Here is a 136,180-nt window from a genome sequence, read left to right as displayed (position 1 = left end):
AACTGCGTTTCACAGGCCTTTGGAAGAGATGTTCCCGGTAGGCTGTAAGAGCACTGTGCAGAGCGAGTTGTTTCTTAGCTTCCCAAAGAGCTGGAAGCAAGATGCTGTGGGGCCCAACTCGCCCTTTGGAAAGAAGCCTGCACGTTGTGCCTTTCAGCTCTAGGGCAAAGTAGCACACCCAGAGCAGAAGTCCTACTTCAGCCAGATCAGGCCTGCAAAGAAACTGCGTTTCACAGGCCTTTGGAAGAGCTGTTCCCGCTAGGCTGTAAGAGCACTGTGCAGAGCGAGTTGTTTCTTAGCTTCCCAAAGAGCTGGAAGCAAGATGCTGTGGGGCCCAACTCGCCCTTTGGAAAGAAGCCTGCACGTTGTGCCTTTCAGCTCTAGGGCAAAGTAGCACACCCAGAGCAGAAGTCCTACTTCAGCCAGATCAGGCCTGCAAAGAAACTGCGTTTCACAGGCCTTTGGAAGAGATGTTCCTGGTAGGCTGTAAGAGCACTGTGCAGAGCGGGTTGTTTCTTAGCTTCCCAAAGAGCTGGAAGCAAGATGCTGTGGGGCCCTACTCGCCCCTTGGGAAGAAGCCTGCACGTTGTGCCTTTCAGCTCTAGGGCAATGTAGCACACCCAGAGCAGAAGTCCTACTTCAGCCAGATCAGGCCTGCAAAGAAACTGCGTTTCACAGGCCTTTGGAAGAGATGTTCCCGGTAGGCTGTAATAGCACTGTGCAGAGCGAGTTGTTTCTTAGCTTCCAAAAGAGCTGGAAGCAAGATGCTGTGGGGCCCAACTCACCCCTTGGAAAGAAGCCTGCACGTTGTGCCTTTCAGCTCTAGGGCAATGTAGCACACCCAGAGCAGAAGTCCTACTTCAGCCAGATCAGGCCTGCAAAGAAACTGCGTTTCACAGGTCTTTGGAATAGATGTTCCCACTAGGCTGTAAGAGCACTGTGCAGAGCGAGTTGTTACTTAGCTTCCCAAAGAGCTGGAAGCAAGATGCTGTGGGGACCAACTCGCCCTTTGGAAAGAAGCCCGCACGTTGTGCCTTTCAGCTCTAGGGCAAAGTAGCACACCCAGAGCAGAAGTCCTACTTCAGCCAGATCAGGCCTGCAAAGAAACTGCGTTTCACAGGCGTTTGGAAGAGTTGTTCCCGGTAGGCTGTAAGAGCACTGTGCAGAGCGAGTTGTTTCTTAGCTTCCCAAAGAGCTGGAAGCAAGATGCTGTGGGGCCCAACTCGCCCTTTGGAAAGAAGCCTGCACGTTGTGCCTTTCAGCTCTAGGGCAAAGTAGCACACCCAGAGCAGAAGTCCTACTTCAGCCAGATCAGGCCTGCAAAGAAACTGCGTTTCACAGGCCTTTGGAAGAGATGTTCCCGGTAGGCTGTAAGAGCACTGTGCAGAGCGAGTTGTTTCTTAGCTTCCCAAAGAGCTGGAAGCAAGATGCTGTGGGGCCCAACTCGCCCTTTGGAAGGAAGCCTGCACGTTGTGCCTTTCAGCTCTAGGGCAATGGAGCACACCCAGAGCAGAAGTCCTACTTCAGCCAGATGAGTCCTGCAAAGAAACTGCGTTTCACAGGCCTTTGGAAGAGATGTTCCCACTAGGCTGTAAGAGCACTGTGCAGAGCGAGTTGTTTCTTAGCTTCCCAAAGACCTGGAAGCAAGTTGCTGTGGGGCCCAACTCGCCCTTTGGAAAGAAGCCTGCACGTTGTGCCTTTCAGCTCTAGGGCAAAGTAGCACACCCAGAGCAGAAGTCCTACTTTAGCCAGATCAGGACTGCAAAGAAACTGCGTTTCACAGGCCTTTGGAAGAGATGTTCCCGGTAGGCTGTAAGAGCACTGTGCAGAGCGAGTTGTTTCTTATGTTCCCAAAGAGCTGGAAGCAAGATGCTGTGGGGCACAACTCGCCCTCTGGAAAGAAGCCTGCACGTTGTGCCTTTCAGCTCTAGGGCAAAGTAGCACACCCAGAGCAGAAGTCCTACTTCAGCCAGATCAGGCCTGCAAAGAAACTGTGTTTCACAAACCTTTGGAAGAGATGTTCCCCGTAGGCTGTAAGAGCACTGTGCAGAGCGAGTTGTTTATTAGCTTCCCAAAGAGCTGGAAGCAAGATGCTGTGGGGCCCAACTCGCCCTCTGGAAAGAAGCCTGCACGTTGTGCCTTTCAGCTCTAGGGCAAAGTAGCACACCCAGAGCAAAAGTCCTACTTCAGCCAGACCAGCCCTTCAAAGACACTGTATTTCACAGACCTTTGGAAGAGATGTTCCCGGTAGGCTGTAAGAGCACTGTGCAGAGCGAGTTGTTTCTTAGGTTCCCAAAGAGCTGGAAGCAAGATGCTGTGGGGCCCAACTCGCCCTTTGGAAAGAAGCCTGCACGTTGTGCCTTTCAGCTCTAGGGCAAAGTAGCACACCCAGAGCAGAAGTCCTACTTCAGCCAGATCAGGCCTGCAAAGAAACTGCGTTTCACAGGCCTTTGGAAGAGATGTTCCCGGTAGGCTGTAAGAGCACTGTGAAGAGCGAGTTGTTTCTTAGCTTCCCAAAGAGCTGGAAGCAAGATGCTGTGGGGCCCTACTCGCCCCTTGGAAAGAAGCCTGCACGTTCTGCCTTTCAGCTCTAGGGCAATGTTGCACACCCAGAGCAGAAGTCCTACTTCAGCCAGATCAGGCCTGCAAAGAAACTGCGTTCCACAGGCCTTTGGAAGAGATGTTCCCGATAGGCTTTAAGAGCACTGTGCAGAGCGAGTTGTTTCTTAGCTTCCAAAAGAGCTGGAAGCAAGATGCTGTGGGGCCCAACTCACCCCTTGGAAAGAAGCCTGCACGTTGTGCCTTTCAGCTCTAGGGCAATGTAGCACACCCAGAGCAGAAGTCCTACTTCAGCCAGATCAGGCCGGCAAAGAAACTGCGTTTCACAGGTCTTTGAAATAGATGTTCCCACTAGGCTGTAAGAGCACTGTGCAGAGCGAGTTGTTACTTAGCTTCCCAAAGAGCTGGAAGCAAGATGCTGTGGGGCCCAACTCGCCCTTTGGAAAGAAGCCCGCACGTTGTGCCTTTCAGCTCTAGGGCAAAGTAGCACACCCAGAGCAGAAGTCCTACTTCAGCCAGATCAGGCCTGCAAAGAAACTGCGTTTCACAGGCCTTTGAAGGAGATGTTCCCGGTAGGCTGTGAGAGCACTGTGCAGAGCGAGTTGTTTCATAGCTTCCCAAAGAGCTGGAAGCAAGATGCTTTGGGGCCCAACTCGCCCTCTGGAAAGAAGCCTGCACCTTGTGCCTTTCAGCTCTAGGGCAAAGTAGCACACCCAGAGCAGAAGTCGTACTTCAGCCAGATCAGGCCTGCAAAGAAACTGCGTTTCACAGGCCTTTGGAAGAGATGTTCCCGGTAGGCTGTAAGAGCACTGTGCAGAGCGAGTTGTTTCTTAGCTTCCCAAAGAGCTGGAAGCAAGATGCTGTGGGGCCCAACTCGCCCTTTGGAAAGAAGCCTGCACGTTGTGCCTTTCAGCTCTAGGGCAAAGTAGCACACCCAGAGCAGAAGTCCTACTTCAGCCAGATCAGGCCTGCAAAGAAACTGCGTTTCACAGGCCTTTGGAAGAGATGTTCCTGGTAGGCTGTAAGAGCACTGTGCAGAGCGGGTTGTTTCTTAGCTTCCCAAAGAGCTGGAAGCAAGATGCTGTGGGGCCCTACTCGCCCCTTGGGAAGAAGCCTGCACGTTGTGCCTTTCAGCTCTAGGGCAATGTAGCACACCCAGAGCAGAAGTCCTACTTCAGCCAGATCAGGCCTGCAAAGAAACTGCGTTTCACAGGCCTTTGGAAGAGATGTTCCCGGTAGGCTGTAATAGCACTGTGCAGAGCGAGTTGTTTCTTAGCTTCCAAAAGAGCTGGAAGCAAGATGCTGTGGGGCCCAACTCACCCCTTGGAAAGAAGCCTGCACGTTGTGCCTTTCAGCTCTAGGGCAATGTAGCACACCCAGAGCAGAAGTCCTACTTCAGCCAGATGAGTCCTGCAAAGAAACTGCGTTTCACAGGCCTTTGGAAGAGATGTTCCCACTAGGCTGTAAGAGCACTGTGCAGAGCGAGTTGTTTCTTAGCTTCCCAAAGACCTGGAAGCAAGTTGCTGTGGGGCCCAACTCGCCCTTTGGAAAGAAGCCTGCACGTTGTGCCTTTCAGCTCTAGGGCAAAGTAGCACACCCAGAGCAGAAGTCCTACTTTAGCCAGATCAGGACTGCAAAGAAACTGCGTTTCACAGGCCTTTGGAAGAGATGTTCCCGGTAGGCTGTAAGAGCACTGTGCAGAGCGAGTTGTTTCTTATGTTCCCAAAGAGCTGGAAGCAAGATGCTGTGGGGCACAACTCGCCCTCTGGAAAGAAGCCTGCACGTTGTGCCTTTCAGCTCTAGGGCAAAGTAGCACACCCAGAGCAGAAGTCCTACTTCAGCCAGATCAGGCCTGCAAAGAAACTGTGTTTCACAAACCTTTGGAAGAGATGTTCCCCGTAGGCTGTAAGAGCACTGTGCAGAGCGAGTTGTTTATTAGCTTCCCAAAGAGCTGGAAGCAAGATGCTGTGGGGCCCAACTCGCCCTCTGGAAAGAAGCCTGCACGTTGTGCCTTTCAGCTCTAGGGCAAAGTAGCACACCCAGAGCAAAAGTCCTACTTCAGCCAGACCAGCCCTTCAAAGACACTGTATTTCACAGACCTTTGGAAGAGATGTTCCCGGTAGGCTGTAAGAGCACTGTGCAGAGCGAGTTGTTTCTTAGGTTCCCAAAGAGCTGGAAGCAAGATGCTGTGGGGCCCAACTCGCCCTTTGGAAAGAAGCCTGCACGTTGTGCCTTTCAGCTCTAGGGCAAAGTAGCACACCCAGAGCAGAAGTCCTACTTCAGCCAGATCAGGCCTGCAAAGAAACTGCGTTTCACAGGCCTTTGGAAGAGATGTTCCCGGTAGGCTGTAAGAGCACTGTGCAGAGCGAGTTGTTTCTTAGCTTCCCAAAGAGCTGGAAGCAAGATGCTGTGGGGCCCAACTCGCCCTTTGGAAAGAAGCCTGCACGTTGTGCCTTTCAGCTCTAGGGCAAAGTAGCACACCCAGAGCAGAAGTCCTACTTCAGCCAGATCAGGCCTGCAAAGAAACTGCGTTTCACAGGCCTTTGGAAGAGCTGTTCCCGCTAGGCTGTAAGAGCACTGTGCAGAGCGAGTTGTTTCTTAGCTTCCCAAAGAGCTGGAAGCAAGATGCTGTGGGGCCCAACTCGCCCTTTGGAAAGAAGCCTGCACGTTGTGCCTTTCAGCTCTAGGGCAAAGTAGCACACCCAGAGCAGAAGTCCTACTTCAGCCAGATCAGGCCTGCAAAGAAACTGCGTTTCACAGGCCTTTGGAAGAGATGTTCCTGGTAGGCTGTAAGAGCACTGTGCAGAGCGGGTTGTTTCTTAGCTTCCCAAAGAGCTGGAAGCAAGATGCTGTGGGGCCCTACTCGCCCCTTGGGAAGAAGCCTGCACGTTGTGCCTTTCAGCTCTAGGGCAATGTAGCACACCCAGAGCAGAAGTCCTACTTCAGCCAGATCAGGCCTGCAAAGAAACTGCGTTTCACAGGCCTTTGGAAGAGATGTTCCCGGTAGGCTGTAATAGCACTGTGCAGAGCGAGTTGTTTCTTAGCTTCCAAAAGAGCTGGAAGCAAGATGCTGTGGGGCCCAACTCACCCCTTGGAAAGAAGCCTGCACGTTGTGCCTTTCAGCTCTAGGGCAATGTAGCACACCCAGAGCAGAAGTCCTACTTCAGCCAGATCAGGCCTGCAAAGAAACTGCGTTTCACAGGTCTTTGGAATAGATGTTCCCACTAGGCTGTAAGAGCACTGTGCAGAGCGAGTTGTTACTTAGCTTCCCAAAGAGCTGGAAGCAAGATGCTGTGGGGACCAACTCGCCCTTTGGAAAGAAGCCCGCACGTTGTGCCTTTCAGCTCTAGGGCAAAGTAGCACACCCAGAGCAGAAGTCCTACTTCAGCCAGATCAGGCCTGCAAAGAAACTGCGTTTCACAGGCGTTTGGAAGAGTTGTTCCCGGTAGGCTGTAAGAGCACTGTGCAGAGCGAGTTGTTTCTTAGCTTCCCAAAGAGCTGGAAGCAAGATGCTGTGGGGCCCAACTCGCCCTTTGGAAAGAAGCCTGCACGTTGTGCCTTTCAGCTCTAGGGCAAAGTAGCACACCCAGAGCAGAAGTCCTACTTCAGCCAGATCAGGCCTGCAAAGAAACTGCGTTTCACAGGCCTTTGGAAGAGATGTTCCCGGTAGGCTGTAAGAGCACTGTGCAGAGCGAGTTGTTTCTTAGCTTCCCAAAGAGCTGGAAGCAAGATGCTGTGGGGCCCAACTCGCCCTTTGGAAGGAAGCCTGCACGTTGTGCCTTTCAGCTCTAGGGCAATGGAGCACACCCAGAGCAGAAGTCCTACTTCAGCCAGATGAGTCCTGCAAAGAAACTGCGTTTCACAGGCCTTTGGAAGAGATGTTCCCACTAGGCTGTAAGAGCACTGTGCAGAGCGAGTTGTTTCTTAGCTTCCCAAAGACCTGGAAGCAAGTTGCTGTGGGGCCCAACTCGCCCTTTGGAAAGAAGCCTGCACGTTGTGCCTTTCAGCTCTAGGGCAAAGTAGCACACCCAGAGCAGAAGTCCTACTTTAGCCAGATCAGGACTGCAAAGAAACTGCGTTTCACAGGCCTTTGGAAGAGATGTTCCCGGTAGGCTGTAAGAGCACTGTGCAGAGCGAGTTGTTTCTTATGTTCCCAAAGAGCTGGAAGCAAGATGCTGTGGGGCACAACTCGCCCTCTGGAAAGAAGCCTGCACGTTGTGCCTTTCAGCTCTAGGGCAAAGTAGCACACCCAGAGCAGAAGTCCTACTTCAGCCAGATCAGGCCTGCAAAGAAACTGTGTTTCACAAACCTTTGGAAGAGATGTTCCCCGTAGGCTGTAAGAGCACTGTGCAGAGCGAGTTGTTTATTAGCTTCCCAAAGAGCTGGAAGCAAGATGCTGTGGGGCCCAACTCGCCCTCTGGAAAGAAGCCTGCACGTTGTGCCTTTCAGCTCTAGGGCAAAGTAGCACACCCAGAGCAAAAGTCCTACTTCAGCCAGACCAGCCCTTCAAAGACACTGTATTTCACAGACCTTTGGAAGAGATGTTCCCGGTAGGCTGTAAGAGCACTGTGCAGAGCGAGTTGTTTCTTAGGTTCCCAAAGAGCTGGAAGCAAGATGCTGTGGGGCCCAACTCGCCCTTTGGAAAGAAGCCTGCACGTTGTGCCTTTCAGCTCTAGGGCAAAGTAGCACACCCAGAGCAGAAGTCCTACTTCAGCCAGATCAGGCCTGCAAAGAAACTGCGTTTCACAGGCCTTTGGAAGAGATGTTCCCGGTAGGCTGTAAGAGCACTGTGAAGAGCGAGTTGTTTCTTAGCTTCCCAAAGAGCTGGAAGCAAGATGCTGTGGGGCCCTACTCGCCCCTTGGAAAGAAGCCTGCACGTTCTGCCTTTCAGCTCTAGGGCAATGTTGCACACCCAGAGCAGAAGTCCTACTTCAGCCAGATCAGGCCTGCAAAGAAACTGCGTTCCACAGGCCTTTGGAAGAGATGTTCCCGATAGGCTTTAAGAGCACTGTGCAGAGCGAGTTGTTTCTTAGCTTCCAAAAGAGCTGGAAGCAAGATGCTGTGGGGCCCAACTCACCCCTTGGAAAGAAGCCTGCACGTTGTGCCTTTCAGCTCTAGGGCAATGTAGCACACCCAGAGCAGAAGTCCTACTTCAGCCAGATCAGGCCGGCAAAGAAACTGCGTTTCACAGGTCTTTGAAATAGATGTTCCCACTAGGCTGTAAGAGCACTGTGCAGAGCGAGTTGTTACTTAGCTTCCCAAAGAGCTGGAAGCAAGATGCTGTGGGGCCCAACTCGCCCTTTGGAAAGAAGCCCGCACGTTGTGCCTTTCAGCTCTAGGGCAAAGTAGCACACCCAGAGCAGAAGTCCTACTTCAGCCAGATCAGGCCTGCAAAGAAACTGCGTTTCACAGGCCTTTGAAGGAGATGTTCCCGGTAGGCTGTGAGAGCACTGTGCAGAGCGAGTTGTTTCATAGCTTCCCAAAGAGCTGGAAGCAAGATGCTTTGGGGCCCAACTCGCCCTCTGGAAAGAAGCCTGCACCTTGTGCCTTTCAGCTCTAGGGCAAAGTAGCACACCCAGAGCAGAAGTCGTACTTCAGCCAGATCAGGCCTGCAAAGAAACTGCGTTTCACAGGCCTTTGGAAGAGATGTTCCCGGTAGGCTGTAAGAGCACTGTGCAGAGCGAGTTGTTTCTTAGCTTCCCAAAGAGCTGGAAGCAAGATGCTGTGGGGCCCAACTCGCCCTTTGGAAAGAAGCCTGCACGTTGTGCCTTTCAGCTCTAGGGCAAAGTAGCACACCCAGAGCAGAAGTCCTACTTCAGCCAGATCAGGCCTGCAAAGAAACTGCGTTTCACAGGCCTTTGGAAGAGATGTTCCTGGTAGGCTGTAAGAGCACTGTGCAGAGCGGGTTGTTTCTTAGCTTCCCAAAGAGCTGGAAGCAAGATGCTGTGGGGCCCTACTCGCCCCTTGGGAAGAAGCCTGCACGTTGTGCCTTTCAGCTCTAGGGCAATGTAGCACACCCAGAGCAGAAGTCCTACTTCAGCCAGATCAGGCCTGCAAAGAAACTGCGTTTCACAGGCCTTTGGAAGAGATGTTCCCGGTAGGCTGTAATAGCACTGTGCAGAGCGAGTTGTTTCTTAGCTTCCAAAAGAGCTGGAAGCAAGATGCTGTGGGGCCCAACTCACCCCTTGGAAAGAAGCCTGCACGTTGTGCCTTTCAGCTCTAGGGCAATGTAGCACACCCAGAGCAGAAGTCCTACTTCAGCCAGATGAGTCCTGCAAAGAAACTGCGTTTCACAGGCCTTTGGAAGAGATGTTCCCACTAGGCTGTAAGAGCACTGTGCAGAGCGAGTTGTTTCTTAGCTTCCCAAAGACCTGGAAGCAAGTTGCTGTGGGGCCCAACTCGCCCTTTGGAAAGAAGCCTGCACGTTGTGCCTTTCAGCTCTAGGGCAAAGTAGCACACCCAGAGCAGAAGTCCTACTTTAGCCAGATCAGGACTGCAAAGAAACTGCGTTTCACAGGCCTTTGGAAGAGATGTTCCCGGTAGGCTGTAAGAGCACTGTGCAGAGCGAGTTGTTTCTTATGTTCCCAAAGAGCTGGAAGCAAGATGCTGTGGGGCACAACTCGCCCTCTGGAAAGAAGCCTGCACGTTGTGCCTTTCAGCTCTAGGGCAAAGTAGCACACCCAGAGCAGAAGTCCTACTTCAGCCAGATCAGGCCTGCAAAGAAACTGTGTTTCACAAACCTTTGGAAGAGATGTTCCCCGTAGGCTGTAAGAGCACTGTGCAGAGCGAGTTGTTTATTAGCTTCCCAAAGAGCTGGAAGCAAGATGCTGTGGGGCCCAACTCGCCCTCTGGAAAGAAGCCTGCACGTTGTGCCTTTCAGCTCTAGGGCAAAGTAGCACACCCAGAGCAAAAGTCCTACTTCAGCCAGACCAGCCCTTCAAAGACACTGTATTTCACAGACCTTTGGAAGAGATGTTCCCGGTAGGCTGTAAGAGCACTGTGCAGAGCGAGTTGTTTCTTAGGTTCCCAAAGAGCTGGAAGCAAGATGCTGTGGGGCCCAACTCGCCCTTTGGAAAGAAGCCTGCACGTTGTGCCTTTCAGCTCTAGGGCAAAGTAGCACACCCAGAGCAGAAGTCCTACTTCAGCCAGATCAGGCCTGCAAAGAAACTGCGTTTCACAGGCCTTTGGAAGAGATGTTCCCGGTAGGCTGTAAGAGCACTGTGAAGAGCGAGTTGTTTCTTAGCTTCCCAAAGAGCTGGAAGCAAGATGCTGTGGGGCCCTACTCGCCCCTTGGAAAGAAGCCTGCACGTTCTGCCTTTCAGCTCTAGGGCAATGTTGCACACCCAGAGCAGAAGTCCTACTTCAGCCAGATCAGGCCTGCAAAGAAACTGCGTTTCACAGGCCTTTGGAAGAGATGTTCCCGGTAGGCTTTAAGAGCACTGTGCAGAGCGAGATGTTTCTTAGCTTCCAAAAGAGCTGGAAGCAAGATGCTGTGGGGCCCAACTCACCCCTTGGAAAGAAGCCTGCACGTTGTGCCTTTCAGCTCTAGGGCAATGGAGCACACCCAGAGCAGAAGTCCTACTTCAGCCAGATCAGGCCGGCAAAGAAACTGCGTTTCACAGGTCTTTGAAATAGATGTTCCCACTAGGCTGTAAGAGCACTGTGCAGAGCGAGTTGTTACTTAGCTTCCCAAAGAGCTGGAAGCAAGATGCTGTGGGGCCCAACTCGCCCTTTGGAAAGAAGCCCGCACGTTGTGCCTTTCAGCTCTAGGGCAAAGTAGCACACCCAGAGCAGAAGTCCTACTTCAGCCAGATCAGGCCTGCAAAGAAACTGCGTTTCACAGGCCTTTGAAGGAGATGTTCCCGGTAGGCTGTGAGAGCACTGTGCAGAGCGAGTTGTTTCATAGCTTCCCAAAGAGCTGGAAGCAAGATGCTTTGGGGCCCAACTCGCCCTCTGGAAAGAAGCCTGCACCTTGTGCCTTTCAGCTCTAGGGCAAAGTAGCACACCCAGAGCAGAAGTCGTACTTCAGCCAGATCAGGCCTGCAAAGAAACTGCGTTTCACAGGCCTTTGGAAGAGATGTTCCCGGTAGGCTGTAAGAGCACTGTGCAGAGCGAGTTGTTTCTTAGCTTCCCAAAGAGCTGGAAGCAAGATGCTGTGGGGCCCAACTCGCCCTTTGGAAAGAAGCCTGCACGTTGTGCCTTTCAGCTCTAGGGCAAAGTAGCACACCCAGAGCAGAAGTCCTACTTCAGCCAGATCAGGCCTGCAAAGAAACTGCGTTTCACAGGCTTTTGGAAGAGATGTTCCCGGTAGGCTGTAAGAGCACTGTGCAGAGCGAGTTGTTTCTTAGCTTCCCAAAGAGCTGGAAGCAAGATGCTGTGGGGCCCAACTCGCCCTTTGGAAAGAAGCCTGCACGTTGTGCCTTTCAGCTCTAGGGCAAAGTAGCACACCCAGAGCAGAAGTCCTACTTCAGCCAGATCAGGCCTGCAAAGAATCTGCGTTTCACAGGCCTTTGGAAGAGATGTTCCCGGTAGGCTATAAGAGCACTGTGCAGAGCGAGTTGTTTCTTAGCTTCCCAAAGAGCTGGAAGCAAGATGCTGTGGGGCCCAACTCGCCCTTTGGAAAGAAGCCTGCACGTTGTGCCTTTCAGCTCTAGGGCAATGGAGCACACCCAGAGCGGAAGTCCTACTTCAGCCAGATAAGGCCTGCAAAGAAACTGCGTTTCACAGGCCTTTGGAAGAGATGTTCCCGGTAGGCTGTAAGAGCACTGTGCAGAGCGAGTTGTTTCTTAGCTTCCCAAAGAGCTGGAAGCAAGATGCTGTGGGGCCCAACTCGCCCTTTTCAAAGAAGCCTGCACGTTGTGCCTTTCAGCTCTAGGGCAAAGTAGCACACCCAGAGCAGAAGTCCTACTTCAGCCAGATCAGGCCTGCAAAGAAACTGCGTTTCACAGGCCTTTGGAAGAGATGTACCCACTAGGCTGTAAGAGCACTGTGCAGAGCGAGTTGTTTCTTAGCTTCCCAAAGAGCTGGAAGCAAGATGCTGTGGGGCAGAACTCACCCTTTGGAAGGAAGCCTGCACGTTGTGCCTTTCAGCTCTAGGGCAAAGTAGCACACCCAGAGCAGAAGTCCTACTTCAGCCAGATCAGGCCTGCAAAGAAACTGCGTTTCACAGGCCTTTGGAAGAGATGTTCCCACTAGGCTGTAAGAGCACTGTGCAGAGCGAGTTGTTTCTTAGCTTCCCAAAGACCTGGAAGCAAGTTGCTGTGGGGCCCAACTCGCCCTTTGGAAAGAAGCCTGCACGTTGTGCCTTTCAGCTCTAGGGCAAAGTAGCACACCCAGAGCAGAAGTCCTACTTTAGCCAGATCAGGACTGCAAAGAAACTGCGTTTCACAGGCCTTTGGAAGAGATGTTCCCGGTAGGCTGTAAGAGCACTGTGCAGAGCGAGTTGTTTCTTATGTTCCCAAAGAGCTGGAAGCAAGATGCTGTGGGGCACAACTCGCCCTCTGGAAAGAAGCCTGCACGTTGTGCCTTTCAGCTCTAGGGCAAAGTAGCACACCCAGAGCAGAAGTCCTACTTCAGCCAGATCAGGCCTGCAAAGAAACTGTGTTTCACAAACCTTTGGAAGAGATGTTCCCCGTAGGCTGTAAGAGCACTGTGCAGAGCGAGTTGTTTATTAGCTTCCCAAAGAGCTGGAAGCAAGATGCTGTGGGGCCCAACTCGCCCTCTGGAAAGAAGCCTGCACGTTGTGCCTTTCAGCTCTAGGGCAAAGTAGCACACCCAGAGCAAAAGTCCTACTTCAGCCAGACCAGCCCTTCAAAGACACTGTATTTCACAGACCTTTGGAAGAGATGTTCCCGGTAGGCTGTAAGAGCACTGTGCAGAGCGAGTTGTTTCTTAGGTTCCCAAAGAGCTGGAAGCAAGATGCTGTGGGGCCCAACTCGCCCTTTGGAAAGAAGCCTGCACGTTGTGCCTTTCAGCTCTAGGGCAAAGTAGCACACCCAGAGCAGAAGTCCTACTTCAGCCAGATCAGGCCTGCAAAGAAACTGCGTTTCACAGGCCTTTGGAAGAGATGTTCCCGGTAGGCTGTAAGAGCACTGTGAAGAGCGAGTTGTTTCTTAGCTTCCCAAAGAGCTGGAAGCAAGATGCTGTGGGGCCCTACTCGCCCCTTGGAAAGAAGCCTGCACGTTCTGCCTTTCAGCTCTAGGGCAATGTTGCACACCCAGAGAAGAAGTCCTACTTCAGCCAGATCAGGCCTGCAAAGAAACTGCGTTTCACAGGCCTTTGGAAGAGATGTTCCCGGTAGGCTTTAAGAGCACTGTGCAGAGCGAGTTGTTTCTTAGCTTCCAAAAGAGCTGGAAGCAAGATGCTGTGGGGCCCAACTCACCCCTTGGAAAGAAGCCTGCACGTTGTGCCTTTCAGCTCTAGGGCAATGTAGCACACCCAGAGCAGAAGTCCTACTTCAGCCAGATCAGGCCGGCAAAGAAACTGCGTTTCACAGGTCTTTGAAATAGATGTTCCCACTAGGCTGTAAGAGCACTGTGCAGAGCGAGTTGTTACTTAGCTTCCCAAAGAGCTGGAAGCAAGATGCTGTGGGGCCCAACTCGCCCTTTGGAAAGAAGCCCGCACGTTGTGCCTTTCAGCTCTAGGGCAAAGTAGCACACCCAGAGCAGAAGTCCTACTTCAGCCAGATCAGGCCTGCAAAGAAACTGCGTTTCACAGGCCTTTGAAGGAGATGTTCCCGGTAGGCTGTGAGAGCACTGTGCAGAGCGAGTTGTTTCATAGCTTCCCAAAGAGCTGGAAGCAAGATGCTTTGGGGCCCAACTCGCCCTCTGGAAAGAAGCCTGCACCTTGTGCCTTTCAGCTCTAGGGCAAAGTAGCACACCCAGAGCAGAAGTCGTACTTCAGCCAGATCAGGCCTGCAAAGAAACTGCGTTTCACAGGCCTTTGGAAGAGATGTTCCCGGTAGGCTGTAAGAGCACTGTGCAGAGCGAGTTGTTTCTTAGCTTCCCAAAGAGCTGGAAGCAAGATGCTGTGGGGCCCAACTCGCCCTTTGGAAAGAAGCCTGCACGTTGTGCCTTTCAGCTCTAGGGCAAAGTAGCACACCCAGAGCAGAAGTCCTACTTCAGCCAGATCAGGCCTGCAAAGAAACTGCATTTCACAGGCCTTTGGAAGAGATGTTCCTGGTAGGCTGTAAGAGCACTGTGCAGAGCGGGTTGTTTCTTAGCTTCCCAAAGAGCTGGAAGCAAGATGCTGTGGGGCCCTACTCGCCCCTTGGGAAGAAGCCTGCACGTTGTGCCTTTCAGCTCTAGGGCAATGTAGCACACCCAGAGCAGAAGTCCTACTTCAGCCAGATCAGGCCTGCAAAGAAACTGCGTTTCACAGGCCTTTGGAAGAGATGTTCCCGGTAGGCTGTAATAGCACTGTGCAGAGCGAGTTGTTTCTTAGCTTCCAAAAGAGCTGGAAGCAAGATGCTGTGGGGCCCAACTCACCCCTTGGAAAGAAGCCTGCACGTTGTGCCTTTCAGCTCTAGGGCAATGGAGCACACCCAGAGCAGAAGTCCTACTTCAGCCAGATGAGTCCTGCAAAGAAACTGCGTTTCACAGGCCTTTGGAAGAGATGTTCCCACTAGGCTGTAAGAGCACTGTGCAGAGCGAGTTGTTTCTTAGCTTCCCAAAGACCTGGAAGCAAGTTGCTGTGGGGCCCAACTCGCCCTTTGGAAAGAAGCCTGCACGTTGTGCCTTTCAGCTCTAGGGCAAAGTAGCACACCCAGAGCAGAAGTCCTACTTTAGCCAGATCAGGACTGCAAAGAAACTGCGTTTCACAGGCCTTTGGAAGAGATGTTCCCGGTAGGCTGTAAGAGCACTGGGCAGAGCGAGTTGTTTCTTATGTTCCCAAAGAGCTGGAAGCAAGATGCTGTGGGGCACAACTCGCCCTCTGGAAAGAAGCCTGCACGTTGTGCCTTTCAGCTCTAGGGCAAAGTAGCACACCCAGAGCAGAAGTCCTACTTCAGCCAGATCAGGCCTGCAAAGAAACTGTGTTTCACAAACCTTTGGAAGAGATGTTCCCCGTAGGCTGTAAGAGCACTGTGCAGAGCGAGTTGTTTATTAGCTTCCCAAAGAGCTGGAAGCAAGATGCTGTGGGGCCCAACTCGCCCTCTGGAAAGAAGCCTGCACGTTGTGCCTTTCAGCTCTAGGGCAAAGTAGCACACCCAGAGCAAAAGTCCTACTTCAGCCAGACCAGCCCTTCAAAGACCCTGTATTTCACAGACCTTTGGAAGAGATGTTCCCGGTAGGCTGTAAGAGCACTGTGCAGAGCGAGTTGTTTCTTAGGTTCCCAAAGAGCTGGAAGCAAGATGCTGTGGGGCCCAACTCGCCCTTTGGAAAGAAGCCTGCACGTTGTGCCTTTCATCTCTAGGGCAAAGTAGCACACCCAGAGCAGAAGTCCTACTTCAGCCAGATCAGGCCTGCAAAGAAACTGCGTTTCACAGGCCTTTGGAAGAGATGTTCCCGGTAGGCTGTAAGAGCACTGTGAAGAGCGAGTTGTTTCTTAGCTTCCCAAAGAGCTGGAAGCAAGATGCTGTGGGGCCCTACTCGCCCCTTGGAAAGAAGCCTGCACGTTCTGCCTTTCAGCTCTAGGGCAATGTTGCACACCCAGAGCAGAAGTCCTACTTCAGCCAGATCAGGCCTGCAAAGAAACTGCGTTTCACAGGCCTTTGGAAGAGATGTTCCCGGTAGGCTTTAAGAGCACTGTGCAGAGCGAGTTGTTTCTTAGCTTCCAAAAGAGCTGGAAGCAAGATGCTGTGGGGCCCAACTCACCCCTTGGAAAGAAGCCTGCACGTTGTGCCTTTCAGCTCTAGGGCAATGTAGCACACCCAGAGCAGAAGTCCTACTTCAGCCAGATCAGGCCGGCAAAGAAACTGCGTTTCACAGGTCTTTGAAATAGATGTTCCCACTAGGCTGTAAGAGCACTGTGCAGAGCGAGTTGTTACTTAGCTTCCCAAAGAGCTGGAAGCAAGATGCTGTGGGGCCCAACTCGCCCTTTGGAAAGAAGCCCGCACGTTGTGCCTTTCAGCTCTAGGGCAAAGTAGCACACCCAGAGCAGAAGTCCTACTTCAGCCAGATCAGGCCTGCAAAGAAACTGCGTTTCACAGGCCTTTGAAGGAGATGTTCCCGGTAGGCTGTGAGAGCACTGTGCAGAGCGAGTTGTTTCATAGCTTCCCAAAGAGCTGGAAGCAAGATGCTTTGGGGCCCAACTCGCCCTCTGGAAAGAAGCCTGCACCTTGTGCCTTTCAGCTCTAGGGCAAAGTAGCACACCCAGAGCAGAAGTCGTACTTCAGCCAGATCAGGCCTGCAAAGAAACTGCGTTTCACAGGCCTTTGGAAGAGATGTTCCCGGTAGGCTGTAAGAGCACTGTGCAGAGCGAGTTGTTTCTTAGCTTCCCAAAGAGCTGGAAGCAAGATGCTGTGGGGCCCAACTCGCCCTTTGGAAAGAAGCCTGCACGTTGTGCCTTTCAGCTCTAGGGCAAAGTAGCACACCCAGAGCAGAAGTCCTACTTCAGCCAGATCAGGCCTGCAAAGAAACTGCGTTTCACAGGCCTTTGGAAGAGATGTTCCCGGTAGGCTGTAAGAGCACTGTGCAGAGCGAGTTGTTTCTTAGCTTCCCAAAGAGCTGGAAGCAAGATGCTGTGGGGCCCAACTCGCCCTTTGGAAAGAAGCCTGCACGTTGTGCCTTTCAGCTCTAGGGCAAAGTAGCACACCCAGAGCAGAAGTCCTACTTCAGCCAGATCAGGCCTGCAAAGAATCTGCGTTTCACAGGCCTTTGGAAGAGATGTTCCCGGTAGGCTATAAGAGCACTGTGCAGAGCGAGTTGTTTCTTAGCTTCCCAAAGAGCTGGAAGCAAGATGCTGTGGGGCCCAACTCGCCCTTTGGAAAGAAGCCTGCACGTTGTGCCTTTCAGCTCTAGGGCAATGGAGCACACCCAGAGCGGAAGTCCTACTTCAGCCAGATAAGGCCTGCAAAGAAACTGCGTTTCACAGGCCTTTGGAAGAGATGTTCCCGGTAGGCTGTAAGAGCACTGTGCAGAGCGAGTTGTTTCTTAGCTTCCCAAAGAGCTGGAAGCAAGATGCTGTGGGGCCCAACTCGCCCTTTGGAAAGAAGCCTGCACGTTGTGCCTTTCAGCTCTAGGGCAAAGTAGCACACCCAGAGCAGAAGTCCTACTTCAGCCAGATCAGGCCTGCAAAGAAACTGCGTTTCACAGGCCTTTGGAAGAGATGTACCCACTAGGCTGTAAGAGCACTGTGCAGAGCGAGTTGTTTCTTAGCTTCCCAAAGAGCTGGAAGCAAGATGCTGTGGGGCAGAACTCACCCTTTGGAAGGAAGCCTGCACGTTGTGCCTTTCAGCTCTAGGGCAAAGTAGCACACCCAGAGCAGAAGTCCTACTTCAGCCAGATCAGGCCTGCAAAGAAACTGCGTTTCACAGGCCTTTGGAAGAGCTGTTCCCAGTAGGCTGTAAGAGCACTGTGCAGAGCGAGTTGTTTCTTAGCTTCCCAAAGAGCTGGAAGCAAGATGCTGTGGGGCCCAACTCGCCCTTTGGAAAGAAGCCTGCACGTTGTGCCTTTCAGCTCTAGGGTAAAGTAGCACACCCAGAGCAGAAGTCCTACTTCAGCCAGATCAGGCCTGCAAAGAAACTGCGTTTCACAGGCCTTTGGAAAGGATGTTCCCGGTAGGCTGTAAGAGCACTGTGCAGACCAAGTTGTTTCTTAGGTTCCCAAAGAGCTGGAAGCAAGATGCTGTGGGGCCCAACTCGCCCCTTGGAAAGAAGCCTGCACGTTGCGCCTTTCAGCTCTAGGGCAAAGTAGCACACCCAGAGCAGAAGTCCTACTTCAGCCAGACCAGCCCTTCAAAGACACTGAGTTTCACAGGCCTTTGGAAGAGATGTTCCCGGTAGGCTGTAAGAGCACTGTGCAGAGCGAGTTGTTTCTTAGCTTCCCAAAGTGCTGGAAGCAAGATGCTGTGGGGCCCAACTCGCCCTTTGGAAAGAAGCCTGCACGTTGTGCCTTTCAGCTCTAGGGCAATGGAGCACACCCAGAGCAGAAGTCCTACTTCAGCCAGATAAGGCCTGCAAAGAAACTGCGTTTCACAGGCCTTTGGAAGAGATGTTCCCGGTAGGCTGTAAGAGCACTGTGCAGAGCGAGTTGTTTCTTAGCTTCCCAAAGAGCTGGAAGCAAGATGCTGTGGGGCCCAACTCGCCCTTTGGAAAGAAGCCTGCACGTTGTGCCTTTCAGCTCTATGGCAAAGTAGCACACCCAGAGCAGAAGTCCTACTTCAGCCAGATCAGGCCTGCAAAGAAACTGCGTTTCACAGGCCTTTGGAAGAGATGTTCCCGGTAGGCTGTGAGAGCACTGTGCAGAGCGAGTTGTTTCTTAGCTTCCCAAAGAGCTGGAAGCAAGATGCTTTGGGGCACAACTCGCCCTCTGGAAAGAAGCCTGCACCTTGTGCCTTTCAGCTCTAGGGCAAAGTAGCACACCCAGAACAGAAGTCCTACTTCAGCCAGATCAGGCCTGCAAAGAAACTGCGTTTCACAGGCCTTTGGAAGAGATGTTCCCGGTAGGCTGTAAGAGCACTGTGCAGAGCGAGTTGTTTCTTAGCTTCCCAAAGAGCTGGAAGCAAGATGCTGTGGGGCCCAACTCGCCCTTTGGAAAGAAGCCTGCACGTTGTGCCTTTCAGCTCTAGGGCAAAGTAGCACACCCAGAGCAGAAGTCCTACTTCAGCCAGATCAGGCCTGCAAAGAAACTGCGTTTCACAGGCCTTTGGAAGAGATGTTCCCGGTAGGCTGTAAGAGCACTGTGCAGAGCGAGTTGTTTCTTAGCTTCCCAAAGAGCTGGAAGCAAGATGCTGTGGGGCCCAACTCGCCCTTTGGAAAGAAGCCTGCACGTTGTGCCTTTCAGCTCTAGGGCAAAGTAGCACACCCAGAGCAGAAGTCCTACTTCAGCCAGATCAGGCCTGCAAAGAAACTGCGTTTCACAGTCCTTTGGAAGAGATGTTCCCGGTAGGCTGTAAGAGCACTGTGCAGAGCGAGTTGTTTCTCAGCTTCCCAAAGAGCTGGAAGCAAGATGCTGTGGGGCCCAACTCGCCCCTTGGAAGGAAGCCTGCACGTTGTGCCTTTCAGCTCTAGGGCAAAGTAGCACACCCAGAGCAGAAGTCCTACTTCAGCCAGATCAGGCCTGCAAAGAATCTGCGTTTCACAGGCCTTTGGAAGAGATGTTCCCGGTAGGCTATAAGAGCACTGTGCAGAGCGAGTTGTTCCTTAGCTTCCCAAAGAGCTGGAAGCAAGATGCTGTGGGGCCCAACTCGCCCTTTGGAAAGAAGCCTGCACGTTGTGCCTTTCAGCTCTAGGGCAATGGAGCACACCCAGAGCAGAAGTCCTACTTCAGCCAGATCAGGCCTGCAAAGAAACTGCGTTTCACAGGCCTTTGGAAGAGATGTTCCCGGTAGGCTGTAAGAGCACTGTGCAGAGCGAGTTGTTTCTTAGCTTCCCAAAGAGCTGGAAGCAAGATGCTGTGGGGCCCAACTCGCCCCTTGGAAAGAAGCCTGCACGTTGCTCCTTTCAGCTCTAGGGCAAAGTAGCACACCCAGAGCAGAAGTCCTACTTCAGCCAGACCAGCCCTTCAAAGACACTGAGTTTCACAGGCCTTTGGAAGAGATGTTCCCGGTAGGCTGTAAGAGCACTGTGCAGAGCGAGTTGTTTCTTAGCTTCCCAAAGTGCTGGAAGCAAGATGCTGTGGGGCCCAACTCGCCCTTTGGAAAGAAGCCTGCACGTTGTGCCTTTCAGCTCTAGGGCAATGGAGCACACCCAGAGCAGAAGTCCTACTTCAGCCAGATCAGGCCTGCAAAGAAACTGCGTTTCACAGGCCTTTGGAAGAGATGTTCCCAGTAGGCTGTAAGAGCACTGTGCAGAGCGAGTTGTTTCTTAGCTTCCCAAAGAGCTGGAAGCAAGATGCTGTGGGGCCCAACTCGCCCTTTGGAAAGAAGCCTGCACCTTGTGCCTTTCAGCTCTAGCGCAATGGAGCACACCCAGAGCAGAAGTCCTACTTCAGCCAGATCAGGCCTGCAAAGAAACTGCGTTTCACAGGCCTTTGGAAGAGATGTTCCCGGTAGGCTGTAAGAGCACTGTGCAGAGCGAGTTGTTTCTTAGCTTCCCAAAGAGCTGGAAGCAAGATGCTGTGGGGCCCAACTCGCCCTTTGGAAAGAAGCCTGCACGTTGTGCCTTTCAGCTCTAGGGCAAAGTAGCACACCCAGAGCAGAAGTCCTACTTCAGCCAGATCAGGCCTGCAAAGAAACTGCGTTTCACAGTCCTTTGGAAGAGATGTTCCCGGTAGGCTGTAAGAGCACTGTGCAGAGCGAGTTGTTTCTCAGCTTCCCAAAGAGCTGGAAGCAAGATGCTGTGGGGCCCAACTCGCCCTTTGGAAAGAAGCCTGCACGTTGTGCCTTTCAGCTCTAGGGCAAAGTAGCACACCCAGAGCAGAAGTCCTACTTCAGCCAGATCAGGCCTGCAAAGAAACTGCGTTTCACAGGCCTTTGGAAGAGATGTTCCCGGTAGGCTGTAAGAGCACTGTGCAGAGCGAGTTGTTTCTCAGCTTCGCAAAGAGCTGGAAGCAAGATGCTGTGGGGCCCAACTAGCCCCTTGGAAAGAAGCCTGCACGTTGTGCCTTTCAGCTCTTGGGCAAAGTAGCACACCCAGAGCAGAAGTCCTACTTCAGCCAGATCAGGCCTGCAAAGAAACTTTGTTTCACAGGCCTTTGGAAGAGAGGTTCCCGGTAGGCTGTAAGAGCACTGTGCAGAGCGAGTTGTTTATTAGCTTCCCAAAGAGCTGGAAGCAAGATGCTGTGGGGCCCAACTCGCCCTCTGGAAAGAAGCCTGCACGTTGTGCCTTTCAGCTCTAGGGCAAAGTAGCACACCCAGAGCAGAAGTCCTACTTCAGCCAGATCAGGCCTGCAAAGAAAGTGCGTTTCACAGGCCTTTGGAAGAGATGTTCCCACTAGGCTGTAAGAGCACTGTGCAGAGCGAGTTGTTTCTTAGCTTCCCAAAGAGCTGGAAGCAAGATGCTGTTGGGCCCAACTCGCCCTTTGGAAAGAAGCCTGCACGTTATGCCTTTCAGCTCTAGGGCAAAGTAGCACACCCAGAGCAGAAGTCCTACTTCAGCCAGATCAGGCCTGCAAAGAAACTGCGTTTCACAGGCCTTTGGAAGAGATGTTCCCCATAGGCTGTAAGAGCACTGTGCAGAGCGAGTTGTTTCTCAGCTTCGCAAAGAGCTGGAAGCAAGATGCTGTCGGGCCCAACTCGCCCCTTGGAAAGAAGCCTGCACGTTGTGCCTTTCAGCTCTAGGGCAATGGAGCACACCCAGAGCAGAAGTCCTACTTCAGCCAGATCAGGCCTGCAAAGAAACTGCGTTTCACAGGCCTTTGGAAGAGATGTTCCCGGTAGGCTGTAAGAGCACTGTGCAGAGCGAGTTGTTTCTGAGCTTCCCAAAGAGCTGGAAGCAAGATTCTGTGGGGCCCAACTCGCCCTTTGGAAAGAAGCCTGCACGTTGTGCCTTTCAGCTCTAGGGCAAAGTAGCACACCCAGAGCAGAAGTCCTACTTCAGCCAGATCAGGCCTGCAAAGAAACTGCGTTTCACAGGCCTTTGGAAGAGATGTTCCCGGTAGGCTGTAAGAGCACTGTGCAGAGCGAGTTGTTTCTTAGCTTCCCAAAGAGCTGGAAGCAAGATGCTGTGGGGCCCAACTCGCCCTTTGGAAAGAAGCCTGCACGTTGTGCCTTTCAGCTCTAGGGCAAAGTAGCACACCCAGAGCAGAAGTCCTACTTCAGCCAGATCAGGCCTGCAAAGAAACTGCGTTTCACAGGCCTTTGCAAGAGCTGTTCCCGGTAAGCTGTAAGAGCACTGTGCAGAGCGAGTTGTTTCTTAGCTTCCCAAAGAGCTGGAAGCAAGATGCTGTGGGGCCCAAATCGCCCTTTGGAAAGAAGCCTGCACGTTGTGCCTTTCAGCTCTAGGGCAAAGTAGCACACCCAGAGCAGAAGTCCTACTTCAGCCAGATCAGGCCTGCAAAGAAACTGCGTTTCACAGGCCTTTGGAAGAGATGTTCCCGGTAGGCTGTAAGAGCACTGTGCAGAGCGAGTTGTTTCTTAGCTTCCCAAAGAGCTGGAAGCAAGATGCTGTGGGGCCCAACTCGCCCTTTGGAAAGAAGCCTGCACGTTGTGCCTTTCAGCTCTAGGGCAAAGTAGCACACCCAGAGCAGAAGTCCTACTTCAGCCAGATCAGGCCTGCAAAGAAACTGCGTTTCACAGGCCTTTGGAAGAGCTGTTCCCGGTAGGCTGTAAGAGCACTGTGCAGAGCGAGTTGTTTCTTAGCTTCCCAAAGAGCTGGAAGCAAGATGCTGTGGGGCCCAACTCGCCCTTTGGAAACAAGCCTGCACGTTGTGCCTTTCAGCTCTAGGGCTAAGTAGCACACCCAGAGCAGAAGTCCTACTTCAGCCAGATCAGGCCTGCAAAGAAACTGCGTTTCACAGGCCTTTGGAAGAGATGTTCCCGGTAGGCTGTAAGAGCACAGTGCGGAGCGAGTTGTTTCTTAGCTTCCCAAAGAGCTGGAAGCAAGATGCTGTGGGGCCCAACTCGCCCTTTGGAAAGAAGCCTGCACGTTGTGCCTTTCAGCTCTAGGGCAAAGTAGCACACCCAGAGCAGAAGTCCTACTTCAGCCAGATCAGGCCTGCAAAGAAACTGCGTTTCACAGGCCTTTGGAAGAGATGTTCCCGGTAGGCTGTAAGAGCACTGTGCAGAGCGAGTTGTTTCTTAGGTTCCCAAAGAGCTGGAAGCAAGATGCTGTGGGGCCCAACTCGCCCTTTGGAAAGAAGCCTGCACGTTGTGCCTTTCAGCTCTAGGGCAAAGTAGCACACCCAGAGCAGAAGTCCTACTTCAGCCAGATCAGGCCTGCAAAGAAACTGCGTTTCACAGGCCTTTGGAAGAGATGTTCCCGGTAGGCTGTAAGAGCACTGTGCAGAGCGAGTTGTTTCTTAGCTTCCCAAAGAGCTGGAAGCAAGATTCTGTGGGGCCCAACTCGCCCTTTGGAAAGAAGCCTGCACGTTGTGCCTTTCAGCTCTAGGGCAAAGTAGCACACCCAGAGCAGAAGTTCTACTTCAGCCAGATCAGGCCTGCAAAGAAACTGCGTTTCACAGGCCTTTGGAAGAGATGTTCCCGGTAGGCTGTAAGAGCACTGTGCAGAGCGAGTTGTTTCTTAGCTTCCCAAAGAGCTGGAAGCAAGATGCTGTGGGGCCCAACTCGCCCTTTGGAAAGAAGCCTGCACGTTGTGCCTTTCAGCTCTAGGGCAAAGTAGCACACCCAGAGCAGAAGTCCTACTTCAGCCAGATCAGGCCTGCAAAGAAACTGCGTTTCACAGGCCTTTGGAAGAGCTGTTCCCGGTAGGCTGTAAGAGCACTGTGCAGAGCGAGTTGTTTCTTAGCTTCCCAAAGAGCTGGAAGCAAGATGCTGTGGGGCCCAACTCGCCCTTTGGAAAGAAGCCTGCACGTTGTGCCTTTCAGCTCTAGGGCAAAGTAGCACACCCAGAGCAGAAGTCCTACTTCAGCCAGATCAGGCCTGCAAAGAAACTGCGTTTCACAGGCCTTTGGAAGAGATGTTCCCGGTAGGCTGTAAGAGCACTGTGCAGAGCGAGTTGTTTCTTAGCTTCCCAAAGAGCTGGAAGCAAGATGCTGTGGGGCCCAACTCGCCCTTTGGAAAGAAGCCTGCACGTTGTGCCTTTCAGCTCTAGGGCAAAGTAGCACACCCAGAGCAGAAGTCCTACTTCAGCCAGATCAGGCCTGCAAAGAAACTGCGTTTCACAGGCCTTTGGAAGAGATGTTCCCGGTAGGCTGTAAGAGCACTGTGCAGAGCGAGTTGTTTCTTAGCTTCCCAAAGAGCTGGAAGCAAGATGCTGTGGGGCCCAACTCGCCCTTTGGAAAGAAGCCTGCACGTTGTGCCTTTCAGCTCTAGGGCAAAGTAGCACACCCAGAGCAGAAGTCCTACTTCAGCCAGATCAGGCCTGCAAAGAAACTGCGTTTCACAGGCCTTTGGAAGAGATGTTCCTGGTAGGCTGTAAGAGCACTGTGCATTGCGGGTTGTTTCTTAGCTTCCCAAAGAGCTGGAAGCAAGATGCTGTGGGGCCCTACTCGCCCCTTGGAAAGAAGCCTGCACGTTGTGCCTTTCAGCTCTAGGGCAATGTAGCACACCCAGAGCAGAAGTCCTACTTCAGCCAGATCAGGCCTGCAAAGAAACTGCGTTTCACAGGCCTTTGGAAGAGATGTTCCCGGTAGGCTGTAATAGCACTGTGCAGAGCGAGTTGTTTCTTAGCTTCCAAAAGAGCTGGAAGCAAGATGCTGTGGGGCCCAACTCACCCCTTGGAAAGAAGCCTGCACGTTGTGCCTTTCAGCTCTAGGGCAATGTAGCACACCCAGAGCAGAAGTCCTACTTCAGCCAGATCAGGCCTGCAAAGAAACTGCGTTTCACAGGTCTTTGGAATAGATGTTCCCACTAGGCTGTAAGAGCACTGTGCAGAGCGAGTTGTTACTTAGCTTCCCAAAGAGCTGGAAGCAAGATGCTTTGGGGACCAACTCGCCCTTTGGAAAGAAGCCCGCACGTTGTGCCTTTCAGCTCTAGGGCAAAGTAGCACACCCAGAGCAGAAGTCCTACTTCAGCCAGATCAGGCCTGCAAAGAAACTGCGTTTCACAGGCGTTTGGAAGAGTTGTTCCCGGTAGGCTGTAAGAGCACTGTGCAGAGCGAGTTGTTTCTTAGCTTCCCAAAGAGCTGGAAGCAAGATGCTGTGGGGCCCAACTCGCCCTTTGGAAAGAAGCCTGCACGTTGTGCCTTTCAGCTCTAGGGCAAAGTAGCACACCCAGAGCAGAAGTCCTACTTCAGCCAGATCAGGCCTGCAAAGAAACTGCGTTTCACAGGCCTTTGGAAGAGATGTTCCCGGTAGGCTGTAAGAGCACTGTGCAGAGCGAGTTGTTTCTTAGCTTCCCAAAGAGCTGGAAGCAAGATGCTGTGGGGCCCAACTCGCCCTTTGGAAGGAAGCCTGCACGTTGTGCCTTTCAGCTCTAGGGCAATGGAGCACACCCAGAGCAGAAGTCCTACTTCAGCCAGATGAGTCCTGCAAAGAAACTGCGTTTCACAGGCCTTTGGAAGAGATGTTCCCGGTAGGCTATAAGAGAACTGTGCAGAGCGAGTTGTTTCTTAGCTTCCCAAAGAGCTGGAAGCAAGATGCTGTGGGGCCCAACTCGCCCTTTGGAAAGAAGCCTGCACGTTGTGCCTTTCAGCTCTAGGGCAAAGTAGCACACCCAGAGCAGAAGTCCTACTTCAGCCAGATCAGGCCTGCAAAGAAACTGCGTTTCACAGGCCTTTGGAAGAGATGTTCCCACTAGGCTGTAAGAGCACTGTGCAGAGCGAGTTGTTTCTTAGCTTCCCAAAGACCTGGAAGCAAGTTGCTGTGGGGCCCAACTCGCCCTTTGGAAAGAAGCCTGCACGTTGTGCCTTTCAGCTCTAGGGCAAAGTAGCACACCCAGAGCAGAAGTCCTACTTTAGCGAGATCAGGCCTGCAAAGAAACTGCGTTTCACAGGCCTTGGGAAGAGATGTTCCCGGTAGGCTGTAAGAGCACTGTGAAGAGCGAGTTGTTTCTTAGCTTCCCAAAGAGCTGGAAGCAAGATGCTGTGGGGCCCAACTCGCCCTTTGGAAAGAAGCCTGCACGTTGTGCCTTTCAGCTCTAGGGCAAAGTAGCACACCCAGAGCAGAAGTCCTACTTCAGCCAGATCAGGCCTGCAAAGAAACTGCGTTTCACAGGCCTTTGGAAGAGATGTTCCCGGTAGGCTGTAAGAGCACTGTGCAGAGCGAGTTGTTTCTTAGCTTCCCAAAGAGCTGGAAGCAAGATGCTGTGGGGCCCAACTCGCCCTTTGGAAAGAAGCCTGCACGTTGTGCCTTTCAGCTCTAGGGCAAAGTAGCACACCCAGAGCAGAAGTCCTACTTCAGCCAGATCAGGCCTGCAAAGAAACTGCGTTTCACAGGCCTTTGGAAGAGATGTTCCCGGTAGGCTGTAAGAGCACTGTGCAGAGCGAGTTGTTTCTTAGCTTCCCAAAGAGCTGGAAGCAAGATGCTGTGGGGCCCAACTCGCCCTTTGGAAAGAAGCCTGCACGTTGTGCCTTTCAGCTCTAGGGCAAAGTAGCACACCCAGAGCAGAAGTCCTACTTCAGCCAGATCAGGCCTGCAAAGAAACTGCGTTTCACAGGCCTTTGGAAGAGATGTTCCTGGTAGGCTGTAAGAGCACTGTGCAGAGCGGGTTGTTTCTTAGCTTCCCAAAGAGCTGGAAGCAAGATGCTGTGGGGCCCTACTCGCCCCTTGGAAAGAAGCCTGCACGTTGTGCCTTTCAGCTCTAGGGCAATGTAGCACACCCAGAGCAGAAGTCCTACTTCAGCCAGATCAGGCCTGCAAAGAAACTGCGTTTCACAGGCCTTTGGAAGAGATGTTCCCGGTAGGCTGTAATAGCACTGTGCAGAGCGAGTTGTTTCTTAGCTTCCAAAAGAGCTGGAAGCAAGATGCTGTGGGGCCCAACTCACCCCTTGGAAAGAAGCCTGCACGTTGTGCCTTTCAGCTCTATGGCAATGTAGCACACCCAGAGCAGAAGTCCTACTTCAGCCAGATCAGGCCTGCAAAGAAACTGCGTTTCACAGGTCTTTGGAATAGATGTTCCCACTAGGCTGTAAGAGCACTGTGCAGAGCGAGTTGTTACTTAGCTTCCCAAAGAGCTGGAAGCAAGATGCTTTGGGGACCAACTCGCCCTTTGGAAAGAAGCCCGCACGTTGTGCCTTTCAGCTCTAGGGCAAAGTAGCACACCCAGAGCAGAAGTCCTACTTCAGCCAGATCAGGCCTGCAAAGAAACTGCGTTTCACAGGCGTTTGGAAGAGTTGTTCCCGGTAGGCTGTAAGAGCACTGTGCAGAGCGAGTTGTTTCTTAGCTTCCCAAAGAGCTGGAAGCAAGATGCTGTGGGGCCCAACTCGCCCTTTGGAAAGAAGCCTGCACGTTGTGCCTTTCAGCTCTAGGGCAAAGTAGCACACCCAGAGCAGAAGTCCTACTTCAGCCAGATCAGGCCTGCAAAGAAACTGCGTTTCACAGGCCTTTGGAAGAGATGTTCCCGGTAGGCTGTAAGAGCACTGTGCAGAGCGAGTTGTTTCTTAGCTTCCCAAAGAGCTGGAAGCAAGATGCTTTGGGGCCCAACTCGCCCTTTGGAAGGAAGCCTGCACATTGTGCCTTTCAGCTCTAGGGCAATGGAGCACACCCAGAGCAGAAGTCCTACTTCAGCCAGATGAGTCCTGCAAAGAAACTGCGTTTCACAGGCCTTTGGAAGAGATGTTCCCGGTAGGCTATAAGAGCACTGTGCAGAGCGAGTTGTTTCTTAGCTTCCCAAAGAGCTGGAAGCAAGATGCTGTGGGGCCCAACTCGCCCTTTGGAAAGAAGCCTGCACGTTGTGCCTTTCAGCTCTAGGGCAAAGTAGCACACCCAGAGCAGAAGTCCTACTTCAGCCAGATCAGGCCTGCAAAGAAACTGCGTTTCACAGGCCTTTGGAAGAGATGTTCCCACTAGGCTGTAAGAGCACTGTGCAGAGCGAGTTGTTTCTTAGCTTCCCAAAGACCTGGAAGCAAGTTGCTGTGGGGCCCAACTCGCCCTTTGGAAAGAAGCCTGCACGTTGTGCCTTTCAGCTCTAGGGCAAAGTAGCACACCCAGAGCAGAAGTCCTACTTTAGCGAGATCAGGCCTGCAAAGAAACTGCGTTTCACAGGCCTTGGGAAGAGATGTTCCCGGTAGGCTGTAAGAGCACTGTGAAGAGCGAGTTGTTTCTTAGCTTCCCAAAGAGCTGGAAGCAAGATGCTGTGGGGCCCAACTCGCCCTTTGGAAAGAAGCCTGCACGTTGTGCCTTTCAGCTCTAGGGCAAAGTAGCACACCCAGAGCAGAAGTCCTACTTCAGCCAGATCAGGCCTGCAAAGAAACTGCGTTTCACAGGCCTTTGGACAAGATGTTCCCCGTAGGCTGTAAGAGCACTGTGCAGAGCGGGTTGTTTCTTAGCTTCCCAAAGAGCTGGAAACAAGATGCTGTGGGGCCCAACTCGCCCTTTGGAAAGAAGCGTGCACTTTGTGCCTTTCAGCTCTAGGGTAAAGTAGCACACCCAGAGCAGAAGTCCTACTTCAGCCAGATCAGGCCTGCAAAGAATCTGCGTTTCACAGGCCTTTGGAAGAGATGTTCCCGGTAGGCTATAAGAGCACTGTGCAGAGCGAGTTGTTTCTTAGCTTCCCAAAGAGCTGGAAGCAAGATGCTGTGGGGCCCAACTCGCCCCTTGGAAAGAAGCCTGCACGTTGTGCCTTTCAGCTCTAGGGCAAAGTAGCACACCCAGAGCAGAAGTCCTACTTCAGCCAGATCAGGCCTGCAAAGACACTGTGTTTCACAGGCCTTTGGAAGAGATGTTCCCGGTAGGCTGTAAGAGCACTGTGCAGAGCGAGTTGTTTCTTAGCTTCCTAAAGGGGTGGAAGCCAGATGCTGTGGGGCCCAACTCGCCCTTTGGAAAGAAGCCTGCACGTTGTGCCTTTCAGCTCTAGGGCAAAGTAGCACTCCCAGAGCAGAAGTCCTACTTCAGCCAGATCAGGCCTGCAAAGAAACTGCGTTTCACAGGCCTTTGGAAGAGATGTTCCCGGTAGGCTGTAAGAGCACTGTGCAGAGCGAGTTGTTTCTTAGCTTCCCAAAGAGCTGGAAGCAAGATGCTGTGGGGCCCAACTCGCCCTTTGGAAGGAAGCCTGCACGTTGTGCCTTTCAGCTCTAGGGCAAAGTAGCACACCCAGAGCAGAAGTCCTACTTCAGCCAGATCAGGCCTGCAAAGAAACTGCGTTTCACAGGCCTTTGGAAGAGATGTTCCCGGTAGGCTGTAAGAGCACTGTGCAGAGCGAGTTGTTTCTTAGCTTCCCAAAGAGCTGGAAGCAAGATGCTGTGGGGCCCAACTCGCCCTTTGGAAAGAAGCCTGCACGTTGTGCCTTTCAGCTCTAGGGCAAAGTAGCACACCCAGAGCAGAAGTCCTACTTCAGCCAGATCAGGCCTGCAAAGAAACTGCGTTTCACAGGCCTTTGGAAGAGCTGTTCCCGCTAGGCTGTAAGAGCACTGTGCAGAGCGAGTTGTTTCTTAGCTTCCCAAAGAGCTGGAAGCAAGATGCTGTGGGGCCCAACTCGCCCTTTGGAAAGAAGCCTGCACGTTGTGCCTTTCAGCTCTAGGGCAAAGTAGCACACCCAGAGCAGAAGTCCTACTTCAGCCAGATCAGGCCTGCAAAGAAACTGCGTTTCACAGGCCTTTGGAAGAGATGTTCCTGGTAGGCTGTAAGAGCACTGTGCAAAGCGAGTTGTTTCTTAGCTTCCCAAAGAGCTGGAAGCAAGATGCTGTGGGGCCCAACTCGCCCTTTGGAAAGAAGCCTGCACGTTGTGCCTTTCAGCTCTAGGGCAAAGTAGTACACCCAGAGCAGAAGTCCTACTCCAGCCAGATCACGCCTGCAAAGAAACTGCGTTTCACAGGCCTTTGGAAGAGATGTTCCCGGTAGGCTGTAAGAGCACTGTGCAGAGCGAGTTGTTTCTTAGCTTCCCAAAGAGCTGGAAGCAAGATGCTGTGGGGCCCAACTCGCCCTTTGGAAAGAAGCCTGCACGTTGTGCCTTTCAGCTCTAGGGCAAAGTAGCACACCCAGAGCAGAAGTCCTACTTCAGCCAGACCAGGCCTGCAAAGAAACTGCGTTTCACAGGCCTTTGGAAGAGATGTTCCCGGTAGGCTCTAAGAGCACTGTGCAGAGCGAGTTGTTTCTTAGCTTCCCAAAGCGCTGGAAGCAAGATGCTGTGGGGCCCAACTCGCCCTCTGGAAAGAAGCCTGCACCTTGTGCCTTTCAGCTCTAGGGCAAAGTAGCACACCCAGAGCAGAAGTCCTACTTCAGCCAGATCAGGCCTGCAAAGAAACTGCGTTTCACAGGCCTTTGGAAGAGATGTTCCCTGTAGGCTGTAAGAGCACTGTGCAGAGCGAGTTGTTTCTTAGCTTCCCAAAGAGCTGGAAGCAAGATGCTGTGGGGCCCAACTCGCCCTTTGGAAAGAAGCCTGCACGTTGTGCCTTTCAGCTCTAGGGCAAAGTAGCACACCCAGAGCAGAAGTCCTACTTCAGCCAGATCAGGCCTGCAAAGAAACTGCGTTTCACAGGCCTTTGGAAGAGCTGTTCCCGGTAGGCTGTAAGAGCACTGTGCAGAGCGAGTTGTTTCTTAGCTTCCCAAAGAGCTGGAAGCAAGATGCTGTGGGGCCCAACTCGCCCTTTGGAAAGAAGCCTGCACGTTGTGCCTTTCAGCTCTAGGGCAAAGTAGCACACCCAGAGCAGAAGTCCTACTTCAGCCAGATCAGGCCTGCAAAGAAACTGCGTTTCACAGGCCTTTGGAAGAGCTGTTCCCGGTAGGCTGTAAGAGCACTGTGCAGAGCGAGTTGTTTCTTAGCTTCCCAAAGAGCTGGAAGCAAGATGCTGTGGGGCCCAACTCGCCCTTTGGATAGAAGCCTGCACGTTGTGCCTTTCAGCTCTAGGGCAAAGTAGCACACCCAGAGCAGAAGTCCTACTTCAGCCAGATCAGGCCTGCAAAGAAACTGCGTTTCACAGGCCTTTGGAAGAGATGTTCCTGGTAGGCTGTAAGAGCACTGTGCAGAGCGGGTTGTTTCTTAGCTTCCCAAAGAGCTGGAAGCAAGATGCTGTGGGGCCCTACTCTCCACTTGGAAAGAAGCCTGCACGTTGTGCCTTTCAGCTCTAGGGCAATGTAGCACACCCAGAGCAGAAGTCCTACTTCAGCCAGATCAGGCCTGCAAAGAAACTGCGTTTCACAGGCCTTTGGAAGAGATGTTCCCGGTAGGCTGTAATAGCACTGTGCAGAGCGAGTTGTTTCTTAGCTTCCAAAAGAGCTGGAAGCAAGATGCTGTGGGGCCCAACTCACCCCTTGGAAAGAAGCCTGCACGTTGTGCCTTTCAGCTCTAGGGCAATGTAGCACACCCAGAGCAGAAGTCCTACTTCAGCCAGATCAGGCCTGCAAAGAAACTGCGTTTCACAGGTCTTTGGAATAGATGTTCCCACTAGGCTGTAAGAGCACTGTGCAGAGCGAGTTGTTACTTAGCTTCCCAAAGAGCTGGAAGCAAGATGCTGTGGGGACCAACTCGCCCTTTGGAATGAAGCCCGCACGTTGTGCCTTTCAGCTCTAGGGCAAAGTAGCACACCCAGAGCAGAAGTCCTACTTCAGCCAGATCAGGCCTGCAAAGAAACTGCGTTTCACAGGCGTTTGGAAGTGTTGTTCCATGTAGGCTGTAAGAGCACTGTGCAGAGCGAGTTGTTTCTTAGCTTCCCAAAGAGCTGGAAGCAAGATGCTGTGGGGCCCAACTCGCCCTTTGGAAAGAAGCCTGCACGTTGTGCCTTTCAGCTCTAGGGCAAAGTAGCACACCCAGAGCAGAAGTCCTACTTCAGCCAGATCAGGCCTGCAAAGAAACTGCGTTTCACAGGCCTTTGGAAGAGATGTTCCCGGTAGGCTGTAAGAGCACTGTGCAGAGCGAGTTGTTTCTTAGCTTCCCAAAGAGCTGGAAGCAAGATGCTGTGGGGCCCAACTCGCCCTTTGGAAGGAAGCCTGCACGTTGTGCCTTTCAGCTCTAGGGCAATGGAGCACACCCAGAGCAGAAGTCCTACTTCAGCCAGATGAGTCCTGCAAAGAAACTGCGTTTCACAGGCCTTTGGAAGAGATGTTCCCGGTAGGCTATAAGAGAACTGTGCAGAGCGAGTTGTTTCTTAGCTTCCCAAAGAGCTGGAAGCAAGATGCTGTGGGGCCCAACTCGCCCTTTGGAAAGAAGCCTGCACGTTGTGCCTTTCAGCTCTAGGGCAAAGTAGCACACCCAGAGCAGAAGTCCTACTTCAGCCAGATCAGGCCTGCAAAGAAACTGCGTTTCACAGGCCTTTGGAAGAGATGTTCCCGGTAGGCTGTAAGAGCACTGTGCAGAGCGAGTTGTTTCTTAGCTTCCCAAAGCGCTGGAAGCAAGATGCTGTGGGGCCCAACTCGCCCTTTGGAAAGAAGCCTGCACGTTGTGCCTTTCAGCTCTAGGGCAAAGTAGCACACCCAGAGCAGAAGTCCTACTTCAGCCAGATCAGGCCTGCAAAGAAACTGCGTTTCACAGGCCTTTGGAAGAGATGTTCCCGGTAGGCTGTAAGAGCACTGTGCAGAGCGAGTTGTTTCTTAGCTTCCCAAAGACCTGGAAGCAAGATGCTGTGGGGCCCAACTCGCCCTTTGGAAAGAAGCCTGCACGTTGTGCCTTTCAGCTCTAGGGCAAAGTAGCACACCCAGAGCAGAAGTCCTACTTCAGCCAGATCAGGCCTGCAAAGAAACTGCGTTTCACAGGCCTTTGGAAGAGCTGTTCCCGCTAGGCTGTAAGAGCACTGTGCAGAGCGAGTTGTTTCTTAGCTTCCCAAAGAGCTGGAAGCAAGATGCTGTGGGGCCCAACTCGCCCTTTGGAAAGAAGCCTGCACGTTGTGCCTTTCAGCTCTAGGGCAAAGTAGCACACCCAGAGCAGAAGTCCTACTTCAGCCAGATCAGGCCTGCAAAGAAACTGCGTTTCACAGGCCTTTGGAAGAGATGTTCCTGGTAGGCTGTAAGAGCACTGTGCAAAGCGAGTTGTTTCTTAGCTTCCCAAAGAGCTGGAAGCAAGATGCTGTGGGGCCCAACTCGCCCTTTGGAAAGAAGCCTGCACGTTGTGCCTTACAGCTCTAGGGCAAAGTAGTACACCCAGAGCAGAAGTCCTACTCCAGCCAGATCACGCCTGCAAAGAAACTGCGTTTCACAGGCCTTTGGAAGAGATGTTCCCGGTAGGCTGTAAGAGCACTGTGCAGAGCGAGTTGTTTCTTAGCTTCCCAAAGAGCTGGAAGCAAGATGCTGTGGGGCCCAACTCGCCCTTTGGAAAGAAGCCTGCACGTTGTGCCTTTCAGCTCTAGGGCAAAGTAGCACACCCAGAGCAGAAGTCCTACTTCAGCCAGACCAGGCCTGCAGAGAAACTGCGTTTCACAGGCCTTTGGAAGAGATGTTCCCGGTAGGCTCTAAGAGCACTGTGCAGAGCGAGTTGTTTCTTAGCTTCCCAAAGCGCTGGAAGCAAGATGCTGTGGGGCCCAACTCGCCCTCTGGAAAGAAGCCTGCACCTTGTGCCTTTCAGCTCTAGGGCAAAGTAGCACACCCAGAGCAGAAGTCCTACTTCAGCCAGATCAGGCCTGCAAAGAAACTGCGTTTCACAGGCCTTTGGAAGAGATGTTCCCTGTAGGCTGTAAGAGCACTGTGCAGAGCGAGTTGTTTCTTAGCTTCCCAAAGAGCTGGAAGCAAGATGCTGTGGGGCCCAACTCGCCCTTTGGAAAGAAGCCTGCACGTTGTGCCTTTCAGCTCTAGGGCAAAGTAGCACACCCAGAGCAGAAGTCCTACTTCAGCCAGATCAGGCCTGCAAAGAAACTGCGTTTCACAGGCCTTTGGAAGAGCTGTTCCCGGTAGGCTGTAAGAGCACTGTGCAGAGCGAGTTGTTTCTTAGCTTCCCAAAGAGCTGGAAGCAAGATGCTGTGGGGCCCAACTCGCCCTTTGGAAAGAAGCCTGCACGTTGTGCCTTTCAGCTCTAGGGCAAAGTAGCACACCCAGAGCAGAAGTCCTACTTCAGCCAGATCAGGCCTGCAAAGAAACTGCGTTTAACAGGCCTTTGGAAGAGCTGTTCCCGGTAGGCTGTAAGAGCACTGTGCAGAGCGAGTTGTTTCTTAGCTTCCCAAAGAGCTGGAAGCAAGATGCTGTGGGGCCCAACTCGCCCTTTGGAAAGAAGCCTGCACGTTGTGCCTTTCAGCTCTAGGGCAAAGTAGCACACCCAGAGCAGAAGTCCTACTTCAGCCAGATCAGGCCTGCAAAGAAACTGCGTTTCACAGGCCTTTGGAAGAGATGTTCCTGGTAGGCTGTAAGAGCACTGTGCAGAGCGGGTTGTTTCTTAGCTTCCCAAAGAGCTGGAAGCAAGATGCTGTGGGGCCCTACTCGCCCCTTGGAAAGAAGCCTGCACGTTGTGCCTTTCAGCTCTAGGGCAATGTAGCACACCCAGAGCAGAAGTCCTACTTCAGCCAGATCAGGCCTGCAAAGAAACTGCGTTTCACAGGCCTTTGGAAGAGATGTTCCCGGTAGGCTGTAATAGCACTGTGCAGAGCGAGTTGTTTCTTAGCTTCCAAAAGAGCTGGAAGCAAGATGCTGTGGGGCCCAACTCACCCCTTGGAAAGAAGCCTGCACGTTGTGCCTTTCAGCTCTAGGGCAATGTAGCACACCCAGAGCAGAAGTCCTACTTCAGCCAGATCAGGCCTGCAAAGAAACTGCGTTTCACAGGTCTTTGGAATAGATGTTCCCACTAGGCTGTAAGAGCACTGTGCAGAGCGAGTTGTTACTTAGCTTCCCAAAGAGCTGGAAGCAAGATGCTGTGGGGACCAACTCGCCCTTTGGAATGAAGCCCGCACGTTGTGCCTTTCAGCTCTAGGGCAAAGTAGCACACCCAGAGCAGAAGTCCTACTTCAGCCAGATCAGGCCTGCAAAGAAACTGCGTTTCACAGGCGTTTGGAAGTGTTGTTCCATGTAGGCTGTAAGAGCACTGTGCAGAGCGAGTTGTTTCTTAGCTTCCCAAAGAGCTGGAAGCAAGATGCTGTGGGGCCCAACTCGCCCTTTGGAAAGAAGCCTGCACGTTGTGCCTTTCAGCTCTAGGGCAAAGTAGCACACCCAGAGCAGAAGTCCTACTTCAGCCAGATCAGGCCTGCAAAGAAACTGCGTTTCACAGGCGTTTGGAAGAGATGTTCCCGGTAGGCTGTAAGAGCACTGTGCAGAGCGAGTTGTTTCTTAGCTTCCCAAAGAGCTGGAAGCAAGATGCTGTGGGGCCCAACTCGCCCTTTGGAAGGAAGCCTGCACGTTGTGCCTTTCAGCTCTAGGGCAATGGAGCACACCCAGAGCAGAAGTCCTACTTCAGCCAGATGAGTCCTGCAAAGAAACTGCGTTTCACAGGCCTTTGGAAGAGATGTTCCCGGTAGGCTATAAGAGAACTGTGCAGAGAGAGTTGTTTCTTAGCTTCCCAAAGAGCTGGAAGCAAGATGCTGTGGGGCCCAACTCGCCCTTTGGAAAGAAGCCTGACGTTGTGCCTTTCAGCTCTAGGGCAAAGTAGCACACCCAGAGCAGAAGTCCTACTTCAGCCAGATCAGGCCTGCAAAGAAACTGCGTTTCACAGGCCTTTGGAAGAGATGTTCCCACTAGGCTGTAAGAGCACTGTGCAGAGCGAGTTGTTTCTTAGCTTCCTAAAGGGGTGGAAGCCAGATGCTGTGGGGCCCAACTCGCCCTTTGGAAAGAAGCCTGCACGTTGTGCCTTTCAGCTCTAGGGCAATGGAGCACACCCAGAGCAGAAGTCCTACTTCAGCCAGATCAGGCCTGCAAAGAAACTGCGTTTCACAGGCCTTTGGAAGAGATGTTCCCGGTAGGCTGTAAGAGCACTGTGCAGAGCGAGTTGTTTCTTAGCTTCCCAAAGAGCTGGAAGCAAGATGCTGTGGGGCCCAACTCGCCCTTTGGAAAGAAGCCTGCACGTTGTGCCTTTCAGCTCTAGGGCAAAGTAGCACACCCAGAGCAGAAGTCCTACTTCAGCCAGATCAGGCCTGCAAAGAAACTGCGTTTCACAGGCCTTTGGAAGAGATGTTCCCGGTAGGCTGTAAGAGCACTGTGCAGAGCGAGTTGTTTCTTAGCTTCCCAAAGCGCTGGAAGCAAGATGCTGTGGGGCCCAACTCGCCCTTTGGAAAGAAGCCTGCACGTTGTGCCTTTCAGCTCTAGGGCAAAGTAGCACACCCAGAGCAGAAGTCCTACTTCAGCCAGATCAGGCCTGCAAAGAAACTGCGTTTCACAGGCCTTTGGAAGAGCTGTTCCCGCTAGGCTGTAAGAGCACTGTGCAGAGCGAGTTGTTTCTTAGCTTCCCAAAGAGCTGGAAGCAAGATGCTGTGGGGCCCAACTCGCCCTTTGGAAAGAAGCCTGCACGTTGTGCCTTTCAGCTCTAGGGCAAAGTAGCACACCCAGAGCAGAAGTCCTACTTCAGCCAGATCAGGCCTGCAAAGAAACTGCGTTTCACAGGCCTTTGGAAGAGATGTTCCTGGTAGGCTGTAAGAGCACTGTGCAGAGCGAGTTGTTTCTTAGCTTCCCAAAGAGCTGAAGGAAGATGCTGTGGGGCCCAACTCGCCCTTTGGAAAGAAGCCTGCACGTTGTGCCTTTCAGCTCTAGGGCAAAGTAGTACACCCAGAGCAGAAGTCCTACTCCAGCCAGATCACGCCTGCAAAGAAACTGCGTTTCACAGGCCTTTGGAAGAGATGTTCCCGGTAGGCTGTAAGAGCACTGTGCAGAGCGAGTTGTTTCTTAGCTTCCTAAAGGGGTGGAAGCCAGATGCTGTGGGGCCCAACTCGCCCTTTGGAAAGAAGCCTGCACGTTGTGCCTTTCAGCTCTAGGGCAATGGAGCACACCCAGAGCAGAAGTCCTACTTCAGCCAGATCAGGCCTGCAAAGAAACTGCGTTTCACAGGCCTTTGGAAGAGATGTTCCCGGTAGGCTGTAAGAGCACTGTGCAGAGCGAGTTGTTTCTTAGCTTCCCAAAGAGCTGGAAGCAAGATGCTGTGGGGCCCAACTCGCCCTTTGGAAGGAAGCCTGCACGTTGTGCCTTTCAGCTCTAGGGCAAAGTAGCACACCCAGAGCAGAAGTCCTACTTCAGCCAGATCAGGCCTGCAAAGAAACTGCGTTTCACAGGCCTTTGGAAGAGATGTTCCCGGTAGGCTGTAAGAGCACTGTGCAGAGCGAGTTGTTTCTTAGCTTCCCAAAGAGCTGGAAGCAAGATGCTGTGGGGCCCAACTCGCCCTTTGGAAAGAAGCCTGCACGTTGTGCCTTTCAGCTCTAGGGCAAAGTAGCACACCCAGAGCAGAAGTCCTACTTCAGCCAGATGAGGCCTGCAAAGAAACTGCGTTTCACAGGCCTTTGGAAGAGCTGTTCCCGCTAGGCTGTAAGAGCACTGTGCAGAGCGAGTTGTTTCTTAGCTTCCCAAAGAGCTGGAAGCAAGATGCTGTGGGGCCCAACTCGCCCTTTGGAAAGAAGCCTGCACGTTGTGCCTTTCAGCTCTAGGGCAAAGTAGCACACCCAGAGCAGAAGTCCTACTTCAGCCAGATCAGGCCTGCAAAGAAACTGCGTTTCACAGGCCTTTGGAAGAGATGTTCCTGGTAGGCTGTAAGAGCACTGTGCAAAGCGAGTTGTTTCTTAGCTTCCCAAAGAGCTGGAAGCAAGATGCTGTGGGGCCCAACTCGCCCTTTGGAAAGAAGCCTGCACGTTGTGCCTTTCAGCTCTAGGGCAAAGTAGTACACCCAGAGCAGAAGTCCTACTCCAGCCAGATCACGCCTGCAAAGAAACTGCGTTTCACAGGCCTTTGGAAGAGATGTTCCCGGTAGGCTGTAAGAGCACTGTGCAGAGCGAGTTGTTTCTTAGCTTCCCAAAGAGCTGGAAGCAAGATGCTGTGGGGCCCAACTCGCCCTTTGGAAAGAAGCCTGCACGTTGTGCCTTTCAGCTCTAGGGCAAAGTAGCACACCCAGAGCAGAAGTCCTACTTCAGCCAGACCAGGCCTGCAAAGAAACTGCGTTTCACAGGCCTTTGGAAGAGATGTTCCCGGTAGGCTCTAAGAGCACTGTGCAGAGCGAGTTGTTTCTTAGCTTCCCAAAGCGCTGGAAGCAAGATGCTGTGGGGCCCAACTCGCCCTCTGGAAAGAAGCCTGCACCTTGTGCCTTTCAGCTCTAGGGCAAAGTAGCACACCCAGAGCAGAAGTCCTACTTCAGCCAGATCAGGCCTGCAAAGAAACTGCGTTTCACAGGCCTTTGGAAGAGATGTTCCCGGTAGGCTGTAAGAGCACTGTGCAGAGCGAGTTGTTTCTTAGCTTCCCAAAGAGCTGGAAGCAAGATGCTGTGGGGCCCAACTCGCCCTTTGGAAAGAAGCCTGCACGTTGTGCCTTTCAGCTCTAGGGCAAAGTAGCACACCCAGAGCAGAAGTCCTACTTCAGCCAGATCAGGCCTGCAAAGAAACTGCGTTTCACAGGCCTTTGGAAGAGCTGTTCCCGGTAGGCTGTAAGAGCACTGTGCAGAGCGAGTTGTTTCTTAGCTTCCCAAAGAGCTGGAAGCAAGATGCTGTGGGGCCCAACTCGCCCTTTGGAAAGAAGCCTGCACGTTGTGCCTTTCAGCTCTAGGGCAAAGTAGCACACCCAGAGCAGAAGTCCTACTTCAGCCAGATCAGGCCTGCAAAGAAACTGCGTTTCACAGGCCTTTGGAAGAGCTGTTCCCGGTAGGCTGTAAGAGCACTGTGCAGAGCGAGTTGTTTCTTAGCTTCCCAAAGAGCTGGAAGCAAGATGCTGTGGGGCCCAACTCGCCCTTTGGAAAGAAGCCTGCACGTTGTGCCTTTCAGCTCTAGGGCAAAGTAGCACACCCAGAGCAGAAGTCCTACTTCAGCCAGATCAGGCCTGCAAAGAAACTGCGTTTCACAGGCCTTTGGAAGAGATGTTCCTGGTAGGCTGTAAGAGCACTGTGCAGATCGGGTTGTTTCTTAGCTTCCCAAAGAGCTGGAAGCAAGATGCTGTGGGGCCCTACTCGCCCCTTGGAAAGAAGCCTGCACGTTGTGCCTTTCAGCTCTAGGGCAATGTAGCACACCCAGAGCAGAAGTCCTACTTCAGCCAGATCAGGCCTGCAAAGAAACTGCGTTTCACAGGCCTTTGGAAGAGATGTTCCCGGTAGGCTGTAATAGCACTGTGCAGAGCGAGTTGTTTCTTAGCTTCCAAAAGAGCTGGAAGCAAGATGCTGTGGGGCCCAACTCACCCCTTGGAAAGAAGCCTGCACGTTGTGCCTTTCAGCTCTAGGGCAATGTAGCACACCCAGAGCAGAAGTCCTACTTCAGCCAGATCAGGCCTGCAAAGAAACTGCGTTTCACAGGTCTTTGGAATAGATGTTCCCACTAGGCTGTAAGAGCACTGTGCAGAGCGAGTTGTTACTTAGCTTCCCAAAGAGCTGGAAGCAAGATGCTGTGGGGACCAACTCGCCCTTTGGAATGAAGCCCGCACGTTGTGCCTTTCAGCTCTAGGGCAAAGTAGCACACCCAGAGCAGAAGTCCTACTTCAGCCAGATCAGGCCTGCAAAGAAACTGCGTTTCACAGGCGTTTGGAAGTGTTGTTCCATGTAGGCTGTAAGAGCACTGTGCAGAGCGAGTTGTTTCTTAGCTTCCCAAAGAGCTGGAAGCAAGATGCTGTGGGGCCCAACTCGCCCTTTGGAAAGAAGCCTGCACGTTGTGCCTTTCAGCTCTAGGGCAAAGTAGCACACCCAGAGCAGAAGTCCTACTTCAGCCAGATCAGGCCTGCAAAGAAACTGCGTTTCACAGGCCTTTGGAAGAGATGTTCCCGGTAGGCTGTAAGAGCACTGTGCAGAGCGAGTTGTTTCTTAGCTTCCCAAAGAGCTGGAAGCAAGATGCTGTGGGGCCCAACTCGCCCTTTGGAAGGAAGCCTGCACGTTGTGCCTTTCAGCTCTAGGGCAATGGAGCACACCCAGAGCAGAAGTCCTACTTCAGCCAGATGAGTCCTGCAAAGAAACTGCGTTTCACAGGCCTTTGGAAGAGATGTTCCCGGTAGGCTATAAGAGAACTGTGCAGAGCGAGTTGTTTCTTAGCTTCCCAAAGAGCTGGAAGCAAGATGCTGTGGGGCCCAACTCGCCCTTTGGAAAGAAGCCTGCACGTTGTGCCTTTCAGCTCTAGGGCAAAGTAGCACACCCAGAGCAGAAGTCCTACTTCAGCCAGATCAGGCCTGCAAAGAAACTGCGTTTCACAGGCCTTTGGAAGAGATGTTCCCACTAGGCTGTAAGAGCACTGTGCAGAGCGAGTTGTTTCTTAGCTTCCTAAAGGGGTGGAAGCCAGATGCTGTGGGGCCCAACTCGCCCTTTGGAAAGAAGCCTGCACGTTGTGCCTTTCAGCTCTAGGGCAATGGAGCACACCCAGAGCAGAAGTCCTACTTCAGCCAGATCAGGCCTGCAAAGAAACTGCGTTTCACAGGTCTTTGGAATAGATGTTCCCACTAGGCTGTAAGAGCACTGTGCAGAGCGAGTTGTTACTTAGCTTCCCAAAGAGCTGGAAGCAAGATGCTGTGGGGACCAACTCGCCCTTTGGAATGAAGCCCGCACGTTGTGCCTTTCAGCTCTAGGGCAAAGTAGCACACCCAGAGCAGAAGTCCTACTTCAGCCAGATCAGGCCTGCAAAGAAACTGCGTTTCACAGGCGTTTGGAAGTGTTGTTCCATGTAGGCTGTAAGAGCACTGTGCAGAGCGAGTTGTTTCTTAGCTTCCCAAAGAGCTGGAAGCAAGATGCTGTGGGGCCCAACTCGCCCTTTGGAAAAAAGCCTGCACGTTGTGCCTTTCAGCTCTAGGGCAAAGTAGCACACCCAGAGCAGAAGTCCTACTTCAGCCAGATCAGGCCTGCAAAGAAACTGCGTTTCACAGGCCTTTGGAAGAGATGTTCCCGGTAGGCTGTAAGAGCACTGTGCAGAGCGAGTTGTTTCTTAGCTTCCCAAAGAGCTGGAAGCAAGATGCTGTGGGGCCCAACTCGCCCTTTGGAAGGAAGCCTGCACGTTGTGCCTTTCAGCTCTAGGGCAATGGAGCACACCCAGAGCAGAAGTCCTACTTCAGCCAGATGAGTCCTGCAAAGAAACTGCGTTTCACAGGCCTTTGGAAGAGATGTTCCCGGTAGGCTATAAGAGAACTGTGCAGAGCGAGTTGTTTCTTAGCTTCCCAAAGAGCTGGAAGCAAGATGCTGTGGGGCCCAACTCGCCCTTTGGAAAGAAGCCTGCACGTTGTGCCTTTCAGCTCTAGGGCAAAGTAGCACACCCAGAGCAGAAGTCCTACTTCAGCCAGATCAGGCCTGCAAAGAAACTGCGTTTCACAGGCCTTTGGAAGAGATGTTCCCACTAGGCTGTAAGAGCACTGTGCAGAGCGAGTTGTTTCTTAGCTTCCTAAAGGGGTGGAAGCCAGATGCTGTGGGGCCCAACTCGCCCTTTGGAAAGAAGCCTGCACGTTGTGCCTTTCAGCTCTAGGGCAATGGAGCACACCCAGAGCAGAAGTCCTACTTCAGCCAGATCAGGCCTGCAAAGAAACTGCGTTTCACAGGCCTTTGGAAGAGATGTTCCCGGTAGGCTGTAAGAGCACTGTGCAGAGCGAGTTGTTTCTTAGCTTCCCAAAGAGCTGGAAGCAAGATGCTGTGGGGCCCAACTCGCCCTTTGGAAAGAAGCCTGCACGTTGTGCCTTTCAGCTCTAGGGCAAAGTAGCACACCCAGAGCAGAAGTCCTACTTCAGCCAGATCAGGCCTGCAAAGAAACTGCGTTTCACAGGCCTTTGGAAGAGATGTTCCCGGTAGGCTGTAAGAGCACTGTGCAGAGCGAGTTGTTTCTTAGCTTCCCAAAGCGCTGGAAGCAAGATGCTGTGGGGCCCAACTCGCCCTTTGGAAAGAAGCCTGCACGTTGTGCCTTTCAGCTCTAGGGCAAAGTAGCACACCCAGAGCAGAAGTCCTACTTCAGCCAGATCAGGCCTGCAAAGAAACTGCGTTTCACAGGCCTTTGGAAGAGCTGTTCCCGCTAGGCTGTAAGAGCACTGTGCAGAGCGAGTTGTTTCTTAGCTTCCCAAAGAGCTGGAAGCAAGATGCTGTGGGGCCCAACTCGCCCTTTGGAAAGAAGCCTGCACGTTGTGCCTTTCAGCTCTAGGGCAAAGTAGCACACCCAGAGCAGAAGTCCTACTTCAGCCAGATCAGGCCTGCAAAGAAACTGCGTTTCACAGGCCTTTGGAAGAGATGTTCCTGGTAGGCTGTAAGAGCACTGTGCAGAGCGAGTTGTTTCTTAGCTTCCCAAAGAGCTGAAGGAAGATGCTGTGGGGCCCAACTCGCCCTTTGGAAAGAAGCCTGCACGTTGTGCCTTTCAGCTCTAGGGCAAAGTAGTACACCCAGAGCAGAAGTCCTACTCCAGCCAGATCACGCCTGCAAAGAAACTGCGTTTCACAGGCCTTTGGAAGAGATGTTCCCGGTAGGCTGTAAGAGCACTGTGCAGAGCGAGTTGTTTCTTAGCTTCCTAAAGGGGTGGAAGCCAGATGCTGTGGGGCCCAACTCGCCCTTTGGAAAGAAGCCTGCACGTTGTGCCTTTCAGCTCTAGGGCAATGGAGCACACCCAGAGCAGAAGTCCTACTTCAGCCAGATCAGGCCTGCAAAGAAACTGCGTTTCACAGGCCTTTGGAAGAGATGTTCCCGGTAGGCTGTAAGAGCACTGTGCAGAGCGAGTTGTTTCTTAGCTTCCCAAATAGCTGGAAGCAAGATGCTGTGGGGCCCAACTCGCCCTTTGGAAGGAAGCCTGCACGTTGTGCCTTTCAGCTCTAGGGCAAAGTAGCACACCCAGAGCAGAAGTCCTACTTCAGCCAGATCAGGCCTGCAAAGAAACTGCGTTTCACAGGCCTTTGGAAGAGATGTTCCCGGTAGGCTGTAAGAGCACTGTGCAGAGCGAGTTGTTTCTTAGCTTCCCAAAGAGCTGGAAGCAAGATGCTGTGGGGCCCAACTCGCCCTTTGGAAAGAAGCCTGCACGTTGTGCCTTTCAGCTCTAGGGCAAAGTAGCACACCCAGAGCAGAAGTCCTACTTCAGCCAGATCAGGCCTGCAAAGAAACTGCGTTTCACAGGCCTTTGGAAGAGCTGTTCCCGCTAGGCAGTAAGAGCACTGTGCAGAGCGAGTTGTTTCTTAGCTTCCCAAAGAGCTGGAAGCAAGATGCTGTGGGGCCCAACTCGCCCTTTGGAAAGAAGCCTGCACGTTGTGCCTTTCAGCTCTAGGGCAATGGAGCACACCCAGAGCAGAAGTCCTACTTCAGCCAGATCAGGCCTGCAAAGAAACTGCGTTTCACAGGCCTTTGGAAGAGATGTTCCCGGTAGGCTGTAAGAGCACTGTGCAGAGCGAGTTGTTTCTTAGCTTCCCAAAGAGCTGGAAGCCAGATGCTGTGGGGCCCAACTCGCCCTTTGGAAAGAAGCCTGCACGTTGTGCCTTTCAGCTCTAGGGCAATGGAGCACACCCAGAGCAGAAGTCCTACTTCAGCCAGATCAGGCCTGCAAAGAAACTGCGTTTCACAGGCCTTTGGAAGAGATGTTCCCGGTAGGCTGTAAGAGCACTGTGCAGAGCGAGTTGTTTCTTAGCTTCCCAAAGAGCTGGAAGCAAGATGCTGTGGGGCCCAACTCGCCCTTTGGAAGGAAGCCTGCACGTTGTGCCTTTCAGCTCTAGGGCAAAGTAGCACACCCAGAGCAGAAGTCCTACTTCAGCCAGATCAGGCCTGCAAAGAAACTGCGTTTCACAGGCCTTTGGAAGAGATGTTCCCGGTAGGCTGTAAGAGCACTGTGCAGAGCGAGTTGTTTCTTAGCTTCCCAAAGAGCTGGAAGCAAGATGCTGTGGGGCCCAACTCGCCCTTTGGAAAGAAGCCTGCACGTTGTGCCTTTCAGCTCTAGGGCAAAGTAGCACACCCAGAGCAGAAGTCCTACTTCAGCCAGATCAGGCCTGCAAAGAAACTGCGTTTCACAGGCCTTTGGAAGAGCTGTTCCCGCTAGGCTGTAAGAGCACTGTGCAGAGCGAGTTGTTTCTTAGCTTCCCAAAGAGCTGGAAGCAAGATGCTGTGGGGCCCAACTCGCCCTTTGGAAAGAAGCCTGCACGTTGTGCCTTTCAGCTCTAGGGCAAAGTAGCACACCCAGAGCAGAAGTCCTACTTCAGCCAGATCAGGCCTGCAAAGAAACTGCGTTTCACAGGCCTTTGGAAGAGATGTTCCTGGTAGGCTGTAAGAGCACTGTGCAAAGCGAGTTGTTTCTTAGCTTCCCAAAGAGCTGGAAGCAAGATGCTGTGGGGCCCAACTCGCCCTTTGGAAAGAAGCCTGCACGTTGTGCCTTTCAGCTCTAGGGCAAAGTAGTACACCCAGAGCAGAAGTCCTACTCCAGCCAGATCACGCCTGCAAAGAAACTGCGTTTCACAGGCCTTTGGAAGAGATGTTCCCGGTAGGCTGTAAGAGCACTGTGCAGAGCGAGTTGTTTCTTAGCTTCCCAAAGAGCTGGAAGCAAGATGCTGTGGGGCCCAACTCGCCCTTTGGAAAGAAGCCTGCACGTTGTGCCTTTCAGCTCTAGGGCAAAGTAGCACACCCAGAGCAGAAGTCCTACTTCAGCCAGACCAGGCCTGCAAAGAAACTGCGTTTCACAGGCCTTTGGAAGAGATGTTCCCGGTAGGCTCTAAGAGCACTGTGCAGAGCGAGTTGTTTCTTAGCTTCCCAAAGCGCTGGAAGCAAGATGCTGTGGGGCCCAACTCGCCCTCTGGAAAGAAGCCTGCACCTTGTGCCTTTCAGCTCTAGGGCAAAGTAGCACACCCAGAGCAGAAGTCCTACTTCAGCCAGATCAGGCCTGCAAAGAAACTGCGTTTCACAGGCCTTTGGAAGAGATGTTCCCTGTAGGCTGTAAGAGCACTGTGCAGAGCGAGTTGTTTCTTAGCTTCCCAAAGAGCTGGAAGCAAGATGCTGTGGGGCCCAACTCGCCCTTTGGAAAGAAGCCTGCACGTTGTGCCTTTCAGCTCTAGGGCAAAGTAGCACACCCAGAGCAGAAGTCCTACTTCAGCCAGATCAGGCCTGCAAAGAAACTGCGTTTCACAGGCCTTTGGAAGAGCTGTTCCCGGTAGGCTGTAAGAGCACTGTGCAGAGCGAGTTGTTTCTTAGCTTCCCAAAGAGCTGGAAGCAAGATGCTGTGGGGCCCAACTCGCCCTTTGGAAAGAAGCCTGCACGTTGTGCCTTTCAGCTCTAGGGCAAAGTAGCACACCCAGAGCAGAAGTCCTACTTCAGCCAGATCAGGCCTGCAAAGAAACTGCGTTTCACAGGCCTTTGGAAGAGCTGTTCCCGGTAGGCTGTAAGAGCACTGTGCAGAGCGAGTTGTTTCTTAGCTTCCCAAAGAGCTGGAAGCAAGATGCTGTGGGGCCCAACTCGCCCTTTGGAAAGAAGCCTGCACGTTGTGCCTTTCAGCTCTAGGGCAAAGTAGCACACCCAGAGCAGAAGTCCTACTTCAGCCAGATCAGGCCTGCAAAGAAACTGCGTTTCACAGGTCTTTGGAATAGATGTTCCCACTAGGCTGTAAGAGCACTGTGCAGAGCGAGTTGTTACTTAGCTTCCCAAAGTGCTGGAAGCAAGATGCTGTGGGGACCAACTCGCCCTTTGGAATGAAGCCCGCACGTTGTGCCTTTCAGCTCTAGGGCAAAGTAGCACACCCAGAGCAGAAGTCCTACTTCAGCCAGATCAGGCCTGCAAAGAAACTGCGTTTCACAGGCGTTTGGAAGTGTTGTTCCATGTAGGCTGTAAGAGCACTGTGCAGAGCGAGTTGTTTCTTAGCTTCCCAAAGAGCTGGAAGCAAGATGCTGTGGGGCCCAACTCGCCCTTTGGAAAGAAGCCTGCACGTTGTGCCTTTCAGCTCTAGGGCAAAGTAGCACACCCAGAGCAGAAGTCCTACTTCAGCCAGATCAGGCCTGCAAAGAAACTGCGTTTCACAGGCCTTTGGAAGAGATGTTCCCGGTAGGCTGTAAGAGCACTGTGCAGAGCGAGTTGTTTCTTAGCTTCCCAAAGAGCTGGAAGCAAGATGCTGTGGGGCCCAACTCGCCCTTTGGAAGGAAGCCTGCACGTTGTGCCTTTCAGCTCTAGGGCAATGGAGCACACCCAGAGCAGAAGTCCTACTTCAGCCAGATGAGTCCTGCAAAGAAACTGCGTTTCACAGGCCTTTGGAAGAGATGTTCCCGGTAGGCTATAAGAGAACTGTGCAGAGCGAGTTGTTTCTTAGCTTCCCAAAGAGCTGGAAGCAAGATGCTGTGGGGCCCAACTCGCCCTTTGGAAAGAAGCCTGCACGTTGTGCCTTTCAGCTCTAGGGCAAAGTAGCACACCCAGAGCAGAAGTCCTACTTCAGCCAGATCAGGCCTGCAAAGAAACTGCGTTTCACAGGCCTTTGGAAGAGATGTTCCCACTAGGCTGTAAGAGCACTGTGCAGAGCGAGTTGTTTCTTAGCTTCCTAAAGGGGTGGAAGCCAGATGCTGTGGGGCCCAACTCGCCCTTTGGAAAGAAGCCTGCACGTTGTGCCTTTCAGCTCTAGGGCAATGGAGCACACCCAGAGCAGAAGTCCTACTTCAGCCAGATCAGGCCTGCAAAGAAACTGCGTTTCACAGGCCTTTGGAAGAGATGTTCCCGGTAGGCTGTAAGAGCACTGTGCAGAGCGAGTTGTTTCTTAGCTTCCCAAAGAGCTGGAAGCAAGATGCTGTGGGGCCCAACTCGCCCTTTGGAAAGAAGCCTGCACGTTGTGCCTTTCAGCTCTAGGGCAAAGTAGCACACCCAGAGCAGAAGTCCTACTTCAGCCAGATCAGGCCTGCAAAGAAACTGCGTTTCACAGGCCTTTGGAAGAGATGTTCCCGGTAGGCTGTAAGAGCACTGTGCAGAGCGAGTTGTTTCTTAGCTTCCCAAAGCGCTGGAAGCAAGATGCTGTGGGGCCCAACTCGCCCTTTGGAAAGAAGCCTGCACGTTGTGCCTTTCAGCTCTAGGGCAAAGCAGCACACCCAGAGCAGAAGTCCTACTTCAGCCAGATCAGGCCTGCAAAGAAACTGCGTTTCACAGGCCTTTGGAAGAGCTGTTCCCGCTAGGCTGTAAGAGCACTGTGCAGAGCGAGTTGTTTCTTAGCTTCCCAAAGAGCTGGAAGCAAGATGCTGTGGGGCCCAACTCGCCCTTTGGAAAGAAGCCTGCACGTTGTGCCTTTCAGCTCTAGGGCAAAGTAGCACACCCAGAGCAGAAGTCCTACTTCAGCCAGATCAGGCCTGCAAAGAAACTGCGTTTCACAGGCCTTTGGAAGAGATGTTCCTGGTAGGCTGTAAGAGCACTGTGCAGAGCGAGTTGTTTCTTAGCTTCCCAAAGAGCTGAAGGAAGATGCTGTGGGGCCCAACTCGCCCTTTGGAAAGAAGCCTGCACGTTGTGCCTTTCAGCTCTAGGGCAAAGTAGTACACCCAGAGCAGAAGTCCTACTCCAGCCAGATCACGCCTGCAAAGAAACTGCGTTTCACAGGCCTTTGGAAGAGATGTTCCCGGTAGGCTGTAAGAGCACTGTGCAGAGCGAGTTGTTTCTTAGCTTCCCAAAGAGCTGGAAGCAAGATGCTGTGGGGCCCAACTCGCCCTTTGGAAAGAAGCCTGCACGTTGTGCCTTTCAGCTCTAGGGCAAAGTAGCACACCCAGAGCAGAAGTCCTACTTTAGCCAGACCAGGCCTGCAAAGAAACTGCGTTTCACAGGCCTTTGGAAGAGATGTTCCCGGTAGGCTCTAAGAGCACTGTGCAGAGCGAGTTGTTTCTTAGCTTCCCAAAGCGCTGGAAGCAAGATGCTGTGGGGCCCAACTCGCCCTTTGGAAAGAAGCCTGCACGTTGTGCCTTTCAGCTCTAGGGCAAAGTAGCACACCCAGAGCAGAAGTCCTACTTCAGCCAGATCAGGCCTGCAAAAAACTGCGTTTCACAGGCCTTTGGAAGAGATGTTCCCGGTAGGCTGTAAGAGCACTGTGCAGAGCGAGTTGTTTCTTAGGTTCCCAAAGAGCTGGAAGCAAGATGCTGTGGGGCCCAGCTCGCCCTTTGGAAAGAAGCCTGCACGTTGTGCCTTTCAGCTCTAGGGCAAAGTAGCACACCCAGAGCAGAAGTCCTACTTCAGCCAGATCAGGCCTGCAAACAAACTGCGTTTCACAGGCCTTTGGAAGAGATGTTCCCGGTAGGCTGTAAGAGCACTGTGCAGAGCGAGTTGTTTCTTAGCTTCCCAAAGAGCTGGAAGCAAGATTCTGTGGGGCCCAACTCGCCCTTTGGAAGGAAGCTTGCACGTTGTGCCTTTCAGCTCTAGGGCAAAGTAGCACACCCAGAGCAGAAGTCCTACTTCAGCCAGATCAGGCCTGCAAAGAAACTGCGTTTCACAGGCCTTTGGAAGCGATGTTCCCGGTAGGCTGTAAGAGCACTGTGCAGAGCGAGTTGTTTCTTAGGTTCCCAACGAGCTGGAAGCAAGATGCTGTGGGGCCCAACTCGCCCTTTGGAAGGAAGCCTGCACGTTGCGCCTTTCAGCTCTAGGGCAATGGAGCACACCCAGAGCAGAAGTCCTAGTTCAGCCAGATCAGGCCTGCAAAGAAACTGCGTTTCACAGGCCTTGGGAAGAGATGTTCCCGGTAGGCTGTAAGAGCACTGTGAAGAGCGAGTTGTTTCTTAGCTTCCCAAAGAGCTGGAAGCAAGATGCTGTGGGGCCCAACTCGCCCTCTGGAAAGAAGCCTGCACCTTGTGCCTTTCAGCTCTAGGGCAAAGTAGCACACCCAGAGCAGAAGTCCTACTTCAGCCAGATCAGGCCTGCAAAGAAACTGCGTTTCACAGGCCTTTGGAAGAGATGTTCCCGGTAGGCTGTAAGAGCACTGTGCAGAGCGAGTTGTTTCTTAGCTTCCCAAAGAGCTGGAAGCAAGATGCTGTGGGGCCCAACTCGCCCTTTGGAAAGAAGCCTGCACGTTGTGCCTTTCAGCTCTAGGGCAAAGTAGCACACCCAGAGCAGAAGTCCTACTTCAGCCAGATCAGGCCTGCAAAGAAACTGCGTTTCACAGTCCTTTGGAAGAGATGTTCCCGGTAGGCTGTAAGAGCACTGTGCAGAGCGAGTTGTTTCTTAGCTTCCCAAAGAGCTGGAAGCAAGATGCTGTGGGGCCCTACTCGCCCCTTGGAAAGAAGCCTGCACGTTGTGCCTTTCAGCTCTAGGGCAATGTAGCACACCCAGAGCAGAAGTCCTACTTCAGCCAGATCAGGCCTGCAAAGAAACTGCGTTTCACAGGCCTTTGGAAGAGATGTTCCCGGTAGGCTGTAAGAGCACTGTGCAGAGCGAGTTGTTTCTTAGCTTCCAAAAGAGCTGGAAGCAAGATGCTGTGGGGCCCAACTCACCCCTTGGAAAGAAGCCTGCACGTTGTGCCTTTCAGCTCTAGGGCAATGTAGCACACCCAGAGCAGAAGTCCTACTACAGCCAGATCAGGCCTGCAAAGAAACTGCGTTTCACAGGTCTTTGAAATAGATGTTCCCACTAGGCTGTAAGAGCACTGTGCAGAGCGAGTTGTTTCTTAGCTTCCCAAAGAGCTGGAAGCAAGATGCTGTGGGGCCCAACTCGCCCTTTTCAAAGAAGCCTGCACGTTGTGCCTTTCAGCTCTAGGGCAAAGTAGCACACCCAGAGCAGAAGTCCTACTTCAGCCAGATCAGGCCTGCAAAGAAACTGCGTTTCACAGGCCTTTGGAAGAGATGTTCCCGGTAGGCTGTAAGAGCACTGTGCAGAGCGAGTTGTTTCTTAGCTTCCCAAAGAGCTGGAAGCAAGATGCTGTGGGGCCCAACTCGCCCTTTGGAAAGAAGCCTGCACGTTGTGCCTTTCAGCTCTAGGGCAAAGTAGCACACCCAGAGCAGAAGTCCTACTTCAGCCAGATCAGGCCTGCAAAGAATCTGCGTTTCACAGGCCTTTGGAAGAGATGTTCCCGGTAGGCTATAAGAGCACTGTGCAGAGCGAGTTGTTTCTTAGCTTCCCAAAGAGCTGGAAGCAATATGCTGTGGGGCCCAACTCGCCCTTTGGAAAGAAGCCTGCACGTCGTGCCTTTCAGCTCTAGGGCAATGGAGCACACCCAGAGCGGAAGTCCTACTTCAGCCAGATCAGGCCTGCAAAGAAACTGCGTTTCACAGGCCTTTGGAAGAGATGTACCCACTAGGCTGTAAGAGCACTGTGCAGAGCGAGTTGTTTCTTAGCTTCCCAAAGAGCTGGAGGCAAGATGCTGTGGGGCAGAACTCACCCTTTAGAAGGAAGCCTGCACGTTGTGCCTTTCAGCTCTAGGGCAAAGTAGCACACCCAGAGCAGAAGTCCTACTTCAGCCAGATCAGGCCTGCAAAGAAACTGCGTTTCACAGGCCTTTGGAAGAGCTGTTCCCAGTAGGCTGTAAGAGCACTGTGCAGAGCGAGTTGTTTCTTAGCTTCCCAAAGAGCTGGAAGCAAGATGCTGTGGGGCCCAACTCGCCCTTTGGAAAGAAGCCTGCACGTTATGACTTTCAGCTCTAGGGTAAAGTAGCACACCCAGAGCAGAAGTCCTACTTCAGCCAGATCAGGCCTGCAAAGAAACTGCGTTTCACAGGCCTTTGGAAAAGATGTTCCCGGTAGGCTGTAAGAGCACTGTGCAGAGCAAGTTGTTTCTTAGCTTCCCAAAGAGCTGGAAGCAAGATGCTGTGGGGCCCAACTCGCCCTTTGGAAAGAAGCCTGCACGTTGTGCCTTTCAGCTCTAGGGCAAAGTAGCACACCCAGAGCAGAAGTCCTACTTCAGCCAGATCAGGCCTGCAAAGAAACTGCGTTTCACAGGCCTTTGGAAGAGATGTTCCCGGTAGGCTGTAAGAGCACTGTGCAGAGCGAGTTGTTTCTCAGCTTCCCAAAGGGCTGGAAGCAAGATGCTGTGGGGCCCAACTCGCTCTTTGGAAAGAAGCGTGCACGTTGTGCCTTTCAGCTCTAGGGCAATGGAGCACACCCAGAGCAGAAGTCCTACTTCAGCCAGATCAGGCCTGCAAAGAAACTGCGTTTCACAGGCCTTTGGAAGAGATGTTCCCGGTAGGCTATAAGAGAACTGTGCAGAGCGAGTTGTTTCTTAGCTTCCCAAAGAGCTGGAAGCAAGATGCTGTGGGGCCCAACTCGCCCTTTTCAAAGAAGCCTGCACGTTGTGCCTTTCAGCTCTAGGGCAAAGTAGCACACCCAGAGCAGAAGTCCTACTTCAGCCAGATCAGGCCTGCAAAGAAACTGCGTTTCACAGGCCTTTGGAAGAGATGTACCCACTAGGCTGTAAGAGCACTGTGCAGAGCGAGTTGTTTCTTAGCTTCCCAAAGAGCTGGAAGCAAGATGCTGTGGGGCAGAACTCACCCTTTAGAAGGAAGCCTGCACGTTGTGCCTTTCAGCTCTAGGGCAATGGAGCACACCCAGAGCAGAAGTCCTAGTTCAGCCAGATCAGGCCTGCAAAGAAACTGCGTTTCACAGGCCTTGGGAAGAGATGTTCCCGGTAGGCTGTAAGAGCACTGTGAAGAGCGAGTTGTTTCTTAGCCTCCCAAAGAGCTGGAAGCAAGATGCTGTGGGGCCCAACTCGCCCTCTGGAAAGAAGCCTGCACCTTGAGCCTTTCAGCTCTAGGGCAAAGTAGCACACCCAGAGCAGAAGTCCTACTTCAGCCAGATCAGGCCTGCAAAGAAACTGCGTTTCACAGGCCTTTGGAAGAGATGTTCCCGGTAGGCTGTAAGAGCACTGTGCAGAGCGAGTTGTTTCTTAGCTTCCCAAAGAGCTGGAAGCAAGATGCTGTGGGGCCCAACTCGCCCCTTGGAAAGAAGCCTGCACGTTGCGCCTTTCAGCTCTAGGGCAAAGTAGCACACCCAGAGCAGAAGTCCTACTTCAGCCAGACTAGCCCTTCAAAGACACTGAGTTTCACAGGCCTTTGGAAGAGATGTTCCCGGTAGGCTGTAAGAGCACTGTGCAGAGCGAGTTGTTTCTTAGCTTCCCAAAGTGCTGGAAGCAAGATGCTGTGGGGCCCAACTCGCCCTTTGGAAAGAAGCCTGCACGTTGTGCCTTTCAGCTCTAGGGCAATGGAGCACACCCAGAGCAGAAGTCCTACTTCAGCCAGATAAGGCCTGCAAAGAAACTGCGTTTCACAGGCCTTTGGAAGAGATGTTCCCGCTAGGCTGTAAGAGCACTGTGCAGAGCGAGTTGTTACTTAGCTTCCCAAAGAGCTGGAAGCAAGATGCTGTGGGGCCCAACTCGCCCTTTGGAAAGAAGCCTGCACCTTGTGCCTTTCAGCTCTAGCGCAATGGAGCACACCCAGAGCAGAAGTCCTACTTCAGCCAGATCAGGCCTGCAAAGAAACTGCGTTTCACAGGCCTTTGGAAGAGATGTTCCCGGTAGGCTGTAAGAGCACTGTGCAGAGCGAGTTGTTTCTTAGCTTCCCAAAGAGCTGGAAGCAAGATGCTGTGGGGCCCAACTCGCCCTTTGGAAAGAAGCCTGCACGTTGTGCCTTTCAGCTCTAGGGCAAAGTAGCACACCCAGAGCAGAAGTCATACTTCAGCCAGATCAGGCCTGCAAAGAAACTGCGTTTCACAGGCCTTTGGAAGAGATGTTCCCGGTAGGCTGTAAGAGCACTGTGCAGAGCGAGTTGTTTCTCAGCTTCCCAAATAGCTGGAAGCAAGATGCTGTGGGGCCCAACTCGCCCTTTGGAAAGAAGCCTGCACGTTGTGCCTTTCAGCTCTAGGGCAAAGTAGCACACCCAGAGCAGAAGTCCTACTTCAGCCAGATCAGGCCTGCAAAGAAACTGCGTTTCACAGGCCTTTGGAAGAGATGTTCCCGGTAGGCTATAAGAGAACTGTGCAGAGCGAGTTGTTTCTTAGCTTCCCAAAGAGCTGGAAGCAAGATGCTGTGGGGCCCAACTCGCCCTTTTCAAAGAAGCCTGCACGTTGTGCCTTTCAGCTCTAGGGCAAAGTAGCACACCCAGAGCAGAAGTCCTACTTCAGCCAGATCAGGCCTGCAAAGAAACTGCGTTTCACAGGCCTTTGGAAGAGATGTACCCACTAGGCTGTAAGAGCACTGTGCAGAGCGAGTTGTTTCTTAGCTTCCCAAAGAGCTGGAAGCAAGATGCTGTGGGGCAGAACTCACCCTTTAGAAGGAAGCCTGCACGTTGTGCCTTTCAGCTCTAGGGCAATGGAGCACACCCAGAGCAGAAGTCCTAGTTCAGCCAGATCAGGCCTGCAAAGAAACTGCGTTTCACAGGCCTTGGGAAGAGATGTTCCCGGTAGGCTGTAAGAGCACTGTGAAGAGCGAGTTGTTTCTTAGCCTCCCAAAGAGCTGGAAGCAAGATGCTGTGGGGCCCAACTCGCCCTCTGGAAAGAAGCCTGCACCTTGAGCCTTTCAGCTCTAGGGCAAAGTAGCACACCCAGAGCAGAAGTCCTACTTCAGCCAGATCAGGCCTGCAAAGAAACTGCGTTTCACAGGCCTTTGGAAGAGATGTTCCCGGTAGGCTGTAAGAGCACTGTGCAGAGCGAGTTGTTTCTTAGCTTCCCAAAGAGCTGGAAGCAAGATGCTGTGGGGCCCAACTCGCCTCTTGGAAAGAAGCCTGCACGTTGCGCCTTTCAGCTCTAGGGCAAAGTAGCACACCCAGAGCAGAAGTCCTACTTCAGCCAGACTAGCCCTTCAAAGACACTGAGTTTCACAGGCCTTTGGAAGAGATGTTCCCGGTAGGCTGTAAGAGCACTGTGCAGAGCGAGTTGTTTCTTAGCTTCCCAAAGTGCTGGAAGCAAGATGCTGTGGGGCCCAACTCGCCCTTTGGAAAGAAGCCTGCACGTTGTGCCTTTCAGCTCTAGGGCAATGGAGCACACCCAAAGCAGAAGTCCTACTTCAGCCAGATAAGGCCTGCAAAGAAACTGCGTTTCACAGGCCTTTGGAAGAGATGTTCCCGCTAGGCTGTAAGAGCACTGTGCAGAGCGAGTTGTTACTTAGCTTCCCAAAGAGCTGGAAGCAAGATGCTGTGGGGCCCAACTCGCCCTTTGGAAAGAAGCCTGCACCTTGTGCCTTTCAGCTCTAGCGCAATGGAGCACACCCAGAGCAGAAGTCCTACTTCAGCCAGATCAGGCCTGCAAAGAAACTGCGTTTCACAGGCCTTTGGAAGAGATGTTCCCGGTAGGCTGTAAGAGCACTGTGCAGAGCGAGTTGTTTCTTAGCTTCCCAAAGAGCTGGAAGCAAGATGCTGTGGGGCCCAACTCGCCCTTTGGAAAGAAGCCTGCACGTTGTGCCTTTCAGCTCTAGGGCAAAGTAGCACACCCAGAGCAGAAGTCATACTTCAGCCAGATCAGGCCTGCAAAGAAACTGCGTTTCACAGGCCTTTGGAAGAGATGTTCCCGGTAGGCTGTAAGAGCACTGTGCAGAGCGAGTTGTTTCTCAGCTTCCCAAATAGCTGGAAGCAAGATGCTGTGGGGCCCAACTCGCCCTTTGGAAAGAAGCCTGCACGTTGTGCCTTTCAGCTCTAGGGCAAAGTAGCACACCTAGAGCAGAAGTCCTACTTCAGCCAGATCAGGCCTGCAAAGAAACTGCGTTTCACAGGCCTTTGGAAGAGATGTTCCCGGTAGGCTGTAAGAGCACTGTGCAGAGCGAGTTGTTTCTCAGCTTCGCAAAGAGCTAGAAGCAAGATGCTGTGGGGCCTAACTAGCCCCTTGGAAAGAAGCCTGCACGTTGTGCCTTTCAGCTCTAGGGCAAAGTAGCACACCCAGAGCAGAAGTCCTACTTCAGCCAGATCAGGCCTGCAAAGAAACTGCGTTTCACAGGCCTTTGGAAGAGATGTTCCCGGTAGGCTGTAAGAGCACTGTGCAGAGCGAGTTGTTTCTGAGCTTCCCAAAGAGCTGGAAGCAAGATTCTGTGGGGCCCAACTCGCCCTTTGGAAAGAAGCCTGCACGTTGTGCCTTTCAGCTCTAGGGCAAAGTAGCACACCCAGAGCAGAAGTCCTACTTCAGCCAGATCAGGCCTGCAAAGAAACTGCGTTTCACAGGCCTTTGGAAGAGCTGTTCCCGGTAGGCTGTAAGAGCACTGTGCAGAGCGAGTTGTTTCTTAGCTTCCCAAAGAGCTGGAAGCAAGATGCTGTGGGGCCCAACTCGCCCTTTGGAAAGAAGCCTGCACGTTGTGCCTTTCAGCTCTAGGGCAAAGTAGCACACCCAGAGCAGAAGTCCTACTTCAGCCAGATCAGGCCTGCAAAGAAACTGCGTTTCACAGGCCTTTGGAAGAGCTGTTCCCGGTAGGCTGTAAGAGCACTGTGCAGAGCGAGTTGTTTCTTAGCTTCCCAAAGAGCTGGAAGCAAGATGCTGTGGGGCCCAACTCGCCCTTTGGAAAGAAGCCTGCACGTTGTGCCTTTCAGCTCTAGGGCAAAGTAGCACACCCAGAGCAGAAGTCCTACTTCAGCCAGATCAGGCCTGCAAAGAAACTGCGTTTCACAGGCCTTTGGAAGAGATGTTCCCGGTAGGCTGTAAGAGCACTGTGCAGAGCGAGTTGTTTCTTAGCTTCCCAAAGAGCTGGAAGCAAGATGCTGTGGGGCCCAACTCGCCCTTTGGAAAGAAGCCTGCACGTTGTGCCTTTCAGCTCTAGGGCAAAGTAGCACACCCAGAGCAGAAGTCCTACTTCAGCCAGATCAGGCCTGCAAAGAAACTGCGTTTCACAGGCCTTTGGAAGAGCTGTTCCCGGTAGGCTGTAAGAGCACTGTGCAGAGCGAGTTGTTTCTTAGCTTCCCAAAGAGCTGGAAGCAAGATGCTGTGGGGCCCAACTCGCCCTTTGGAAAGAAGCCTGCACGTTGTGCCTTTCAGCTCTAGGGCTAAGTAGCACACCCAGAGCAGAAGTCCTACTTCAGCCAGATCAGGCCTGCAAAGAAACTGCGTTTCACAGGCCTTTGGAAGAGATGTTCCCGGTAGGCTGTAAGAGCACAGTGCAGAGCGAGTTGTTTCTTAGCTTCCCAAAGAGCTGGAAGCAAGATGCTGTGGGGCCCAACTCGCCCTTTGGAAAGAAGCCTGCACGTTGTGCCTTTCAGCTCTAGGGCAAAGTAGCACACCCAGAGCAGAAGTCCTACTTCAGCCAGATCAGGCCTGCAAAGAAACTGCGTTTCACAGGCCTTTGGAAGAGATGTTCCCGGTAGGCTGTAAGAGCACTGTGCAGAGCGAGTTGTTTCTTAGGTTCCCAAAGAGCTGGAAGCAAGATGCTGTGGGGCCCAACTCGCCCTTTGGAAAGAAGCCTGCACGTTGTGCCTTTCAGCTCTAGGGCAAAGTAGCACACCCAGAGCAGAAGTCCTACTTCAGCCAGATCAGGCCTGCAAAGAAACTGCGTTTCACAGGCCTTTGGAAGAGATGTTCCCGGTAGGCTGTAAGAGCACTGTGCAGAGCGAGTTGTTTCTTAGCTTCCCAAAGAGCTGGAAGCAAGATTCTGTGGGGCCCAACTCGCCCTTTGGAAAGAAGCCTGCACGTTGTGCCTTTCAGCTCTAGGGCAAAGTAGCACACCCAGAGCAGAAGTTCTACTTCAGCCAGATCAGGCCTGCAAAGAAACTGCGTTTCACAGGCCTTTGGAAGAGATGTTCCCGGTAGGCTGTAAGAGCACTGTGCAGAGCGAGTTGTTTCTTAGCTTCCCAAAGAGCTGGAAGCAAGATGCTGTGGGGCCCAACTCGCCCTTTGGAAAGAAGCCTGCACGTTGTGCCTTTCAGCTCTAGGGCAAAGTAGCACACCCAGAGCAGAAGTCCTACTTCAGCCAGATCAGGCCTGCAAAGAAACTGCGTTTCACAGGCCTTTGGAAGAGCTGTTCCCGGTAGGCTGTAAGAGCACTGTGCAGAGCGAGTTGTTTCTTAGCTTCCCAAAGAGCTGGAAGCAAGATGCTGTGGGGCCCAACTCGCCCTTTGGAAAGAAGCCTGCACGTTGTGCCTTTCAGCTCTAGGGCAAAGTAGCACACCCAGAGCAGAAGTCCTACTTCAGCCAGATCAGGCCTGCAAAGAAACTGCGTTTCACAGGCCTTTGGAAGAGATGTTCCCGGTAGGCTGTAAGAGCACTGTGCAGAGCGAGTTGTTTCTTAGCTTCCCAAAGAGCTGGAAGCAAGATGCTGTGGGGCCCAACTCGCCCTTTGGAAAGAAGCCTGCACGTTGTGCCTTTCAGCTCTAGGGCAAAGTAGCACACCCAGAGCAGAAGTCCTACTTCAGCCAGATCAGGCCTGCAAAGAAACTGCGTTTCACAGGCCTTTGGAAGAGCTGTTCCCGGTAGGCTGTAAGAGCACTGTGCAGAGCGAGTTGTTTCTTAGCTTCCCAAAGAGCTGGAAGCAAGATGCTGTGGGGCCCAACTCGCCCTTTGGAAAGAAGCCTGCACGTTGTGCCTTTCAGCTCTAGGGCAAAGTAGCACACCCAGAGCAGAAGTCCTACTTCAGCCAGATCAGGCCTGCAAAGAAACTGCGTTTCACAGGCCTTTGGAAGAGATGTTCCTGGTAGGCTGTAAGAGCACTGTGCAGAGCGGGTTGTTTCTTAGCTTCCCAAAGAGCTGGAAGCAAGATGCTGTGGGGCCCTACTGGCCCCTTGGAAAGAAGCCTGCACGTTGTGCCTTTCAGCTCTAGGGCAATGTAGCACACCCAGAGCAGAAGTCCTACTTCAGCCAGATCAGGCCTGCAAAGAAACTGCGTTTCACAGGCCTTTGGAAGAGATGTTCCCGGTAGGCTGTAATAGCGCTGTGCAGAGCGAGTTGTTTCTTAGCTTCCAAAAGAGCTGGAAGCAAGATGCTGTGGGGCCCAACTCACCCCTTGGAAAGAAGCCTGCACGTTGTGCCTTTCAGCTCTAGGGCAATGTAGCACACCCAGAGCAGAAGTCCTACTTCAGCCAGATCAGGCCTGCAAAGAAACTGCGTTTCACAGGTCTTTGGAATAGATGTTCCCACTAGGCTGTAAGAGCACTGTGCAGAGCGAGTTGTTACTTAGCTTCCCAAAGAGCTGGAAGCAAGATGCTTTGGGGACCAACTCGCCCTTTGGAAAGAAGACCGCACGTTGTGCCTTTCAGCTCTAGGGCAAAGTAGCACACCCAGATCAGAAGTCCTACTTCAGCCAGATCAGGCCTGCAAAGAAACTGCGTTTCACAGGCGTTTGGAAGAGTTGTTCCCGGTAGGCTGTAAGAGCACTGTGCAGAGCGAGTTGTTTCTTAGCTTCCCAAAGAGCTGGAAGCAAGATGCTGTGGGGCCCAACTTGCCCTTTGGAAAGAAGCCTGCACGTTGTGCCTTTCAGCTCTAGGGCAAAGTAGCACACCCAGAGCAGAAGTCCTACTTCAGCCAGATCAGGCCTGCAAAGAAACTGCGTTTCACAGGCCTTTGGAAGAGATGTTCCCGGTAGGCTGTAAGAGCACTGTGCAGAGCGAGTTGTTTCTTAGCTTCCCAAAGAGCTGGAAGCAAGATGCTGTGGGGCCCAACTCGCCCTTTGGAAGGAAGCCTGCACGTTGTGCCTTTCAGCTCTATGGCAATGGAGCACACCCAGAGCAGAAGTCCTACTTCAGCCAGATGAGTCCTGCAAAGAAACTGCGTTTCACAGGCCTTTGGAAGAGATGTTCCCGGTAGGCTATAAGAGAACTGTGCAGAGCGAGTTGTTTCTTAGCTTCCCAAAGAGCTGGAAGCAAGATGCTGTGGGGCCCAACTCGCCCTTTGGAAAGAAGCCTGCACGTTGTGCCTTTCAGCTCTAGGGCAAAGTAGCACACCCAGAGCAGAAGTCCTACTTCAGCCAGATCAGGCCTGCAAAGAAACTGCGTTTCACAGGCCTTTGGAAGAGATGTTCCCACTAGGCTGTAAGAGCACTGTGCAGAGCGAGTTGTTTCTTAGCTTCCCAAAGACCTGGAAGCAAGTTGCTGTGGGGCCCAACTCGCCCTTTGGAAAGAAGCCTGCACGTTGTGCCTTTCAGCTCTAGGGTAAAGTAGCACACCCAGAGCAGAAGTCCTACTTCAGCCAGATCAGGCCTGCAAAGAATCTGCGTTTCACAGGCCTTTGGAAGAGATGTTCCCGGTAGGCTATAAGAGCACTGTGCAGAGCGAGTTGTTTCTTAGCTTCCCAAAGAGCTGGAAGCAAGAGGCTGTGGGGCCCAACTCGCCCCTTGGAAAGAAGCCTGCACGTTGTGCCTTTCAGCTCTAGGGCAAAGTAGCACTTCCAGAGCAGAAGTCCTACTTCAGCCAGATCAGGCCTGCAAAGACACTGTGTTTCACAGGCCTTTGGAAGAGATGTTCCCGGTAGGCAGTAAGAGCACTGTGCAGAGCGAGTTGTTTCTTAGCTTCCTAAAGGGGTGGAAGCCAGATGCTGTGGGGCCCAACTCGCCCTTTGGAAAGAAGCCTGCACGTTGTGCCTTTCAGCTCTAGGGCAATGGAGCACACCCAGAGCAGAAGTCCTACTTCAGCCAGATCAGGCCTGCAAAGAAACTGCGTTTCACAGGCCTTTGGAAGAGATGTTCCCGGTAGGCTGTAAGAGCACTGTGCAGAGCGAGTTGTTTCTTAGCTTCCCAAAGAGCTGGAAGCAAGATGCTGTGGGGCCCAACTCGCCCTTTGGAAAGAAGCCTGCACGTTGTGCCTTTCAGCTCTAGGGCAAAGTAGCACACCCAGAGCAGAAGTCCTACTTCAGCCAGATCAGGCCTGCAAAGAAACTGCGTTTCACAGGCCTTTGGAAGAGATGTTCCCGGTAGGCTGTAAGAGCACTGTGCAGAGCGAGTTGTTTCTTAGCTTCCCAAAGAGCTGGAAGGAAGATGCTGTGGGGCCCAACTCGCCCTTTGGAAAGAAGCCTGCACGTTGTGCCTTTCACCTCTAGGGCAAAGTAGCACACCCAGAGCAGAAGTCCTACTTCAGCCAGATCAGGCCTGCAAAGAAACTGCGTTTCACAGGCCTTTGGAAGAGATGTTCCCGCTAGGCTGTAAGAGCACTGTGCAGAGCGAGTTGTTTCTTAGCTTCCCAAAGAGCTGGAAGCAAGATGCTGTGGGGCCCAACTCGCCCTTTGGAAAGAAGCCTGCACGTTGTGCCTTTCAGCTCTAGGGCAAAGTAGCACACCCAGAGCAGAAGTCCTACTTCAGCCAGATCAGGCCTGCAAAGAAACTGCGTTTCACAGGCCTTTGGAAGAGATGTTCCTGGTAGGCTGTAAGAGCACTGTGCAAAGCGAGTTGTTTCTTAGCTTCCCAAAGAGCTGGAAGCAAGATGCTGTGGGGCCCAACTCGCCCTTTGGAAAGAAGCCTGCACGTTGTGCCTTTCAGCTCTAGGGCAAAGTAGTACACCCAGAGCAGAAGTCCTACTCCAGCCAGATCACGCCTGCAAAGAAACTGCGTTTCACAGGCCTTTGGAAGAGATGTTCCCGGTAGGCTGTAAGAGCACTGTGCAGAGCGAGTTGTTTCTTAGCTTCCCAAAGAGCTGGAAGCAAGATGCTGTGGGGCCCAACTCGCCCTTTGGAAAGAAGCCTGCACGTTGTGCCTTTCAGCTCTAGGGCAAAGTAGCACACCCAGAGCAGAAGTCCTACTTCAGCCAGACCAGGCCTGCAAAGAAACTGCGTTTCACAGGCCTTTGGAAGAGATGTTCCCGGTAGGCTCTAAGAGCACTGTGCAGAGCGAGTTGTTTCTTAGCTTCCCAAAGCGCTGGAAGCAAGATGCTGTGGGGCCCAACTCGCCCTTTGGAAAGAAGCCTGCACGTTGTGCCTTTCAGCTCTAGGACAAAGTAGCACACCCAGAGCAGAAGTCCTACTTCAGCCAGATCAGGCCTGCAAAGAAACTGCGTTTCACAGGCCTTTGGACAAGATGTTCCCCGTAGGCTGTAAGAGCACTGTGCAGAGCGGGTTGTTTCTTAGCTTCCCAAAGAGCTGGAAACAAGATGCTGTGGGGCCCAACTCGCCCTTTGGAAAGAAGCGTGCACTTTGTGCCTTTCAGCTCTAGGGTAAAGTAGCACACCCAGAGCAGAAGTCCTACTTCAGCCAGATCAGGCCTGCAAAGAATCTGCGTTTCACAGGCCTTTGGAAGAGATGTTCCCGGTAGGCTATAAGAGCACTGTGCAGAGCGAGTTGTTTCTTAGCTTCCCAAAGAGCTGGAAGCAAGAGGCTGTGGGGCCCAACTCGCCCCTTGGAAAGAAGCCTGCACGTTGTGCCTTTCAGCTCTAGGGCAAAGTAGCACTTCCAGAGCAGAAGTCCTACTTCAGCCAGATCAGGCCTGCAAAGACACTGTGTTTCACAGGCCTTTGGAAGAGATGTTCCCGGTAGGCTGTAAGAGCACTGTGCAGAGCGAGTTGTTTCTTAGCTTCCTAAAGGGGTGGAAGCCAGATGCTGTGGGGCCCAACTCGCCCTTTGGAAAGAAGCCTGCACGTTGTGCCTTTCAGCTCTAGGGCAATGGAGCACACCCAGAGCAGAAGTCCTACTTCAGCCAGATCAGGCCTGCAAAGAAACTGCGTTTCACAGGCCTTTGGAAGAGATGTTCCCGGTAGGCTGTAAGAGCACTGTGCAGAGCGAGTTGTTTCTTAGCTTCCCAAAGAGCTGGAAGCAAGATGCTGTGGGGCCCAACTCGCCCTTTGGAAAGAAGCCTGCACGTTGTGCCTTTCAGCTCTAGGGCAAAGTAGCACACCCAGAGCAGAAGTCCTACTTCAGCCAGATCAGGCCTGCAAAGAAACTGCGTTTCACAGGCCTTTGGAAGAGATGTTCCCGGTAGGCTGTAAGAGCACTGTGCAGAGCGAGTTGTTTCTTAGCTTCCCAAAGAGCTGGAAGCAAGATGCTGTGGGGCCCAACTCGCCCTTTGGAAAGAAGCCTGCACGTTGTGCCTTTCACCTCTAGGGCAAAGTAGCACACCCAGAGCAGAAGTCCTACTTCAGCCAGATCAGGCCTGCAAAGAAACTGCGTTTCACAGGCCTTTGGAAGAGCTGTTCCCGCTAGGCTGTAAGAGCACTGTGCAGAGCGAGTTGTTTCTTAGCTTCCCAAAGAGCTGGAAGCAAGATGCTGTGGGGCCCAACTCGCCCTTTGGAAAGAAGCCTGCACGTTGTGCCTTTCAGCTCTAGGGCAAAGTAGCACACCCAGAGCAGAAGTCCTACTTCAGCCAGATCAGGCCTGCAAAGAAACTGCGTTTCACAGGCCTTTGGAAGAGATGTTCCTGGTAGGCTGTAAGAGCACTGTGCAAAGCGAGTTGTTTCTTAGCTTCCCAAAGAGCTGGAAGCAAGATGCTGTGGGGCCCAACTCGCCCTTTGGAAAGAAGCCTGCACGTTGTGCCTTTCAGCTCTAGGGCAAAGTAGTACACCCAGAGCAGAAGTCCTACTCCAGCCAGATCACGCCTGCAAGGAAACTGCGTTTCACAGGCCTTTGGAAGAGATGTTCCCGGTAGGCTGTAAGAGCACTGTGCAGAGCGAGTTGTTTCTTAGCTTCCCAAAGAGCTGGAAGCAAGATGCTGTGGGGCCCAACTCGCCCTTTGGAAAGAAGCCTGCACGTTGTGCCTTTCAGCTCTAGGGCAAAGTAGCACACCCAGAGCAGAAGTCCTACTTCAGCCAGACCAGGCCTGCAAAGAAACTGCGTTTCACAGGCCTTTGGAAGAGATGTTCCCGGTAGCCTCTAAGAGCACTGTGCAGAGCGAGTTGTTTCTTAGCTTCCCAAAGCGCTGGAAGCAAGATGCTGTGGGGCCCAACTCGCCCTTTGGAAAGAAGCCTGCACGTTGTGCCTTTCAGCTCTAGGGCAAAGTAGCACACCCAGAGCAGAAGTCCTACTTCAGCCAGATCAGGCCTGCAAAGAAACTGCGTTTCACAGGCCTTTGGAAGAGATGTTCCCGGTAGGCTGTAAGAGCACTGTGCAGAGCGAGTTGTTTCTTAGGTTCCCAAAGAGCTGGAAGCAAGATGCTGTGGGGCCCAGCTCGCCCTTTGGAAAGAAGCCTGCACGTTGTGCCTTTCAGCTCTAGGGCAAAGTAGCACACCCAGAGCAGAAGTCCTACTTCAGCCAGATCAGGCCTGCAAACAAACTGCGTTTCACAGGCCTTTGGAAGAGATGTTCCCGGTAGGCTGTAAGAGCACTGTGCAGAGCGAGTTGTTTCTTAGCTTCCCAAAGAGCTGGAAGCAAGATTCTGTGGGGCCCAACTCGCCCTTTGGAAAGAAGCCTGCACGTTGTGCCTTTCAGCTCTAGGGCAAAGTAGCACACCCAGAGCAGAAGTCCTACTTCAGCCAGATCAGGCCTGCAAAGAAACTGCGTTTCACAGGCCTTTGGAAGCGATGTTCCCGGTAGGCTGTAAGAGCACTGTGCAGAGCGAGTTGTTTCTTAGGTTCCCAAAGAGCTGGAAGCAAGATGCTGTGGGGCCCAACTCGCCCTTTGGAAGGAAGCCTGCACGTTGCGCCTTTCAGCTCTAGGGCAATGGAGCACACCCAGAGCAGAAGTCCTAGTTCAGCCAGATCAGGCCTGCAAAGAAACTGCGTTTCACAGGCCTTGGGAAGAGATGTTCCCGGTAGGCTGTAAGAGCACTGTGAAGAGCGAGTTGTTTCTTAGCTTCCCAAAGAGCTGGAAGCAAGATGCTGTGGGGCCCAACTCGCCCTCTGGAAAGAAGCCTGCACCTTGTGCCTTTCAGCTCTAGGGCAAAGTAGCACACCCAGAGCAGAAGTCCTACTTCAGCCAGATCAGGCCTGCAAAGAAACTGCGTTTCACAGGCCTTTGGAAGAGATGTTCCCGGTAGGCTGTAAGAGCACTGTGCAGAGCGAGTTGTTTCTTAGCTTCCCAAAGAGCTGGAAGCAAGATGCTGTGGGGCCCAACTCGCCCTTTGGAAAGAAGCCTGCACGTTGTGCCTTTCAGCTCTAGGGCAAAGTAGCACACCCAGAGCAGAAGTCCTACTTCAGCCAGATCAGGCCTGCAAAGAAACTGCGTTTCACAGGCCTTTGGAAGAGCTGTTCCCGGTAGGCTGTAAGAGCACTGTGCAGAGCGAGTTGTTTCTTAGCTTCCCAAAGAGCTGGAAGCAAGATGCTGTGGGGCCCAACTCGCCCTTTGGAAAGAAGCCTGCACGTTGTGCCTTTCAGCTCTAGGGCAAAGTAGCACACCCAGAGCAGAAGTCCTACTTCAGCCAGATCAGGCCTGCAAAGAAACTGCGTTTCACAGGCCTTTGGAAGAGATGTTCCCGGTAGGCTGTAAGAGCACTGTGCAGAGCGAGTTGTTTCTTAGCTTCCCAAAGAGCTGGAAGCAAGATGCTGTGGGGCCCAACTCGCCCTTTGGAAAGAAGCCTGCACGTTGTGCCTTTCACCTCTAGGGCAAAGTAGCACACCCAGAGCAGAAGTCCTACTTCAGCCAGATCAGGCCTGCAAAGAAACTGCGTTTCACAGGCCTTTGGAAGAGCTGTTCCCGCTAGGCTGTAAGAGCACTGTGCAGAGCGAGTTGTTTCTTAGCTTCCCAAAGAGCTGGAAGCAAGATGCTGTGGGGCCCAACTCGCCCTTTGGAAAGAAGCCTGCACGTTGTGCCTTTCAGCTCTAGGGCAAAGTAGCACACCCAGAGCAGAAGTCCTACTTCAGCCAGATCAGGCCTGCAAAGAAACTGCGTTTCACAGGCCTTTGGAAGACATGTTCCCACTAGGCTGTAAGAGCACTGTGCAAAGCGAGTTGTTTCTTAGCTTCCCAAAGAGCTGGAAGCAAGATGCTGTGGGGCCCAAATCGCCCTTTGGAAAGAAGCCTGAACGTTGTGCCTTTCAGCTCTAGGGCAAAGTAGCACACCCAGAGCAGAAGTCCTACTTCAGCCAGACCAGGCCTGCAAAGAAACTGCGTTTCACAGGCCTTTGGAAGAGATGTTCCCGGTAGGCTCTAAGAGCACTGTGCAGAGCGAGTTGTTTCTTAGCTTCCCAAAGCGCTGGAAGCAAGATGCTGTGGGGCCCAACTCGCCCTTTGGAAAGAAGCCTGCACGTTGTGCCTTTCAGCTCTAGGGCAAAGTAGCACACCCAGAGCAGAAGTCCTACTTCAGCCAGATCAGGCCTGCAAAGAAACTGCGTTTCACAGGCCTTTGGAAGCGATGTTCCCGGTAGGCTGTAAGAGCACTGTGCAGAGCGAGTTGTTTCTTAGGTTCCCAAAGAGCTGGAAGCAAGATGCTGTGGGGCCCAACTCGCCCTTTGGAAGGAAGCCCGCACGTTGCGCCTTTCAGCTCTAGGGCAATGGAGCACACCCAGAGCAGAAGTCCTAGTTCAGCCAGATCAGGCCTGCAAAGAATCTGCGTTTCACAGGCCTTGGGAAGAGATGTTCCCGGTAGGCTGTAAGAGCACTGTGCAGAGCGAGTTGTTTCTTAGCTTCCCAAAGAGCTGGAAGCAAGATGCTGTGGGGCCCAACTCGCCCTTTGGAAAGAAGCCTGCACGTTGTGCCTTTCAGCTCTAGGGCAAAGTAGCACACCCAGAGCAGAAGTCCTACTTCAGCCAGATCAGGCCTGCAAAGAAACTGCGTTTCACAGGCCTTTGGAAGAGATGTTCCCGGTAGGCTGTAAGAGCACTGTGCAGAGCGAGTTGTTTCTTAGCTTCCCAAAGAGCTGGAAGCAAGATGCTGTGGGGCCCAACTCGCCCTTTGGAAAGAAGCCTGCACGTTGTGCCTTTCAGCTCTAGGGCAAAGTAGCACACCCAGAGCAGAAGTCCTACTTCAGCCAGATCAGGCCTGCAAAGAAACTGCGTTTCACAGGCCTTTGGAAGAGCTGTTCCCGCTAGGCTGTAAGAGCACTGTGCAGAGCGAGTTGTTTCTTAGCTTCCCAAAGAGCTGGAAGCAAGATGCTGTGGGGCCCAACTCGCCCTTTGGAAAGAAGCCTGCACGTTGTGCCTTTCAGCTCTAGGGCAAAGTAGCACACCCAGAGCAGAAGTCCTACTTCAGCCAGATCAGGCCTGCAAAGAAACTGCGTTTCACAGGCCTTTGGAAGAGATGTTCCTGGTAGGCTGTAAGAGCACTGTGCAGAGCGGGTTGTTTCTTAGCTTCCCAAAGAGCTGGAAGCAAGATGCTGTGGGGCCCTACTCGCCCCTTGGAAAGAAGCCTGCACGTTGTGCCTTTCAGCTCTAGGGCAAAGTAGCACACCCAGAGCAGAAGTCCTACTTCAGCCAGATCAGGCCTGCAAAGAAACTGCGTTTCACAGGCCTTTGGAAGAGATGTTCCCGGTAGGCTGTAAGAGCACTTTGCAGAGCGAGTTGTTTCTTAGGTTCCCAAAGAGCTGGAAGCAAGATGCTGTGGGGCCCAGCTCGCCCTTTGGAAAGAAGCCTGCACGTTGTGCCTTTCAGCTCTAGGGCAAAGTAGCACACCCAGAGCAGAAGTCCTACTTCAGCCAGATCAGGCCTGCAAATAAACTGCGTTTCACAGGCCTTTGGAAGAGATGTTCCCGGTAGGCTGTAAGAGCACTGTGCAGAGCGAGTTGTTTCTTAGCTTCCCAAAGAGCTGGAAGCAAGATTCTGTGGGGCCCAACTCGCCCTTTGGAAAGAAGCCTGCACGTTGTGCCTTTCAGCTCTAGGGCAAAGTAGCACACCCAGAGCAGAAGTCCTACTTCAGCCAGATCAGGCCTGCAAAGAAACTGCGTTTCACAGGCCTTTGGAAGCGATGTTCCCGGTAGGCTGTAAGAGCACTGTGCAGAGCGAGTTGTTTCTTAGGTTCCCAAAGAGCTGGAAGCAAGATGCTGTGGGGCCCAACTCGCCCTTTGGAAGGAAGCCTGCACGTTGCGCCTTTCAGCTCTAGGGCAATGGAGCACACCCAGAGCAGAAGTCCTAGTTCAGCCAGATCAGGCCTGCAAAGAAACTGCGTTTCACAGGCCTTGGGAAGAGATGTTCCCGGTAGGCTGTAAGAGCACTGTGCAGAGCGAGTTGTTTCTTAGCTTCCCAAAGAGCTGGAAGCAAGATGCTGTGGGGCCCAACTCGCCCTCTGGAAAGAAGCCTGCACGTTGTGCCTTTCAGCTCTAGGGCAAAGTAGCACACCCAGAGCAGAAGTCCTACTTCAGCCAGATCAGGCCTGCAAAGAAACTGCGTTTCACAGGCCTTTGGAAGAGCTGTTCCCGGTAGGCTGTAAGAGCACTGTGCAGAGCGAGTTGTTTCTTAGCTTCCCAAAGAGCTGGAAGCAAGATGCTGTGGGGCCCAACTCGCCCTTTGGAAAGAAGCCTGCACGTTGTGCCTTTCAGCTCTAGGGCAAAGTAGCACACCCAGAGCAGAAGTCCTACTTCAGCCAGATCAGGCCTGCAAAGAAACTGCGTTTCACAGGCCTTGGAAGAGATGTTCCCGGTAGGCTGTAAGAGCACTGTGCAGAGCGAGTTGTTTCTTAGCTTCCCAAAGAGCTGGAAGCAAGATGCTGTGGGGCCCTACTCGCCCCTTGGAAAGAAGCCTGCACGTTGTGCCTTTCAGCTCTAGGGCAATGTAGCACACCCAGAGCAGAAGTCCTACTTCAGCCAGATCAGGCCTGCAAAGAAACTGCGTTTCACAGGCCTTTGGAAGAGATGTTCCCGGTAGGCTGTAAGAGCACTGTGCAGAGCGAGTTGTTTCTTAGCTTCCAAAAGAGCTGGAAGCAAGATGCTGTGGGGCCCAACTCACCCCTTGGAAAGAAGCCTGCACGTTGTGCCTTTCAGCTCTAGGGCAATGTAGCACACCCAGAGCAGAAGTCCTACTTCAGCCAGATCAGGCCGGCAAAGAAACTGCGTTTCACAGGTCTTTGAAATAGATGTTCCCACTAGGCTGTAAGAGCACTGTGCAGAGCGAGTTGTTTCTTAGCTTCCCAAAGAGCTGGAAGCAAGATGCTGTGGGGCCCAACTCGCCCTTTTCAAAGAAGCCTGCACGTTGTGCCTTTCAGCTCTAGGGCAAAGTAGCACACCCAGAGCAGAAGTCCTACTTCAGCCAGATCAGGCCTGCAAAGAAACTGCGTTTCACAGGCCTTTGGAAGAGATGTTCCCGGTAGGCTGTAAGAGCACTGTGCAGAGCGAGTTGTTTCTTAGCTTCCCAAAGAGCTGGAAGCAAGATGCTGTGGGGCCCAACTCGCCCTTTGGAAAGAAGCCTGCACGTTGTGCCTTTCAGCTCTAGGGCAAAGTAGCACACCCAGAGCAGAAGTCCTACTTCAGCCAGATCAGGCCTGCAAAGAATCTGCGTTTCACAGGCCTTTGGAAGAGATGTTCCCGGTAGGCTATAAGAGCACTGTGCAGAGCGAGTTGTTTCTTAGCTTCCCAAAGAGCTGGAAGCAAGATGCTGTGGGGCCCAACTCGCCCTTTGGAAAGAAGCCTGCACGTCGTGCCTTTCAGCTCTAGGGCAATGGAGCACACCCAGAGCGGAAGTCCTACTTCAGCCAGATCAGGCCTGCAAAGAAACTGCGTTTCACAGGCCTTTGGAAGAGATGTACCCACTAGGCTGTAAGAGCACTGTGCAGAGCGAGTTGTTTCTTTGCTTCCCAAAGAGCTGGAAGCAAGATGCTGTGGGGCAGAACTCACCCTTTGGAAGGAAGCCTGCACGTTGTGCCTTTCAGCTCTAGGGCAAAGTAGCACACCCAGAGCAGAAGTCCTACTTCAGCCAGATCAGGCCTGCAAAGAAACTGCGTTTCACAGGCCTTTGGAAGAGCTGTTCCCAGTAGGCTGTAAGAGCACTGTGCAGAGCGAGTTGTTTCTTAGCTTCCCAAAGAGCTGGAAGCAAGATGCTGTGGGGCCCAACTCGCCCTTTGGAAAGAAGCCTGCACGTTATGACTTTCAGCTCTAGGGTAAAGTAGCACACCCAGAGCAGAAGTCCTACTTCAGCCAGATCAGGCCTGCAAAGAAACTGCGTTTCAAAGGCCTTTGGAAAAGATGTTCCCGGTAGGCTGTAAGAGCACTGTGCAGAGCAAGTTGTTTCTTAGGTTCCCAAAGAGCTGGAAGCAAGATGCTGTGGGGCCCAACTCGCCCTTTGGAAAGAAGCCTGCACGTTGTGCCTTTCAGCTCTAGGGCAAAGTAGCACACCCAGAGCAGAAGTCCTACTTCAGCCAGATCAGGCCTGCAAAGAAACTGCGTTTCACAGGCCTTTGGAAGAGATGTTCCCGGTAGGCTGTAAGAGCACTGTGCAGAGCGAGTTGTTTCTCAGCTTCCCAAAGGGCTGGAAGCAAGATGCTGTGGGGCCCAACTCGCTCTTTGGAAAGAAGCCTGCACGTTGTGCCTTTCAGCTCTAGGGCAATGGAGCACACCCAGAGCAGAAGTCCTACTTCAGCCAGATCCGTCCTGCAAAGAAACTGCGTTTCACAGGCCTTTGGAAGAGATGTTCCCGGTAGGCTATAAGAGAACTGTGCAGAGCGAGTTGTTTCTTAGCTTCCCAAAGAGCTGGAAGCAAGATGCTGTGGGGCCCAACTCGCCCTTTTCAAAGAAGCCTGCACGTTGTGCCTTTCAGCTCTAGGGCAAAGTAGCACACCCAGAGCAGAAGTCCTACTTCAGCCAGATCAGGCCTGCAAAGAAACTGCGTTTCACAGGCCTTTGGAAGAGATGTACCCACTAGGCTGTAAGAGCACTGTGCAGAGCGAGTTGTTTCTTAGCTTCCCAAAGAGCTGGAAGCAAGATGCTGTGGGGCAGAACTCACCCTTTAGAAGGAAGCCTGCACGTTGTGCCTTTCAGCTCTAGGGCAATGGAGCACACCCAGAGCAGAAGTCCTAGTTCAGCCAGATCAGGCCTGCAAAGAAACTGCGTTTCACAGGCCTTGGGAAGAGATGTTCCCGGTAGGCTGTAAGAGCACTGTGAAGAGCGAGTTGTTTCTTAGCCTCCCAAAGAGCTGGAAGCAAGATGCTGTGGGGCCCAACTCGCCCTCTGGAAAGAAGCCTGCACCTTGAGCCTTTCAGCTCTAGGGCAAAGTAGCACACCCAGAGCAGACGTCCTACTTCAGCCAGATCAGGCCTGCAAAGAAACTGCGTTTCACAGGCCTTTGGAAGAGATGTTCCCGGTAGGCTGTAAGAGCACTGTGCAGAGCGAGTTGTTTCTTAGCTTCCCAAAGTGCTGGAAGCAAGATGCTGTGGGGTCCAACTCGCCCTTTGGAAAGAAGCCTGCACGTTGTGCCTTTCAGCTCTAGGGCAATGGAGCACACCCAGAGCAGAAGTCCTACTTCAGCCAGATAAGGCCTGCAAAGAAACTGCGTTTCACAGGCCTTTGGAAGAGATGTTCCCAGTAGGCTGTAAGAGCACTGTGCAGAGCGAGTTGTTACTTAGCTTCCCAAAGAGCTGGAAGCAAGATGCTGTGGGGCCCAACTCGCCCTTTGGAAAGAAGCCTGCACCTTGTGCCTTTCAGCTCTAGCGCAATGGAGCACACCCAGAGCAGAAGTCCTACTTCAGCCAGATCAGGCCTGCAAAGAAACTGCGTTTCACAGGCCTTTGGAAGAGATGTTCCCGGTAGGCTGTAAGAGCACTGTGCAGAGCGAGTTGTTTCTTAGCTTCCCAAAGAGCTGGAAGCAAGATGCTGTGCGGCCCAACTCGCCCTTTGGAAAGAAGCCTGCACGTTGTGCCTTTCAGCTCTAGGGCAAAGTAGCACACCCAGCGCAGAAGTCATACTTCAGCCAGATCAGGCCTGCAAAGAAACTGCGTTTCACAGGCCTTTGGAAGAGATGTTCCCGGTAGGCTGTAAGAGCACTGTGCAGAGCGAGTTGTTTCTCAGCTTCCCAAATAGCTGGAAGCAAGATGCTGTGGGGCCCAACTCGCCCTTTGGAAAGAAGCCTGCACGTTGTGCCTTTCAGCTCTAGGGCAAAGTAGCACACCTAGAGCAGAAGTCCTACTTCAGCCAGATCAGGCCTGCAAAGAAACTGCGTTTCACAGGCCTTTGGAAGAGATGTTCCCGGTAGGCTGTAAGAGCACTGTGCAGAGCGAGTTGTTTCTCAGCTTCGCAAAGAGCTGGAAGCAAGATGCTGTGGGGCCTAACTAGCCCCTTGGAAAGAAGCCTGCACGTTGTGCCTTTCAGCTCTAGGGCAAAGTAGCACACCCAGAGCAGAAGTCCTACTTCAGCCAGATCAGGCCTGCAAAGAAACTTTGTTTCACAGGCCTTTGGAAGAGAGGTTCCCGGTAGGCTGTAAGAGCACTGTGCAGAGCGAGTTGTTTATTAGCTTCCCAAAGAGCTGGAAGCAAGATGCTGTGGGGCCCAACTCGCCCTCTGGAAAGAAGCCTGCACGTTGTGCCTTTCAGCTCTAGGGCAAAGTAGCACACCCAGAGCAGAAGTCCTACTTCAGCCTGATCAGGCCTGCAAAGAAAGTGCGTTTCACAGGCCTTTGGAAGAGATGTTCCCACTAGGCTGTAAGAGCACTGTGCAGAGCGAGTTGTTTCTTAGCTTCCCAAAGAGCTGGAAGCAAGATGCTGTTGGGCCCAACTCGCCCTTTGGAAAGAAGCCTGCACGTTATGCCTTTCAGCTCTAGGGCAAAGTAGCACACCCAGAGCAGAAGTCCTACTTCAGCCAGATCAGGCCTGCAAAGAAACTGCGTTTCACAGGCCTTTGGAAGAGATGTTCCCCATAGGATGTAAGAGCACTGTGCAGAGCGAGTTGTTTCTCAGCTTCGCAAAGAGCTGGAAGCAAGATGCTGTGGGGCCCAACTCGCCCCTTGGAAAGAAGCCTGCACGTTGTGCCTTTCAGCTCTAGGGCAATGGAGCACACCCAGAGCAGAAGTCCTACTTTAGCCAGATCAGGCCTGCAAAGAAACTGCGTTTCACAGGCCTTTGGAAGAGATGTTCCCGGTAGGCTGTAAGAGCACAGTGCAGAGCGAGTTGTTTCTTAGCTTCCCAAAGAGCTGGAAGCAAGATGCTGTGGGGCCCAACTCGCCCTTTGGAAAGAAGCCTGCACGTTGTGCCTTTCAGCTCTAGGGCAAAGTAGGACACCCAGAGCAGAAGTCCTACTTCAGCCAGATCAGGCCTGCAAAGAAACTGCGTTTCACAGGCCTTTGGAAGAGATGTTCCCGGTAGGCTGTAAGAGCACTGTGCAGAGCGAGTTGTTTCTTAGGTTCCCAAAGAGCTGGAAGCAAGATGCTGTGGGGCCCAACTCGCCCTTTGGAAAGAAGCCTGCACGTTGTGCCTTTCAGCTCTAGGGCAAAGTAGCACACCCAGAGCAGAAGTCCTACTTCAGCCAGATCAGGCCTGCAAAGAAACTGCGTTTCACAGGCCTTTGGAAGAGATGTTCCCGGTAGGCTGTAAGAGCACTGTGCAGAGCGAGTTGTTTCTGAGCTTCCCAAAGAGCTGGAAGCAAGATTCTGTGGGGCCCAACTCGCCCTTTGGAAAGAAGCCTGCACGTTGTGCCTTTCAGCTCTAGGGCAAAGTAGCACACCCAGAGCAGAAGTCCTACTTCAGCCAGATCAGGCCTGCAAAGAAACTGCGTTTCACAGGCCTTTGGAAGACATGTTCCCACTAGGCTGTAAGAGCACTGTGCAGAGCGAGTTGTTTCTTAGCTTCCCAAAGAGCTGGAAGCAAGATGCTGTGGGGCCCAACTCGCCCTTTGGAAAGAAGCCTGCACGTTGTGCCTTTCAGCTCTAGGGCAAAGTAGCACACCCAGAGCAGAAGTCCTACTTCAGCCAGATCAGGCCTGCAAAGAAACTGCGTTTCACAGGCCTTTGGAAGAGCTGTTCCCGGTAGGCTGTAAGAGCACTGTGCAGAGCGAGTTGTTTCTTAGCTTCCCAAAGAGCTGGAAGCAAGATGCTGTGGGGCCCAACTCGCCCTTTGGAAAGAAGCCTGCACGTTGTGCCTTTCAGCTCTAGGGCAAAGTAGCACACCCAGAGCAGAAGTCCTACTTCAGCCAGATCAGGCCTGCAAAGAAACTGCGTTTCACAGGCCTTTGGAAGAGATGTTCCCGGTAGGCTGTAAGAGCACTGTGCAGAGCGAGTTGTTTCTTAGCTTCCCAAAGAGCTGGAAGCAAGATGCTGTGGGGCCCAACTCGCCCTTTGGAAAGAAGCCTGCACGTTGTGCCTTTCAGCTCTAGGGCAAAGTAGCACACCCAGAGCAGAAGTCCTACTTCAGCCAGATCAGGCCTGCAAAGAAACTGCGTTTCACAGGCCTTTGGAAGAGCTGTTCCCGGTAGGCTGTAAGAGCACTGTGCAGAGCGAGTTGTTTCTTAGCTTCCCAAAGAGCTGGAAGCAAGATGCTGTGGGGCCCAACTCGCCCTTTGGAAAGAAGCCTGCACGTTGTGCCTTTCAGCTCTAGGGCTAAGTAGCACACCCAGAGCAGAAGTCCTACTTCAGCCAGATCAGGCCTGCAAAGAAACTGCGTTTCACAGGCCTTTGCAAGAGATGTTCCCGGTAGGCTGTAAGAGCACAGTGCAGAGCGAGTTGTTTCTTAGCTTCCCAAAGAGCTGGAAGCAAGATGCTGTGGGGCCCAACTCGCCCTTTGGAAAGAAGCCTGCACGTTGTGCCTTTCAGCTCTAGGGCAAAGTAGCACACCCAGAGCAGAAGTCCTACTTCAGCCAGATCAGGCCTGCAAAGAAACTGCGTTTCACAGGCCTTTGGAAGAGATGTTCCCGGTAGGCTGTAAGAGCACTGTGCAGAGCGAGTTGTTTCTTAGGTTCCCAAAGAGCTGGAAGCAAGATGCTGTGGGGCCCAACTCGCCCTTTGGAAAGAAGCCTGCACGTTGTGCCTTTCAGCTCTAGGGCAAAGTAGCACACCCAGAGCAGAAGTCCTACTTCAGCCAGATCAGGCCTGCAAAGAAACTGCGTTTCACAGGCCTTTGGAAGAGATGTTCCCGGTAGGCTGTAAGAGCACTGTGCAGAGCGAGTTGTTTCTTAGCTTCCCAAAGAGCTGGGAGCAAGATTCTGTGGGGCCCAACTCGCCCTTTGGAAAGAAGCCTGCACGTTGTGCCTTTCAGCTCTAGGGCAAAGTAGCACACCCAGAGCAGAAGTTCTACTTCAGCCAGATCAGGCCTGCAAAGAAACTGCGTTTCACAGGCCTTTGGAAGAGATGTTCCCGGTAGGCTGTAAGAGCACTGTGCAGAGCGAGTTGTTTCTTAGCTTCCCAAAGAGCTGGAAGCAAGATGCTGTGGGGCCCAACTCGCCCTTTGGAAAGAAGCCTGCACGTTGTGCCTTTCAGCTCTAGGGCAAAGTAGCACACCCAGAGCAGAAGTCCTACTTCAGCCAGATCAGGCCTGCAAAGAAACTGCGTTTCACAGGCCTTTGGAAGAGCTGTTCCCGGTAGGCTGTAAGAGCACTGTGCAGAGCGAGTTGTTTCTTAGCTTCCCAAAGAGCTGGAAGCAAGATGCTGTGGGGCCCAACTCGCCCTTTGGAAAGAAGCCTGCACGTTGTGCCTTTCAGCTCTAGGGCAAAGTAGCACACCCAGAGCAGAAGTCCTACTTCAGCCAGATCAGGCCTGCAAAGAAACTGCGTTTCACAGGCCTTTGGAAGAGATGTTCCCGGTAGGCTGTAAGAGCACTGTGCAGAGCGAGTTGTTTCTTAGCTTCCCAAAGAGCTGGAAGCAAGATGCTGTGGGGCCCAACTCGCCCTTTGGAAAGAAGCCTGCACGTTGTGCCTTTCAGCTCTAGGGCAAAGTAGCACACCCAGAGCAGAAGTCCTACTTCAGCCAGATCAGGCCTGCAAAGAAACTGCGTTTCACAGGCCTTTGGAAGAGCTGTTCCCGGTAGGCTGTAAGAGCACTGTGCAGAGCGAGTTGTTTCTTAGCTTCCCAAAGAGCTGGAAGCAAGATGCTGTGGGGCCCAACTCGCCCTTTGGAAAGAAGCCTGCACGTTGTGCCTTTCAGCTCTAGGGCAAAGTAGCACACCCAGAGCAGAAGTCCTACTTCAGCCAGATCAGGCCTGCAAAGAAACTGCGTTTCACAGGCCTTTGGAAGAGATGTTCCTGGTAGGCTGTAAGAGCACTGTGCAGAGCGGGTTGTTTCTTAGCTTCCCAAAGAGCTGGAAGCAAGATGCTGTGGGGCCCTACTGGCCCCTTGGAAAGAAGCCTGCACGTTGTGCCTTTCAGCTCTAGGGCAATGTAGCACACCCAGAGCAGAAGTCCTACTTCAGCCAGATCAGGCCTGCAAAGAAACTGCGTTTCACAGGCCTTTGGAAGAGATGTTCCCGGTAGGCTGTAAGAGCACTGTGCAGAGCGAGTTGTTTCTTAGCTTCCCAAAGAGCTGGAAGCAAGATGCTGTGGGGCCCAACTCGCCCTTTGGAAGGAAGCCTGCACGTTGTGCCTTTCAGCTCTAGGGCAATGGAGCACACCCAGAGCAGAAGTCCTACTTCAGCCAGATGAGTCCTGCAAAGAAACTGCGTTTCACAGGCCTTTGGAAGAGATGTTCCCGGTAGGCTATAAGAGAACTGTGCAGAGCGAGTTGTTTCTTAGCTTCCCAAAGAGCTGGAAGCAAGATGCTGTGGGGCCCAACTCGCCCTTTGGAAAGAAGCCTGCACGTTGTGCCTTTCAGCTCTAGGGCAAAGTAGCACACCCAGAGCAGAAGTCCTACTTCAGCCAGATCAGGCCTGCAAAGAAACTGCGTTTCACAGGCCTTTGGAAGAGATGTTCCCACTAGGCTGTAAGAGCACTGTGCAGAGCGAGTTGTTTCTTAGCTTCCCAAAGACCTGGAAGCAAGTTGCTGTGGGGCCCAACTCGCCCTTTGGAAAGAAGCCTGCACGTTGTGCCTTTCAGCTCTAGGGCAAAGTAGCACACCCAGAGCAGAAGTCCTACTTTAGCCAGATCAGGCCTGCAAAGAAACTGCGTTTCACAGGCCTTGGGAAGAGATGTTCCCGGTAGGCTGTAAGAGCACTGTGAAGAGCGAGTTGTTTCTTAGCTTCCCAAAGAGCTGGAAGCAAGATGCTGTGGGGCCCAACTCGCCCTTTGGAAAGAAGCCTGCACGTTGTGCCTTTCAGCTCTAGGGCAAAGTAGCACACCCAGAGCAGAAGTCCTACTTCAGCCAGATCAGGCCTGCAAAGAAACTGCGTTTCACAGGCCTTTGGACAAGATGTTCCCCGTAGGCTGTAAGAGCACTGTGCAGAGCGGGTTGTTTCTTAGCTTCCCATAGAGCTGGAAACAAGATGCTGTGGGGCCCAACTCGCCCTTTGGAAAGAAGCGTGCACTTTGTGCCTTTCAGCTCTAGGGTAAAGTAGCACACCCAGAGCAGAAGTCCTACTTCAGCCAGATCAGGCCTGCAAAGAATCTGCGTTTCACAGGCCTTTGGAAGAGATGTTCCCGGTAGGCTATAAGAGCACTGTGCAGAGCGAGTTGTTTCTTAGCTTCCCAAAGAGCTGGAAGCAAGATGCTGTGGGGCCCAACTCGCCCCTTGGAAAGAAGCCTGCACGTTGTGCCTTTCAGCTCTAGGGCAAAGTAGCACTTCCAGAGCAGAAGTCCTACTTCAGCCAGATCAGGCCTGCAAAGACACTGTGTTTCACAGGCCTTTGGAAGAGATGTTCCCGGTAGGCAGTAAGAGCACTGTGCAGAGCGAGTTGTTTCTTAGCTTCCTAAAGGGGTGGAAGCCAGATGCTGTGGGGCCCAACTCGCCCTTTGGAAAGAAGCCTGCACGTTGTGCCTTTCAGCTCTAGGGCAATGGAGCACACCCAGAGCAGAAGTCCTACTTCAGCCAGATCAGGCCTGCAAAGAAACTGCGTTTCACAGGCCTTTGGAAGAGATGTTCCCGGTAGGCTGTAAGAGCACTGTGCAGAGCGAGTTGTTTCTTAGCTTCCCAAAGAGCTGGAAGCAAGATGCTGTGGGGCCCAACTCGCCCTTTGGAAAGAAGCCTGCACGTTGTGCCTTTCAGCTCTAGGGCAAAGTAGCACACCCAGAGCAGAAGTCCTACTTCAGCCAGATCAGGCCTGCAAAGAAACTGCGTTTCACAGGCCTTTGGAAGAGATGTTCCCGGTAGGCTGTAAGAGCACTGTGCAGAGCGAGTTGTTTCTTAGCTTCCCAAAGAGCTGGAAGCAAGATGCTGTGGGGCCCAACTCGCCCTTTGGAAAGAAGCCTGCACGTTGTGCCTTTCACCTCTAGGGCAAAGTAGCACACCCCGAGCAGAAGTCCTACTTCAGCCAGATCAGGCCTGCAAAGAAACTGCGTTTCACAGGCCTTTGGAAGAGATGTTCCCGCTAGGCTGTAAGAGCACTGTGCAGAGCGAGTTGTTTCTTAGCTTCCCAAAGAGCTGGAAGCAAGATGCTGTGGGGCCCAACTCGCCCTTTGGAAAGAAGCCTGCACGTTGTGCCTTTCAGCTCTAGGGCAAAGTAGCACACCCAGAGCAGAAGTCCTACTTCAGCCAGATCAGGCCTGCAAAGAAACTGCGTTTCACAGGCCTTTGGAAGAGATGTTCCTGGTAGGCTGTAAGAGCACTGTGCAAAGCGAATTGTTCCTTAGCTTCCCAAAGAGCTGGAAGCAAGATGCTGTGGGGCCCAACTCGCCCTTTGGAAAGAAGCCTGCACGTTGTGCCTTTCAGCTCTAGGGCAAAGTAGTACACCCAGAGCAGAAGTCCTACTCCAGCCAGATCACGCCTGCAAAGAAACTGCGTTTCACAGGCCTTTGGAAGAGATGTTCCCGGTAGGCTGTAAGAGCACTGTGCAGAGCGAGTTGTTTCTTAGCTTCCCAAAGGGCTGGAAGCAAGATGCTGTGGGGCCCAACTCGCCCTTTGGAAAGAAGCCTGCACGTTGTGCCTTTCAGCTCTAGGGCAAAGTAGCACACCCAGAGCAGAAGTCCTACTTCAGCCAGACCAGGCCTGCAAAGAAACTGCGTTTCACAGGCCTTTGGAAGAGATGTTCCCGGTAGGCTCTAAGAGCACTGTGCAGAGCGAGTTGTTTCTTAGCTTCCCAAAGCGCTGGAAGCAAGATGCTGTGGGGCCCAACTCGCCCTTTGGAAAGAAGCCTGCACGTTGTGCCTTTCAGCTCTAGGGCAAAGTAGCACACCCAGAGCAGAAGTCCTACTTCAGCCAGATCAGGCCTGCAAAGAAACTGCGTTTCACAGGCCTTTGGACAAGATGTTCCCCGTAGGCTGTAAGAGCACTGTGCAGAGCGGGTTGTTTCTTAGCTTCCCAAAGAGCTGGAAACAAGATGCTGTGGGGCCCAACTCGCCCTTTGGAAAGAAGCGTGCACTTTGTGCCTTTCAGCTCTAGGGTAAAGTAGCACACCCAGAGCAGAAGTCCTACTTCAGCCAGATCAGGCCTGCAAAGAATCTGCGTTTCACAGGCCTTTGGAAGAGATGTTCCCGGTAGGCTATAAGAGCACTGTGCAGAGCGAGTTGTTTCTTAGCTTCCCAAAGAGCTGGAAGCAAGATGCTGTGGGGCCCAACTCGCCCCTTGGAAAGAAGCCTGCACGTTGTGCCTTTCAGCTCTAGGGCAAAGTAGCACATCCAGAGCAGAAGTCCTACTTCAGCCAGATCAGGCCTGCAAAGACACTGTGTTTCACAGGCCTTTGGAAGAGATGTTCCCGGTAGGCTGTAAGAGCACTGTGCAGAGCGAGTTGTTTCTTAGCTTCCTAAAGGGGTGGAAGCCAGATGCTGTGGGGCCCAACTCGCCCTTTGGAAAGAAGCCTGCACGTTGTGCCTTTCAGCTCTAGGGCAATGGAGCACACCCAGAGCAGAAGTCCTACTTCAGCCAGATCAGGCCTGCAAAGAAACTGCGTTTCACAGGCCTTTGGAAGAGATGTTCCCGGTAGGCTGTAAGAGCACTGTGCAGAGCGAGTTGTTTCTTAGCTTCCCAAAGAGCTGGAAGCAAGATGCTGTGGGGCCCAACTCGCCCTTTGGAAAGAAGCCTGCACGTTGTGCCTTTCAGCTCTAGGGCAAAGTAGCACACCCAGAGCAGAAGTCCTACTTCAGCCAGATCAGGCCTGCAAAGAAACTGCGTTTCACAGGCCTTTGGAAGACATGTTCCCGGTAGGCTGTAAGAGCACTGTGCAGAGCGAGTTGTTTCTTAGCTTCCCAAAGAGCTGGAAGCAAGATTCTGTGGGGCCCAACTCGCCCTTTGGAAAGAAGCCTGCACGTTGTGCCTTTCAGCTCTAGGGCAAAGTAGCACACCCAGAGCAGAAGTCCTACTTCAGCCAGATCAGGCCTGCAAAGAAACTGCGTTTCACAGGCCTTTGGAAGCGATGTTCCCGGTAGGCTGTAAGAGCACTGTGCAGAGCGAGTTGTTTCTTAGGTTCCCAAAGAGCTGGAAGCAAGATGCTGTGGGGCCCAACTCGCCCTTTGGAAGGAAGCCTGCACGTTGCGCCTTTCAGCTCTAGGGCAATGGAGCACACCCAGAGCAGAAGTCCTAGTTCAGCCAGATCAGGCCTGCAAAGAAACTGCGTTTCACAGGCCTTGGGAAGAGATGTTCCCGGTAGGCTGTAAGAGCACTGTGAAGAGCGAGTTGTTTCTTAGCTTCCCAAAGAGCTGGAAGCAAGATGCTGTGGGGCCCAACTCGCCCTCTGGAAAGAAGCCTGCACGTTGTGCCTTTCAGCTCTAGGGCAAAGTAGCACACCCAGAGCAGAAGTCCTACTTCAGCCAGATCAGGCCTGCAAAGAAACTGCGTTTCACAGGCCTTTGGAAGAGATGTTCCCGGTAGGCTGTAAGAGCACTGTGCAGAGCGAGTTGTTTCTTAGCTTCCCAAAGAGCTGGAAGCAAGATGCTGTGGGGCCCAACTCGCCCTTTGGAAAGAAGCCTGCACGTTGTGCCTTTCAGCTCTAGGGCAAAGTAGCACACCCAGAGCAGAAGTCCTACTTCAGCCAGATCAGGCCTGCAAAGAAACTGCGTTTCACAGGCCTTTGGAAGAGCTGTTCCCGGTAGGCTGTAAGAGCACTGTGCAGAGCGAGTTGTTTCTTAGCTTCCCAAAGAGCTGGAAGCAAGATGCTGTGGGGCCCAACTCGCCCTTTGGAAAGAAGCCTGCACGTTGTGCCTTTCAGCTCTAGGGCAAAGTAGCACACCCAGAGCAGAAGTCCTACTTCAGCCAGATCAGGCCTGCAAAGAAACTGCGTTTCACAGGCCTTTGGAAGAGATGTTCCCGGTAGGCTGTAAGAGCACTGTGCAGAGCGAGTTGTTTCTTAGCTTCCCAAAGAGCTGGAAGCAAGATGCTGTGGGGCCCAACTCGCCCTTTGGAAAGAAGCCTGCACGTTGTGCCTTTCACCTCTAGGGCAAAGTAGCACACCCAGAGCAGAAGTCCTACTTCAGCCAGATCAGGCCTGCAAAGAAACTGCGTTTCACAGGCCTTTGGAAGAGCTGTTCCCGCTAGGCTGTAAGAGCACTGTGCAGAGCGAGTTGTTTCTTAGCTTCCCAAAGAGCTGGAAGCAAGATGCTGTGGGGCCCAACTCGCCCTTTGGAAAGAAGCCTGCACGTTGTGCCTTTCAGCTCTAGGGCAAAGTAGCACACCCAGAGCAGAAGTCCTACTTCAGCCAGATCAGGCCTGCAAAGAAACTGCGTTTCACAGGCCTTTGGAAGAGATGTTCCCGGTAGGCTGTAAGAGCACTGTGCAAAGCGAGTTGTTTCTTAGCTTCCCAAAGAGCTGGAAGCAAGATGCTGTGGGGCCCAACTCGCCCTTTGGAAAGAAGCCTGCACGTTGTGCCTTTCAGCTCTAGGGCAAAGTAGTACACCCAGAGCAGAAGTCCTACTCCAGCCAGATCACGCCTGCAAAGAAACTGCGTTTCACAGGCCTTTGGAAGAGATGTTCCCGGTAGGCTGTAAGAGCACTGTGCAGAGCGAGTTGTTTCTTAGCTTCCCAAAGAGCTGGAAGCAAGATGCTGTGGGGCCCAGCTCGCCCTTTGGAAAGAAGACTGCACGTTGTGCCTTTCAGCTCTAGGGCAAAGTAGCACACCCAGAGCAGAAGTCCTACTTCAGCCAGATCAGGCCTGCAAACAAACTGCGTTTCACAGGCCTTTGGAAGAGATGTTCCCGGTAGGCTGTAAGAGCACTGTGCAGAGCGAGTTGTTTCTTAGCTTCCCAAAGAGCTGGAAGCAAGATTCTGTGGGGCCCAACTCGCCCTTTGGAAAGAAGCCTGCACGTTGTGCCTTTCAGCTCTAGGGCAAAGTAGCACACCAAGAGCAGAAGTCCTACTTCAGCCAGATCAGGCCTGCAAAGAAACTGCGTTTCACAGGCCTTTGGAAGCGATGTTCCCGGTAGGCTGTAAGAGCACTGTGCAGAGCGAGTTGTTTCTTAGGTTCCCAAAGAGCTGGAAGCAAGATGCTGTGGGGCCCAACTCGCCCTTTGGAAGGAAGCCTGCACGTTGCGCCTTTCAGCTCTAGGGCAATGGAGCACACCCAGAGCAGAAGTCCTAGTTCAGCCAGATCAGGCCTGCAAAGAAACTGCGTTTCACAGGCCTTGGGAAGAGATGTTCCCGGTAGGCTGTAAGAGCACTGTGCAGAGCGAGTTGTTTCTTAGCTTCCCAAAGAGCTGGAAGCAAGATGCTGTGGGGCCCAACTCGCCCTCTGGAAAGAAGCCTGCACGTTGTGCCTTTCAGCTCTAGGGCAAAGTAGCACACCCAGAGCAGAAGTCCTACTTCAGCCAGATCAGGCCTGCAAAGAAACTGCGTTTCACAGGCCTTTGGAAGAGATGTTCCCGGTAGGCTGTAAGAGCACTGTGCAGAGCGAGTTGTTTCTTAGCTTCCCAAAGAGCTGGAAGCAAGATGCTGTGGGGCCCAACTCGCCCTTTGGAAAGAAGCCTGCACGTTGTGCCTTTCAGCTCTAGGGCAAAGTAGCACACCCAGAGCAGAAGTCCTACTTCAGCCAGATCAGGCCTGCAAAGAAACTGCGTTTCACAGGCCTTTGGAAGAGCTGTTCCCGGTAGGCTGTAAGAGCACTGTGCAGAGCGAGTTGTTTCTTAGCTTCCCAAAGAGCTGGAAGCAAGATGCTGTGGGGCCCAACTCGCCCTTTGGAAAGAAGCCTGCACGTTGTGCCTTTCAGCTCTAGGGCAATGGAGCACACCCAGAGCAGAAGTCCTACTTCAGCCAGATCAGGCCTGCAAAGAAACTGCGTTTCACAGGCCTTTGGAAGAGATGTTCCCGGTAGGCTGTAAGAGCACTGTGCAGAGCGAGTTGTTTCTTAGCTTCCCAAAGAGCTGGAAGCAAGATGCTGTGGGGCCCAACTCGCCCTTTGGAAAGAAGCCTGCACGTTGTGCCTTTCAGCTCTAGGGCAAAGTAGCACACCCAGAGCAGAAGTCCTACTTCAGCCAGATCAGGCCTGCAAAGAAACTGCGTTTCACAGGCCTTTGGAAGAGATGTTCCCGGTAGGCTGTAAGAGCACTGTGCAGAGCGAGTTGTTTCTTAGCTTCCCAAAGAGCTGGAAGCAAGATGCTGTGGGGCCCAACTCGCCCTTTGGAAAGAAGCCTGCACGTTGTGCCTTTCACCTCTAGGGCAAAGTAGCACACCCCGAGCAGAAGTCCTACTTCAGCCAGATCAGGCCTGCAAAGAAACTGCGTTTCACAGGCCTTTGGAAGAGATGTTCCCGCTAGGCTGTAAGAGCACTGTGCAGAGCGAGTTGTTTCTTAGCTTCCCAAAGAGCTGGAAGCAAGATGCTGTGGGGCCCAACTCGCCCTTTGGAAAGAAGCCTGCACGTTGTGCCTTTCAGCTCTAGGGCAAAGTAGCACACCCAGAGCAGAAGTCCTACTTCAGCCAGATCAGGCCTGCAAAGAAACTGCGTTTCACAGGCCTTTGGAAGAGATGTTCCTGGTAGGCTGTAAGAGCACTGTGCAAAGCGAATTGTTCCTTAGCTTCCCAAAGAGCTGGAAGCAAGATGCTGTGGGGCCCAACTCGCCCTTTGGAAAGAAGCCTGCACGTTGTGCCTTTCAGCTCTAGGGCAAAGTAGTACACCCAGAGCAGAAGTCCTACTCCAGCCAGATCACGCCTGCAAAGAAACTGCGTTTCACAGGCCTTTGGAAGAGATGTTCCCGGTAGGCTGTAAGAGCACTGTGCAGAGCGAGTTGTTTCTTAGCTTCCCAAAGGGCTGGAAGCAAGATGCTGTGGGGCCCAACTCGCCCTTTGGAAAGAAGCCTGCACGTTGTGCCTTTCAGCTCTAGGGCAAAGTAGCACACCCAGAGCAGAAGTCCTACTTCAGCCAGACCAGGCCTGCAAAGAAACTGCGTTTCACAGGCCTTTGGAAGAGATGTTCCCGGTAGGCTCTAAGAGCACTGTGCAGAGCGAGTTGTTTCTTAGCTTCCCAAAGCGCTGGAAGCAAGATGCTGTGGGGCCCAACTCGCCCTTTGGAAAGAAGCCTGCACGTTGTGCCTTTCAGCTCTAGGGCAAAGTAGCACACCCAGAGCAGAAGTCCTACTTCAGCCAGATCAGGCCTGCAAAGAAACTGCGTTTCACAGGCCTTTGGACAAGATGTTCCCCGTAGGCTGTAAGAGCACTGTGCAGAGCGGGTTGTTTCTTAGCTTCCCAAAGAGCTGGAAACAAGATGCTGTGGGGCCCAACTCGCCCTTTGGAAAGAAGCGTGCACTTTGTGCCTTTCAGCTCTAGGGTAAAGTAGCACACCCAGAGCAGAAGTCCTACTTCAGCCAGATCAGGCCTGCAAAGAATCTGCGTTTCACAGGCCTTTGGAAGAGATGTTCCCGGTAGGCTATAAGAGCACTGTGCAGAGCGAGTTGTTTCTTAGCTTCCCAAAGAGCTGGAAGCAAGATGCTGTGGGGCCCAACTCGCCCCTTGGAAAGAAGCCTGCACGTTGTGCCTTTCAGCTCTAGGGCAAAGTAGCACATCCAGAGCAGAAGTCCTACTTCAGCCAGATCAGGCCTGCAAAGACACTGTGTTTCACAGGCCTTTGGAAGAGATGTTCCCGGTAGGCTGTAAGAGCACTGTGCAGAGCGAGTTGTTTCTTAGCTTCCTAAAGGGGTGGAAGCCAGATGCTGTGGGGCCCAACTCGCCCTTTGGAAAGAAGCCTGCACGTTGTGCCTTTCAGCTCTAGGGCAATGGAGCACACCCAGAGCAGAAGTCCTACTTCAGCCAGATCAGGCCTGCAAAGAAACTGCGTTTCACAGGCCTTTGGAAGAGATGTTCCCGGTAGGCTGTAAGAGCACTGTGCAGAGCGAGTTGTTTCTTAGCTTCCCAAAGAGCTGGAAGCAAGATGCTGTGGGGCCCAACTCGCCCTTTGGAAAGAAGCCTGCACGTTGTGCCTTTCAGCTCTAGGGCAAAGTAGCACACCCAGAGCAGAAGTCCTACTTCAGCCAGATCAGGCCTGCAAAGAAACTGCGTTTCACAGGCCTTTGGAAGACATGTTCCCGGTAGGCTGTAAGAGCACTGTGCAGAGCGAGTTGTTTCTTAGCTTCCCAAAGAGCTGGAAGCAAGATTCTGTGGGGCCCAACTCGCCCTTTGGAAAGAAGCCTGCACGTTGTGCCTTTCAGCTCTAGGGCAAAGTAGCACACCCAGAGCAGAAGTCCTACTTCAGCCAGATCAGGCCTGCAAAGAAACTGCGTTTCACAGGCCTTTGGAAGCGATGTTCCCGGTAGGCTGTAAGAGCACTGTGCAGAGCGAGTTGTTTCTTAGGTTCCCAAAGAGCTGGAAGCAAGATGCTGTGGGGCCCAACTCGCCCTTTGGAAGGAAGCCTGCACGTTGCGCCTTTCAGCTCTAGGGCAATGGAGCACACCCAGAGCAGAAGTCCTAGTTCAGCCAGATCAGGCCTGCAAAGAAACTGCGTTTCACAGGCCTTGGGAAGAGATGTTCCCGGTAGGCTGTAAGAGCACTGTGAAGAGCGAGTTGTTTCTTAGCTTCCCAAAGAGCTGGAAGCAAGATGCTGTGGGGCCCAACTCGCCCTCTGGAAAGAAGCCTGCACGTTGTGCCTTTCAGCTCTAGGGCAAAGTAGCACACCCAGAGCAGAAGTCCTACTTCAGCCAGATCAGGCCTGCAAAGAAACTGCGTTTCACAGGCCTTTGGAAGAGATGTTCCCGGTAGGCTGTAAGAGCACTGTGCAGAGCGAGTTGTTTCTTAGCTTCCCAAAGAGCTGGAAGCAAGATGCTGTGGGGCCCAACTCGCCCTTTGGAAAGAAGCCTGCACGTTGTGCCTTTCAGCTCTAGGGCAAAGTAGCACACCCAGAGCAGAAGTCCTACTTCAGCCAGATCAGGCCTGCAAAGAAACTGCGTTTCACAGGCCTTTGGAAGAGCTGTTCCCGGTAGGCTGTAAGAGCACTGTGCAGAGCGAGTTGTTTCTTAGCTTCCCAAAGAGCTGGAAGCAAGATGCTGTGGGGCCCAACTCGCCCTTTGGAAAGAAGCCTGCACGTTGTGCCTTTCAGCTCTAGGGCAAAGTAGCACACCCAGAGCAGAAGTCCTACTTCAGCCAGATCAGGCCTGCAAAGAAACTGCGTTTCACAGGCCTTTGGAAGAGATGTTCCCGGTAGGCTGTAAGAGCACTGTGCAGAGCGAGTTGTTTCTTAGCTTCCCAAAGAGCTGGAAGCAAGATGCTGTGGGGCCCAACTCGCCCTTTGGAAAGAAGCCTGCACGTTGTGCCTTTCACCTCTAGGGCAAAGTAGCACACCCAGAGCAGAAGTCCTACTTCAGCCAGATCAGGCCTGCAAAGAAACTGCGTTTCACAGGCCTTTGGAAGAGCTGTTCCCGCTAGGCTGTAAGAGCACTGTGCAGAGCGAGTTGTTTCTTAGCTTCCCAAAGAGCTGGAAGCAAGATGCTGTGGGGCCCAACTCGCCCTTTGGAAAGAAGCCTGCACGTTGTGCCTTTCAGCTCTAGGGCAAAGTAGCACACCCAGAGCAGAAGTCCTACTTCAGCCAGATCAGGCCTGCAAAGAAACTGCGTTTCACAGGCCTTTGGAAGAGATGTTCCCGGTAGGCTGTAAGAGCACTGTGCAAAGCGAGTTGTTTCTTAGCTTCCCAAAGAGCTGGAAGCAAGATGCTGTGGGGCCCAACTCGCCCTTTGGAAAGAAGCCTGCACGTTGTGCCTTTCAGCTCTAGGGCAAAGTAGTACACCCAGAGCAGAAGTCCTACTCCAGCCAGATCACGCCTGCAAAGAAACTGCGTTTCACAGGCCTTTGGAAGAGATGTTCCCGGTAGGCTGTAAGAGCACTGTGCAGAGCGAGTTGTTTCTTAGCTTCCCAAAGAGCTGGAAGCAAGATGCTGTGGGGCCCAGCTCGCCCTTTGGAAAGAAGACTGCACGTTGTGCCTTTCAGCTCTAGGGCAAAGTAGCACACCCAGAGCAGAAGTCCTACTTCAGCCAGATCAGGCCTGCAAACAAACTGCGTTTCACAGGCCTTTGGAAGAGATGTTCCCGGTAGGCTGTAAGAGCACTGTGCAGAGCGAGTTGTTTCTTAGCTTCCCAAAGAGCTGGAAGCAAGATTCTGTGGGGCCCAACTCGCCCTTTGGAAAGAAGCCTGCACGTTGTGCCTTTCAGCTCTAGGGCAAAGTAGCACACCAAGAGCAGAAGTCCTACTTCAGCCAGATCAGGCCTGCAAAGAAACTGCGTTTCACAGGCCTTTGGAAGCGATGTTCCCGGTAGGCTGTAAGAGCACTGTGCAGAGCGAGTTGTTTCTTAGGTTCCCAAAGAGCTGGAAGCAAGATGCTGTGGGGCCCAACTCGCCCTTTGGAAGGAAGCCTGCACGTTGCGCCTTTCAGCTCTAGGGCAATGGAGCACACCCAGAGCAGAAGTCCTAGTTCAGCCAGATCAGGCCTGCAAAGAAACTGCGTTTCACAGGCCTTGGGAAGAGATGTTCCCGGTAGGCTGTAAGAGCACTGTGCAGAGCGAGTTGTTTCTTAGCTTCCCAAAGAGCTGGAAGCAAGATGCTGTGGGGCCCAACTCGCCCTCTGGAAAGAAGCCTGCACGTTGTGCCTTTCAGCTCTAGGGCAAAGTAGCACACCCAGAGCAGAAGTCCTACTTCAGCCAGATCAGGCCTGCAAAGAAACTGCGTTTCACAGGCCTTTGGAAGAGATGTTCCCGGTAGGCTGTAAGAGCACTGTGCAGAGCGAGTTGTTTCTTAGCTTCCCAAAGAGCTGGAAGCAAGATGCTGTGGGGCCCAACTCGCCCTTTGGAAAGAAGCCTGCACGTTGTGCCTTTCAGCTCTAGGGCAAAGTAGCACACCCAGAGCAGAAGTCCTACTTCAGCCAGATCAGGCCTGCAAAGAAACTGCGTTTCACAGGCCTTTGGAAGAGCTGTTCCCGGTAGGCTGTAAGAGCACTGTGCAGAGCGAGTTGTTTCTTAGCTTCCCAAAGAGCTGGAAGCAAGATGCTGTGGGGCCCAACTCGCCCTTTGGAAAGAAGCCTGCACGTTGTGCCTTTCAGCTCTAGGGCAAAGTAGCACACCCAGAGCAGAAGTCCTACTTCAGCCAGATCAGGCCTGCAAAGAAACTGCGTTTCACAGGCCTTTGGAAGAGATGTTCCTGGTAGGCTGTAAGAGCACTGTGCAGAGCGGGTTGTTTCTTAGCTTCCCAAAGAGCTGGAAGCAAGATGCTGTGGGGCCCTACTCGCCCCTTGGAAAGAAGCCTGCACGTTGTGCCTTTCAGCTCTAGGGCAATGTAGCACACCCAGAGCAGAAGTCCTACTTCAGCCAGATCAGGCCTGCAAAGAAACGGCGTTTCACAGGCCTTTGGAAGAGATGTTCCCGGTAGGCTGTAATAGCACTGTGCAGAGCGAGTTGTTTCTTAGCTTCCAAAAGAGCTGGAAGCAAGATGCTGTGGGGCCCAACTCACCCCTTGGAAAGAAGCCTGCACGTTGTGCCTTTCAGCTCTAGGGCAATGTAGCACACCCAGAGCAGAAGTCCTACTTCAGCCAGATCAGGCCTGCAAAGAAACTGCGTTTCACAGGTCTTTGGAATAGATGTTCCCACTAGGCTGTAAGAGCACTGTGCAGAGCGAGTTGTTACTTAGCTTCCCAAAGAGCTGGAAGCAAGATGCTGTGGGGACCAACTCGCCCTTTGGAAAGAAGCCCGCACGTTGTGCCTTTCAGCTCTAGGGCAAAGTAGCACACCCAGAGCAGAAGTCCTACTTCAGCCAGATCAGGCCTGCAAAGAAACTGCGTTTCACAGGCGTTTGGAAGTGTTGTTCCCGGTAGGCTGTAAGAGCACTGTGCAGAGCGAGTTGTTTCTTAGCTTCCCAAAGAGCTGGAAGCAAGATGCTGTGGGGCCCAACTCGCCCTTTGGAAAGAAGCCTGCACGTTGTGCCTTTCAGCTCTATTGCAAAGTAGCACACCCAGAGCAGAAGTCCTACTTCAGCCAGATCAGGCCTGCAAAGAAACTGCGTTTCACAGGCCTTTGGAAGAGCTGTTCCCGCTAGGCTGTAAGAGCACTGTGCAGAGCGAGTTGTTTCTTAGCTTCCCAAAGAGCTGGAAGCAAGATGCTGTGGGGCCCAACTCGCCCTTTGGAAGGAAGCCTGCACGTTGTGCCTTTCAGCTCTAGGGCAATGGAGCACACCCAGAGCAGAAGTCCTACTTCAGCCAGATGAGTCCTGCAAAGAAACTGCGTTTCACAGGCCTTTGGAAGAGATGTTCCCGGTAGGCTATAAGAGAACTGTGCAGAGCGAGTTGTTTCTTAGCTTCCCAAAGAGCTGGAAGCAAGATGCTGTGGGGCCCAACTCGCCCTTTGGAAAGAAGCCTGCACGTTGTGCCTTTCAGCTCTAGGGCAAAGTAGCACACCCAGAGCAGAAGTCCTACTTCAGCCAGATCAGGCCTGCAAAGAAACTGCGTTTCACAGGCCTTTGGAAGAGATGTTCCCGGTAGGCTGTAAGAGCACTGTGCAGAGCGAGTTGTTTCTTAGCTTCCCAAAGAGCTAGAAGCAAGATGCTGTGGGGCCCAACTCGCCCTTTGGAAAGAAGCCTGCACGTTGTGCCTTTCAGCTCTAGGGCAAAGTAGCACACCCAGAGCAGAAGTCCTACTTCAGCCAGATCAGGCCTGCAAAGAAACTGCGTTTCACAGGCCTTTGGAAGAGCTGTTCCCGGTAGGCTGTAAGAGCACTGTGCAGAGCGAGTTGTTTCTTAGCTTCCCAAAGAGCTGGAAGCAAGATGCTGTGGGGCCCAACTCGCCCTTTGGAAAGAAGCCTGCACGTTGTGCCTTTCAGCTCTAGGGCAAAGTAGCACACCCAGAGCAGAAGTCCTACTTCAGCCAGATCAGGCCTGCAAAGAAACTGCGTTTCACAGGCCTTTGGAAGAGCTGTTCCCGGTAGGCTGTAAGAGCACTGTGCAGAGCGAGTTGTTTCTTAGCTTCCCAAAGAGCTGGAAGCAAGATGCTGTGGGGCCCAACTCGCCCTTTGGAAAGAAGCCTGCACGTTGTGCCTTTCACCTCTAGGGCAAAGTAGCACACCCAGAGCAGAAGTCCTACTTCAGCCAGATCAGGCCTGCAAAGAAACTGCGTTTCACAGGCCTTTGGAAGAGCTGTTCCCGCTAGGCTGTAAGAGCACTGTGCAGAGCGAGTTGTTTCTTAGCTTCCCAAAGAGCTGGAAGCAAGATGCTGTGGGGCCCAACTCGCCCTTTGGAAAGAAGCCTGCACGTTGTGCCTTTCAGCTCTAGGGCAAAGTAGCACACCCAGAGCAGAAGTCCTACTTCAGCCAGATCAGGCCTGCAAAGAAACTGCGTTTCACAGGCCTTTGGAAGAGATGTTCCCGGTAGGCTGTAAGAGCACTGTGCAAAGCGAGTTGTTTCTTAGCTTCCCAAAGAGCTGGAAGCAAGATGCTGTGGGGCCCAACTCGCCCTTTGGAAAGAAGCCTGCACGTTGTGCCTTTCAGCTCTAGGGCAAAGTAGTACACCCAGAGCAGAAGTCCTACTCCAGCCAGATCACGCCTGCAAAGAAACTGCGTTTCACAGGCCTTTGGAAGAGATGTTCCCGGTAGGCTGTAAGAGCACTGTGCAGAGCGAGTTGTTTCTTAGCTTCCCAAAGAGCTGGAAGCAAGATGCTGTGGGGCCCAACTCGCCCTTTGGAAAGAAGACTGCACGTTGTGCCTTTCAGCTCTAGGGCAAAGTAGCACACCCAGAGCAGAAGTCCTACTTCAGCCAGACCAGGCCTGCAAAGAAACTGCGTTTCACAGGCCTTTGGAAGAGATGTTCCCGGTAGGCTCTAAGAGCACTGTGCAGAGCGAGTTGTTTCTTAGCTTCCCAAAGCGCTGGAAGCAAGATGCTGTGGGGCCCAACTCGCCCCTTGGAAAGAAGCCTGCACGTTGTGCCTTTCAGCTCTAGGGCAAAGTAGCACACCCAGAGCAGAAGTCCTACTTCAGCCAGATCAGGCCTGCAAAGAAACTGCGTTTCACAGGCCTTTGGAAGAGATGTTCCCGGTAGGCTGTAAGAGCACTTTGCAGAGCGAGTTGTTTCTTAGGTTCCCAAAGAGCTGGAAGCAAGATGCTGTGGGGCCCAGCTCGCCCTTTGGAAAGAAGCCTGCACGTTGTGCCTTTCAGCTCTAGGGCAAAGTAGCACACCCAGAGCAGAAGTCCTACTTCAGCCAGATCAGGCCTGCAAACAAACTGCGTTTCACAGGCCTTTGGAAGAGATGTTCCCGGTAGGCTGTAAGAGCACTGTGCAGAGCGAGTTGTTTCTTAGCTTCCCAAAGAGCTGGAAGCAAGATTCTGTGGGGCCCAACTCGCCCTTTGGAAAGAAGCCTGCACGTTGTGCCTTTCAGCTCTAGGGCAAAGTAGCACACCCAGAGCAGAAGTCCTACTTCAGCCAGATCAGGCCTGCAAAGAAACTGCGTTTCACAGGCCTTTGGAAGCGATGTTCCCGGTAGGCTGTAAGAGCACTGTGCAGAGCGAGTTGTTTCTTAGGTTCCCAAAGCGCTGGAAGCAAGATGCTGTGGGGCCCAACTCGCCCTTTGGAAGGAAGCCTGCACGTTGCGCCTTTCAGCTCTAGGGCAATGGAGCACACCCAGAGCAGAAGTCCTAGTTCAGCCAGATCAGGCCTGCAAAGAAACTGCGTTTCACAGGCCTTGGGAAGAGATGTTCCCGGTAGGCTGTAAGAGCACTGTGCAGAGCGAGTTGTTTCTTAGCTTCCCAAAGAGCTGGAAGCAAGATGCTGTGGGGCCCAACTCGCCCTTTGGAAAGAAGCCTGCACGTTGTGCCTTTCAGCTCTAGGGCAAAGTAGCACACCCAGAGCAGAACTCCTACTTCAGCCAGATCAGGCCTGCAAAGAAACTGCGTTTCACAGGCCTTTGGAAGAGATGTTCCCGGTAGGCTGTAAGAGCACTGTGCAGAGCGAGTTGTTTCTTAGCTTCCCAAAGAGCTGGAAGCAAGATGCTGTGGGGCCCAACTCGCCCTTTGGAAAGAAGCCTGCACGTTGTGCCTTTCAGCTCTAGGGCAAAGTAGCACACCCAGAGCAGAAGTCCTACTTCAGCCAGATCAGGCCTGCAAAGAAACTGCGTTTCACAGGCCTTTGGAAGAGATGTTCCCGGTAGGCTGTAAGAGCACTGTGCAGAGCGAGTTGTTTCTTAGCTTCCTAAAGGGGTGGAAGCCAGATGCTGTGGGGCCCAACTCGCCCTTTGGAAAGAAGCCTGCACGTTGTGCCTTTCAGCTCTAGGGCAATGGAGCACACCCAGAGCAGAAGTCCTACTTCAGCCAGATCAGGCCTGCAAAGAAACTGCGTTTCACAGGCCTTTGGAAGAGATGTTCCCGGTAGGCTGTAAGAGCACTGTGCAGAGCGAGTTGTTTCTTAGCTTCCCAAAGAGCTGGAAGCAAGATGCTGTGGGGCCCAACTCGCCCTTTGGAAAGAAGCCTGCACGTTGTGCCTTTGAGCTCTAGGGCAAAGTAGCACACCCAGAGCAGAAGTCCTACTTCAGCCAGATCAGGCCTGCAAAGAAACTGCGTTTCACAGGCCTTTGGAAGAGATGTTCCCGGTAGGCTGTAAGAGCACTGTGCAGAGCGAGTTGTTTCTTAGCTTCCCAAAGCGCTGGAAGCAAGATGCTGTGGGGCCCAACTCGCCCTTTGGAAAGAAGCCTGCACGTTGTGCCTTTCAGCTCTAGGGCAAAGTAGCACACCCAGAGCAGAAGTCCTACTTCAGCCAGATCAGGCCTGCAAAGAAACTGCGTTTCACAGGTCTTTGAAATAGATGTTCCCACTAGGCTGTAAGAGCACTGTGCAGAGCGAGTTGTTTCTTAGCTTCCCAACGAGCTGGAAGCAAGATGCTGTGGGGCCCAACTCGCCCTTTGGAAATAAGCCTGCACGTTGTGCCTTTCAGCTCTAGGGCAAAGTAGCACACCCAGAGCAGAAGTCCTACTTCAGCCAGATCAGGCCTGCAAAGAAACTGCGTTTCACAGGCCTTTGGAAGAGATGTTCCCGGTAGGCTGTAAGAGCACTGTGCAGAGCGAGTTGTTTCTTAGCTTCCCAAAGAGCTGGAAGCAAGATGCTGTGGGGCCCAACTCGCCCTTTGGAAAGAAGCCTGCACGTTGTGCCTTTCAGCTCTAGGGCAAAGTAGCACACCCAGAGCAGAAGTCCTACTTCAGCCAGATCAGGCCTGCAAAGAAACTGCGTTTCACAGGCCTTTGGAAGAGATGTTCCCGGTAGGCTGTAAGAGCACTGTGCAGAGCGAGTTGTTTCTCAGCTTCCCAAAGGGCTGGAAGCAAGATGCTGTGGGGCCCAACTCGCTCTTTGGAAAGAAGCCTGCACGTTGTGCCTTTCAGCTCTAGGGCAATGGAGCACACCCAGAGCAGAAGTCCTACTTCAGCCAGATCAGGCCTGCAAAGAAACTGCGTTTCACAGGCCTTTGGAAGAGATGTTCCCGGTAGGCTATAAGAGAACTGTGCAGAGCGAGTTGTTTCTTAGCTTCCCAAAGAGCTGGAAGCAAGATGCTGTGGGGCCCAACTCGCCCTTTGGAAAGAAGCCTGCACGTTGTGCCTTTCAGCTCTAGGGCAAAGTAGCACACCCAGAGCAGAAGTCCTACTTCAGCCAGATCAGGCCTGCAAAGAAACTGCATTTCACAGGCCTTTGGAAGAGATGTACCCACTAGGCTGTAAGAGCACTGTGCAGAGCGAGTTGTTTCTTAGCTTCCCAAAGAGCTGGAAGCAAGATGCTGTGGGGCAGAACTCACCCTTTAGAAGGAAGCCTGCACGTTGTGCCTTTCAGCTCTAGGGCAAAGTAGCACACCCAGAGCAGAAGTCCTAGTTCAGCCAGATCAGGCCTGCAAAGAAACTGCGTTTCACAGGCCTTGGGAAGAGATGTTCCCGGTAGGCTGTAAGAGCACTGTGAAGAGCGAGTTGTTTCTTAGCCTCCCAAAGAGCTGGAAGCAAGATGCTGTGGGGCCCAACTCGCCCTCTGGAAAGAAGCCTGCACCTTGTGCCTTTCAGCTCTAGGGCAAAGTAGCACACGCAGAGCAGAAGTCCTACTTCAGCCAGATCAGGCCTGCAAAGAAACTGCGTTTCACAGGCCTTTGGAAGAGATGTTCCCGGTAGGCTGTAAGAGCACTGTGCAGAGCGAGTTGTTTCTTAGCTTCCCAAAGAGCTGGAAGCAAGATGCTGTGGGGCCCAACTCGCCCCTTGGAAAGAAGCCTGCACGTTGCGCCTTTCAGCTCTAGGGCAAAGTAGCACACCCAGAGCAGAAGTCCTACTTCAGCCAGACTAGCCCTTCAAAGACACTGAGTTTCACGGGCCTTTGGAAGAGATGTTCCCGGTAGGCTGTAAGAGCACTGTGCAGAGCGAGTTGTTTCTTAGCTTCCCAAAGTGCTGGAAGCAAGATGCTGTGGGGCCCAACTCGCCCTTTGGAAAGAAGCCTGCACGTTGTGCCTTTCAGCTCTAGGGCAATGGAGCACACCCAGTGCAGAAGTCCTACTTCAGCCAGATAAGGCCTGCAAAGAAACTGCGTTTCACAGGCCTTTGGAAGAGATGTTCCCGGTAGGCTGTAAGAGCACTGTGCAGAGCGAGTTGTTACTTAGCTTCCCAAAGAGCTGGAAGCAAGATGCTGTGGGGCCCAACTCGCCCTTTGGAAAGAAGCCTGCACCTTGTGCCTTTCAGCTCTAGCGCAATGGAGCACACCCAGAGCAGAAGTCCTACTTCAGCCAGATCAGGCCTGCAAAGAAACTGCGTTTCACAGGCCTTTGGAAGAGATGTTCCCGGTAGGCTGTAAGAGCACTGTGCAGAGCGAGTTGTTTCTTAGCTTCCCAAAGAGCTGGAAGCAAGATGCTGTGGGGCCCAACTCGCCCTTTGGAAAGAAGCCTGCACGTTGTGCCTTTCAGCTCTAGGGCAAAGTAGCACACCCAGAGCAGAAGTCCTACTTGAGCCAGATCAGGCCTGCAAAGAAACTGCGTTTCACAGGCCTTTGGAAGAGATGTTCCCGGTAGGCTGTAAGAGCACTGTGCAGAGCGAGTTGTTTCTCAGCTTCCCAAATAGCTGGAAGCAAGATGCTGTGGGGCCCAACTCGCCCTTTGGAAAGAAGCCTGCACGTTGTGCCTTTCAGCTCTAGGGCAAAGTAGCACACCTAGAGCAGAAGTCCTACTTCAGCCAGATCAGGCCTGCAAAGAAACTGCGTTTCACAGGCCTTTGGAAGAGATGTTCCCGGTAGGCTGTAAGAGCACTGTGCAGAGCGAGTTATTTCTCAGCTTCACAAAGAGCTGGAAGCAAGATGCTGTGGGGCCTAACTAGCCCCATGGAAAGAAGCCTGCACGTTGTGCCTTTCAGCTCCAGGGCAAAGTAGCACACCCAGAGCAGAAGTCCTACTTCAGCCAGATCAGGCCTGCAAAGAAACTGCGTTTCACAGGCCTTTGGAAGAGATGTTCCCGGTAGGCTGTAAGAGCACTGTGCAGAGCGAGTTGTTTCTCAGCTTCCCAAAGGGCTGGAAGCAAGATGCTGTGGGGCCCAACTCGCTCTTTGGAAAGAAGCCTGCACGTTGTGCCTTTCAGCTCTAGGGCAATGGAGCACACCCAGAGCAGAAGTCCTACTTCAGCCAGATCAGGCCTGCAAAGAAACTGCGTTTCACAGGCCTTTGGAAGAGATGTTCCCGGTAGGCTATAAGAGAACTGTGCAGAGCGAGTTGTTTCTTAGCTTCCCAAAGAGCTGGAAGCAAGATGCTGTGGGGCCCAACTCGCCCTTTGGAAAGAAGCCTGCACGTTGTGCCTTTCAGCTCTAGGGCAAAGTAGCACACCCAGAGCAGAAGTCCTACTTCAGCCAGATCAGGCCTGCAAAGAAACTGCATTTCACAGGCCTTTGGAAGAGATGTACCCACTAGGCTGTAAGAGCACTGTGCAGAGCGAGTTGTTTCTTAGCTTCCCAAAGAGCTGGAAGCAAGATGCTGTGGGGCAGAACTCACCCTTTAGAAGGAAGCCTGCACGTTGTGCCTTTCAGCTCTAGGGCAAAGTAGCACACCCAGAGCAGAAGTCCTAGTTCAGCCAGATCAGGCCTGCAAAGAAACTGCGTTTCACAGGCCTTGGGAAGAGATGTTCCCGGTAGGCTGTAAGAGCACTGTGAAGAGCGAGTTGTTTCTTAGCCTCCCAAAGAGCTGGAAGCAAGATGCTGTGGGGCCCAACTCGCCCTCTGGAAAGAAGCCTGCACCTTGTGCCTTTCAGCTCTAGGGCAAAGTAGCACACGCAGAGCAGAAGTCCTACTTCAGCCAGATCAGGCCTGCAAAGAAACTGCGTTTCACAGGCCTTTGGAAGAGATGTTCCCGGTAGGCTGTAAGAGCACTGTGCAGAGCGAGTTGTTTCTTAGCTTCCCAAAGAGCTGGAAGCAAGATGCTGTGGGGCCCAACTCGCCCCTTGGAAAGAAGCCTGCACGTTGCGCCTTTCAGCTCTAGGGCAAAGTAGCACACCCAGAGCAGAAGTCCTACTTCAGCCAGACTAGCCCTTCAAAGACACTGAGTTTCACGGGCCTTTGGAAGAGATGTTCCCGGTAGGCTGTAAGAGCACTGTGCAGAGCGAGTTGTTTCTTAGCTTCCCAAAGTGCTGGAAGCAAGATGCTGTGGGGCCCAACTCGCCCTTTGGAAAGAAGCCTGCACGTTGTGCCTTTCAGCTCTAGGGCAATGGAGCACACCCAGTGCAGAAGTCCTACTTCAGCCAGATAAGGCCTGCAAAGAAACTGCGTTTCACAGGCCTTTGGAAGAGATGTTCCCGGTAGGCTGTAAGAGCACTGTGCAGAGCGAGTTGTTACTTAGCTTCCCAAAGAGCTGGAAGCAAGATGCTGTGGGGCCCAACTCGCCCTTTGGAAAGAAGCCTGCACCTTGTGCCTTTCAGCTCTAGCGCAATGGAGCACACCCAGAGCAGAAGTCCTACTTCAGCCAGATCAGGCCTGCAAAGAAACTGCGTTTCACAGGCCTTTGGAAGAGATGTTCCCGGTAGGCTGTAAGAGCACTGTGCAGAGCGAGTTGTTTCTTAGCTTCCCAAAGAGCTGGAAGCAAGATGCTGTGGGGCCCAACTCGCCCTTTGGAAAGAAGCCTGCACGTTGTGCCTTTCAGCTCTAGGGCAAAGTAGCACACCCAGAGCAGAAGTCCTACTTGAGCCAGATCAGGCCTGCAAAGAAACTGCGTTTCACAGGCCTTTGGAAGAGATGTTCCCGGTAGGCTGTAAGAGCACTGTGCAGAGCGAGTTGTTTCTCAGCTTCCCAAATAGCTGGAAGCAAGATGCTGTGGGGCCCAACTCGCCCTTTGGAAAGAAGCCTGCACGTTGTGCCTTTCAGCTCTAGGGCAAAGTAGCACACCTAGAGCAGAAGTCCTACTTCAGCCAGATCAGGCCTGCAAAGAAACTGCGTTTCACAGGCCTTTGGAAGAGATGTTCCCGGTAGGCTGTAAGAGCACTGTGCAGAGCGAGTTATTTCTCAGCTTCACAAAGAGCTGGAAGCAAGATGCTGTGGGGCCTAACTAGCCCCATGGAAAGAAGCCTGCACGTTGTGCCTTTCAGCTCCAGGGCAAAGTAGCACACCCAGAGCAGAAGTCCTACTTCAGCCAGATCAGGCCTGCAAAGAAACTGCGTTTCACAGGCCTTTGGAAGAGATGTTCCCGGTAGGCTGTAAGGGCACTGTGCAGAGCGAGTTCTTTCTTTGCTTCCCAAAGAGCTGGAAGCAAGATGCTGTGGGGCCCAACTCGCCCTTTGGAAGGAAGCCTGCACGTTATGCCTTTCAGCTCTAGGGCAAAGTAGCACACCCAGAGCTGAAGTCCTACTTCAGCCAGATCAGGCCTGCAAAGAAACTGCGTTTCACAGGCCTTTGGAAGAGATGTTCCCGGTAGGCTATAAGAGCACTGAGCAGAGCGAGTTGTTTCTTAGCTTCCCAAAGAGCTGGAAGCAAGATGCTGTGGTGCCCAACTCGCCCCTTGGAAAGAAGCCTGCACGTTGTGCCTTTCAGCTCTAGGGCAAAGTAGCACACCCAGAGCAAAAGTCCTACTTCAGCCAGACCAGCCCTTCAAAGACACTGTATTTCACAGACCTTTGGAAGAGATGTTCCCGGTAGGCTGTAAGAGCACTGTGCAGAGCGAGTTGTTTCTTAGGTTCCCTAAGAGCTGGAAGCAAGATGCTGTGGGGCCCAACTCGCCCTTTGGAAAGAAGCCTGCACGTTGTGCCTTTCAGCTCTAGGGCAAAGTAGCACACCCAGAGCAGAAGTCCTACTTCAGCCAGATCAGGCCTGCAAAGAAACTGCGTTTCACAGGCCTTTGGAAGAGATGTTCCCGGTAGGCTGTAAGAGCACTGTGCAGAGCGAGTTGTTTCTTAGCTTCCCAAAGAGCTGGAAGCAAGATGCTGTGGGGCCCTACTCGCCCCTTGGAAAGAAGCCTGCACGTTGTGCCTTTCAGCTCTAGGGCAATGGAGCACACCCAGAGCAGAAGTCCTACTTCAGCCAGATCAGGCCTGCAAAGAAACTGCGTTTCACAGGCCTTTGGAAGAGATGTTCCCGGTAGGCTGTAAGAGCACTGTGCAGAGCGAGTTGTTTCTTAGCTTCCAAAAGAGCTGGAAGCAAGATGCTGTGGGGCCCAACTCACCCCTTGGAAAGAAGCCTGCACGTTGTGCCTTTCAGCTCTAGGGCAATGTAGCACACCCAGAGCAGAAGTCCTACTTCAGCCAGATCAGGCCGGCAAAGAAACTGCGTTTCACAGGTCTTTGAAATAGATGTTCCCACTAGGCTGTAAGAGCACTGTGCAGAGCGAGTTGTTACTTAGCTTCCCAAAGAGCTGGAAGCAAGATGCTGTGGGGCCCAACTCGCCCTTTGGAAAGAAGCCCGCACGTTGTGCCTTTCAGCTCTAGGGCAAAGTAGCACACCCAGAGCAGAAGTCCTACTTCAGCCAGATCAGGCCTGCAAAGAAACTGCGTTTCACAGGCCTTTGAAAGAGATGTTCCCGGTAGGCTGTGAGAGCACTGTGCAGAGCGAGTTGTTTCTTAGCTTCCCAAAGAGCTGGAAGCAAGATGCTTTGGGGCCCAACTCGCCCTCTGGAAAGAAGCCTGCACCTTGTGCCTTTCAGCTCTAGGGCAAAGTAGCACACCCAGAGCAGAAGTCCTACTTCAGCCAGATCAGGCCTGCAAAGAAACTGCGTTTCACAGGCCTTTGGAAGAGATGTTCCCGGTAGGCTGTAAGAGCACTGTGCAGAGCGAGTTGTTTCTTAGCTTCCCAAAGAGCTGGAAGCAAGATGCTGTGGGGCCCAACTCGCCCTTTGGAAAGAAGCCTGCACGTTGTGCCTTTCAGCTCTAGGGCAAAGTAGCACACCCAGAGCAGAAGTCCTACTTCAGCCAGATCAGGCCTGCAAAGAAACTGCATTTCACAGGCCTTTGGAAGAGATGTACCCACTAGGCTGTAAGAGCACTGTGCAGAGCGAGTTGTTTCTTAGCTTCCCAAAGAGCTGGAAGCAAGATGCTGTGGGGCAGAACTCACCCTTTAGAAGGAAGCCTGCACGTTGTGCCTTTCAGCTCTAGGGCAAAGTAGCACACCCAGAGCAGAAGTCCTAGTTCAGCCAGATCAGGCCTGCAAAGAAACTGCGTTTCACAGGCCTTGGGAAGAGATGTTCCCGGTAGGCTGTAAGAGCACTGTGAAGAGCGAGTTGTTTCTTAGCCTCCCAAAGAGCTGGAAGCAAGATGCTGTGGGGCCCAACTCGCCCTCTGGAAAGAAGCCTGCACCTTGAGCCTTTCAGCTCTAGGGCAAAGTAGCACACGCAGAGCAGAAGTCCTACTTCAGCCAGATCAGGCCTGCAAAGAAACTGCGTTTCACAGGCCTTTGGAAGAGATGTTCCCGGTAGGCTGTAAGAGCACTGTGCAGAGCGAGTTGTTTCTTAGCTTCCCAAAGAGCTGGAAGCAAGATGCTGTGGGGCCCAACTCGCCCCTTGGAAAGAAGCCTGCACGTTGCGCCTTTCAGCTCTAGGGCAAAGTAGCACACCCAGAGCAGAAGTCCTACTTCAGCCAGACTAGCCCTTCAAAGACACTGAGTTTCACGGGCCTTTGGAAGAGATGTTCCCGGTAGGCTGTAAGAGCACTGTGCAGAGCGAGTTGTTTCTTAGCTTCCCAAAGTGCTGGAAGCAAGATGCTGTGGGGCCCAACTCGCCCTTTGGAAAGAAGCCTGCACGTTGTGCCTTTCAGCTCTAGGGCAATGGAGCACACCCAGAGCAGAAGTCCTACTTCAGCCAGATAAGGCCTGCAAAGAAACTGCGTTTCACAGGCCTTTGGAAGAGATGTTCCCGGTAGGCTGTAAGAGCACTGTGCAGAGCGAGTTGTTACTTAGCTTCCCAAAGAGCTGGAAGCAAGATGCTGTGGGGCCCAACTCGCCCTTTGGAAAGAAGCCTGCACCTTGTGCCTTTCAGCTCTAGCGCAATGGAGCACACCCAGAGCAGAAGTCCTACTTCAGCCAGATCAGGCCTGCAAAGAAACTGCGTTTCACAGGCCTTTGGAAGAGATGTTCCCGGTAGGCTGTAAGAGCACTGTGCAGAGCGAGTTGTTTCTTAGCTTCCCAAAGAGCTGGAAGCAAGATGCTGTGGGGCCCAACTCGCCCTTTGGAAAGAAGCCTGCACGTTGTGCCTTTCAGCTCTAGGGCAAAGTAGCACACCCAGAGCAGAAGTCCTACTTGAGCCAGATCAGGCCTGCAAAGAAACTGCGTTTCACAGGCCTTTGGAAGAGATGTTCCCGGTAGGCTGTAAGAGCACTGTGCAGAGCGAGTTGTTTCTCAGCTTCCCAAATAGCTGGAAGCAAGATGCTGTGGGGCCCAACTCGCCCTTTGGAAAGAAGCCTGCACGTTGTGCCTTTCAGCTCTAGGGCAAAGTAGCACACCTAGAGCAGAAGTCCTACTTCAGCCAGATCAGGCCTGCAAAGAAACTGCGTTTCACAGGCCTTTGGAAGAGATGTTCCCGGTAGGCTGTAAGAGCACTGTGCAGAGCGAGTTATTTCTCAGCTTCACAAAGAGGTGGAAGCAAGATGCTGTGGGGCCTAACTAGCCCCATGGAAAGAAGCCTGCACGTTGTGCCTTTCAGCTCCAGGGCAAAGTAGCACACCCAGAGCAGAAGTCCTACTTCAGCCAGATCAGGCCTGCAAAGAAACTGCGTTTCACAGGCCTTTGGAAGAGATGTTCCCGGTAGGCTGTAAGGGCACTGTGCAGAGCGAGTTCTTTCTTTGCTTCCCAAAGAGCTGGAAGCAAGATGCTGTGGGGCCCAACTCGCCCTTTGGAAGGAAGCCTGCACGTTATGCCTTTCAGCTCTAGGGCAAAGTAGCACACCCAGAGCTGAAGTCCTACTTCAGCCAGATCAGGCCTGCAAAGAAACTGCGTTTCACAGGCCTTTGGAAGAGATGTTCCCGGTAGGCTATAAGAGCACTGAGCAGAGCGAGTTGTTTCTTAGCTTCCCAAAGAGCTGGAAGCAAGATGCTGTGGTGCCCAACTCGCCCCTTGGAAAGAAGCCTGCACGTTGTGCCTTTCAGCTCTAGGGCAAAGTAGCACACCCAGAGCAAAAGTCCTACTTCAGCCAGACCAGCCCTTCAAAGACACTGTATTTCACAGACCTTTGGAAGAGATGTTCCCGGTAGGCTGTAAGAGCACTGTGCAGAGCGAGTTGTTTCTTAGGTTCCCTAAGAGCTGGAAGCAAGATGCTGTGGGGCCCAACTCGCCCTTTGGAAAGAAGCCTGCACGTTGTGCCTTTCAGCTCTAGGGCAAAGTAGCACACCCAGAGCAGAAGTCCTACTTCAGCCAGATCAGGCCTGCAAAGAAACTGCGTTTCACAGGCCTTTGGAAGAGATGTTCCCGGTAGGCTGTAAGAGCACTGTGCAGAGCGAGTTGTATCTTAGCTTCCCAAAGAGCTGGAAGCAAGATGCTGTGGGGCCCTACTCGCCCCTTGGAAAGAAGCCTGCACGTTGTGCCTTTCAGCTCTAGGGCAATGTAGCACACCCAGAGCAGAAGTCCTACTTCAGCCAGATCAGGCCTGCAAAGAAACTGCGTTTCACAGGCCTTTGGAAGAGATGTTCCCGGTAGGCTGTAAGAGCACTGTGCAGAGCGAGTTGTTTCTTAGCTTCCAAAAGAGCTGGAAGCAAGATGCTGTGGGGCCCAACTCACCCCTTGGAAAGAAGCCTGCACGTTGTGCCTTTCAGCTCTAGGGCAATGTAGCACACCCAGAGCAGAAGTCCTACTTCAGCCAGATCAGGCCGGCAAAGAAACTGCGTTTCACAGCTCTTTGAAATAGATGTTCCCACTAGGCTGTAAGAGCACTGTGCAGAGCGAGTTGTTACTTAGCTTCCCAAAGAGCTGGAAGCAAGATGCTGTGGGGCCCAACTCGCCCTTTGGAAAGAAGCCCGCACGTTGTGCCTTTCAGCTCTAGGGCAAAGTAGCACACCCAGAGCAGAAGTCCTACTTCAGCCAGATCAGGCCTGCAAAGAAACTGCGTTTCACAGGCCTTTGAAAGAGATGTTCCCGGTAGGCTGTGAGAGCACTGTGCAGAGCGAGTTGTTTCTTAGCTTCCCAAAGAGCTGGAAGCAAGATGCTTTGGGGCCCAACTCGCCCTCTGGAAAGAAGCCTGCACCTTGTGCCTTTCAGCTCTAGGGCAAAGTAGCACACCCAGAGCAGAAGTCCTACTTCAGCCAGATCAGGCCTGCAAAGAAACTGCGTTTCACAGGCCTTTGGAAGAGATGTCCCCGGTAGGCTGTAAGAGCACTGTGCAGAGCGAGTTGTTTCTTAGCTTCCCAAAGAGCTGGAAGCAAGATGCTGTGGGGCCCAACTCGCCCTTTGGAAAGAAGCCTGCACGTTGTGCCTTTCAGCTCTAGGGCAAAGTAGCACACCCAGAGCAGAAGTCCTACTTCAGCCAGATCAGGCCTGCAAAGAAACTGCGTTTCACAGGCCTTTGGAAGAGATGTTCCCGGTAGGCTGTGAGAGCACTGTGCAGAGCGAGTTGTTTCCTAGCTTCCCAAAGAGCTGGAAGCAAGATGCTGTGGGGCCCAACTCGCCCTTTGGAAAGAAGCCTGCACGTTGTGCCTTTCAGCTCTAGTGCAAAGTAGCACACCCAGAGCAGAAGTCCTACTTCAGCCAGATCAGGCCTGCAAAGAATCTGCGTTTCACAGGCCTTTGGAAGAGATGTTCCCGGTAGGCTATAAGAGCACTGTGCAGAGCGAGTTGTTTCTTAGCTTCCCAAAGAGCTGGAAGCAAGATGCTGTGGGGCCCAACTCGCCCTTTGGAAAGAAGCCTGCACGTTGTGCCTTTCAGCTCTAGGGCAATGGAGCACACCCAGAGCAGAAGTCCTACTTCAGCCAGATCAGGCCTGCAAAGAAACTGCGTTTCACAGGCCTTTGGAAGAGATGTTCCCGGTAGGCTGTAAGAGCACTGTGCAGAGCGAGTTGTTTCTTAGCTTCCCAAAGAGCTGGAAGCAAGATGCTGTGGGGCCCAACTCGCCCTTTTCAAAGAAGCCTGCACGTTGTGCCTTTCAGCTCTAGGGCAAAGTAGCACACCCAGAGCAGAAGTCCTACTTCAGCCAGATCAGGCCTGCAAAGAAACTGCGTTTCACAGGCCTTTGAAAGAGATGTACCCACTAGGCTGTAAGAGCACTGTGCAGAGCGAGTTGTTTCTTAGCTTCCCAAAGAGCTGGAAGCAAGATGCTGTGGGGCAGAACTCACCCTTTAGAAGGAAGACTGCACGTTGTGCCTTTCAGCTCTAGGGCAATGGAGCACACCCAGAGCAGAAGTCCTAGTTCAGCCAGATCAGGCCTGCAAAGAAACTGCGTTTCACAGGCCTTGGGAAGAGATGTTCCCGGTAGGCTGTAAGAGCACTGTGAAGAGCGAGTTGTTTCTTAGCCTCCCAAAGAGCTGGAAGCAAGATGCTGTGGGGCCCAACTCGCCCTCTGGAAAGAAGCCTGCACCTTGAGCCTTTCAGCTCTAGGGCAAAGTAGCACACCCAGAGCAGAAGTCCTACTTCAGCCAGATCAGGCCTGCAAAGAAACTGCGTTTCACAGGCCTTTGGAAGAGATGTTCCCGGTAGGCTGTAAGAGCACTGTGCAGAGCGAGTTGTTTCTTAGCTTCCCAAAGAGCTGGAAGCAAGATGCTGTGGGGCCCAACTCACCCCTTGGAAAGAAACCTGCACGTTGCGCCTTTCAGCTCTAGGGCAAAGTAGCACACCCAGAGCAGAAGTCCTACTTCAGCCAGACCAGCCCTTCAAAGACAATGAGTTTCACAGGCCTTTGGAAGAGATGTTCCCGGTAGGCTGTAAGAGCACTGTGCAGAGCGAGTTGTTTCTTAGGTTCCCTAAGAGCTGGAAGCAAGATGCTGTGGGGCCCAACTCGCCCTTTGGAAAGAAGCCTGCACGTTGTGCCTTTCAGCTCTAGGGCAAAGTAGCACACCCAGAGCAGAAGTCCTACTTCAGCCAGATCAGGCCTGCAAAGAAACTGCGTTTCACAGGCCTTTGGAAGAGATGTTCCCGGTAGGCTGTAAGAGCACTGTGCAGAGCGAGTTGTTTCTTAGCTTCCCAAAGAGCTGGAAGCAAGATGCTGTGGGGCCCTACTCGCCCCTTGGAAAGAAGCCTGCACGTTGTGCCTTTCAGCTCTAGGGCAATGTAGCACACCCAGAGCAGAAGTCCTACTTCAGCCAGATCAGGCCTGCAAAGAAACTGCGTTTCACAGGCCTTTGGAAGAGATGTTCCCGGTAGGCTATAAGAGCACTGTGCAGAGCGAGTTGTTTCTTAGCTTCCAAAAGAGCTGGAAGCAAGATGCTGTGGGGCCCAACTCACCCCTTGGAAAGAAGCCTGCACGTTGTGCCTTTCAGCTCTAGGGCAATGTAGCACACCCAGAGCAGAAGTCCTACTTCAGCCAGATCAGGCCGGCAAAGAAACTGCGTTTCACAGGTCTTTGAAATAGATGTTCCCACTAGGCTGTAAGAGCACTGTGCAGAGCGAGTTGTTACTTAGCTTCCCAAAGAGCTGGAAGCAAGATGCTGTGGGGCCCAACTCGCCCTTTGGAAAGAAGCCTGCACGTTGTGCCTTTCAGCTCTAGGGCAATGGAGCACACCCAGAGCAGAAGTCCTACTTCAGCCAGATCAGGCCTGCAAAGAAACTGCGTTTCACAGGCCTTTGGAAGAGATGTTCCCGGTAGGCTGTAAGAGCACTGTGCAGAGCGAGTTGTTTCTTAGCTTCCCAAAGAGCTGGAAGCAAGATGCTGTGGGGCCCAACTCGCCCTTTTCAAAGAAGCCTGCACGTTGTGCCTTTCAGCTCTAGGGCAAAGTAGCACACCCAGAGCAGAAGTCCTAGTTCAGCCAGACCAGCCCTTCAAAGACACTGAGTTTCACAGGCCTTTGGAAGAGATGTTCCCGGTAGGCTGTAAGAGCACTGTGCAGAGCGAGTTGTTTCTTAGGTTCCCAAAGAGCTGGAAGCAAGATGCTGTGGGGCCCAACTCGCCCTTTGGAAAGAAGCCTGCACGTTGTGCCTTTCAGCTCTAGGGCAAAGTAGCACACCCAGAGCAGAAGTCCTACTTCAGCCAGATCAGGCCTGCAAAGAAACTGCGTTTCACAGGCCTTTGGAAGAGATGTTCCCGGTAGGCTGTAAGAGCACTGTGCAGAGCGAGTTGTTTCTTAGCTTCCCAAAGAGCTGGAAGCAAGATGCTGTGGGGCCCTACTCGCCCCTTGGAAAGAAGCCTGCACGTTGTGCCTTTCAGCTCTAGGGCAATGTAGCACACCCAGAGCAGAAGTCCTACTTCAGCCAGATCAGGCCTGCAAAGAAACTGCGTTTCACAGGTCTTTGAAATAGATGTTCCCACTAGGCTGTAAGAGCACTGTGCAGAGCGAGTTGTTACTTAGCTTCCCAAAGAGCTGGAAGCAAGATGCTGTGGGGCCCAACTCGCCCTTTGGAAAGAAGCCCGCACGTTGTGCCTTTCAGCTCTAGGGCAAAGTAGCACACCCAGAGCAGAAGTCCTACTTCAGCCAGATCAGGCCTGCAAAGAAACTGCGTTTCACAGGCCTTTGAAAGAGATGTTCCCGGTAGGCTGTGAGAGCACTGTGCAGAGCGAGTTGTTTCTTAGCTTCCCAAAGAGCTGGAAGCAAGATGCTTTGGGGCCCAACTCGCCCTCTGGAAAGAAGCCTGCACCTTGTGCCTTTCAGCTCTAGGGCAAAGTAGCACACCCAGAGCAGAAGTCCTACTTCAGCCAGATCAGGCCTGCAAAGAAACTGCGTTTCACAGGCCTTTGGAAGAGATGTTCCCGGTAGGCTGTAAGAGCACTGTGCAGAGCGAGTTGTTTCTTAGCTTCCCAAAGAGCTGGAAGCAAGATGCTGTGGGGCCCAACTCGCCCTTTGGAAAGAAGCCTGCACGTTGTGCCTTTCAGCTCTAGGGCAAAGTAGCACACCCAGAGCAGAAGTCCTACTTCAGCCAGATCAGGCCTGCAAAGAAACTGCGTTTCACAGGCCTTTGGAAGAGATGTTCCCGGTAGGCTGTGAGAGCACTGTGCAGAGCGAGTTGTTTCTTAGCTTCCCAAAGAGCTGGAAGCAAGATGCTGTGGGGCCCAACTCGCCCTTTGGAAAGAAGCCTGCACGTTGTGCCTTTCACCTCTAGTGCAAAGTAGCACACCCAGAGCAGAAGTCCTACTTCAGCCAGATCAGGCCTGCAAAGAATCTGCGTTTCACAGGCCTTTGGAAGAGATGTTCCCGGTAGGCTATAAGAGCACTGTGCAGAGCGAGTTGTTTCTTAGCTTCCCAAAGAGCTGGAAGCAAGATGCTGTGGGGCCCAACTCGCCCTTTGGAAAGAAGCCTGCACGTTGTGCCTTTCAGCTCTAGGGCAATGGAGCACACCCAGAGCAGAAGTCCTACTTCAGCCAGATCAGGCCTGCAAAGAAACTGCGTTTCACAGGCCTTTGGAAGAGATGTTCCCGGTAGGCTGTAAGAGCACTGTGCAGAGCGAGTTGTTTCTTAGCTTCCCAAAGAGCTGGAAGCAAGATGCTGTGGGGCCCAACTCGCCCTTTGGAAAGAAGCCTGCACGTTGTGCCTTTCAGCTCTAGGGCAAAGTAGCACACCCAGAGCAGAAGTCCTACTTCAGCCAGATCAGGCCTGCAAAGAAACTGCGTTTCACAGGCCTTTGAAAGAGATGTACCCACTAGGCTGTAAGAGCACTGTGCAGAGCGAGTTGTTTCTTAGCTTCCCAAAGAGCTGGAAGCAAGATGCTGTGGGGCAGAACTCACCCTTTAGAAGGAAGCCTGCACGTTGTGCCTTTCAGCTCTAGGGCAATGGAGCACACCCAGAGCAGAAGTCCTAGTTCAGCCAGATCAGGCCTGCAAAGAAACTGCGTTTCACAGGCCTTGGGAAGAGATGTTCCCGGTAGGCTGTAAGAGCACTGTGAAGAGCGAGTTGTTTCTTAGCCTCCCAAAGAGCTGGAAGCAAGATGCTGTGGGGCCCAACTCGCCCTCTGGAAAGAAGCCTGCACCTTGAGCCTTTCAGCTCTAGGGCAAAGTAGCACACCCAGAGCAGAAGTCCTACTTCAGCCAGATCAGGCCTGCAAAGAAACTGCGTTTCACAGGCCTTTGGAAGAGATGTTCCCGGTAGGCTGTAAGAGCACTGTGCAGAGCGAGTTGTTTCTTAGCTTCCCAAAGAGCTGGAAGCAAGATGCTGTGGGGCCCAACTCGCCCCTTGGAAAGAAGCCTGCACGTTGCGCCTTTCAGCTCTAGGGCAAAGTAGCACACCCAGAGCAGAAGTCCTACTTCAGCCAGACTAGCCCTTCAAAGACACTGAGTTTCACAGGCCTTTGGAAGAGATGTTCCCGGTAGGCTGTAAGAGCACTGTGAAGAGCGAGTTGTTTCTTAGCTTCCCAAAGTGCTGGAAGCAAGATGCTGTGGGGCCCAACTCGCCCTTTGGAAAGAAGCCTGCACGTTGTGCCTTTCAGCTCTAGGGCAATGGAGCACACCCAGAGCAGAAGTCCTACTTCAGCCAGATAAGGCCTGCAAAGAAACTGCGTTTCACAGGCCTTTGGAAGAGATGTTCCCGGTAGGCTGTAAGAGCACTGTGCAGAGCGAGTTGTTACTTAGCTTCCCAAAGAGCTGGAAGCAAGATGCTGTGGGGCCCAACTCGCCCTTTGGAATGAAGCCTGCACCTTGTGCCTTTCAGCTCTAGCGCAATGGAGCACACCCAGAGCAGAAGTCCTACTTCAGCCAGATCAGGCCTGCAAAGAAACTGCGTTTCACAGGCCTTTGGAAGAGATGTTCCCGGTAGGCTGTAAGAGCACTGTGCAGAGCGAGTTGTTTCTTAGCTTCCCAAAGAGCTGGAAGCAAGATGCTGTGGGGCCCAACTCGCCCTTTGGAAAGAAGCCTGCACGTTGTGCCTTTCAGCTCTAGGGCAAAGTAGCACACCCAGAGCAGAAGTCCTACTTCAGCCAGATCAGGCCTGCAAAGAAACTGCGTTTCACAGGCCTTTGGAAGAGATGTTCCCGGTAGGCTGTAAGAGCACTGTGCAGAGCGAGTTGTTTCTCAGCTTCCCAAATAGCTGGAAGCAAGATGCTGTGGGGCCCAACTCGCCCTTTGGAAAGAAGCCTGCACGTTGTGCCTTTCAGCTCTAGGGCAAAGTAGCACACCCAGAGCAGAAGTCCTACTTCAGCCAGATCAGGCCTGCAAAGAAACTGCGTTTCACAGGCCTTTGGAAGAGATGTTCCCGGTAGGCTGTAAGAGCACTGTGCAGAGCGAGTTGTTTCTCAGCTTCGCAAAGAGCTGGAAGCAAGATGCTGTGGGGCCTAACTAGCCCCTTGGAAAGAAGCCTGCACGTTGTGCCTTTCAGCTCTAGGGCAAAGTAGCACACCCAGAGCAGAAGTCCTACTTCAGCCAGATCAGGCCTGCAAAGAAACTGCGTTTCTCAGGCCTTTGGAAGAGATGTTCCCGGTAGGCTGTAAGGGCACTGTGCAGAGCGAGTTCTTTCTTTGCTTCCCAAAGAGCTGGAAGCAAGATGCTGTGGGGCCCAACTCGCCCTTTGGAAGGAAGCCTGCACGTTATGCCTTTCAGCTCTAGGGCAAAGTAGCACACCCAGAGCAGAAGTCCTACTTCAGCCAGATCAGGCCTGCAAAGAAACTGCATTTCACAGGCCTTTGGAAGAGATGTTCCCGGTAGGCTATAAGAGCACTGAGCAGAGCGAGTTGTTTCTTAGCTTCCCAAAGAGCTGGAAGCAAGATGCTGTGGTGCCCAACTCGCCCCTTGGAAAGAAGCCTGCACGTTGTGCCTTTCAGCTCTAGGGCAAAGTAGCACACCCAGAGCAAAAGTCCTACTTCAGCCAGACCAGCCCTTCAAAGACACTGTATTTCACAGACCTTTGGAAGAGATGTTCCCGGTAGGCTGTAAGAGCACTGTGCAGAGCGAGTTGTTTCTTAGCTTCCAAAAGAGCTGGAAGCAAGATGCTGTGGGGCCCAACTCACCCCTTGGAAACAAGCCTGCACGTTGTGCCTTTCAGCTCTAGGGCAATGTAGCACACCCAGAGCAGAAGTCCTACTTCAGCCAGATCAGGCCTGCAAAGAAACTGCGTTTCACAGGCCTTTGAAAGAGATGTTCCCGGTAGGCTGTGAGAGCACTGTGCAGAGCGAGTTGTTTCTTAGCTTCCCAAAGAGCTGGAAGCAAGATGCTTTGGGGCCCAACTCGCCCTCTGGAAAGAAGCCGGCACCTTGTGCCTTTCAGCTCTAGGGCAAAGTAGCACACCCAGAGCAGAAGTCCTACTTCAGCCAGATCAGGCCTGCAAAGAAACTGCGTTTCACAGGCCTTTGGAAGAGATGTTCCCGGTAGGCTGTAAGAGCACTGTGCAGAGCGAGTTGTTTCTTAGCTTCCCAAAGAGCTGGAAGCAAGATGCTGTGGGGCCCAACTCGCCCTTTGGAAAGAAGCCTGCACGTTGTGCCTTTCAGCTCTAGGGCAAAGTAGCACACCCAGAGCAGAAGTCCTACTTCAGCCAGATCAGGCCTGCAAAGAAACTGCGTTTCACAGGCCTTTGGAAGAGATGTTCCCGGTAGGCTGTGAGAGCACTGTGCAGAGCGAGTTGTTTCTTAGCTTCCCAAAGAGCTGGAAGCAAGATGCTGTGGGGCCCAACTCGCCCTTTGGAAAGAAGCCAGCACGTTGTGCCTTTCAGCTCTAGTGCAAAGTAGCACACCCAGAGCAGAAGTCCTACTTCAGCCTGATCAGGCCTGCAAAGAATCTGCGTTTCACAGGCCTTTGGAAGAGATGTTCCCGGTAGGGTATAAGAGCACTGTGCAGAGCGAGTTGTTTCTTAGCTTCCCAAAGAGCTGGAAGCAAGATGCTGTGGGGCCCAACTCGCCCTTTGGAAAGAAGCCTGCACGTTGTGCCTTTCAGCTCTAGGGCAAAGTAGCACACCCAGAGCAGAAGTCCTACTTCAGCCAGATCAGGCCTGCAAAGAAACTGCGTTTCACAGGCCTTAGGAAGAGATGTTCCCGGTAGGCTGTAAGAGCACTGTGCAGAGCGAGTTGTTTCTTAGCTTCCCAAAGAGCTGGAAGCAAGATGCTGTGGGGCCCAACTCGCCCCTTGGAAAGAAGCCTGCACGTTGCTCCTTTCAGCTCTAGGGCAAAGTAGCACACCCAGAGCAGAAGTCCTACTTCAGCCAGATCAGGCCTGCAAAGAAACTGCGTTTCACAGTCCTTTGGAAGAGATGTTCCCGGTAGGCTGTAAGAGCACTGTGCAGAGCGAGTTGTTTCTCAGCTTCCCAAAGAGCTGGAAGCAAGATGCTGTGGGGCCCAACTCGCCCTTTGGAAAGAAGCCTGCACGTTGTGCCTTTCAGCTCTAGGGCAAAGTAGCACACCCAGAGCAGAAGTCCTACTTCAGCCAGATCAGGCCTGCAAAGAAACTGCGTTTCACAGGCCTTTGGAAGAGATGTTCCCGGTAGGCTGTAAGAGCACTGTGCAGAGCGAGTTGTTTCTCAGCTTCGCAAAGAGCTGGAAGCAAGATGCTGTGGGGCCTAACTAGCCCCTTGGAAAGAAGCCTGCACGTTGTGCCTTTCAGCTCTAGGGCAAAGTAGCACACCCAGAGCAGAAGTCCTACTTCAGCCAGATCAGGCCTGCAAAGAAACTTTGTTTCACAGGCCTTTGGAAGTGAGGTTCCCGGTAGGCTGTAAGAGCACTGTGCAGAGCGAGTTGTTTATTAGCTTCCCAAAGAGCTGGAAGCAAGATGCTGTGGGGCCCAACTCGCCCTCTGGAAAGAAGCCTGCACGTTGTGCCTTTCAGCTCTAGGGCAAAGTAGCACACCCACAGCAGAAGTCCTACTTCAGCCAGATCAGGCCTGCAAAGAAACTGCGTTTCACAGGCCTTTGGAAGAGATGTTCCCACTAGGCTGTAAGAGCACTGTGCAGAGCGAGTTGTTTCTTAGCTTCCCAAAGAGCTGGAAGCAAGATGCTGTTGGGCCCAACTCGCCCTTTGGAAAGAAGCCTGCACGTTATGCCTTTCAGCTCTAGGGCAAAGTAGCACACCCAGAGCAGAAGTCCTACTTCAGCCAGATCAGGCCTGCAAAGAAACTGCGTTTCACAGGCCTTTGGAAGAGATGTTCCCCGTAGGCTGTAAGAGCACTGTGCAGAGCGAGTTGTTTCTCAGCTTCGCAAAGAGCTGGAAGCAAGATGCTGTGGGGCCCAACTCGCCCCTTGGAAAGAAGCCTGCACGTTGTGCCTTTCAGCTCTAGGGCAATGGAGCACACCCAGAGCAGAAGTCCTACTTCAGCCAGATCAGGCCTGCAAAGAAACTGCGTTTCACAGGCCTTTGGAAGAGATGTTCCCGGTAGGCTGTAAGAGCACTGTGCAGAGCGAGTTGTTTCTTAGCTTCCCAAAGAGCTGGAAGCAAGATGCTGTGGGGCCCAACTCGCCCCTTGGAAAGAAGCCTGCACGTTGCTCCTTTCAGCTCTAGGGCCAAGTAGCACACCCAGAGCAGAAGTCCTACTTCAGCCAGATCAGGCCTGCAAAGAAACTGCGTTTCACAGGCCTTTGGAAGAGATGTTCCCGGTAGGCTGTAAGAGCACTGTGCAGAGCGAGTTGTTTCTTAGGTTCCCAAAGAGCTGGAAGCAAGATGCTGTGGGGCCCAACTCGCCCTTTGGAAAGAAGCCTGCACGTTGTGCCTTTCAGCTCTAGGGCAAAGTAGCACACCCAGAGCAGAAGTCCTACTTCAGCCAGATCAGGCCTGCAAAGAAACTGCGTTTCACAGGCCTTTGGAAGAGATGTTCCCGGTAGGCTGTAAGAGCACTGTGCAGAGCGAGTTGTTTCTTAGCTTCCCAAAGAGCTGGAAGCAAGATTCTGTGGGGCCCAACTCGCCCTTTGGAAAGAAGCCTGCACGTTGTGCCTTTCAGCTCTAGGGCAAAGTAGCACACCCAGAGCAGAAGTCCTACTTCAGCCAGATCAGGCCTGCAAAGAAACTGCGTTTCACAGGCCTTTGGAAGAGATGTTCCCGGTAGGCTGTAAGAGCACTGTGCAGAGCGAGTTGTTTCTTAGCTTCCCAAAGAGCTGGAAGCAAGATGCTGTGGGGCCCAACTCGCCCTTTGGAAAGAAGCCTGCACGTTGTGCCTTTCAGCTCTAGGGCAAAGTAGCACACCCAGAGCAGAAGTCCTACTTCAGCCAGATCAGGCCTGCAAAGAAACTGCGTTTCACAGGCCTTTGGAAGAGCTGTTCCCGGTAGGCTGTAAGAGCACTGTGCAGAGCGAGTTGTTTCTTAGCTTCCCAAAGAGCTGGAAGCAAGATGCTGTGGGGCCCAACTCGCCCTTTGGAAAGAAGCCTGCACGTTGTGCCTTTCAGCTCTAGGGCAAAGTAGCACACCCAGAGCAGAAGTCCTACTTCAGCCAGATCAGGCCTGCAAAGAAACTGCGTTTCACAGGCCTTTGGAAGAGATGTTCCCGGTAGGCTGTAAGAGCACTGTGCAGAGCGAGTTGTTTCTTAGCTTCCCAAAGAGCTGGAAGCAAGATGCTGTGGGGCCCAACTCGCCCTTTGGAAAGAAGCCGGCACGTTGTGCCTTTCAGTTATAGGGCAAAGTAGCACACCCAGAGCAGAAGTCCTACTTCAGCCAGATCAGGCCTGCAAAGAAACTGCGTTTCACAGGCCTTTGGAAGAGATGTTCCCGGTAGGCTGTAAGAGCACTGTGCAGAGCGAGTTGTTTCTTAGCTTCCCAAAGAGCTGGAAGCAAGATGCTGTGGGGCCCAACTCGCCCTTTGGAAAGAAGCCTGCACGTTGTGCCTTTCAGCTCTAGGGCAAGGTAGCACACCCAGAGCAGAAGTCCTACTTCAGCCAGATCAGGCCTGCAAAGAAACTGCGTTTCACAGGCCTTTGGAAGAGATGTTCCTGGTAGGCTGTAAGAGCACTGTGCAGAGCGGGTTGTTTCTTAGCTTCCCAAAGAGCTGGAAGCAAGATGCTGTGGGGCCCTACTCGCCCCTTGGAAAGAAGCCTGCACGTTGTGCCTTTCAGCTCTAGGGCAATGTAGCACACCCAGAGCAGAAGTCCTACTTCAGCCAGATCAGGCCTGCAAAGAAACTGCGTTTCACAGGTCTTTGGAATAGACGTTCCCACTAGGCTGTAAGAGCACTGTGCAGAGCGAGTTGTTACTTAGCTTCCCAAAGAGCTGGAAGCAAGATACTGTGGGGACCAACTCGCCCTCTGGAAAGAAGCCTGCACGTTGTGCCTTTCAGCTCTAGGGCAAAGTAGCACACCCAGAGCAGAAGTCCTACTTCAGCCAGATCAGGCCTGCAAAGAAACTGCGTTTCACAGGCCTTTGGAAGAGATGTTCCCACTAGGCTGTAAGAGCACTGTGCAGAGCGATTTGTTTCTTAGCTTCCCAAAGAGCTGGAAGCAAGATGCTGTTGGGCCCAACTCGCCCTTTGGAAAGAAGCCTGCACGTTATGCCTTTCAGCTCTAGGGCAAAGTAGCACACCCAGAGCAGAAGTCCTACTTCAGCCAGATCAGGCCTGCAAAGAAACTGCGTTTCACAGGCCTTTGGAAGAGATGTTCCCCGTAGGCTGTAAGAGCACTGTGTAGAGCGAGTTGTTTCTCAGCTTCGCAAAGAGCTGGAAGCAAGATGCTGTGGGGCCCAACTCGCCCCTTGGAAAGAAGCCTGCACGTTGTGCCTTTCAGCTCTAGGGCAAAGTAGCACACCCAGAGCAGAAGTCCTACTTCAGCCAGATCAGGCCTGCAAAGAAACTGCGTTTCACAGGCCTTTGGAAGAGATGTTCCCGGTAGGCTGTAAGAGCACTGTGCAGAGCGAGTTGTTTCTTAGCTTCCCAAAGAGCTGGAAGCAAGATTCTGTGGGGCCCAACTCGCCCTTTGGAAAGAAGCCTGCACGTTGTGCCTTTCAGCTCTAGGGCAAAGTAGCACACCCAGAGCAGAAGTCCTACTTCAGCCAGATCAGGCCTGCAAAGAAACTGCGTTTCACAGGCCTTTGGAAGAGATGTTCCCGGTAGGCTGTAAGAGCACTGTGCAGAGCGAGTTGTTTCTTAGCTTCCCAAAGAGCTGGAAGCAAGATGCTGTGGGGCCCAACTCGCCCTTTGGAAAGAAGCCTGCACGTTGTGCCTTTCAGCTCTAGGGCAAAGTAGCACACCCAGAGCAGAAGTCCTACTTCAGCCAGATCAGGCCTGCAAAGAAACTGCGTTTCACAGGCCTTTGGAAGAGCTGTTCCCGGTAGGCTGTAAGAGCACTGTGCAGAGCGAGTTGTTTCTTAGCTTCCCAAAGAGCTGGAAGCAAGATGCTGTGGGGCCCAACTCGCCCTTTGGAAAGAAGCCTGCACGTTGTGCCTTTCACCTCTAGGGCAAAGTAGCACACCCAGAGCAGAAGTCCTACTTCAGCCAGATCAGGCCTGCAAAGAAACTGCGTTTCACAGGCCTTTGGAAGAGATGTTCCCGGTAGGCTGTAAGAGCACTGTGCAGAGCGAGTTGTTTCTTAGCTTCCCAAAGAGCTGGAAGCAAGATGCTGTGGGGCCCAACTCGCCCTTTGGAAAGAAGCCTGCACGTTGTGCCTTTCAGCTCTAGGGCAAAGTAGCACACCCAGAGCAGAAGTCCTACTTCAGCCAGATCAGGCCTGCAAAGAAACTGCGTTTCACAGGCCTTTGGAAGAGCTGTTCCCGGTAGGCTGTAAGAGCACTGTGCAGAGCGAGTTGTTTCTTAGCTTCCCAAAGAGCTGGAAGCAAGATGCTGTGGGGCCCAACTCGCCCTTTGGAAAGAAGCCTGCACGTTGTGCCTTTCAGCTCTAGGGCAAAGTAGCACACCCAGAGCAGAAGTCCTACTTCAGCCAGATCAGGCCTGCAAAGAAAATGCGTTTCACAGGCCTTTGGAAGAGATGTTCCCCGTAGGCTGTAAGAGCACTGTGCAGAGCGAGTTGTTTCTTAGCTTCCCAAAGAGCTGGAAGCAAGATGCTGTTGGGCCCAACTCGCCCTTTGGAAAGAAGCCTGCACGTTGTGCCTTTCAGCTCTAGGGCAAAGTAGCACACCCAGAGCAGAAGTCCTACTTCAGCCAGATCAGGCCGGCAAAGAAACTGCGTTTCACAGCCCTTTGGAAGAGATGTTCCCACTAGGCTGTAAGAGCACTGTGCAGAGCGAGTTGTTTCTTAGCTTCCCAAAGAGCTGGAAGCAAGATTCTGTGGGGCCCAACTCGCCCTTTGGAAAGAAGCCTGCACGTTGTGCCTTTCAGCTCTAGGGCAAAGTAGCACACCCAGAGCAGAAGTCCTACTTCAGCCAGATCAGGCCTGCAAAGAAACTGCGTTTCACAGGCCTTTGGAAGAGCTGTTCCCGGTAGGCTGTAAGAGCACTGTGCAGAGCGAGTTGTTTCTTAGCTTCCCAAAGAGCTGGAAGCAAGATGCTGTGGGGCCCAACTCGCCCTTTGGAAAGAAGCCTGCACGTTGTGCCTTTCACCTCTAGGGCAAAGTAGCACACCCAGAGCAGAAGTCCTACTTCAGCCAGATCAGGCCTGCAAAGAAACTGCGTTTCACAGGCCTTTGGAAGAGATGTTCCCGGTAGGCTGTAAGAGCACTGTGCAGAGCGAGTTGTTTCTTAGCTTCCCAAAGAGCTGGAAGCAAGATGCTGTGGGGCCCAACTCGCCCTTTGGAAAGAAGCCTGCACGTTGTGCCTTTCAGCTCTAGGGCAAAGTAGCACACCCAGAGCAGAAGTCCTACTTCAGCCAGATCAGGCCTGCAAAGAAACTGCGTTTCACAGGCCTTTGGAAGAGCTGTTCCCGGTAGGCTGTAAGAGCACTGTGCAGAGCGAGTTGTTTCTTAGCTTCCCAAAGAGCTGGAAGCAAGATGCTGTGGGGCCCAACTCGCCCTTTGGAAAGAAGCCTGCACGTTGTGCCTTTCAGCTCTAGGGCAAAGTAGCACACCCAGAGCAGAAGTCCTACTTCAGCCAGATCAGGCCTGCAAAGAAACTGCGTTTCACAGGCCTTTGGAAGAGATGTTCCTGGTAGGCTGTAAGAGCACTGTGCAGAGCGGGTTGTTTCTTAGCTTCCCAAAGAGCTGGAAGCAAGATGCTGTGGGGCCCTACTCGCCCCTTGGAAAGAAGCCTGCACGTTGTGCCTTTCAGCTCTAGGGCAAAGTAGCACACCCAGAGCAGAAGTCCTACTTCAGCCAGATCAGGCCTGCAAAGAAACTGCGTTTCACAGGCCTTTGGAAGAGATGTTCCCGGTAAGCTGTAAGAGCACTGTGCAGAGCGAGTTGTTTCTTAGCTTCCCAAAGAGCTGGAAGCAAGATGCTGTGGGGCCCAACTCGCCCTTTGGAAAGAAGCCTGCACGTTGTGCCTTTCAGCTCTAGGGCAAAGTAGCACACCCAGAGCAGAAGTCCTACTTCAGCCAGATCAGGCCTGCAAAGAAACTGCGTTTCACAGGCCTTTGGAAGAGATGTTCCCGGTAGGCTGTAAGAGCACTGTGCAGAGCGAGTTGTTTCTTAGCTTCCCAAAGAGCTGGAAGCAAGATGCTGTGGGGCCCAACTCGCCCTTTGGAAAGAAGCCTGCACGTTGTGCCTTTCAGCTCTAGGGCAAAGTAGCACACCCAGAGCAGAAGTCCTACTTCAGCCAGATCAGGCCTGCAAAGAAACTGCGTTTCACAGGCCTTTGGAAGAGATGTTTCCCGTAGGCTGTAAGAGCACTGTGCAGAGCGAGTTGTTTCTTAGCTTCCCAAAGAGCTGGAAGCAAGATGCTGTGGGGCCCAACTCGCCCTTTGGAAAGAAGCCTGCACGTTGTGCCTTTCAGCTCTAGGGCAAAGTAGCACACCCAGAGCAGAAGTCCTACTTCAGCCAGATCAGGCCTGCAAAGAAACTGCGTTTCACAGCCCTTTGGAAGAGATGTTCCCACTAGGCTGTAAGAGCACTGTGCAGAGCGAGTTGTTTCTTAGCTTCCCAAAGAGCTGGAAGCAAGATGCTGTGGGGCCCAACTCGCCCTTTGGAAAGAAGCCTGCACGTTGTGCCTTTCAGCTCTAGGGCAAAGTAGCACACCCAGAGCAGAAGTCCTACTTCAGCCAGATCAGGCCTGCAAAGAAACTGCGTTTCACAGGCCTTTGGAAGAGATTTTCCCAGTAGGCTATAAGAGCACTGTGCAGAGCGAGTTGTTTCTTAGCTTCCCAAAGAGCTGGAAGCAAGATGCTGTGGGGCCCAACTCGCCCTTTGGAAAGAAGCCTGCACGTTGTGCCTTTCAGCTCTAGGGCAAAGTAGCACACCCAGAGCAGAAGTCCTACTTCAGCCAGACCAGGCCTTCAAAGAAACTGTGTTTCACAGGCCTTTGGAAGAGATGTTCCCGGTAGGCTGTAAGAGCACTGTGCAGAGCGAGTTGTTTCTTAGCTTCCCAAAGAGCTGGAAGCAAGATGCTGTGGGGCCCAACTCGCCCTCTGGAAAGAAGCCGGCACCTTGTGCCTTTCAGCTCTAGGGCAAAGTAGCACACCCAGAGCAGAAGTCCTACTTCAGCCAGATCAGGCCTGCAAAGAAACTGCGTTTCACAGGCCTTTGGAAGAGATGTTCCCGGTAGGCTGTAAGAGCACTGTGCAGAGCGAGTTGTTTCTTAGCTTCCCAAAGAGCTGGAAGCAAGATGCTGTGGGGCCCAACTCGCCCTTTGGAAAGAAGCCTGCACGTTGTGCCTTTCAGCTCTAGGGCAAAGTAGCACACCCAGAGCAGAAGTCCTACTTCAGCCAGATCAGGCCTGCAAAGAAACTGCGTTTCACAGGCCTTTGGAAGAGATGTTCCCGGTAGGCTGTGAGAGCACTGTGCAGAGCGAGTTGTTTCTTAGCTTCCCAAAGAGCTGGAAGCAAGATGCTGTGGGGCCCAACTCGCCCTTTGGAAAGAAGCCAGCACGTTGTGCCTTTCAGCTCTAGTGCAAAGTAGCACACCCAGAGCAGAAGTCCTACTTCAGCCTGATCAGGCCTGCAAAGAATCTGCGTTTCACAGGCCTTTGGAAGAGATGTTCCCGGTAGGGTATAAGAGCACTGTGCAGAGCGAGTTGTTTCTTAGCTTCCCAAAGAGCTGGAAGCAAGATGCTGTGGGGCCCAACTCGCCCTTTGGAAAGAAGCCTGCACGTTGTGCCTTTCAGCTCTAGGGCAAAGTAGCACACCCAGAGCAGAAGTCCTACTTCAGCCAGATCAGGCCTGCAAAGAAACTGCGTTTCACAGGCCTTAGGAAGAGATGTTCCCGGTAGGCTGTAAGAGCACTGTGCAGAGCGAGTTGTTTCTTAGCTTCCCAAAGAGCTGGAAGCAAGATGCTGTGGGGCCCAACTCGCCCCTTGGAAAGAAGCCTGCACGTTGCTCCTTTCAGCTCTAGGGCAAAGTAGCACACCCAGAGCAGAAGTCCTACTTCAGCCAGATCAGGCCTGCAAAGAAACTGCGTTTCACAGTCCTTTGGAAGAGATGTTCCCGGTAGGCTGTAAGAGCACTGTGCAGAGCGAGTTGTTTCTCAGCTTCCCAAAGAGCTGGAAGCAAGATGCTGTGGGGCCCAACTCGCCCTTTGGAAAGAAGCCTGCACGTTGTGCCTTTCAGCTCTAGGGCAAAGTAGCACACCCAGAGCAGAAGTCCTACTTCAGCCAGATCAGGCCTGCAAAGAAACTGCGTTTCACAGGCCTTTGGAAGAGATGTTCCCGGTAGGCTGTAAGAGCACTGTGCAGAGCGAGTTGTTTCTCAGCTTCGCAAAGAGCTGGAAGCAAGATGCTGTGGGGCCTAACTAGCCCCTTGGAAAGAAGCCTGCACGTTGTGCCTTTCAGCTCTAGGGCAAAGTAGCACACCCAGAGCAGAAGTCCTACTTCAGCCAGATCAGGCCTGCAAAGAAACTTTGTTTCACAGGCCTTTGGAAGTGAGGTTCCCGGTAGGCTGTAAGAGCACTGTGCAGAGCGAGTTGTTTATTAGCTTCCCAAAGAGCTGGAAGCAAGATGCTGTGGGGCCCAACTCGCCCTCTGGAAAGAAGCCTGCACGTTGTGCCTTTCAGCTCTAGGGCAAAGTAGCACACCCACAGCAGAAGTCCTACTTCAGCCAGATCAGGCCTGCAAAGAAACTGCGTTTCACAGGCCTTTGGAAGAGATGTTCCCACTAGGCTGTAAGAGCACTGTGCAGAGCGAGTTGTTTCTTAGCTTCCCAAAGAGCTGGAAGCAAGATGCTGTTGGGCCCAACTCGCCCTTTGGAAAGAAGCCTGCACGTTATGCCTTTCAGCTCTAGGGCAAAGTAGCACACCCAGAGCAGAAGTCCTACTTCAGCCAGATCAGGCCTGCAAAGAAACTGCGTTTCACAGGCCTTTGGAAGAGATGTTCCCCGTAGGCTGTAAGAGCACTGTGCAGAGCGAGTTGTTTCTCAGCTTCGCAAAGAGCTGGAAGCAAGATGCTGTGGGGCCCAACTCGCCCCTTGGAAAGAAGCCTGCACGTTGTGCCTTTCAGCTCTAGGGCAATGGAGCACACCCAGAGCAGAAGTCCTACTTCAGCCAGATCAGGCCTGCAAAGAAACTGCGTTTCACAGGCCTTTGGAAGAGATGTTCCCGGTAGGCTGTAAGAGCACTGTGCAGAGCGAGTTGTTTCTTAGCTTCCCAAAGAGCTGGAAGCAAGATGCTGTGGGGCCCAACTCGCCCCTTGGAAAGAAGCCTGCACGTTGCTCCTTTCAGCTCTAGGGCCAAGTAGCACACCCAGAGCAGAAGTCCTACTTCAGCCAGATCAGGCCTGCAAAGAAACTGCGTTTCACAGGCCTTTGGAAGAGATGTTCCCGGTAGGCTGTAAGAGCACTGTGCAGAGCGAGTTGTTTCTTAGGTTCCCAAAGAGCTGGAAGCAAGATGCTGTGGGGCCCAACTCGCCCTTTGGAAAGAAGCCTGCACGTTGTGCCTTTCAGCTCTAGGGCAAAGTAGCACACCCAGAGCAGAAGTCCTACTTCAGCCAGATCAGGCCTGCAAAGAAACTGCGTTTCACAGGCCTTTGGAAGAGATGTTCCCGGTAGGCTGTAAGAGCACTGTGCAGAGCGAGTTGTTTCTTAGCTTCCCAAAGAGCTGGAAGCAAGATTCTGTGGGGCCCAACTCGCCCTTTGGAAAGAAGCCTGCACGTTGTGCCTTTCAGCTCTAGGGCAAAGTAGCACACCCAGAGCAGAAGTCCTACTTCAGCCAGATCAGGCCTGCAAAGAAACTGCGTTTCACAGGCCTTTGGAAGAGATGTTCCCGGTAGGCTGTAAGAGCACTGTGCAGAGCGAGTTGTTTCTTAGCTTCCCAAAGAGCTGGAAGCAAGATGCTGTGGGGCCCAACTCGCCCTTTGGAAAGAAGCCTGCACGTTGTGCCTTTCAGCTCTAGGGCAAAGTAGCACACCCAGAGCAGAAGTCCTACTTCAGCCAGATCAGGCCTGCAAAGAAACTGCGTTTCACAGGCCTTTGGAAGAGCTGTTCCCGGTAGGCTGTAAGAGCACTGTGCAGAGCGAGTTGTTTCTTAGCTTCCCAAAGAGCTGGAAGCAAGATGCTGTGGGGCCCAACTCGCCCTTTGGAAAGAAGCCTGCACGTTGTGCCTTTCAGCTCTAGGGCAAAGTAGCACACCCAGAGCAGAAGTCCTACTTCAGCCAGATCAGGCCTGCAAAGAAACTGCGTTTCACAGGCCTTTGGAAGAGATGTTCCCGGTAGGCTGTAAGAGCACTGTGCAGAGCGAGTTGTTTCTTAGCTTCCCAAAGAGCTGGAAGCAAGATGCTGTGGGGCCCAACTCGCCCTTTGGAAAGAAGCCGGCACGTTGTGCCTTTCAGTTATAGGGCAAAGTAGCACACCCAGAGCAGAAGTCCTACTTCAGCCAGATCAGGCCTGCAAAGAAACTGCGTTTCACAGGCCTTTGGAAGAGATGTTCCCGGTAGGCTGTAAGAGCACTGTGCAGAGCGAGTTGTTTCTTAGCTTCCCAAAGAGCTGGAAGCAAGATGCTGTGGGGCCCAACTCGCCCTTTGGAAAGAAGCCTGCACGTTGTGCCTTTCAGCTCTAGGGCAAGGTAGCACACCCAGAGCAGAAGTCCTACTTCAGCCAGATCAGGCCTGCAAAGAAACTGCGTTTCACAGGCCTTTGGAAGAGATGTTCCTGGTAGGCTGTAAGAGCACTGTGCAGAGCGGGTTGTTTCTTAGCTTCCCAAAGAGCTGGAAGCAAGATGCTGTGGGGCCCTACTCGCCCCTTGGAAAGAAGCCTGCACGTTGTGCCTTTCAGCTCTAGGGCAATGTAGCACACCCAGAGCAGAAGTCCTACTTCAGCCAGATCAGGCCTGCAAAGAAACTGCGTTTCACAGGTCTTTGGAATAGACGTTCCCACTAGGCTGTAAGAGCACTGTGCAGAGCGAGTTGTTACTTAGCTTCCCAAAGAGCTGGAAGCAAGATACTGTGGGGACCAACTCGCCCTCTGGAAAGAAGCCTGCACGTTGTGCCTTTCAGCTCTAGGGCAAAGTAGCACACCCAGAGCAGAAGTCCTACTTCAGCCAGATCAGGCCTGCAAAGAAACTGCGTTTCACAGGCCTTTGGAAGAGATGTTCCCACTAGGCTGTAAGAGCACTGTGCAGAGCGATTTGTTTCTTAGCTTCCCAAAGAGCTGGAAGCAAGATGCTGTTGGGCCCAACTCGCCCTTTGGAAAGAAGCCTGCACGTTATGCCTTTCAGCTCTAGGGCAAAGTAGCACACCCAGAGCAGAAGTCCTACTTCAGCCAGATCAGGCCTGCAAAGAAACTGCGTTTCACAGGCCTTTGGAAGAGATGTTCCCCGTAGGCTGTAAGAGCACTGTGTAGAGCGAGTTGTTTCTCAGCTTCGCAAAGAGCTGGAAGCAAGATGCTGTGGGGCCCAACTCGCCCCTTGGAAAGAAGCCTGCACGTTGTGCCTTTCAGCTCTAGGGCAAAGTAGCACACCCAGAGCAGAAGTCCTACTTCAGCCAGATCAGGCCTGCAAAGAAACTGCGTTTCACAGGCCTTTGGAAGAGATGTTCCCGGTAGGCTGTAAGAGCACTGTGCAGAGCGAGTTGTTTCTTAGCTTCCCAAAGAGCTGGAAGCAAGATTCTGTGGGGCCCAACTCGCCCTTTGGAAAGAAGCCTGCACGTTGTGCCTTTCAGCTCTAGGGCAAAGTAGCACACCCAGAGCAGAAGTCCTACTTCAGCCAGATCAGGCCTGCAAAGAAACTGCGTTTCACAGGCCTTTGGAAGAGATGTTCCCGGTAGGCTGTAAGAGCACTGTGCAGAGCGAGTTGTTTCTTAGCTTCCCAAAGAGCTGGAAGCAAGATGCTGTGGGGCCCAACTCGCCCTTTGGAAAGAAGCCTGCACGTTGTGCCTTTCAGCTCTAGGGCAAAGTAGCACACCCAGAGCAGAAGTCCTACTTCAGCCAGATCAGGCCTGCAAAGAAACTGCGTTTCACAGGCCTTTGGAAGAGCTGTTCCCGGTAGGCTGTAAGAGCACTGTGCAGAGCGAGTTGTTTCTTAGCTTCCCAAAGAGCTGGAAGCAAGATGCTGTGGGGCCCAACTCGCCCTTTGGAAAGAAGCCTGCACGTTGTGCCTTTCACCTCTAGGGCAAAGTAGCACACCCAGAGCAGAAGTCCTACTTCAGCCAGATCAGGCCTGCAAAGAAACTGCGTTTCACAGGCCTTTGGAAGAGATGTTCCCGGTAGGCTGTAAGAGCACTGTGCAGAGCGAGTTGTTTCTTAGCTTCCCAAAGAGCTGGAAGCAAGATGCTGTGGGGCCCAACTCGCCCTTTGGAAAGAAGCCTGCACGTTGTGCCTTTCAGCTCTAGGGCAAAGTAGCACACCCAGAGCAGAAGTCCTACTTCAGCCAGATCAGGCCTGCAAAGAAACTGCGTTTCACAGGCCTTTGGAAGAGCTGTTCCCGGTAGGCTGTAAGAGCACTGTGCAGAGCGAGTTGTTTCTTAGCTTCCCAAAGAGCTGGAAGCAAGATGCTGTGGGGCCCAACTCGCCCTTTGGAAAGAAGCCTGCACGTTGTGCCTTTCAGCTCTAGGGCAAAGTAGCACACCCAGAGCAGAAGTCCTACTTCAGCCAGATCAGGCCTGCAAAGAAAATGCGTTTCACAGGCCTTTGGAAGAGATGTTCCCCGTAGGCTGTAAGAGCACTGTGCAGAGCGAGTTGTTTCTTAGCTTCCCAAAGAGCTGGAAGCAAGATGCTGTTGGGCCCAACTCGCCCTTTGGAAAGAAGCCTGCACGTTGTGCCTTTCAGCTCTAGGGCAAAGTAGCACACCCAGAGCAGAAGTCCTACTTCAGCCAGATCAGGCCGGCAAAGAAACTGCGTTTCACAGCCCTTTGGAAGAGATGTTCCCACTAGGCTGTAAGAGCACTGTGCAGAGCGAGTTGTTTCTTAGCTTCCCAAAGAGCTGGAAGCAAGATTCTGTGGGGCCCAACTCGCCCTTTGGAAAGAAGCCTGCACGTTGTGCCTTTCAGCTCTAGGGCAAAGTAGCACACCCAGAGCAGAAGTCCTACTTCAGCCAGATCAGGCCTGCAAAGAAACTGCGTTTCACAGGCCTTTGGAAGAGCTGTTCCCGGTAGGCTGTAAGAGCACTGTGCAGAGCGAGTTGTTTCTTAGCTTCCCAAAGAGCTGGAAGCAAGATGCTGTGGGGCCCAACTCGCCCTTTGGAAAGAAGCCTGCACGTTGTGCCTTTCACCTCTAGGGCAAAGTAGCACACCCAGAGCAGAAGTCCTACTTCAGCCAGATCAGGCCTGCAAAGAAACTGCGTTTCACAGGCCTTTGGAAGAGATGTTCCCGGTAGGCTGTAAGAGCACTGTGCAGAGCGAGTTGTTTCTTAGCTTCCCAAAGAGCTGGAAGCAAGATGCTGTGGGGCCCAACTCGCCCTTTGGAAAGAAGCCTGCACGTTGTGCCTTTCAGCTCTAGGGCAAAGTAGCACACCCAGAGCAGAAGTCCTACTTCAGCCAGATCAGGCCTGCAAAGAAACTGCGTTTCACAGGCCTTTGGAAGAGCTGTTCCCGGTAGGCTGTAAGAGCACTGTGCAGAGCGAGTTGTTTCTTAGCTTCCCAAAGAGCTGGAAGCAAGATGCTGTGGGGCCCAACTCGCCCTTTGGAAAGAAGCCTGCACGTTGTGCCTTTCAGCTCTAGGGCAAAGTAGCACACCCAGAGCAGAAGTCCTACTTCAGCCAGATCAGGCCTGCAAAGAAACTGCGTTTCACAGGCCTTTGGAAGAGATGTTCCTGGTAGGCTGTAAGAGCACTGTGCAGAGCGGGTTGTTTCTTAGCTTCCCAAAGAGCTGGAAGCAAGATGCTGTGGGGCCCTACTCGCCCCTTGGAAAGAAGCCTGCACGTTGTGCCTTTCAGCTCTAGGGCAAAGTAGCACACCCAGAGCAGAAGTCCTACTTCAGCCAGATCAGGCCTGCAAAGAAACTGCGTTTCACAGGCCTTTGGAAGAGATGTTCCCGGTAAGCTGTAAGAGCACTGTGCAGAGCGAGTTGTTTCTTAGCTTCCCAAAGAGCTGGAAGCAAGATGCTGTGGGGCCCAACTCGCCCTTTGGAAAGAAGCCTGCACGTTGTGCCTTTCAGCTCTAGGGCAAAGTAGCACACCCAGAGCAGAAGTCCTACTTCAGCCAGATCAGGCCTGCAAAGAAACTGCGTTTCACAGGCCTTTGGAAGAGATGTTCCCGGTAGGCTGTAAGAGCACTGTGCAGAGCGAGTTGTTTCTTAGCTTCCCAAAGAGCTGGAAGCAAGATGCTGTGGGGCCCAACTCGCCCTTTGGAAAGAAGCCTGCACGTTGTGCCTTTCAGCTCTAGGGCAAAGTAGCACACCCAGAGCAGAAGTCCTACTTCAGCCAGATCAGGCCTGCAAAGAAACTGCGTTTCACAGGCCTTTGGAAGAGATGTTTCCCGTAGGCTGTAAGAGCACTGTGCAGAGCGAGTTGTTTCTTAGCTTCCCAAAGAGCTGGAAGCAAGATGCTGTGGGGCCCAACTCGCCCTTTGGAAAGAAGCCTGCACGTTGTGCCTTTCAGCTCTAGGGCAAAGTAGCACACCCAGAGCAGAAGTCCTACTTCAGCCAGATCAGGCCTGCAAAGAAACTGCGTTTCACAGCCCTTTGGAAGAGATGTTCCCACTAGGCTGTAAGAGCACTGTGCAGAGCGAGTTGTTTCTTAGCTTCCCAAAGAGCTGGAAGCAAGATGCTGTGGGGCCCAACTCGCCCTTTGGAAAGAAGCCTGCACGTTGTGCCTTTCAGCTCTAGGGCAAAGTAGCACACCCAGAGCAGAAGTCCTACTTCAGCCAGATCAGGCCTGCAAAGAAACTGCGTTTCACAGGCCTTTGGAAGAGATTTTCCCAGTAGGCTATAAGAGCACTGTGCAGAGCGAGTTGTTTCTTAGCTTCCCAAAGAGCTGGAAGCAAGATGCTGTGGGGCCCAACTCGCCCTTTGGAAAGAAGCCTGCACGTTGTGCCTTTCAGCTCTAGGGCAAAGTAGCACACCCAGAGCAGAAGTCCTACTTCAGCCAGACCAGGCCTTCAAAGAAACTGTGTTTCACAGGCCTTTGGAAGAGATGTTCCCGGTAGGCTGTAAGAGCACTGTGCAGAGCGAGTTGTTTCTTAGCTTCCCAAAGAGCTGGAAGCAAGATGCTGTGGGGCCCAACTCGCCCTCTGGAAAGAAGCCTGCATGTTGTGCCTTTCAGCTCTAGGGCAAAGTAGCACACCCAGAGCAGAAGTCCTACTTCAGCCAGATCAGGCCTGCAAAGAAACTGCGTTTCACAGGCCTTTGGAAGAGATGTTCCCGGTAGGCTGTAAGAGCACTGTGCAGAGCGAGTTGTTTCTTAGCTTCCCAAAGAGCTGGAAGCAAGATGCTGTGGGGCCCAACTCGCCCTTTGGAAAGAAGCCTGCACGTTGTGCCTTTCAGCTCTAGGGCAAAGTAGCACACCCAGAGCAGAAGTCCTACTTCAGCCAGATCAGGCCTGCAAAGAAACTGCGTTTCACAGGCCTTTGGAAGAGATGTTCCCGGTAGGCTGTAAGAGCACTGTGCAGAGCGAGTTGTTTCTTAGCTTCCCAAAGAGCTGGAAGCAAGATGCTGTGGGGCCCAACTCGCCCTTTGGAAAGAAGCCTGCACGCTGTGCCTTTCAGCTCTAGGGCAAAGTAGCACACCCAGAGCAGAAGTCCTACTTCAGCCAGATCAGGCCTGCAAAGAAACTGCGTTTCACAGGCCTTTGGAAGAGATGTTCCCGGTAGGCTGTAAGAGCACTGTGCAGAGCGAGTTGTTTCTTAGCTTCCCAAAGAGCTGGAAGCAAGATGCTGTGGGGCCCAACTCGCCCTTTGGAAAGAAGCCTGCACGTTGTGCCTTTAAGCTCTAGGGCAAAGTAGCACACCCAGAGCAGAAGTCCTACTTCAGCCAGATCAGGCCTGCAAAGAAACTGCGTTTCACAGGCCTTTGGAAGAGATGTTCCTGGTAGGCTGTAAGAGCACTGTGCAGAGTGGGTTGTTTCTTAGCTTCCCAAAGAGCTGGAAGAAAGATGCTGTGGGGCCCTACTCGCCCCTTGGAAAGAAGCCGGCCCGTTGTGCCTTTCAGCTCTAGGGCAATGTAGCACACCCAGAGCAGAAGTCCTACTTCAGCCAGATCAGGCCTGCAAAGAAACTGCGTTTCACAGGTCTTTGGAATAGATGTTCCCACTAGGCTGTAAGAGCACTGTGCAGAGCGAGTTGTTTCTTAGCTTCCCAAAGAGCTGGAAGCAAGATGCTGTGGGGACCAACTCGCCCTTTGGAAAGAAGCCCGCACGTTGTGCCTTTTAGCTCTAGGGCAAAGTAGCACACCCAGAGCAGAAGTCCTACTTCAGCCAGATCAGGCCTGCAAAGAAACTGCGTTTCACAGGCGTTTGGAAGAGATGTTCCCGGTAGGCTGTAAGAGCACTGTGCAGAGCGAGTTGTTTCTTAGCTTCCCAAAGAGCTGGAAGCAAGATGCTGTGAGGCCCAACTCGCCCTTTGGAAAGAAGCCTGCACGTTGTGCCTTTCAGCTCTAGGGCAAAGTAGCACACCCAGAGCAGAAGTCCTACTTCAGCCAGATCAGGCCTGCAAAGAAACTGCGTTTCACAGGCCTTTGGAAGAGATGTTCCCGGTAGGCTATAAGAGCACTGTGCAGAGCGAGTTGTTTCTTAGCTTCCCAAAGAGCTGGAAGCAAGATGCTGTGGGGCCCTACTCGCCCTTTGGAAAGAAGCCTGCATGTTGTGCCTTTCAGCTCTAGGGCAAAGTAGCACACCCAGAGCAGAAGTCCTACTTCAGCCAGACCAGGCCTGCAAAGAAACTGTGTTTCACAGGCCTTTGGAAGAGATGTTCCCGGTAGGCTGTAAGAGCACTGTGCAGAGCGAGTTGTTTCTTAGCTTCCCAAAGCGCTGGAAGCAAGATGCTGTGGGGCCCAACTCGCCCTTTGGAAAGAAGCCTGCACGTTGTGCCTTTCAGCTCTAGGGCAAAGTAGCACACCCAGAGCAGAAGTCCTACTTCAGCCAGATCAGGCCTGCAAAGAAACTGGGTTTCACAGGCCTTTGGAAGAGATGTTCCCGGTAGGCTGTAAGAGCACTGTGCAGAGCGAGTTGTTTCTTAGCTTCCCAAAGAGCTGGAAGCAAGATGCTGTGGGGCCCAACTCGCCCTTTGGAAAGAAGCCTGCACGTTGTGCCTTTCAGCTCTAGGGCAAAGTAGCACACCCAGAGCAGAAGTCCTACTTCAGCCAGATCAGGCCTGCAAAGAAACTGTGTTTCACAGGCCTTTGGAAGAGATGTTCCCCGTAGGCTGTAAGAGCACTGTGCAGAGCGAGTTGTTGCTTAGCTTCCCAAAGAGCTGGAAGCAAGATGCTGTGGGGCCCAACTCGCCCTTTGGAAAGAAGCCTGAACGTTGTGCCTTTCAGCTCTAGGGCAATGGAGCACACCCACAGCAGAAGTCCTACTTCAGCCAGATCAGGCCTGCAAAGAAACTGCGTTTCACAGGCCTTTGGAAGAGATGTTCCCGGTAGGCTGTAAGAGCACTGTGCAGAGCGAGTTGTTTCTTAGCTTCCCAAAGAGCTGGAAGCAAGATGCTGTGGGGCCCAACTCGCCCTCTGGAAAGAAGCCTGCACGTTGTGCCTTTCAGCTCTAGGGAAAAGTAGCACACCTAGAGCAGAAGTCCTACTTCAACCAGATCAGGCCTGCAAAGAAACTGCGTTTCACAGGCCTTTGGAAGAGATGTTCCCGGTAGGCTGTAAGAGCACTGTGCAGAGCGAGTTGTTTCTTAGCTTCCCAAAGAGCTGGAAGCAAGATGCTGTGGGGCCCAACTCGCCCTTTGGAAAGAAGCCTGCACGTTGTGCCTTTCAGCTTTAGGGCAAAGTAGCACAACCAGAGCAGAAGTCCTACTTCAGCCAGATCAGGCCTGCAAAGAAACTTTGTTTCACAGGCCTTTGGAAGAGAGGTTCCCGGTAGGCTGTAAGAGCACTGTGCAGAGCGAGTTGTTTATTAGCTTCCCAAAGAGCTGGAAGCAAGATGCTGTGGGGCCCAACTCGCCCTCTGGAAAGAAGCCTGCACGTTGTGCCTTTCAGCTCTAGGGCAAAGTACCACACAAAGAGCAGAAGTCCTACTTCAGCCAGATCAGGCCTGCAAAGAAACTGGGTTTCACAGGCGTTTGGAAGAGATGTTCCCGGTAGGCTGTAAGAGCACTGTGCAGAGCGAGTTGTTTCTCAGCTTCCCAAAGAGCTGGAAGCAAGATGCTGTGGGGCCCAACTCGCCCTTTGGAAAGAAGCCTGCACGTTGTGCCTTTCAGCTCTAGGGCAAAGTAGCACACCCAGAGCAGAAGTCCTACTTCAGCCAGATCAGGCCTGCAAAGAAACTGGGTTTCACAGGCCTTTGGAAGAGATGTTCCCGGTAGGCTGTAAGAGCACTGTGCAGAGCGAGTTGTTTCTTAGCTTCCCAAAGAGCTGGAAGCAAGATGCTGTGGGGCCCAACTCGCCCTTTGGAAAGAAGCCTGCACGTTGTGCCTTTCAGCTCTAGGGCAAAGTAGCACACCCAGAGCAGAAGTCCTACTTCAGCCAGATCAGGCCTGCAAAGAAACTGTGTTTCACAGGCCTTTGGAAGAGATGTTCCCCGTAGGCTGTAAGAGCACTGTGCAGAGCGAGTTGTTGCTTAGCTTCCCAAAGAGCTGGAAGCAAGATGCTGTGGGGCCCAACTCGCCCTTTGGAAAGAAGCCTGAACGTTGTGCCTTTCAGCTCTAGGGCAATGGAGCACACCCACAGCAGAAGTCCTACTTCAGCCAGATCAGGCCTGCAAAGAAACTGCGTTTCACAGGCCTTTGGAAGAGATGTTCCCGGTAGGCTGTAAGAGCACTGTGCAGAGCGAGTTGTTTCTTAGCTTCCCAAAGAGCTGGAAGCAAGATGCTGTGGGGCCCAACTCGCCCTCTGGAAAGAAGCCTGCACGTTGTGCCTTTCAGCTCTAGGGAAAAGTAGCACACCTAGAGCAGAAGTCCTACTTCAACCAGATCAGGCCTGCAAAGAAACTGCGTTTCACAGGCCTTTGGAAGAGATGTTCCCGGTAGGCTGTAAGAGCACTGTGCAGAGCGAGTTGTTTCTTAGCTTCCCAAAGAGCTGGAAGCAAGATGCTGTGGGGCCCAACTCGCCCTTTGGAAAGAAGCCTGCACGTTGTGCCTTTCAGCTTTAGGGCAAAGTAGCACAACCAGAGCAGAAGTCCTACTTCAGCCAGATCAGGCCTGCAAAGAAACTTTGTTTCACAGGCCTTTGGAAGAGAGGTTCCCGGTAGGCTGTAAGAGCACTGTGCAGAGCGAGTTGTTTATTAGCTTCCCAAAGAGCTGGAAGCAAGATGCTGTGGGGCCCAACTCGCCCTCTGGAAAGAAGCCTGCACGTTGTGCCTTTCAGCTCTAGGGCAAAGTACCACACAAAGAGCAGAAGTCCTACTTCAGCCAGATCAGGCCTGCAAAGAAACTGGGTTTCACAGGCGTTTGGAAGAGATGTTCCCGGTAGGCTGTAAGAGCACTGTGCAGAGCGAGTTGTTTCTCAGCTTCCCAAAGAGCTGGAAGCAAGATGCTGTGGGGCCCAACTCGCCCTTTGGAAAGAAGCCTGCACGTTGTGCCTTTCAGCTCTAGGGCAAAGTAGCACACCCAGAGCAGAAGTCCTACTTCAGCCAGATCAGGCCTGCAAAGAAACTGCGTTTCACAGGCCTTTGGAAGAGATGTTCCCACTAGGCTGTAAGAGCACTGTGCAGAGCGAGATGTTTCTTAGCTTCCCAAAGAGCTGGAAGCAAGATGCTGTTGGGCCCAACTCGCCCTTTGGAAAGAAGCCTGCACGTTATGCCTTTCAGCTCTAGGGCAAAGTAGCACACCCAGAGCAGAAGTCCTACTTCAGCCAGATCAGGCCTGCAAAGAAACTGCGTTTCACAGGCCTTTGGAAGAGATGTTCCCCGTAGGCTGTAAGAGCACTGTGCAGAGCGAGTTGTTTCTCAGCTTCCCAAAGTGCTGGAAGCAAGATGCTGTGGGGCCCAACTCGCCCTTTGGAAAGAAGCCTGCACGTTGTGCCTTTCAGCTCTAGGGCAATGGAGCACACCCAGAGCTGAAGTCCTACTTCAGCCAGATCAGGCCTGCAAAGAAACTGCGTTTGACAGGCCTTTGGAAGAGATGTTCCCGGTAGGCTGTAAGAGCACTGTGCAGAGCGAGTTGTTTCTTAGCTTCCCAAAGAGCTGGAAGCAAGATGCTGTGGGGCCCAACTCGCCCTTTAGAAAGAAGCCTGCACGTTGTGCCTTTCAGCTCTAGGGCAAAGTAGCACACCCAGAGCAGAAGTCCTACTTCAGCCAGATCAGGCCGGCAAAGAAACTGCGTTTCACAGGCCTTTGGAAGAGATGTTCCCGGTAGGCTGTAAGAGCACTGTGCAGAGCGAGTTGTTTCTTAGCTTCCCAAAGAGCTGGAAGCAAGATGCTGTGGGGCCCAACTCGCCCTTTGGAAAGAAGCCTGCACGTTGTGCCTTTCAGCTCTAGGGCAAAGTAGCACACCCAGAGCAGAAGTCCTACTTCAGCCAGACCAGGCCTGCAAAGAAACTGCGTTTCACAGGCCTTTGGAAGAGATGTTCCCGGTAGGCTGTAAGAGCACTGTGCAGAGCGAGTTGTTTCTTAGCTTCCCAAAGAGCTGGAAGCAAGATGCTGTGGGGCCCAACTCGCCCTTTGGAAAGAAGCCTGCACGTTGTGCCTTTCAGCTCTAGGGCAAAGTAGCACACCCAGAGCAGAAGTCCTACTTCAGCCAGATCAGGCCTGCAAAGAAACTGCGTTTCACAGGCCTTTGGAAGAGATGTTCCCGGTAGGCTGTAAGAGCACTGTGCAGAGCGAGTTGTTTCTTAGCTTCCCAAAGAGCTGGAAGCAAGATGCTGTGGGGCCCAACTCGCCCTTTGGAAAGAAGCCTGCACGCTGTGCCTTTCAGCTCTAGGGCAAAGTAGCACACCCAGAGCAGAAGTCCTACTTCAGCCAGATCAGGCCTGCAAAGAAACTGCGTTTCACAGGCCTTTGGAAGAGATGTTCCCGGTAGGCTGTAAGAGCACTGTGCAGAGCGAGTTGTTTCTTAGCTTCCCAAAGAGCTGGAAGCAAGATGCTGTGGGGCCCAACTCGCCCTTTGGAAAGAAGCCTGCACGTTGTGCCTTTCAGCTCTAGGGCAAAGTAGCACACCCAGAGCAGAAGTCCTACTTCAGCCAGATCAGGCCTGCAAAGAAACTGCGTTTCACAGGCCTTTGGAAGAGATGTTCCTGGTAGGCTGTAAGAGCACTGTGCAGAGTGGGTTGTTTCTTAGCTTCCCAAAGAGCTGGAAGCAAGATGCTGTGGGGCCCTACTCGCCCCTTGGAAAGAAGCCGGCCCGTTGTGCCTTTCAGCTCTAGGGCAATGTAGCACACCCAGAGCAGAAGTCCTACTTCAGCCAGATCAGGCCTGCAAAGAAACTGCGTTTCACAGGCCTTTGGAAGAGATGTTCCCGGTAGGCTGTAAGAGCACTGTGCAGAGCGAGTTGTTTCTTAGCTTCCAAAAGAGCTGGAAGCAAGATGCTGTGGGGCCCAACTCACCCCTTGGAAGAAGCCTGCACGTTGTGCCTTTCAGCTCTAGGGCAATGTAGCACACCCAGAGCAGAAGTCCTACTTCAGCCAGATCAGGCCTGCAAAGAAAGTGCGTTTCACAGGTCTTTGGAATAGATGTTCCCACTAGGCTGTAAGAGCACTGTGCAGAGCGAGTTGTTTCTTAGCTTCCCAAAGAGCTGGAAGCAAGATGCTGTGGGGACCAACTCGCCCTTTGGAAAGAAGCCCGCACGTTGTGCCTTTCAGCTCTAGGGCAAAGTAGCACACCCAGAGCAGAAGTCCTACTTCAGCCAGATCAGGCCTACAAAGAAACTGCGTTTCACAGGCGTTTGGAAGAGATGTTCCCGGTAGGCTGTAAGAGCACTGTGCAGAGCGAGTTGTTTCTTAGCTTCCCAAAGAGCTGGAAGCAAGATGCTGTGAGGCCCAACTCGCCCTTTGGAAAGAAGCCTGCACGTTGTGCCTTTCAGCTCTAGGGCAAAGTAGCACACCCAGAGCAGAAGTCCTACTTCAGCCAGATCAGGCCTGCAAAGAAACTGCGTTTCACAGGCCTTTGGAAGAGATGTTCCCGGTAGGCTATAAGAGCACTGTGCAGAGCGAGTTGTTTCTTAGCTTCCCAAAGAGCTGGAAGCAAGATGCTGTGGGGCCCTACTCGCCCTTTGGAAAGAAGCCTGCATGTTGTGCCTTTCAGCTCTAGGGCAAAGTAGCACACCCAGAGCAGAAGTCCTACTTCAGCCAGACCAGGCCTGCAAAGAAACTGTGTTTCACAGGCCTTTGGAAGAGATGTTCCTGGTAGGCTGTAAGAGCACTGTGCAGAGCGAGTTGTTTCTTAGCTTCCCAAAGCGCTGGAAGCAAGATGCTGTGGGGCCCAACTCGCCCTTTGGAAAGAAGCCTGCACGTTGTGCCTTTCAGCTCTAGGGCAAAGTAGCACACCCAGAGCAGAAGTCCTACTTCAGCCAGATCAGGCCTGCAAAGAAACTGGGTTTCACAGGCCTTTGGAAGAGATGTTCCCGGTAGGCTGTAAGAGCACTGTGCAGAGCGAGTTGTTTCTTAGCTTCCCAAAGAGCTGGAAGCAAGATGCTGTGGGGCCCAACTCGCCCTTTGGAAAGAAGCCTGCACGTTGTGCCTTTCAGCTCTAGGGCAAAGTAGCACACCCAGAGCAGAAGTCCTACTTCAGCCAGATCAGGCCTGCAAAGAAACTGTGTTTCACAGGCCTTTGGAAGAGATGTTCCCCGTAGGCTGTAAGAGCACTGTGCAGAGCGAGTTGTTGCTTAGCTTCCCAAAGAGCTGGAAGCAAGATGCTGTGGGGCCCAACTCGCCCTTTGGAAAGAAGCCTGAACGTTGTGCCTTTCAGCTCTAGGGCAATGGAGCACACCCACAGCAGAAGTCCTACTTCAGCCAGATCAGGCCTGCAAAGAAACTGCGTTTCACAGGCCTTTGGAAGAGATGTTCCCGGTAGGCTGTAAGAGCACTGTGCAGAGCGAGTTGTTTCTTAGCTTCCCAAAGAGCTGGAAGCAAGATGCTGTGGGGCCCAACTCGCCCTCTGGAAAGAAGCCTGCACGTTGTGCCTTTCAGCTCTAGGGAAAAGTAGCACACCTAGAGCAGAAGTCCTACTTCAACCAGATCAGGCCTGCAAAGAAACTGCGTTTCACAGGCCTTTGGAAGAGATGTTCCCGGTAGGCTGTAAGAGCACTGTGCAGAGCGAGTTGTTTCTTAGCTTCCCAAAGAGCTGGAAGCAAGATGCTGTGGGGCCCAACTCGCCCTTTGGAAAGAAGCCTGCACGTTGTGCCTTTCAGCTTTAGGGCAAAGTAGCACAACCAGAGCAGAAGTCCTACTTCAGCCAGATCAGGCCTGCAAAGAAACTTTGTTTCACAGGCCTTTGGAAGAGAGGTTCCCGGTAGGCTGTAAGAGCACTGTGCAGAGCGAGTTGTTTATTAGCTTCCCAAAGAGCTGGAAGCAAGATGCTGTGGGGCCCAACTCGCCCTCTGGAAAGAAGCCTGCACGTTGTGCCTTTCAGCTCTAGGGCAAAGTACCACACAAAGAGCAGAAGTCCTACTTCAGCCAGATCAGGCCTGCAAAGAAACTGGGTTTCACAGGCGTTTGGAAGAGATGTTCCCGGTAGGCTGTAAGAGCACTGTGCAGAGCGAGTTGTTTCTCAGCTTCCCAAAGAGCTGGAAGCAAGATGCTGTGGGGCCCAACTCGCCCTTTGGAAAGAAGCCTGCACGTTGTGCCTTTCAGCTCTAGGGCAAAGTAGCACACCCAGAGCAGAAGTCCTACTTCAGCCAGATCAGGCCTGCAAAGAAACTGCGTTTCACAGGCCTTTGGAAGAGATGTTCCCACTAGGCTGTAAGAGCACTGTGCAGAGCGAGTTGTTTCTTAGCTTCCCAAAGAGCTGGAAGCAAGATGCTGTTGGGCCCAACTCGCCCTTTGGAAAGAAGCCTGCACGTTATGCCTTTCAGCTCTAGGGCAAAGTAGCACACCCAGAGCAGAAGTCCTACTTCAGCCAGATCAGGCCTGCAAAGAAACTTTGTTTCACAGGCCTTTGGAAGAGAGGTTCCCGGTAGGCTGTAAGAGCACTGTGCAGAGCGAGTTGTTTATTAGCTTCCCAAAGAGCTGGAAGCAAGATGCTGTGGGGCCCAACTCGCCCTCTGGAAAGAAGCCTGCACGTTGTGCCTTTCAGCTCTAGGGCAAAGTAGCACACCCACAGCAGAAGTCCTACTTCAGCCAGATCAGGCCTGCAAAGAAACTGCGTTTCACAGGCCTTTGGAAGAGATGTTCCCACTAGGCTGTAAGAGCACTGTGCAGAGCGAGTTGTTTCTTAGCTTCCCAAAGAGCTGGAAGCAAGATGCTGTTGGGCCCAACTCGCCCTTTGGAAAGAAGCCTGCACGTTATGCCTTTCAGCTCTAGGGCAAAGTAGCACACCCAGAGCAGAAGTCCTACTTCAGCCAGATCAGGCCTGCAAAGAAACTGCGTTTCACAGGCCTTTGGAAGAGATGTTCCCCGTAGGCTGTAAGAGCACTGTGCAGAGCGAGTTGTTTCTCAGCTTCGCAAAGAGCTGGAAGCAAGATGCTGTGGGGCCCAACTCGCCCCTTGGAAAGAAGCCTGCACGTTGTGCCTTTCAGCTCTAGGGCAATGGAGCACACCCAGAGCAGAAGTCCTACTTCAGCCAGATCAGGCCTGCAAAGAAACTGCGTTTCACAGGCCTTTGGAAGAGATGTTCCCGGTAGGCTGTAAGAGCACTGTGCAGAGCGAGTTGTTTCTTAGCTTCCCAAAGAGCTGGAAGCAAGATGCTGTGGGGCCCAACTCGCCCCTTGGAAAGAAGCCTGCACGTTGCTCCTTTCAGCTCTAGGGCCAAGTAGCACACCCAGAGCAGAAGTCCTACTTCAGCCAGATCAGGCCTGCAAAGAAACTGCGTTTCACAGGCCTTTGGAAGAGATGTTCCCGGTAGGCTGTAAGAGCACTGTGCAGAGCGAGTTGTTTCTTAGGTTCCCAAAGAGCTGGAAGCAAGATGCTGTGGGGACCAACTCGCCCTTTGGAAAGAAGCCTGCACGTTGTGCCTTTCAGCTCTAGGGCAAAGTAGCACACCCAGAGCAGAAGTCCTACTTCAGCCAGATCAGGCCTGCAAAGAAACTGCGTTTCACAGGCCTTTGGAAGAGATGTTCCCGGTAGGCTGTAAGAGCACTGTGCAGAGCGAGTTGTTTCTTAGCTTCCCAAAGAGCTGGAAGCAAGATTCTGTGGGGCCCAACTCGCCCTTTGGAAAGAAGCCTGCACGTTGTGCCTTTCAGCTCTAGGGCAAAGTAGCACACCCAGAGCAGAAGTCCTACTTCAGCCAGATCAGGCCTGCAAAGAAACTGCGTTTCACAGGCCTTTGGAAGAGATGTTCCCGGTAGGCTGTAAGAGCACTGTGCAGAGCGAGTTGTTTCTTAGCTTCCCAAAGAGCTGGAAGCAAGATGCTGTGGGGCCCAACTCGCCCTTTGGAAAGAAGCCTGCACGTTGTGCCTTTCAGCTCTAGGGCAAAGTAGCACACCCAGAGCAGAAGTCCTACTTCAGCCAGATCAGGCCTGCAAAGAAACTGCGTTTCACAGGCCTTTGGAAGAGCTGTTCCCGGTAGGCTGTAAGAGCACTGTGCAGAGCGAGTTGTTTCTTAGCTTCCCAAAGAGCTGGAAGCAAGATGCTGTGGGGCCCAACTCGCCCTTTGGAAAGAAGCCTGCACGTTGTGCCTTTCAGCTCTAGGGCAAAGTAGCACACCCAGAGCAGAAGTCCTACTTCAGCCAGATCAGGCCTGCAAAGAAACTGCGTTTCACAGGCCTTTGGAAGAGATGTTCCCGGTAGGCTGTAAGAGCACTGTGCAGAGCGAGTTGTTTCTTAGCTTCCCAAAGAGCTGGAAGCAAGATGCTGTGGGGCCCAACTCACCCTTTGGAAAGAAGCCGGCACGTTGTGCCTTTCAGTTCTAGGGCAAAGTAGCACACCCAGAGCAGAAGTCCTACTTCAGCCAGATCAGGCCTGCAAAGAAACTGCGTTTCACAGGCCTTTGGAAGAGATGTTCCCCGTAGGCTGTAAGAGCACTGTGCAGAGCGAGTTGTTTCTTAGCTTCCCAAAGAGCTGGAAGCAAGATGCTGTGGGGCCCAACTCGCCCTTTGGAAAGAAGCCTGCACGTTGTGCCTTTCAGCTCTAGGGCAAGGTAGCACACCCAGAGCAGAAGTCCTACTTCAGCCAGATCAGGCCTGCAAAGAAACTGCGTTTCACAGGCCTTTGGAAGAGATGTTCCTGGTAGGCTGTAAGAGCACTGTGCAGAGCGGGTTGTTTCTTAGCTTCCCAAAGAGCTGGAAGCAAGATGCTGTGGGGCCCTACTCGCCCCTTGGAAAGAAGCCTGCACGTTGTGCCTTTCAGCTCTAGGGCAATGTAGCACACCCAGAGCAGAAGTCCTACTTCAGCCAGATCAGGCCTGCAAAGAAACTGCGTTTCACAGGTCTTTGGAATAGACGTTCCCACTAGGCTGTAAGAGCACTGTGCAGAGCGAGTTGTTACTTAGCTTCCCAAAGAGCTGGAAGCAAGATACTGTGGGGACCAACTCGCCCTCTGGAAAGAAGCCTGCACGTTGTGCCTTTCAGCTCTAGGGCAAAGTAGCACACCCAGAGCAGAAGTCCTACTTCAGCCAGATCAGGCCTGCAAAGAAACTGCGTTTCACAGGCCTTTGGAAGAGATGTTCCCACTAGGCTGTAAGAGCACTGTGCAGAGCGATTTGTTTCTTAGCTTCCCAAAGAGCTGGAAGCAAGATGCTGTTGGGCCCAACTCGCCCTTTGGAAAGAAGCCTGCACGTTATGCCTTTCAGCTCTAGGGCAAAGTAGCACACCCAGAGCAGAAGTCCTACTTCAGCCAGATCAGGCCTGCAAAGAAACTGCGTTTCACAGGCCTTTGGAAGAGATGTTCCCCGTAGGCTGTAAGAG

Source organism: Equus caballus, chromosome 6, assembly GCF_041296265.1.
Source record: "Equus caballus isolate H_3958 breed thoroughbred chromosome 6, TB-T2T, whole genome shotgun sequence".
Taxonomy (NCBI): Eukaryota; Metazoa; Chordata; class Mammalia; order Perissodactyla; family Equidae; genus Equus; species Equus caballus.
This window is presented reverse-complemented; position numbering follows the sequence as displayed.